General features: G+C 32.7%; 9 protein-coding genes and 5 long non-coding RNA genes across 15 annotated transcripts; 7 read left to right on the forward strand and 7 right to left on the reverse strand.

The window, feature by feature from the left end:
• The first annotated feature begins 2562 nt into the window (after window positions 1-2562).
• Window positions 2563-21164, forward strand: LOC107398619 (uncharacterized). Its single transcript, XR_001575419.2, has 2 exons — window positions 2563-2825; window positions 21066-21164. It is a non-coding gene; the product is annotated as an uncharacterized LOC107398619 (long non-coding RNA).
• On the reverse strand, window positions 10355-11788 carry LOC660003 (regucalcin). Its single transcript, XM_008199340.3, has 3 exons — window positions 11653-11788; window positions 10662-11601; window positions 10355-10609 (listed from the first exon to the last, which is right to left on the reverse strand). The coding sequence occupies exons 1-3, from the start codon at window positions 11703-11705 to the stop codon at window positions 10586-10588; spliced, it is 1017 nt and encodes a 338-aa protein (XP_008197562.2). The 5' UTR covers window positions 11706-11788; the 3' UTR covers window positions 10355-10585.
• On the forward strand, window positions 17233-21164 carry LOC660065 (regucalcin). The gene is made up of 3 exons (XM_966327.5): window positions 17233-17376; window positions 17440-17810; window positions 19484-21164. Exons 1-3 carry the CDS (start codon window positions 17324-17326, stop codon window positions 20056-20058), a joined length of 999 nt encoding a protein of 332 aa, XP_971420.3. The 5' UTR covers window positions 17233-17323; the 3' UTR covers window positions 20059-21164.
• A 7531-nt stretch (window positions 21165-28695) lies between these two features.
• On the reverse strand, window positions 28696-36726 carry Gp93 (Glycoprotein 93). The gene is made up of 4 exons (XM_966447.5): window positions 36567-36726; window positions 36426-36515; window positions 30905-31065; window positions 28696-30851 (listed from the first exon to the last, which is right to left on the reverse strand). The coding sequence occupies exons 1-4, from the start codon at window positions 36610-36612 to the stop codon at window positions 28800-28802; spliced, it is 2349 nt and encodes a 782-aa protein (XP_971540.2). The 5' UTR covers window positions 36613-36726; the 3' UTR covers window positions 28696-28799.
• LOC135265410 (uncharacterized) lies at window positions 31223-34748 on the reverse strand. The gene is made up of 2 exons (XR_010333064.1): window positions 34612-34748; window positions 31223-34457 (listed from the first exon to the last, which is right to left on the reverse strand). It is a non-coding gene; the product is annotated as an uncharacterized LOC135265410 (long non-coding RNA).
• On the forward strand, window positions 32913-36430 carry LOC107398618 (uncharacterized). The gene is made up of 3 exons (XR_010333066.1): window positions 32913-33013; window positions 33062-35835; window positions 36300-36430. It is a non-coding gene; the product is annotated as an uncharacterized LOC107398618 (long non-coding RNA).
• A 182-nt stretch (window positions 36727-36908) lies between the features above and the next one.
• On the reverse strand, window positions 36909-41026 carry pont (pontin). Its single transcript, XM_966503.4, has 4 exons — window positions 40806-41026; window positions 40452-40755; window positions 40134-40396; window positions 36909-37597 (listed from the first exon to the last, which is right to left on the reverse strand). The coding sequence occupies exons 1-4, from the start codon at window positions 40944-40946 to the stop codon at window positions 36935-36937; spliced, it is 1371 nt and encodes a 456-aa protein (XP_971596.1). The 5' UTR covers window positions 40947-41026; the 3' UTR covers window positions 36909-36934.
• Window positions 41027-41442: 416 nt separating this feature from the next.
• On the forward strand, window positions 41443-51345 carry Abcd3 (ATP binding cassette subfamily D member 3). The gene is made up of 3 exons (XM_015983279.2): window positions 41443-41742; window positions 41795-42034; window positions 47632-51345. The coding sequence occupies exons 1-3, from the start codon at window positions 41621-41623 to the stop codon at window positions 49244-49246; spliced, it is 1977 nt and encodes a 658-aa protein (XP_015838765.1). The 5' UTR covers window positions 41443-41620; the 3' UTR covers window positions 49247-51345.
• Window positions 51346-55495: 4150 nt separating this feature from the next.
• Window positions 55496-61842, forward strand: Calr (Calreticulin). Its single transcript, XM_008199343.2, has 4 exons — window positions 55496-55736; window positions 55833-55937; window positions 58970-59970; window positions 61636-61842. Exons 1-4 carry the CDS (start codon window positions 55649-55651, stop codon window positions 61654-61656), a joined length of 1215 nt encoding a protein of 404 aa, XP_008197565.1. The 5' UTR covers window positions 55496-55648; the 3' UTR covers window positions 61657-61842.
• LOC135265412 (uncharacterized) lies at window positions 59876-60339 on the reverse strand. The gene is made up of 2 exons (XR_010333067.1): window positions 60165-60339; window positions 59876-60120 (listed from the first exon to the last, which is right to left on the reverse strand). It is a non-coding gene; the product is annotated as an uncharacterized LOC135265412 (long non-coding RNA).
• Window positions 61843-62122: 280 nt separating the features above from the next.
• LOC660439 (vesicle-fusing ATPase 1) lies at window positions 62123-81029 on the forward strand. Of its 2 annotated transcripts, XM_008199373.3 has the most exons (14): window positions 62123-62245; window positions 62318-62385; window positions 62466-62554; window positions 62604-62813; window positions 62867-63012; window positions 66772-66910; window positions 66963-67305; window positions 67667-67832; window positions 67881-68050; window positions 71374-71562; window positions 71617-71749; window positions 73963-74305; window positions 74360-74518; window positions 80090-81029. In XM_008199373.3, the coding sequence occupies exons 2-14, from the start codon at window positions 62383-62385 to the stop codon at window positions 80220-80222; spliced, it is 2223 nt and encodes a 740-aa protein (XP_008197595.1). In that variant the 5' UTR covers window positions 62123-62245; window positions 62318-62382; the 3' UTR covers window positions 80223-81029. The 2 variants fall into 2 exon arrangements, with proteins under 2 accessions (XP_008197595.1, XP_008197594.1); XM_008199372.3 differs by lacking the exon at window positions 62123-62245 and having other exon boundaries at window positions 62250-62385.
• LOC135265411 (uncharacterized) lies at window positions 75279-75997 on the reverse strand. The gene is made up of 2 exons (XR_010333065.1): window positions 75639-75997; window positions 75279-75535 (listed from the first exon to the last, which is right to left on the reverse strand). It is a non-coding gene; the product is annotated as an uncharacterized LOC135265411 (long non-coding RNA).
• A 10060-nt stretch (window positions 81030-91089) lies between the features above and the next one.
• On the forward strand, window positions 91090-98102 carry Lint-O (L(3)mbt interactor in ovarian somatic cells). The gene is made up of 6 exons (XM_008199370.3): window positions 91090-92014; window positions 92189-92432; window positions 92482-92594; window positions 97101-97296; window positions 97347-97633; window positions 97853-98102. The coding sequence occupies exons 1-6, from the start codon at window positions 91313-91315 to the stop codon at window positions 97997-97999; spliced, it is 1689 nt and encodes a 562-aa protein (XP_008197592.2). The 5' UTR covers window positions 91090-91312; the 3' UTR covers window positions 98000-98102.
• LOC100142223 (DENN domain-containing protein 10) lies at window positions 98016-101840 on the reverse strand. Its single transcript, XM_008199369.3, has 5 exons — window positions 101684-101840; window positions 101248-101631; window positions 101100-101203; window positions 100841-101045; window positions 98016-98363 (listed from the first exon to the last, which is right to left on the reverse strand). Exons 1-5 carry the CDS (start codon window positions 101721-101723, stop codon window positions 98095-98097), a joined length of 1002 nt encoding a protein of 333 aa, XP_008197591.1. The 5' UTR covers window positions 101724-101840; the 3' UTR covers window positions 98016-98094.
• Window positions 101841-108632: the final 6792 nt, after the last annotated feature.

Genomic DNA, 108632 nt, shown 5'->3' on the forward strand with positions numbered 1-108632 from the left:
GACATAGCAACTAGTAAACACCACATACTGTCTTGGAAACAGGCGTAGTAAACAATCAAATAGAGCTCAATCGTGCAAAAAGTTATATTGTTACACGAATATTCGGAATCTGATTGTTCATAAAATTTGTAAATCAAACAAATCGTGGTAAAGAAGTTGAAACGACTTTAGTTCAGTATTATACGAATTATAATCTAAATTATATTGACCCAATACCGTCTTGTTACTTGAAACGTTCTTTTTTAAAAACAAAATTATTTTTTGACCGATAACCGACTCAGCTAGTTTTATGCTAGAAAATTTAGAGTACAATGTATGTACGTACAGGTACACACAGAGTAGCTTTAAAAAATGATACAAAAAAGCAAAGATAATAATTTAATTTTCATCACAAGAATATTTTAGGTGTACTACATAGTTAAACTTGCAATAAGAATAACACCTAATTTCTGAGATATATGTATTTTGGAAACTTATAGTCGTTTAAAAAACATTTTAAGCTAAGAAAATACAGCTTTGTTCAAGAAAAATGTGAAATTAACAGCAAATTCTAAAAATTCACTGCCGGCAGCTCTTCCGGACACCGGTGCCGGTAGCTGGAAGGAGCGCCGTTGCCGGCAGCAGAGGCACTGCCAAAATAATTAGTACATCATCAAATACTTTAAAAATATGATTATTGTTCAAGGATAAATTATGTTGAAATTTCTTTTAGTTTTCGAGTTATTATAGTTATTAATAATACCAGTGCGAAAACACAAACTTAAAGTCTGAGGGCTCTCAGACACCCTAGAACTTAGACGATGCAGTGGGAAGCGTGTTTTAAAATAGTATAGTACAAACACATTGCTAGGGAAAACGTGTTTTAAAATAGTGTTTAAAATCTAGGATTCAAATATTAAAAAGAGCTTAAAATGTTGGCTACAAAACAGTTTTTCTTATATGGTACCCAACTACGCCGATTTTTTTAGTCAAAGGTTGTGCTTTAAAAATTACACCATTCAATAATTTTGTTTTTAAACCATTGGTTTTACTAAAATGAATTATTAAAGCTGCGTTAAAAAGTTTCCAATAGAAGTACAAGTTTTACAGTTCGTCAAGTTTTACACTCAGCCACTTTACACCTCTTAGAAGAGAAAAAAAAATATATGAAATAAAAATTTTACACTGCACTGATATCCAATCTCGCTAGGGGAAAAAAACTTTCTTTCTATTAATTTATTTGTCCAATAAAAAAGAAAAAACCATTTGACCAAAAAATTACATTGGCTGTTTTTTATATCAATGGATCGAAAAAGCGAAATAAAATTATTCTGCAAAAATTTGACTTGAAAAAAATTAGAATTTGATTAAAAGCCATTTTGACATTATTCATCGGGAATTTCAGTCTAATTTATGAGGGACAAGACTGAGAAGTAATAAATCTCTGCTACAAAAGGACCCACTACCTACCCCCATAACAGGAATGACTGCAGAAATTTTACATCTAGCGGCACGGTACCATCGGGCGGTCTTAAAGCCAGGACCGGAATAAGCACACTAACGTGTTAAAAATGTTTTTATTAAAAAATTACATCAGATGTTCAAATTGATGACTATTTTGGTCTAAGCACAAAGGAATTCTTCGTTTACAATTCGCATGAACCCTTGCCGCAAGATTTAAAGATTAACATTGCATTTTCAATAAAAATATAAAATAAATGGACTCCGGGCTTGAAAAATTCTTACCAGCTGCCTCAACCTTCAGACCCAACAATGCTCGCGTGCAAATTTTACGACAAATGCAATAAATTTTTGAAAACCACCATCCTGATAGCGACCTTTTGTGGAAGTGATTTACAATTCTACCAAAATTCATGGGAAAAAAGCTGCCCCAATATCAAAAGGCAAATTAAAAATCAACGACATATTTTTTCGAAAATTTAATTAGACAGTTTGATGCACTACCTCAAAATACACCTATAGACAAAAAATCGTTGACATTAGACTATAGTCACAGATTAAGGCAACCCTCATCTGCGCTATAGTTAACTAAGCGAAAGTGAAAAAACACACCATACAAGTAAACATTTTAAAAATTGGTCAAAACGATCTTCTATACAATAAACTCACATACGATTTTTTTTAGAATTTTAGATACATTATAAAGAGGTATAAAGTGCCTGAGTGTAAAACTTGACTCACCCTTGTTTATTATAATATAAGTTAAAGAGATGCGATACAAGAATTAGACAGTCTTTGATGATCATTATTATTATCATCACACACCCACACACTATTTACTTCTTGTCATGATCCCCATCATCATCCTTGATCTCTTCTAGAATAGCATCTTCGGGAAGATCCTCCTCCTTGTGTGTACTAAAACCTTAGCAATGACCATTCTCCCTATTTGACTAATGTAAGCGGCGTTACGCTCCTCACATGATAATTCATTAACACCTGAATGATTCTCTAAAGGAATTTTATCTTTTCTTTTTATATCAAAACGGAAAAAAGGTCACTACTCTAGTTTGATGTTGTGTTTTTTGAATAACAGTATTGTTTTAATGGAGGAAGGACCTATGTAAAATTAAGAATAACAAAATTTTTTTCTAAGCTATTTCAATTAATGAAAGGATCTGGAAAATTTAATTTCAAAATTCTTAAACATTTTTTAAATTAGGTTTTTAGGGAAGCTATAATCGTTGACATTAAACTATAGTTAACTAAGCGAAAGTGAAAAAACACACCATACAAGTAAACATTTTAAAAATTGCTCAAAACGTTCTTCTATACAATAAAATCACATACGATTTTTTTTAGAATTGTAGATACATTATAAAGAGGTATAAAGTGACTGAGTGTAAAACTTGACTCACCCGGTATATCACCAGAATTTTGTGGCAGATTCCTTAAAAGTATACCAGCAGGAATTTGAGACGTTAGTAAAGCCAAAGGAGATGTACAAATTACTAAAAAAATGCTTTCTTCTGTCCAAACATATAGTTGTCAGATATTATTCCTACATTTTTTGTTTTAATTTTATGTTAAATATCAAGTGCTTTAAAATAGTTTTTAAGTACAGACTGATCCAGAAATACTGAGTCTGTTGGCAACACTGGACTTAAATTTTTAAGGATACCAATGGAGTACGCTTCCAGTTAACGACAATTTAACATTCTTGTGGGGTTGTACGTCAAATAATTGTCAATAAAAATCGAATTCAGTTGCAATGTTGCAAATTACGAGCACAAATACTTTCAAATGTGTTGCCAACAGACTCAGTATTTCTGGATCAGTCTGTAGATCATAAGTTACAAAATAACCGTACTTCTTCAATTTATACTTGTATTTTTTTAATAAACATTCTTTAGCTTGACGTGCATTTTCCTTGCAAAAATGTATTCGTGCAAACATTTAGATGTTAGGGCTCGTATAATAGGAAAATTCGTCCTAGAAAACGATGATAAGTAAATTTACTTTAAAAGTACAGTCACCATCAAGAAGAATAATACCCCTAAAACTGAAGCCATGAATCCTTTCGATATAATTCAGTGGAGTCCGTTATAATTAATAATAATTAAATTAAATAATAATTAATAGTATATTATTACACGAGCAAGTAAAGAAGGTTTTTATTCACAAAAATGAAGTTTGCTGCACGAGCCGAAGGCGAGTGCATGTAATCATTTGAGTGGATAAAAACCTTTACTTGCGAGTATAATACTATACTTTATCTACGATCAAATAACCAAAAAAAAAAAAAATTTTTAAAACCTTTCATAAACACTCATATTTGTGCCGCGATTTTTGTGGTAGAAGATTTTCTATTGCACTCGTTGCGATATTGCGAATGTCAGGTGGCGTGCAGGTCATTTCATTCTCTTCTTCCAACATTTTAAATAACTTTCTGTCACAAAAAACTGCTTGAACAATCACAGATTTCACTACTAGTTCCGACCCTAGAATAACACTTTTATAGAACCGGAACATAATGGTTGGCAATGAATTCCTAGCTGGCGCCATCTACCCGCATCATCACGTACTAAAAATTGCGCGAAATTTAAATATAACTTTAATTTTTTTGTTTACTAATTTTTGCTTTAATATTTGAACATTTTCAAAGAAGACATGTTCAATATAATCAATCATCAAAATAAAACAACAGATATGAAAACTACGTTTATTTTTATAAATCTTTAAAATAACAATACGAAGTGTGGGGTATCTTTATGCGAGTCTAGTTATCCTAATAAATAGATATGCGTATGGTGGTAATGCCAACACTCAAATGTCAGAGTTTTCAGGTCGCATCTCCAGATTCTGACCCGACCTAACGATCACTTGTAGTGACCGGGGTCAACAGCTTAACATCTCCGAAAGACGAGTGAGCTGTAATTGTTCTGGCAACTGTAATTGATCTTTTAGAATAATCTAAGTATCTTCTTTAATCGTCGAATTGGTAGTTGATTTTTTAAACTTGTTTTTACGTTTTCTGATTATAAACAGAAGGCCAAACATTAAAAAGTTGCTGTTAGAAACTCCAGTTGTGATACAGTAACAGAGTTAAGGTCGAAATTAATTGTTACTTGTAATATCAAAAGTTGTTATTGTTGGAAGAAAGCTATTTAAAAAATGTGCAGGCAATTCACACAGTAGTTTTTTTTACATTCACTGGACTACAATAGTTATTTATTGTATAAGTGTTTTAAGAAGCATTTTATCTCCACAAGAATGTATAATATTCTTAAATGGATAAAATGCGATCAAAACACAAAAGCAATACAACGTTTTATCCGCAATTACCACACTAACAAAATGGAATTAATCAAAGTTAAATTAAAAATGTTCGCAGACTTTGTCTGGTAGTCGTAATTACTAGTTACTATGACAAAAGGGAATAAAGTTACTTTATTCCACTAGTGGATAATAGGTCACTTTAAATGCTTCAAAAGTGTGGATAAAACTCCAGTTATAATGTGATTTATAATAAAGAATTTTTTTCCTGTACAGGAAGTTCAAATTTGTGACATATTTGACCACAAAAAATATTAATGCGACCTTGCTTTGATTGTTAAAGTATTGAAATGGAATTTAAATGCATTTTGTTTTTCAAAAATGAATAATATAACTTAAGTGATAGTACTGATAATTATTCTAAGGACCGGTTTATATAAAGCTCAATTAAAGTTAATTGCGTTATTAAAAGTTAACAACGCGAAATGGATCAACCAAACTGCTTCAAATTGGTCACGTGATCAGTTAATCACGCATTTAATTGCGAGTTAAATTAATGACGCTTCTATAAATCGGTCCTAAATAAATTAAATTGTAAATAGAACTTCAGAAGTAGAAATGAATTTAAGGTAAAGTTGTAAGATAATTACATACATTATTATACGGACTGTTTATAAAAGAGAGTGTAGGATCTCAGGTGGTTCTGGAATTTGAATTTGCCGCATTTAATTATTTTATTTCTATAAAATTACTGAAAAGTACCAGTTTTTATCTACTCAGGCAACCAATAACAGCAAATTTTTCATATACTAACATTGTTCGTTTTTTCTTGAAAGAAGCGGCAAACTTTTAATTCCTACTAAGATCCTACATTCATTTATAGACAAATTGTATTATATTATATTTATATTTTACTTAGAAAAGAATTTATTCGCGAATGAATCAAAAAGGTCGCGAATGTGAAATTTTGTGCCGCATTTTCATAATTGCGAATAACCGAAACTTGTGAGTCAAATCCGCGAATGCTGAGGGATTACTGTATTATATTAAATTAAATTATATTATATTATATTATATTATATTATATTATATTATATTATAATATATTATATTATATTATATTATATTATATTATATTATATTATATTATATTATATTATATTATATTATAATATGGCTATTTCTTTTTTTGGTTTTTTGTATAAAAACGATGCAATTCCATCTCTAATTGACTTGGATTTTCAGGAGGTTCGTCTTGTCCAAAAACGATCTTATTTAACTTGTTAATGAAAAAAAACATATAGACTTTCATAAACAAGTTGAAAAGATCAGTTTTTAGATCTGACATATGAGCACACTCCTGAAAATCAAAATCAAAAGATGTTCTTAGGTGGCTTACGATCCTTTGACAAATATGATGACAATGAACAGCTGAAGGTACAAGAATCTTGAGATGATAAGTAATTTTTAATAAAATTCTTATCAGATCAACATTCATGTACCTCAGACGAGCAGTGTCATCATATTGTCGTAATTCCACCAGCTGATGATAAAGAGGATCAGGATCTCCATAATGCTGGAGGTTCCGTAGGCAAACTTCACATTTATATTTCTCAGGAGAAATATGTTTAATGAGAAATCCACCTACGTAACCTAGAGCACTATTGTGAAGTAAACTATCCTCTTCAACATCAGGTACAAGTGGTGGTTTCCACCTATCTGCGGGACGATCTACGGCATGTTTTTGCGACAAAAAGTCTCTAATTGTGACAACCAACCCATCAGCGTCACGTTCACAATTAGAGCCCTTGGAATGGTAAGAAGAAAAGGTCCTAATTATTAACGACTTGTAGAAGGGAACAAATGATTTACAACTAGGATTTGTGTATCGTACACCATATTGTCTCATCTGACCAAAAAAATTTTCCAGAGGATCTTGGTTAAATGCTCTAGTGGGAAAAGCGTTATAACCAAGATCTTGGAGCCTTTTTTTGATTATAATAAAACCATCAAGTGTACGATACCAACCATCAAGAACTGGAGGTCTACTTCGATCTCCAGGTCTTGATTTTTCAAACCTCATGTTGTAAAACATTTGTTTCCCCTCCATCCAAGTCGCTAAATGAGGAGATCTTCTGTTTACCATTCCTCGCAAAACCTTGCCGTTTACCCGTCCAAAACCCCCATTCACACTGTCAAAGATTCTATCAACAAAATGTAGAAGTTTGGCAGTGTGAATGGCTTCTGGTGGTAGCGATCGTCCCTTGTGCATAGTGTTAGGTGCACCTGCCGCCCACTTCATAAAGGTAGCTACCGAATGGCTAAAAACCTGTGCCGCCAAAGAAACTTTCATTTTTTTAATTTTATTTGGGAAAACATGTCTTCCCGTTAATTTTGGCACGTTTCGCCATTCGTCAAACTGGTCTAGACGATATGCTTCGATCACATGAGACCACTTCGCCACCATTGATATGCCATCTTGCAAGAAACATAAATTTTTTGTGAGGAGATTGTTCCGTAAGCTTTTCAAAAGGTGAGGAGGATCAAATAATGGGATGACCGAATGGCCATTAATTATTATTTCATTATTTTTTACCTCTCCACCTTTTGAAATAGTTTCTTTTCGTGTTTCTGCAAGAAGCATATCAATGGCTTTGACGTTGTTGGTCCCCTGATCACATATTGAAGCAATAACGTCTAGACCAGCTTTGGTAGCTTCCTTTATGATTTCTTTATAGAAGCGAACAATGCTTGCTGTCTCCATTGAAGATTTACAAAAAGTGAAAGCAATAGGTTGTTTCCACCTTTTGTAAATCCCCCTTAGCATGAAAACGCAAGCATGGTCCGCTACATCGTGGCTTTGCGTTGAACCATCATCTCCAAATCCTACGACTCTGTCCTCGTGAGGCAAATAATCTAAATGAGGCTGAATTGCCATTTCATCGAAAATTAATACACATAATTTATTTTTAGCATTTTGTTTTTGTCCTATTTGCCTCTTGAGAACTTCGAATGTAGGTTTGGAGATGCCTGGTTCTATAGGTACACCTTTTAATGTTGTCCTTAGTGTATCTATTGATGGAACTGCAAAGTTTTTATACAAAAATTTATACAGTTTTGGACCATTTTTCCACATTGCAATGGCATCTGCTTTGTCATCTAAAGAGTAACTACGACCTTTTGGTTTGCGTTGCACATTCCTTAGCTGACTCTCCAGGAATCGCCTTTGAAATGGACTCATTTTCTCAAACAATTTCTGAAAATTACTATCGCAAGCTATTTTATGAGCTGCTTTAAAACTTTGTTTCATATTTTTATATTTTTTGGATAAAAGTTTGAACTTTTTTTGCAACCTTTGCGCCTCTTTATAAAGTATGGCTTCTGTTTTATCAAACGTTACAGCCCTTTTCTTAATTTGGAGACGCTCCAGCATTGTAGCTAGAAAATTATTGTTAAACATAATGTTTCATCTTGTCCTTTATTACATACTGTTTTTTTTTACTATATTGTGCGCCACTGCCGCGCCTGATGGATTATCCACAGTTTCCAAAAACACTGAAATTAAAATAATTAAAATAAAAGAAGTTTATTTTAAAAAGGACTTGCTTTGATTAGTTGTAGTTCCTAATTTTATAATTTTTGGAGGAACGACTTCACTCAATGACTCGTCAATTTCAAGTGCTAAAAACAGTCGCATAAGAAAGGTACTTTTAAAATAGAATATTTTGTGTTATCTAAGTAAATGTTAGAACAAATTTGAGTTAGACAAAAGTAGTGGTGGTAAAAAAAATAAAAAAAAGTTCTGCAATCCTTCCTGTTCTAATCCTGCCTGTTAAGCCTATTCATGTGCTGGGTAATTGAAGCTGAACTGAATCCCTAAAATCTCTAATATCTTGTTAAGATGGGTTCCTCCTTCATTAAACTGTTCTCGTTAAGAGTTGATACGATCTAAACTCAAACTCAACTATTTAAAATAATAAAAAAAATAAAAATAAAAAAGTCTGGCACTACGACATGATAATGGAGAATTCTAACGTTTCTAGTAAACGATATTCACTTCCTATTCAGTAAAAATGACAACACAGTATATAACTTACAGTTAAATATTCTTTTTCTGGGAGACATATTGGGAATAAATTCAAAAAATTCATTATGAAATTGTACATCCAAAAGAGTAGATGTACAATTTGGAGTCACGTCGATTTCGGGGTTAGATAAAAAGGAAAAAGATTCTGTGAACATTAAGTTACTTTTGTATTAAAACATGTTTTTTTACTTACTTGGCGGTAAATTAAGCGAAGGAACAGCAGTTTTCAGAAGTCGATTGGACCCAGCTACCAAATCCTCAGGTCTAAAGTGAAAGTGGCACACAAAACCCCGTTTATAAATTTGCTCTTGAGAGAGATTTACAAACTGGGGATTTTGGGCCGCAACCACCCATTGCTGAAACCTGTCCAAACTCAATTTTGGGCTGGGAAACCGAAATATGGGAGTCACCCTTCTCCCGCAACCAAATACTGAGCATGTATTAGAACCCCTTTTCGAATTCATAATAATGTTCTAATAAACAAATAAAATTTAATTAAAATATTGTGAGGGTCCAGACAGAACTCATTAGGTTTAAATAAATTGGGGAAAAGTAGCAATTAAATAAAAGTTGAATTAGATTATTATACCTTTGTTGATACTATTGTTTCAGTCTTCGTTGAAAAAAAAATGTACCTAATGACTTCTGTTTGAACGCTGATAAGAGATTTAAAAGTGAGAGTATCATTATTAGCCTTTCCTTACCTTTTTTTTTGTTTAACGTTGAACTTCAAGAACACTCCAAAACACAATAAAATACAATAAAATACAACAAACTCAAAGACCTAATAACAAAACAACACACTTAACACGATTAAATTAGCGAAAAACTCAAAGAAATATGCAAGATCGACGTAAATTAATTGACGTTACGAATAACAAAACGATTGAAAATAAAAGTCAAAGCCTCTTAATCATTTTTTATTTGCTGTGTTTTAATAACACAGCCAGAGGCAAAAAATCAATACAGAATGTCAGTATTTTTATTTATTGTTATCTAAACATCGATGTAAAATCACATAAAAAGATTTTTTTATCTCCCAGTCCAATTTACAATATTTTTTTATATGAAATTTTAAATTTAAAATGTAAGAATGTGGCGCCATCTATCCGCATCATCAGATAACTACTTTCAAGGAAAGTCCGATTAGGGATATCTCGCTTCGGCATGCCTGGTTCCGACTAAATAATTAGCTGTTTGGTTATATTGCTGCGGTTACGGCACACAATTGCCAACATAAAAGTGGTGGAGAAGATAAAATTCCAATATTTTCAATTTTGATTGGTCCCAATCCCAATGGATAAAAAATTCTGTCAATTTTACCCATGGGTGAAAACCAATCAGAGACTTCTTTTAATTTGTCGATGGATAAAATGAAAATTTACAGTGGAACTTTCACAACAGTAATGGTTATATTATTTGATGATCGTAGATAAAAATAATTTACTTTTTATGGTGAAGACTGACGAACTACAATAACAAGCTAATTAGCTTGTTATTGTAAAAATTTTGTGATAATATTATGTTTTTCTCATGTTTCCTATTCAAGTGTCACATTCTATTTTTCTTTTTTTTTTAATGTTGTTACAACGTTGTTAGAGTTAGGTACATCTGTTTCTATCAGAAATGTGTCATGCGACCAGATATGCAGTTAAATAAAAAATAGTACAATTGAAAGATTTGATTTTAGCATATTTACAAAAAATGTTACAACTTTTTTAACAACCTTTTTACACTTGTGAGAATTGTTCAAAAATTCAAATGTCCCGGATTCAAAATTCCTCAGCTCCTTGTAGATCCACAGCTCTAAAATCAATACATACCATAAAATAATAAACGAAAGTAAAATTTCTCAAACCTGATCATCAATAGATTCCAAAAGATCAACCGCATTCATGCGCATCCCTCTAGTGTACAACCCAACAACTCCAAACACAGCACCAGCAGCTGGTTGCTTCTTCCTGTCCTCTTCACTGAGACTGTACCTCGAAGTAGTCACAAACAAAACATCCAGATTCGGTCCTCCCCACATAACTGACGTAACATCTTCCGCCGGTATCGCCACAATTTGTAAAAGCTGTCCAGTGGTTGGATTAACCTTAATAACAGCTCCACCTCCATACAAAGCCACCCACAAGTTGTCGTCTTCATCGATTGTCATCCCATCGGGATTTCCAGCAAGTCGATCCGAGTAGTTCCTCATGTCGAAAGCAACTCGTTTGTTGCTTATTGTGCCGCTTTGGTCATCATAAGCGTATTCTACCACTTGTCTCGTTGGAGTGTCAATGTAATACAACTTATCGTTGGCTTTATTCCACGCCATTCCGTTGCTTATGTTCACTGGGGCGATTTCGACAAGTGGCGAATTGAGAGTAGGACAAGTCACTTGGTACAGAACTCCTTGATTGGGAGTCAGTCCACTTGAATCTTCATGGCCCATGGTACCAATCCATAACCGTCCTTGTTTGTCAGCCTTACCATCGTTGACTCGACTGGTCGGGAATTGGCTAGAGAGAGTTGTCAAAATTCTGGTATCACTTGACGAAGTTTGGTTCCATTCGACAGCGACAACTGATCGGTTTAGGCCAGCAATTAGAAGATTTGGGTCGCTTTTTGAGGGAATCACAGGTGCGACTTCACCGTTCAGTTTTATGACTTCTGCTTCTTCAGTGTCGTAGTGGTATCTGTAGATTTCACCTGCGTGAATGTTCACAAAGTACAATAAATTGTTTCTCCAGTCCCATGTGGGACATTCGCTATGGTCTACTGGGTCTACAAGTAAATATACTCCCGAACCACTAAAATGATACAAATTGCAATTTGTAAGTAATAATAATACGTAAAATTACGCAGCTGCAAATCTGCAAATTATGCTTAGAATCACAAACACTTTTGGTTTCATTTTTAAAAACGTTTTATTTGGTGAATCGAACTTGTCGCATAAATACCTCAAGACCGGATATCATGTAAGTACCTAACTGTTTTTTAATGGTTGGTATAATTAGTCAAGTGGATGATAAAATACAAATGTGGTGATAAGAAAATGACAGTGGAGGGTCACAAAGTCCCATTTTTGACGAAAATAATTGTGCTTTCATTTAAACTGGCTAAGCAACAGTACAACCAAACCCATATTTTGAGCAACATAAAATCCTATTTATCAGTGCTTTATTTAATTCAGAAAAAAATATGTAAACTTGAAAAACATCAGTGTTTTTTGAACATTATTTCCCTTAATCAAAGAGTGTTAAAGAGAAAATAAATTACTTTTGGCCCTGTAGTCCTATGAATCCTATGATATCGTATTAGCGATCCTTCTATTGCGCGCTTGCTTCAATTCAGTGTCGCACATTCACATATTCGTTGGTACCTCGAAATCGGACTCGTTTAGGTACTGATCATTTAGTTTTATGCAGTATTTTCTCCTATTTTCGGATCCAAAATTAATTTTTCGATGTGGAATTGCTTTCAACATGAAAAAAACGTTTTTGTAGAAATTTTTGAAAAAATTAAAATTGGTCAAATTTTTCATTTGCATCGTCGTATCTTCCTTCTGGATAAAGCTAGAAACTTCTTTTTTTTGTAAATGATTGTTTAATGAATTTAATTTTTAATGCAAATACGCAACTTTTAGTTTTGAGAAAAGAAAACTGAGAAAATCGGGATATATTACGAAGAGAAATACGCGACTTCAAGAGCAGATAGCAATCACTTTAAATTGCATTAACTTGCTGAAAGTAATAAAGATAGGTATCGAAGTGCATCGTGCACCAAAATAGTTATTTATTTAACGAGTTTGAGTGTGAATCGGACGCTTTATTTTACTAGTGGATTATTAAACCACAAATGAAAACGAGTGGTTTATCAATTTATCATCCACAAGGTGAAAAAATAGTAGTTTATTATATAAGTAAAGGAAAGTTGTTTATTATCTGCGAGTGATGTGTTTCAGAAAGGAGTCACGAGCAGATAATGCCAACTTTTCTTTACGTGTATAATACAACGTTTTCTTTTATAGGTACATTGAGAATTTTTTATTAAATTTTCCACCGATAGAATAAAAAAATCACCAAATGGCCACTTTATTCTATTAGTAGGATAAAAAAATAACTAAATCAAATAATGTGCCATAGTAACCACTTGTAGCATAAAGATGCACTACCTCTACACGTATTTATGGAATAAGCAGTGGCAGAACTAAAGGTGAGCCCAGATGGCCCAGTGCCCACCAAAAAAATCTCTGGCCCACCCTTGTGCCCACCCAAAAAATTGCCAATTAATTGTGATTAATATGTGTTAAAAATTTCAATCGGTTTTAAATTAGTAAATCAAGTTATTTATTACAGATACCAAAAGTTTTTTGGCTATAACACAGTCAGTACCAAGACACGAAATGATACAGGATATATTATTCAAAATAACCTTAATAACTCGAGGATGCTGAAATCTCTGGTAATCTTTATCTGCAGGTCCATGTTTAAAAAATAAATATCCTTACACTTATTATTGCAGAGTATAATTTACTTTTTTTCAGATTTATTTCAGACGTCACGAGTAATACATACGATATTTTGAATCTTTGCAACTTTGCATAAACATAAATTACATTTATAAAAATAAGTAATCGTTAAAAGATTGTTTCATGTTTTTTTGTAAAAAAGGTAAAAAAAGTATGCTAATAAAACGTAAATTTCGTTTTCTTTATTTTTTAAAAGAGACCCTTTGATTCAGAAAACTTATTGGTTTCTTTATAAACTCTGAGAACGTTTAATTTAATTCTTCTAATTAAAATAGAAAAATTTTGTTACATTGTGAGTAATTATAATCTAATCTAACTTATAATTTAATATTTACTAACAATTTGCTAGTTTTAAATACATCTACTACAAACTGGTGAAAATTAATAGTTTTTATAAGCGAATGAAGATTCAATCTATAGGTACAAATATATTAAAATGTTGAGTCAAGAACTAAACTGCTCAAAAAAGTTAGGGATGTAAGTACGCATTTTGAGATTAATCGTTTCTAAGCGAGAAAATTTTTGCTGGAAGATACAAAACTGGTACAACTCTAAACGATAAAATAAAAAGTTTCATAGAAAACACATTTGATATTATTTTTCATGCGGCTGCAGTTTTTTTTAATTTAGTATATCATTTTTTGATCAGTTTATTAGTTTGGCAACATGCAAAATTAACTGAAATCCGGACAGTGTATATTAAGAGTATTTATTACTGATATTAGGTGTTATGTGTCCAACAAAAATTTTGTTGGCCCACCTGTGTGCCCACCCAAAAATTAGGAGCTAGTTCCGTCACTGGGAATAAGGAACAAAATTTTGAATACCTATAACATAAGAAATAAACTAATTTACACGATGACGAGTTAAATACAACGTTTTATTTTTCGGATTAGACTCAACAAGGCTTAAAATTGCGTTAAATTAATTAAAAATAATCTGACGTTCTGGGTTGAGATATGACAAACAGTTGTCAAAACTTTCTTATACAGGTGGTGTTATAGTGGCGGTCAGCTCGATTTGCGTGTGCGTCATCAATTTCATTTTTTCATTACCAACACAAAGCTGTAAAAAAAATATCAAAAACAATGCAAATTTAAACAACTAAGGGGTATCTAAGGGTGGTATCCTTGAACATTAATTTACATGTGCACTTCGACAACACCGTCAAGTGTCACGAATTTGTCAACCTGACATTGACAGTAAATTATAGACGTCGTCACATGGTTGTCGAAAGTGTTATCGGTCTTAATCGCAAGTATTTTCCGTTCGTTTATTGTGTTTTGTGATTTGCGTTTCGTTAGGTTTTTGATTCTGCGTTTATTAGTTCTTGTTTTGTGAATCTGTATTTTTTGTAACAACTCATAATTTAAACACTTCGTAACCTCAAAACATATTTGATAGTTTGTCACCGCTATGACCCTCTATGTAAACGTAGTGGCAGAAATGTCAGATGACGCACACGCAAACGGAGCTGAGCGCTACCATAATATCATACATCATCCTTATACAGTAGAAGTTATAGTACAAGTTGAGTTACAACCCTAGAATAACACTTTTATAGAAGCGGAACATAGTGGTTGGCAATGAATTCCTAGCTGGAGCCATCTAGCCGCATCATCACGTACTAAAAATGGCGCAAATTTAAAATAATCCCGATTACTTTGTATTTTTTAAATTTTTGCTCACGTCAAAATGATGTCAAAACCTTATCAAATACAATTGTTTTGAAAATTTTCTAATTGTATTTGAAAAGGTGGGTGCACAGACAGCACAGATGGAAGAATTTTACCCAACATGACACGATCTAAACACATTTAATATTAAAGATATTTATTAAATCCATTAAGTTTACAAAACTAATAGTCGTCACCGAATCGATGATAAAGACATACTTGCAATCAGCCAAACTGGCACCTTATGTTTGCAACTTCTGTCTATGGGAGTCCCCTCGCAGTGTGACTCACTTGCGGTTCGGTCTCAAAAAACTCACTTTTGGGAAAAACGCACCTGTCTACGAAAACCTTCTGGAGCTCATTACTACGTTATATTCTTGGAGATCATATTGTTCCTAACCGATAGTAGGCAATAGTCTAACCCAAACACGACACCTTGAACCACTATCTTAACAAAACTTTGAAAAATTAACGTGATATTATAAAAAAAAACTCAAATTTTGCTGACGTTTGTGAAATTTTTACTTGTCAGCCGCGTATCGGTATCACGTTTTTCTTCAATAATATGAAATTTTAAATCCGCCAATAGGATTTGTTTTTCCCGTAAAACACTACGGCCATCTATCCGCATCATCAGTAAAACCTATTTCAGTGAGGGTTCGATTTGGCTATATCAGTTCGGGATGCCTGGTTACAACCGACGCAAGTCGGTGTTGTTATAGCAACGGCGCAAATCTAGCAATGTTATTGGTTGTTGAAGTAACTGCGACCGACGCAAGTTTGCGATCAAACTTGAAATCAGGACCTTGAAGAATACACTTATCTAAGCTATTAGCTTCATTTTATGTCAATTATGTATAGGTCTATCTTTTAAGACAGTGTTTCCCAACCAGTGGTTCGCAATGTGTATAAATGCGAAATTTTATAAAATTGTCTAACGTAAAAATTACAAAATAAGCTAATTTTTTCCGTAGGTCATGAATTGTGTTTATTCTTCGACACTATCAAAATTTCGGGTTTTTCTCCTGTGTAAGGCAGTTTTGACAACCATTTGGCATTTCTCAATACAAAATGTCAGATTATTTTTACCAGATTTAAAGCAATTTTAAGCCTTGTTGAGTATAATTTGAAGAATAAAATGTTGTATTCATCTCTTTTTCGTGTAAATCGGTTCATCTATTTCACCTCGTGGATGATAAAGATAAACCACTCGTTTTCATTATTTGATTATTCCTTCCTGAAATAAAACGTCCGATTTACTCAAACTCGTTGTAAATATATAACTATTGTTTATTGTTTTAGTATCTAAAATAGTATGTTAAAAAACAAGTTTCATAAAACCAGTCTTAAAGCACGTATTCAGATTCAAAAACGAGTGGCGTTAGCCACGAGTTTTTTGAAGAAATGAGTGCTTTAAGGTTTTATGAAACCAGTTTTTTATACTATTTTTTGTAATTTGCACCCTTTTTGCCGTTTTTAAACAAAAATTGTTATTTTAGTCGATTTAAGGATTTTCGTGACAGTTGGTAATATCTCAGTTTTGAAAGTGAAAAATTGATTTAAAATTTTTGTTTTATCAAAGTTTTGACGAAAAACAAGAGTTCAAATTTCAAAATTTAGTATTTTAGATAGACTTCTGTTTGTTGAACGCGTTATTATCAAACACCCGTAAACAGATATTGTCACCTTGTGTCTATGAAAACAGAACCCGATGCTTATTAATATATATGAATTAGTGCAAACTGGAGGAAAAAATGTATTCTAATTGAATATTACCGTTCGAAACATTGTTAATTGACTCTTCAACTTCATTAATTATGATAATCAGCGTTTTCATACACACTTTCATACAAGTTAAAAATAAAGTAATAAAGCCTATTCTAGTTATAAATTCGAATGATCGGATGGTATTATATAATATTCAGGTAAAGTGTTAGGGTCAGTTTCATAATCGAATTAAAAATAAGCATTAAATTAAATGTTGTTTAAAAAGTACTGATTACTATGGATTTGTTGACAAAAATTTTCCATTCTAAATCAACATTAACTTTAAAGTTCCTTTATTTTGATTATGAAACTGGTCCTCATTGTGACATTAGATTACATTGTGATATTTCCATGTAAAATACCTACCACACAGAAATACTAGGAATAATTCGACCCCAGTTACGTAGTTACGCTTCTTATCAAAAAAAATCACACCTAATGTGAGGATGGGACTAATTAATGCGTACCCTTCATTCTTTTAACCAAGGTCAAACATCTTCATAAATGAATCTTTCTACATACGCAAAGTAGTTGAACTTGAACTTCAAGTGAAGCAAGATGTGGCACTTTACTTGCATCACAATAGTTACTTTTTTCCAAATAGCTTCAGGGTATGTATTGAAAAACTTGTACCAAATTATTAAATACCGTGTTTAATGAAAACAAAATTTAAGATTAAACAACTTCGACGTTCCCGCTTTGTATCAGATTACGGAGCCGCTAACTCATGGAGAGTGTCCGTCATGGGACAGCAGAAACAATCTTCTCTACTTTGTTGACATTCAGAAAGGACAAATTTACAGCTATAACTACACAAACAAGGAACTAACATCCATAATACTGAACGGGTCAGTTGCACCAGTTGTCCAGTCCAAATCCGATCCAAATCTTCTTATTGTTGGCCTCGACCGCTCCATTGTTGCAGTTAAATGGGACAGAGAAAATGGAAATTACACAAGTAAAACACTTGTTACAGTAGCTGAAGATAAACCAGATTCGACCATGAATGATGGAAAGGCCGACAGGAGAGGACGGATTTGGTTCGGTGAGAAAATTATTTGCATTAATTAAGCAAACTAAAAGCAAAGGGACGAGTCGAATAGGTTCCCAAATTCTGTAATCCTCTCTAATTATAGTCGAATTGGTTCCCGAGGATGGTCGAATTGGTTCCCGTTGGTCAGGTAGGTCAGATAAACGGATTAAAGTATTATGATAACAGGAATGGCGTTTGTAAGTGTATGAACAAATTTACAAGTTCCAAAATGTTCAAATACAAATCGTATTTTAACAATTTAAAGGCTGAGGATAAATATTTCTTAAGTATTCAAGTACTTCCAAAACGATGGAGAAGGCGTATAGAACTTAATGGATACTATGTCGAACAATGTTAAAATTATATTTGTAATTTGTCTCCATTTTGATGCTTTAATAGTATTAATAGACATATTAACAAACGCAATGTCATCATGTGAGATGTCTTAATAGTCATTACTTGTGACGAAACATTTTACGAAATTTACAGGAGAGCATTGGCCTTAAAAAATTACATTCTTCTTTTTTTTAAATAACCAGTTAGCCATAAATAAATGAAATTTGTTGTTGGATTTTGTGCCAAGAAAATAATTATTTGAACATTTCTACCAGCTTTAAATCTAAAATATTAACATATACCGGGTTCCTCAAGTTTTACACTCAGGCACTTTTCACCTCTTTGTAATTTATATGAAATTCTAAAAAAAATCGTATGTGATTTTATTGTATAGAAGAACGATTTGACCAATTTTTAAGATGATTACTTGTATGGTGTGTTTTTTCACTTTCGCTTAGTTAACTATAGTCTAATGTCAACGATCTTTGGTCCATAGGTGTATTTTGAGGTAGTGCATCAAAGTGCCTAATTAAATTTTTGAGAAAATCGTTGATATTTAATTTCTGTTTTGATATTAGGGCAGCTTTTTTCTCATGAATTTTGGTAAAATTGTAAATCACTTCCACAAAAGGTCTCCATCAGGGTGGTGGTTTTCAAAAATTTATTGCATTTGTCATAAAATAAGCACGCGATCATTGTTGGGTCTGAAGGTTGAGGCAGCTGGTAAGAATTTTTCAGGCCCGGATTCCCATTTATTTTACCTGTTTATTGCAAATGGAATGTTAATCTTTAAATCTTGTGGCAAGGGTTCATGCGAATTGTAAACAAAAAATTTGTTTGTGCTTAGACCAAAATAGTCATCAATTTGAACATCTGATGTAATTTTTTAATAAAAACATTTTTAACACGTTAGTGTGCTTATTCCGGTCCTGGCTTTAAAACCGCCCGATGGGACCGTGCCGCTAGTTGTAAAATTTCTGCAGTCATTACTGTTATTGGGGTAGGTAGTGGATCCTTTTGTAGGGAAGATTTATTACTACTCTGAAATTTCCGATAAATAATATCAAAAAAATATTTTTTCCCCTAGCGAGATTGGGTATCAGTGCAGTGGAATATACTTATTTCATATTTTTTTTCTCTCCTCTAAGAGGTGTAAAGTGCCTGAGTGTAAAACTTGACGAACCTTGTATTTGACTTAATCCTTTTTACCCAACTGCTCATGCGGGAGCCAATTCGACCATCACCCGGGAACCAATTCGACCATCACCTTTTACAAAATTATACTTATTATACTTATAGAGATTATTGGGAACCAATTCGACCACCACCAAAGCAAAAATTTTTTCTAGGAACAATGGATTACGATGCTGATACTAAAAATCATCCAGATAAAGGGAGTCTCTACAAAGTGACGAAAAACAGTGTTTCAACACCTCAGCCGGTAATTACTCCCGTTAATGTAAGTAACGGAATGGCCTGGAATAAAGCAAACAACAAGTTTTATTACATCGATTCCCCAACTCGCCAAATTTTCGAATATGACTACGACGACGTCAAGGGAGAAATATCAAATCGGCGAGTGGCTTTCGATTTGAGGGACTACAATTTGACTGCAAGTCCCGACGGTATGACCATCGACGTGGACGATAACTTATGGGTGGCTCTCTTTGGCGGTGGTTCCGTGATCAAAGTAAATCCAAAAACTGGACAACTACTAAATCGGTATCCGATCCCAGCCGAATGCGTCACTTCCGTCATGTGGGGAGGACCCGACTTAGACATTTTATTTGTCACAACTTCGAAACTTCGACTCAGTGACGAAGAAATTTTGAAACAACCGGGTGCCGGTTGTGTTTTTGCGTTAACTAATTTGGGCACTAAAGGTTTTCCCGTTTTCGAGGCAGACTTAATCGACTCGATTTAAGTATTGTTAAAGAGTTCGTCTAGTTTTACACTCAGGCACTTAGAAAAGAGGAAAAAAATATGAAATAAATATTTTCCACTGCACTCGATAGGGGAAAAAACTTTTTTTCTATTAATTTATTTGTCCTAAAAAAAGAAAAAAAACATTTGACCAAAAAATCACATTGGCTGTTTTTTACATCAATGGATCGAAAATGCGAAATAAAATTATTCTGCAAAAATTTGACTTGAAAAAAATCAATAGAATTTGATTAAAAGCCATTTTGATATTATTCCTCCGGAATTTCAGTCTAATTTATGAGGGACAAGATTGAATAGTAATAAATCTCCGCTACAAAAGGACCCACTACCTACCCCAATACCACTAATGACTGCAGAAATTTTACAACTAGCGGCACGGTACCATCGGGCGGTCTTAAAGCCAGGACCGGAATAAGCACACTAACGTGTTAAAAATGTTTTTATTAAAAAATTACATCAGATGTTCAAATTGATGACTATTTTGGTCTAAGCACAAACAAATTCTTCGTTTACAATTCGCATGAACCCTTGCCGCAAGATTTAAAGATTAATATTCCATTTGCAGTAAACAGATAACATAAATGGGAATCTGGGCCTGAAAAATTCTTACCAGCTGCCTCAACCTTCAGACCCAACAATGATCGCGTGCCAATTTTACGACAAATGCGATAAATTTTTGAAAACCACCACTCCTATGGAAATGATTTACAATTCTACCAAAATTCATGGGAAAAAAGCTGCCTCGATATCAAAACGCAAATTAAAAATCAACGACATATTTTTTCGAAAATTTAATTAGGCAGTTTGATGCACCTCCTCAAAGTACACCCATAGACAAAAAATCGTTGACATTAGTCTATAGTTAACTAAGCGAAAGTGAAAAAACACACCATACAAGTAAACATTTTAAAAATTGGTCAAAACGTTCTTCTATACAATAAAATCACATACGATTTTTTTTTAGAATTGTAGATACATTATAAAGAGGTGTAAACTGCCTGAGTGTAAAACTTGACTCACCCTTGTTTATTATAATATATAAGTTAAAGAGATGCGATACAAAAATTAAACAGTCTTTGATGATCATTATTATTATCACACACCCACACACTATTTACTTCTCGTCATGATCCCCATCATCATCCTTAATCTCTTCTAGAATACCATCTTCGGAGAGATCCTCCTCCTACTGTGTACTAAAACCTTAGCAATGACCATTCTTCCTATTTAACTAATGTAAACGGCGTTACGCTCCTCACATGATAATTCGTTTACACCTGAATGATTTTCTAAGAGAATTTTATCTTTTCTTTTTATATCAAAACGGAAAAAAGGTCACTACTCTAGTTTGATGTGTTTTTTGAATAACATTTTTGTTTTAATGGAGGAAGGACCTATGTAAAATTAAGAATAACATAAGTTTTTTTCTAAGCTACAGACTGATCCAGAAATACTGAGTCTGTTGGCAACAGAATTGAAAGTATTTGTGCTCGTAATTTGCAACATTGAACTGAATTTGATTTTTCTTGACAATTATTTGACGGACAACCCCACAAGAATATTAAATTGTTCTTAATTGGAAGCGTACTCCATTGGTATCCTTAAAAATTTAAGCCCAGTGTTGCCAACAGACTCAGTATTTCTGGATCAGTCTGTATTTCAATTAATGAAAGGATCTGGAAAATTTGATTTCAAATTTATTAAACATTTTTTAAATTAGGTTTTTAGGGTTTTAAATTAGGTTTTTAGGGTTTTATAATCGTACCAAGTTGATAAATATTTTCGTTTTCATTTTTAAAGGCATTGAATTAAAGTGTCTGTGATAGTGGGTTTTCTAAAAATTTCAAATTCAAATTGATTATTATTTCTAGTGATACGTAAATTTTAAAAAGGGGAGTTGCTTATTGTTGAATTTCTGCAGTAAATTTAATAGAAGTGTGAACTGAGTTAATAAAGTTTAGGAAAATGGAAAGATCTTCTTTGGAAAAGGAAAATACAAGGGTCACGAGTACGTATTTAAATTTCTTTAACGGTACGAATTAAACGAAAACAATTTTCTTATAATAACTTTATTAAAAAAAAGACGAACATTCTTTACCTAACTATGTAAAATATAGTTACTTCTCTTTTCAACGAAAAAAAAAAGATATTGGGTAATTTATCGAAAATAACAGCGTAAAACAGCCTCATCACGAACTGAAAAAAATGTAAATAATTTTATCACTATAAAAGTATAAAAACTATAAGAGCTAAGAACTTTAGAAACAATTTTTTTCATAAATACAAAATCATTCACAAATTATTTAGTCTGAATTGCGAAATTTCGTATTCACTTATTGCCAAATTAACTAAACGAGATGAGCCAATGCGACGTACTCGTACTTGTATAGTTCGGGAGCAGGCATCTCAAAAGTCGCTTATTAAGAAGTTGGTTCGAACTCGATTGAAACGATTGCTGAAAACTAATTCTTGTGTAGAATTTCTTGCTAAATTCGAATCTGTAGGTCGCTTTTTGATTTGGAATTGCCTTCATTATGAAAAAGACGTTTTCTGAAAATTTTTGAAGAACTCTAATTGCGCAAATTTGTGTTTACATCGTCATATTTTCCTTCTGAAGACAGCTAGAAAGTTCAATTTTTTGTGCTAGATTTCCCTATCAAAAAGGTCGGATAAACTTTTAAGCATAGCTGAAGACTAGTTCAGAGATTACAAATTTGAAGGACTTTTTTTGTGCAGACACCGTGTAGCCAATAATTCTTTAAAAAGTAATGATCAAAGCGGCAACATTGTGCTATGTTACCTCAATAGCAATAGTCGAAATTAGGATCAGGTACAAATGATTCCTTGGGAACCGGAATAGATAGATATAGAGTTCCTTTATTGGGAATATAGGAACTCTAGATAGATATTTTAACAACAACTAGGGAAAACTAATTTAGGAACAAAGCAATTTAATAAACAGTAAAAGTAAAAACAAACAATGTATTTTATAATAAATGTTGAAATGTTCTGCCATTTGCTCATAAGCAGGCTTCTTGAACAGAATTTGTGGTACGTTCTAACACGTCCGGAGTTAGTGAGTTAAAGGCTACAAAAACTCTTTCTTGCAAAGTGGCTAGATTTTCCGGCACTGGTGGAGTAAATACAATGTCTTTGATATGGCCCCATAAAAAAATCAACAGGATTTAGGTCTGGAAACCTAGACGACCAAGGAGTAGCACTGCCGCGGCCCAACCACCTATTTTCGTAATTTTCGTTAAGCCGTCTTCGAACTAGTACAGCGTAATGAGGACCAGCACCGTCCATTTGTAGCCACATCTCTCTTCTGACTGCCAGAAGCACATCATCCAACAAATGATTTTCGAAATCATATTGCAAAAAATGTAAAAACTGATCACCTCCTAGCCGATCTGTCCAAATATAAGGACCTATTAATTGCTTTCCTATTATTCCAGCCTATACATTCAACGAAAATCTGTGCTGACGTCCCGTTTCAAAATTAAAAAATGGATTATTTATTGCGTAATAATGGTGATTGTGCCTATTAAAGATTCCGTTGTTGGTAAATATAGATTCATCCGTCCATAAAATTTTTCTTAAAAAGTCCACATCTTTATCAAGTATCCATTGAGCAAAAGCCATTCTCCGTTCGTAATCTGCTGGATGTAGCATTTCATCTCGCGTCTACCAACTTGACGACAACTGATGCTTAGATTTTCGGCAACCGGATCAATAATTGCTTCCCCTGTCTCAACAGTTCTTCTTACGTGAGGCCTTCCAGGATGTATTCCTTTATACAGGGTGTCTCAAAATTGACGCCCGTGCTTCTGGGATTTGGTTCAGGGGTCTAAAACAAATTTACAAATCGAAAGTTAAGGGAAGAAAGTTCTTCATTTCATTGCAAAAATTCTGTGGAGTGATAAGTCAACGCTTACGGAGACAGGTATCATAAATATCTATAATTTCCTTGAATGGAGGGATGAAAACCCTCACTTAATACGCAACAGATCTTTTCAAAGACGATGGTCAATAAACATTTGGGCTTGGATATTAAACAATAATATAATTGGTCTTAGCACTTAGATTAAATTGCTGGTTCCAGCATGATGGGGCACCAGCACATTATGGAATACAAATGAGAAATTTTCTAAAAGAAAATTTTCACGAAAGGTGGATTAGAAGAGGTGGGCCCATAGCATGGCCCCCTAGGTCACCCGATCTAAATCCATTGGATTTCTTTTTCTGGGGTTATCTAAAAGAAAAAGTTTACAGTAAACCTGCCCAAGATCCCCAAGAAATTGTAGCTCGCCTTCACACTGCTGTAGCGTTGATAGACGAAAATATGCTACACAATGTTTGTTTTTCCATGGTAAATCGTGCAAATGTTTGCCTTGAAGTAGGAGGCAATCTGTTTGAGCATATTTTGTGATAACAACAGATGTGAAAAATACACCTTGCTTCATAATATTCGTTTTAAATAAAGTTTGAAGTTTGAATGTTAAATTTTAGTTTTTTTTAGTAACTCGATAACAAAGGCCAATCGAAATTTTTTTCTTCTTAACTTTCGCTTTGTTTTAGTCCTTTGAAACAAATCCCAAAAGCACGGGCGTCAATTTTGAGACACTCTGTATTCCGGAATCGGAATGCGATTTTCTCGAAGTCTCTGATCGAGTCGTCGAAAAACATTAATGCTTGGTTGTCGTCGCTGGGGATATCGGATGCCATATTGTCTCACCGCATCTAAAGCATTTCCTTCACTTGCACCATAAACCAAGTACATGTCGCAGTATTCACTTGCCTTCTATCCTTTTTTATTAAAATTTTTGTTAGTAACTTATGTCAGAGGTTTATGTCGAAATTAATTTCAAGGTTATATTTTTTGTCAAATGCATAAAATGACATAATTTTACGTCAAATTTAACCAGGGACGTAGAAAACGTAGAAATTTTGGGATTGCTATTAAAAAAAGAAAATAATTGAATACCTACCAATATTAATGTTCACATTTCTGAAATTTTTCGATACTTATTTTAATATTAAATACATAACTTAAAACATACTTCAATGCTAAAAATGCTTTTCTTTCAGTCACAATTTTTAGTTAAACATCTCGTCCCAAAAATTGGTCATCAAGAACCCTTCATATTTCCTGTCGTCTTTTTAAATTTTCAAAAAAATTATATTAAAGGTGTTCTCGTATGAAAAACGTAACGAAATCGTGAATTCACAATAACTTTATAATTTGAAACATAATCTAAAGTTCACGTAGATGCTGAAGGCGGCCAAGCAGCGACAGGTTCAACTTTCCTAAAAATTAGAACAAATTTTGGGTTCAAGTACCTACGTATTTTATAAATGCATAGACAAATTCCCAAAATCTCATAGACTTTGTACATAACATTATTTAGACAATCCACTTTTCCAAATGCTTCTTAATTATAAACGTAATACTTGGCAGGAAAGGTTCAATTTCTCTCTGTTTTATCGCTGATGACCATTTCTTAAAATTAAGGAAAAAATGTTTGTGATGAAGAGTTTAGACGTAAAATTCTTGTACTTACAAAAAAATCTCTTTTAAAATTTGGAGTTCATATAAAAAAAAACAGTGAATTGACGACGACTGCCAGTCTAAACCATTTCTAAACGCAGTTAGTCGACGAAAAATGGAAACATTTTTTAACAATTTAATTTGACTTTTCGGCAAATTTAAAGTGTAACACCACTGATTTCTATCCCAATTTGTTTTTTTACACATTCCAACCGACGTAAATAAAACAAAATTTCGAAAATTGACATTCAGTGTCCCAACTCTCCCAATATAGGAACTCTAGTTGTCATATGGTACTGCACATTGGAAGCACTTTTGTCCACTAACTTTAACTTGATTAAAACCAAACTATTCCTTTAGGTGGAACACAAATTTTCAATAAAATGCTTTTATGACAATGTAAACCATATAAGTAATACCATACGTAAGTAGTCTAACAAAAGAATTTTTACAATAGTTTCAAGTTGTTTTTCTGTAACTGTTGAAAAAGCCATATACCATTAAAAAAATAATACCAGTTTTTTAAATATTTTAACATTTGCTAAAAAGTTTATCCGATCTTTTTGACACACCCGATATATGTAGATTCTAACGCATACAAACAAGCTTTAGATTTTACAAAAGAAAAGTAAGAAAATTACAAGTTTCTTGTAACGTGTCATAAGTATTTGTGTAGTGGAATTTTCGAGATGCGAGAAATTTTTTTCTTTTAAAAAGTAGACCCCTACATAAGCAAGATAAAATGATGCCAATAGTTCAAATAAGTTTTTGGTGCAAGAATTATTTCGATATCTGTAATATTTGCCAAGTTATTGCAATTTAAAGTTACTGCAATATGCACGCATATCTACATACATACGTAGGAGAATCTAGTGCAAAAAAAATAATTTCAAGCTTTACTCAGAAAGAAAGGCGACGTAAATACAAAATTTTAGTTTTGCAAAAATTTTCAGAAAAATGCCTTTTTCATAATGAAGGCAATTCCAAACTAAAAAGCGACCTACAGATTCGAATTCGGCAGGAAATTTTACATAAGTATTAAGTTTGTGTAATCGTGTGCAGTAGAGTCCGAACGGCCTTTTTGAATTTGGGTAGCTTGCTCCCGAACTGTTATGTTTTTATTACCACGGACACGGATCACCGATAAATTCAGAAAGAAGTTGTAAAAAAATATTTTGACAAGTAGACACGATCGAAAATACCGATCCAAATGCAAATTTGAAAGTGAGTTTTATTCATTACTTCGCAAAAAAATATTAAAATCATTTAAAATTTAAAATGACCAAGTGTAGTAAGGTGATATTTTTGATAGCGGGCCATCAGCTGACGGCCCCATCTGCCCCTCATCAACGTGGTGATAACATGGTCTGCTAACTCATAGTCATGAGTTAAAATAATGAGATAAAATCCTTTGTTGTAGATTGTTCATAAAGTTCAGCAGGTACACAGTAAAAAATATAGTGTTAAAATCAAACAATATTCAACTTTACCTAAAGTTTATACAGGGTGCTCAAAAACTGGCTCACCAACTGAGTGGTACGTTATTGAGAAGCAAGTGCAGATTACGGGAAAAATGTTGAAAGAATTCCTAAAGTCATATTTTAAAAAATCTAGAGCTACAAACTTATTGTGTTAACTTCTTTAGTTTTCATTATTTTTTTATGTTTTTATGTTTCATACCAGGTAATCGTTCCGTAACAAAACGATGAATAATTATTTTAAAATTTACTATCAGATTTTAGCAGTTTTTTTAATTTAAAAAAGTTAAAATTCATCCAAAAATCACAATGTGTAGATGTGCCAACAGTGGGAATTATTTCCTAGGAAACCGTTTAAAAAATAATTTATTTTTATTGTTGCTCAAATTCTATTGCGGTCATGACTGTTAGACAACGTTGCCACATATGATTTATCTAAAAAATGTTATTTATCAATGACTTTAATACAAAGAATTTTTTTACTATTTTTACCTTTATATGTAACCAGTTCTCTACCACACACCATTGAGTTGGTGCGGCAGTTTTTGAGCACGCTGTATGTGCTCAAAAACTGCCGCACACTTACTAGTGCAACAATATTAAACACTTCTAGTGGGAATCAACAACTCTCCTAGTGTTAAGTTTATGGTTATTGAACTCTACTTGTAGTGGTTGTAGGGTCGTGGTCGAATTGGTTGCCGTTAATCTTTATAGTATAATTCTGTAAAAGGTGATAGTCGAATTGGCTCCGGCATGAGCAGGTAGATAGAAAGAATTAAGTCAAAGATATGTTTATATTTTATATTTAAAGCTGGTAGAAATGTTGAAATAATTATCACGATATCCAACAACAAATTTCATTTATTCGTGGTTAACTGATTATTTAGAAAAAGGAGAATGTTATTTTTTAAGTTTTTAAAGCACTAATTTGCGTTTACCATTGTATTTCCTTTTCGTCGATTACTTGGGCATTAAAGATTGAATTCTCACAGATGATAGGGTTCTATGTGCTCCGAGAAAAAAGTTTGAGAGAACTTAGACGTGTGTCAAGTATCAAACAAAAATTGTGGTTTTGGCTCTAGAATTCTAGTTCTTGTTCGGTTTTACATCATTTACTCTAAATTATCCGTCAATTTTAAATTCGGTGCATCCTTATACCTTTTGTTATGGTACAATTTACTTTCTTTTAATAAAATTGCAATTATTTTTGTATAAACTAAGGTCTGCTGACACTGCCATAATACCACACTTCTCGGTAACGACATAAGAACAAACTGCGTATGCGCCTGGCATTCATGTAGTTTTTAGAGTTAAAAAGCATTAATAGAAATGCCAGAGTTATTTAACATGAAAAATGTTGACGCTTAATCGTAATGGCACTACTAGTGCTGGTAAGAGTTTAACATCATGAAACACTAGAAGTGGTATATTTCAGTGCGAAATTACTCTAATTTTTAACACCCAACACTACTCACTTAACCAGGTGGAATTTTTTACTGTGTAGGGGTGTGATGAAGAAAAGCTCATTAGCTATACCTGATCTTTTTGTTCGAAACTTCGGTTCAGGCAGTTCGAGGCAGACAAAATCGACTCGATTTAAGTATTGTTTATTATAATTTAAAGAGGTACGATACAAAAATTAGACAGTCTTTGATGATCGTTAAACAATCATTATCACACACACACTCACACTATTTACAACTCGTCATGATCCCCATCATCATCCTTGATCTCCTCACTCTCTTCTTCCGGAATACCATCTTCGGGAAGATCCTCCTCTTCCTCCACCCCTTCATCCAGGGGCACACCCAACGTTTTCCTCATCATCGCTTCGATAGATTGCGCAAAATCCGCCGTCTCCCGTAACATATAACCCGATCTAAGCGTTGCCGTCCGGAACAACATCAAGGCCATATCTTTGGCCGTAGGATCCGACGGATCGTCATTGACCCGCTTCAACAACTCACGCATCAACGGATGCCTTGGGTTGATCTCCAGTGTCTTCTTCTGGTTCAAATAATACGACCTTTGAGGATCGTCTGACTTTTGGTGTGCGTTTGAAATCGCTAACCGTTCCATATTTCCGGTCCATCCAAACATACTGGCGACTAGAGCGCACGGGGAATCACTCAACCTTTCTGAAACTGTAGCTTTGGCGACGTGGTCCTTGAGCGCTTCATCGCTTAACCACTTCGTCAAAGGCTCAAAGGTGGTCTTAAGCTGCTCCAATTGTTCCTTTCCTCCTTCGCTTTCAGTCAAGCTGAAGCCTTCCTTGGCCACATTCTGGAACTTCTTGCCTTCGAATTCCGGAACTGCCGAAATCGCATACTCATCGACGGCTTCGACGAGGTACAAAACCTCATACCCTTTACGGAGCAATCGCTCAACGAAAGGCGATTTTTGGACTTCGTCTTTGGATGAACCAGCAATGTAGAAAATGCGTTCTTGTTTGGGCTTCATACGTTTGACGTAATCAGCTAACGAAGTCATTTTGTCACTGTTGGATGAATGGAATTGGAGGAGTTTAGCCAATCGGGTGCGGTTTGCTGGATCCTCAATTGTTCCAAGTTTGATGTTTGTAGAGTACTCCTTCCAGAATTTCTCATAATCTTCCTCAGATATCTTCTTCAACATATCTAGAACTTTGCGAACCAGTTTCTTCTTAATAACTTTAATTAGTTTGTGCTGTTGGAGAGTTTCACGGGAAACGTTCAAAGGTAAGTCGTCTGAGTCTACAACACCTCGAACAAAACTCAAATAAGATGGAATCATGTCGTTAAATTCATCCGTAATGAATACCCTTCGAACGTACAATTTGATATTATCGGTTTTGGTACCATATCTGTTAAAACTTTCAGATGGTTGTACTTCTGGTACGTACAACAAAGCCTTGAAAGTAACTTCACCTTCGGCAATAAAGTGAACTTTTGCCAAAGGTTGTTTGCTATCCTTAGTCAAAGACTTGTAAAACTCGTCGTATTCCTTATCATCAACTTCCGACGGTTTCTTCGTCCAAATTGGCTTACTATCATTCAACAGTTCCCAGTCCCAAACCGTCTTATCAACTTTCTTAGTCTTGGGTTTTTCTTCCTCCTTCTCTTCCTCAACAGCTGCCTCATCTTCAGTATCAGGCTTCTCCTTCTCTTCCGACTTTTCATCTTCTTCGATTGGTTCTTCCACTTGTTCCGTATGACTAGTCCACATATAGATTGGGAAATTGATAAATTGTGAATATTTCTTAACTAAAGAACGAACAGTGTCATGTTCGAGGAAATCTTTGGCTTCGGGTTTCAACTGGAGACTGACTGTGGTTCCCCTTTTCAACGAATCGCCTCTAGGATCATCCACAATGGAAAAGCTTGACGAATCCGACTCCCAAATGTACTGTTTATCGTCGTTATGTTTTGTCGTTACGACAACTTTATCCGCAACTAAGAAAGCCGAATAGAAACCAACACCAAACTGACCAATCATATCGTTCATATCTTGAGCAGTTGAAGCGTCTTGCATTTTACTCAAAAATTCGGCAGTGCCCGATTTCGCAATAGTACCCAAGTTGTTAACAAGGTCTTGTTTAGTCATTCCGATACCAGTATCGGTAATATGAAGCATTCCCGCCTCCTTGTCGGCTTTGATTCGAATATTCAACTCGGGATTTGAGTCCAACACATTTTTATCTGTCAGTGACAACAAGCGGATCTTATCTAAAGCGTCAGAAGCATTAGAAATTAATTCCCTGAGGAAAATCTAAAAAGTTCGTGTTATTACAAAATATTTAATAAAGAAGATCTGAAACTCACTTCTTTATTTCGGTACAAGGAGTTGATGATTAGTTTCATCATCCGATTAACTTCCGTCTGGAAAGTGAATTTCTCCGCTTTGTCGCGCAGTTCTTTTAATTGGGCAACATTAAGTCCGTCCAATTTAATTGCTTCTTCTTCCCTTTTAACGACTTCATCGTCTGAAAGAAATACAGGTATTGATCAAACATGAGCGAACAAGAGAAAACGGAACTGTCGGGTTTTAAGCCCAAGAAACCTTTTAAATTGTGTTTCGGTCCACAAAATTTAATCGGAAAGTCAAACATTCAAATTGGAAAACCATTAAAATTACGTAAGTTGAATCAAATTTTTATTAAGTATATATTAAACATGTAATTTTACATTTCATATTGAAAAACATATCTATAAAAAATATCTTTAAGGCATTCAGAATTATAGTGACATTAACTACAACATATAGCTCCACCATGGGGACCTCAGTTATTAGAGAGATACGAGGTCGGTTAAATTAGGGAAAAGTTGCGCATTTTTATAGTGAACAATTATCTGCAAGAAAATGTAATGTGCCATTATTATTTTATAAATTATCGAAAATAAACTGAAATTTGTAACTTTGGTTTTTATTTCTTCAATCGAAAACCAAAAGAACTAGACGTTTTTAACTAGGACGTTTTCCAGGCACTTTATTACAAGGAATCTGAATCTGTCGTCGTATTTTCCAAAGCTTTCTTCATGTCAGAGTTACAACACTCAACTTTGTCTTTTTATGCCGTTAGAAATACATTAAACCTCAATCTTTATAATAAGCTTAGTCCAAACACAAAGTCTCTTAAATTAAATGCTTTTAAAACCGTTATTAAAAGGTACCTTATAAATGAATGTTATTATAGTATAAATAAATTTTTAAGTAGTTCCCTCTCGATCTAGCTGTCTCTCTATTCGTAATTTATACCTTTTTTATGTAATTTTTCTCCTTTTTGTTATCTGTTTAACTTGATATGTTTATATTTATTATTTTTAATCATATTATAATATCCTAATTAGTATTCCATACGTGACGTATTTAATTTCTGTGTATTCAGAACGAATAAATTATTATTATTATTATAGACGTCATATTTGACATTTTTTGTCTTTTTGTTCCTGATTACAGTAATGTATCACACGATATGATCGAATCTTAAATGTTGATTTAAATAGAGAAAATAGCATTTTTGCGAAGAGTGCTTTGGAAAAAACGCCAAAAATTTTGTTTTTAAACAAACTGGATTTTAAATGCACTACTCAAAAAAATACCAAATTTTGATTTTTCTCAATTCAAAAAACAAAAATGTCAAATCAAATTTTCTTTTAGTTAATTGTTCAGCATAAAAATGCGCAACTTTGCCCTAATTTAATAGACGTCATATCTCTAATAGTAACTGAGATCCCCATGATGGAGCTTGAAAAACGGACAGCCTGTATAATCTCAAATCAACTGCTTATTGTTCAAATGTTTAATAGAATACTAACATTACTATGGTAGCGCTCAGCTCCATTTGCGTGTGCGTCATCTGATATTTCTGTCACTACGTTTACATAGCAGGGGCATAGCGGTGACAAACTATCAAATATTTTTTGAGGTTACGAAGTGTTTAAATTATGAGTTGTTACAAAAAATACAGATTCACAAAACAAGAACTAATAAACGCAGAATCAAAAACCTAACGAAACGCAAATCACAAAACACAATAAACGAACAGAAAATACTTGCGATTAACAGCGATAACACTTTCAACAACCATGCGACGACGTCTATAATTTACTGTCAATGTCAGTTTGACAAATTCGTGACACTTGATGGTGTTGTCGAAGTGCACATGTAAATTAATGTTCAAGGATACCACCCTTAGATAGCCCTTAGCTGTTTAAATTTGCATTGTTTTTGATAATTTTTTATAGCTTTGTGTTGGTAATGAAAAAATGAAATTGATGACGCACACGCAAATCGAGCTGACCGCCACTTAGTCCGGGACATTTGTATATGAGATACGTCATAGCGCATACGTTGACGCGAGACTATATAGAGCACAAAAACTAGATAAGAGCTCAAATTTAGGGAACTTGGTTGTTTGATGTGTTTGACAGGTGACAAATGTAAACAATAATAAAAATTTAAATATTTCTTTATTGCAGTAAAGCACAGCAAAACGTACCAACTAGAACACTTAAAAACAAATGGAGAAACTTTCAAATGCTTTGAAGTACCGTTGCTGGATTACTGTTGAGGTTATGTTTGACCTTGGTATGACTGTCAGATTTAAAGTTGAAATTTGCATTAAAAAGGCCATAAAAGCCTCGAAGTGCCTTTTAGGGTAGTCATCGTCCTGTTCCAATTGCATGCCCCCTCTCTGCCACATCAGTAAAATTTGCCACAAAAGTTTTAAAAAACGACTTTAAACAACAACAACGGCCCTATTTTCATTAACAATGAGACATATCTCGCTGCATGCGGCACGACATAGGCCTCATAGATCAATCTCATTGTGAATGGTTTTCGCTGAGATCACTTTGAGAGGGCTTCACTGAGACTGACGTTGGCGGAAGGCTGAAACCTGCCTCGCGACAAGTCTTTGCACCAACATTCGAAAACGCTGTCAATGGCTTAAAATGATAAACTGTGTCAGTTTTTTTGTGTCTTTTAGGATTAGTCTTTGAGTCCTGTCGCGCCGCATGTAGCGAAGCAGATCTCATTGTGAATGGGTTCTTTAAGAAACAGTTTCAATGTACACCACAAGACATACACTGAGACGGCCTCATGCCTCATATCATGGCTTGTAATTGACAGCGTTTTATAGAATGATTTGGAATCATAGTGCAGAGATTGTTGCGAGGCAGGCAGGCAGGTCTCAAGCCTACTGCAGAAGTCGCTCTTAGTGAGTCCATGTCTTAGAGATGCAAGACCAATTTAGACCATTTACAGTGAGCTTGATGCCCGAGACCTATGTCATGCAGGAAGCCAAACTTCATCGTGAATGGACCCTTTTCAATGGGGCTGTGCTTTTTGAATAAATTTGAAATGGCCTTTTTGAAAAAAGCAGTTGTCTCTCTTTTATTCATCTATTCAACACATTTGTATTCGATGCACTTACACCAATTTCATTATCAGTGTCTTGATTATCAGACAAGGGCAAAGTGGAATTGGGGGCAACCCAGAAATAAAAACACTTTAATTTCCTTTATTAGTAGGCTATATTTTTTATACAAGACGACTACTCTCAGATAGAGACGTACAAAAATGTACACAAGAGTAAAAGTTGGTTTTTCGCAATATTTCACACTATTCTTCCACACGTCCACAGTAAAATCAGAAAGCGCTTCTTGTTATAAAGCCCTTATTATATTTTTCGACGATGGCTGAGACTTTGTGACGTATTTGTTAAACGTAAGTTTTCAAATACATGCCATGCCAGTGCAAAGGAGTTATATTAACAATTTTACGGGATTATTTTTAACTTTACACCCATTCTGCTTAAAACAAGAGTGGCTGCCAGGAAATAACAACGAAAAAAGTGGACCCAAAAGGTTTCAGCTGCAAATTATAAACACTATCTGTGATTTTTTAAATAAATTTTTTAATAATTAATAAAAAACATGACAAAATTAAGCTTTTCGATTTCGTTTAGTTTGAATTTTATATGAAAATAGAAAAGTTAACCAAGTATCTGTAAAACTCGTGAACTTACTTTGAAGTAAACAGTGGGCTCCATCTATAACTCATAATTACTTGAACCGCAATTCCCATCATCAAAATGTGCAAAACTGCGATAAGTGAGGTTATGCAGTTATGCACTTTGTTTTCCAGTTTTTCACACAAAATATATCACAAATTGCACAAGTCGTATAACCAGCGATAGTCAGTACTGTCAGTACGTCACAGCAGCTTTCTCCAGCACAATCATTGACTGCAATTCTGTATTGTGCCATTCCCGTCTCATCATATAATCTGAGTAGTTGTTATATGACAAGTAATGTTTCTACCTTCAAAAATACTTGCGTAAATATGTTATTATCCCGTTAGTACACACTTTTAAAGCAGCCACTGGTTATATAGATTAAAATTATAACATTTCCTTTGTTATTGTGTTATTGTTTACATCAGTCAGCTGTTTACTGTCATTTTCTAATGCTACCAATTTAAAAAATGTCCCTGTTATTAAAGCTCAAGGACCACAGAATGAGAGAGAGAACAATTTTTTGTTCACATAGACGCTGAATACACGTATAAATGTCAGAAAATTCAAATTTTTTATGTCCAAATAGAAATGTCCCGGACTGTAACTGAATACTTGAACCATAATGTTTAAAATAAATATTGATAAAATACAAATGCATATTAAAATATTAATTAACGAAATTTTATTATTTATTAATCAATTATTATTTAATAAATAATTTATTTTGAATTATAGGAAATACTTGTAAAAAAATTTCGCATGCACAGAGAAAAATATTAAGTACATATCCGTACCTTATAGAAACTGATTTCTGAGTGATTATTATGGTTTTGAAGATACAGTAATAAAACAAGTTCACTCCGTATATTTTTTAAAAGAAATACATATTTCAGTTTACCTGTTTTATTAAAAAAAATAAAGAAAACAAGTAAACAGTCGATAGTCATTAAACAAAGTTTGATGCTCGGAAAAAAATGTTGTAGTAATTTGTTCGGATTATAAAGATTTCACCGTAATACTACTTTCGTTTCATTTCGATGAAAATTTTCAGTATTTTTTTTAATAAAAATAATTTTTGCAGCAAGCACAATTACGCCAAAGTTTTATTGTAAAAATGAAGCTGAATTTCAATGCACAAACGATGATTTAAAAAGACAATTAGAATATTTAGATGTAAAAGGACCCAGAGAAAAATACCACAACCCAGTCACAGAAAATCAAAGGTAAACTGCAGTAAGTATATATTTTTATCATATGAGGTTACATAAAACAAGTTAGTTTTACTTTATCATGATAACGTAATAAAAAACTAAAAACATTTTGACACCGTGCAGCCTAAGAATAATAAAGATAAAATACTAATCAGGTGTTATAACAATTTCGTAAAAATCAAATTAACGTAACCAACAATCAATAGGACTAATAAAAATTTAAATAAAAACATGGTCGAAAGTTCTCTGAAAAATTTATAAACATATGATGAATAAAAATGTCAATACCCGTCACTTATCTGGCAAATTTAACAATATTTTAACACAATTTACCCTTTTTTAACATTTGTTCATAGCACTCCTGACCACGCTTTTATGTAGACGCCCCATATGAACTACGTCCAATACAAATAAATATGTCAATTTTTCTGTAAATATTTTACGATTTGTAGCTAAATTAACTTTAAATAAATGCATTTTTTACAGATATGGCTGGTATCAAGTGCAGTTAACAGATCTGGACAGGTCCGACAGACGACTCCACTTTGCCAAACAAACAAATCCAATTGTGAGAGAACACTTAATGAATTATGAAAATATACGTTAAATTACCTGTTCTTGACCCTTCTCTACTAGCCCCCAAGTCCAGGTCAACCTTTTCCACGGTTCCTTCCCCAATAGATTCATCTGCTCGTGTGTATCCTAAAATTATTAATTGAAAACAACTCAACCCCAACTAATTTTTATATTTACCGATTAAAAGCAGCAAACTTATCGCTAAAACAATCAACTGCTTCATGTTTTCAACAAAAATGGACCTTTTTAATTCATTCAGAAACAACACCGGCACAAACGTGACACCACAAATCAAAACCAATTTCCGAATGATGACAAGACCGGATTCTAGAAGAGTTTACACCGAAATGTGTCCAATCAGCTCGCACCACGCTGGATGACGAAAGAGTTTACTGTCCTCTCATCCAATCATAGAGCGCAAAATCATCACATATACAACTGGCCGGTTTGGATTGGTTTCACGAAACGCGCCAGGTTTGAATCTAGCCAGGACTGGAGTCAGCCCAAAAAAACACAAAATATCAAAAAATGGTTTATTTAAAAAGTTACATCATAAATTTTTCTTTGTTATCGGACAAGATTCGAGCCGAAGACTTAGCATCTAAAAATAGAGAACTAACTTCTTCAACGTCAGCTTTAGTAATGTTATCTCGGCCGTTAGTTTTGGCCGTTAAAGACGCGGGAGTAAGTAATTGTACTGCGTATCTTAATGTGGCTCTCGATCCCACATCGCCCAAAGTCGAAAGTGCCTCCGCTTCAATTTCCAAGCCTTCTGTGGAAGCTCGCAATTTCAAAATTTGTTCCAACTCAGATCTGGAATATGGCAACGTGCGAATTATTACCAAACGGTCCAAGAGATCCAGTGGAATCCCGTGAGGGGCCACAATGTCATCAGTGCCTCTAATTACACAGCGCCCTCTATTTGTTGCAAAAATAACGATGGGTGCAATGGCACTTTCTAAAGCTCTGTGTAAATAAGTAAAAGTTTCAATATCCAACATGTGGATTTCATCAATAAAAAGTACACCGGGAACTAGCTCGGCTATGCCTTGGTCAATGTATTTATCAACGACTTTGTTTATTTCACGCCGAAGTTTATCGGTGATTTCGGTTTTCTTTGGTTTTAAAAGTTGGCCCATCATCGAGAGGACGTCTTGTCCTCCTTGAGGCTTAGCATTTGCGGCGTCCAAATCGTGGAGAGTTACGTCCTAAAAAAATGTAAATCAAAGTAAATAATTTGTTTCTTACTTTTTCCACTCTCTAAAGCAATTTTATTTTCTTTGCGGCCACTTCCTGGTGTAATTTGGGTATAATTCGCTGGTGTAAGTCACTATTTCAACAATTCTAACCGATTCAAGAGTCACTAAGATATTTTAGAAATTTACACTAGAGTGTGGGCGCTAAGAAACTGCACGACTTTTATATACGTAAATTGGACTGAAGATTTTAAAATATTTTTTTGACTTATATACTTATTTGCATAATTCTCCAGAATGTGCTTCGCAATTAATAAACAAAAAAAGCTCAAAAAAGTAAAAATTCATTGATTATCAAGCAAAATTAAATAAAAATAAAGTGCAATTCATTTTGTAAAAATACGAATTTATAAATTCTCAATTTATAAAAATTGAAATTGCGCTAAAGTAATAAAGCAATAGCCTTTAACTAGGCTAAAATAGCACATTTTTTAGATACACATTGTTGAATTTTCCGCTTATTTTTAAAAAAATTCCTCACATTAATTGCTTTCCCACCTGAACAAGAGCTAAAAAAATCGAAAACAAAATTAGTTTTAGTATAATTTACCGATTTTTTTGTTCCATCTTAGAAAAATATCTCGCAATAATTGAGTTTTTAAATCGAAAATATGTTTTGAAAGCTTGAAAGAGGCCAAATTACCTTGTTTATATATTTCTTTCATTTCAGTATTTCTTCCACTTATTTTTGACGAAATTTCGCGACATAATTACAATGCCTTGACTAGAAAAACCTATCTAAAATGTCCATAAATAAAATGGGACACATAATGTCATTGATTACCTAATCTAAATCTCGAAAAACAACGGGATTTTTAACAAAAAAGTAGTTAAATCCTCAAAAAAAGAAAAATATATCACCATCCTCAAATTAAAGTGGGTTTATTCGGCGTATTTTTGACAAGATTCTTTCAAATAATTGCTTTTTTGCCTACAAAATCAAAATAAATTTTTTTTGACTTAGTTATTAACTTTTATGCGAGTCTTTAAGTCAAAAAAATGCTAAAATAAAACACATTCTTTAACGTAATGTAGAGTTTTTTTAATTGAGTTTCTGACTAAAATTTTGCTAAAGACGTTTAACATAGTTTGATGCAGACGAAATTTCTCGAAAAACATTTGTCGTTTTCTGCTTGTCTAGCGAAAGCAACTAAGTTTTTAGCCTTAAAAAGTACATTGTGATCATTTAAGTTTATAATTAGAGTAAGCTTTATTATTACTTTTTTTGAAAACGCTGATTAGTGTAATTAAAAAAGCTGAAGAATATTATTTATTTAGACTACAATTTTTTACCATAGTTTGGACCAGTTCCAAAGAAAAAAAAACTAGCACAGTACTTAAGCACTTAAAAAGGCAAATGTATAGCACATTCACAATGTAAAGTGCTTTTTTTTCGGCTTATTTTTAAATTTAATTTCCGGGAAAAAATGAGTTTCTAGTTGAAAAAAAAAAAAAGATAAAATAATCAGATTTTTTACTTTTGGAACAGTTTTAAATACAGTGTGATTCAAAGGCAGGGGACAATCTCTGGGGTGCTGATAAAAGACATCAAACTGAATTAAAAGTTCCTATGACAAAAAAGTGTTTGAGTCTTTTTTCACGAGATATAGCTCTTCAAAGTTAAATTTTTAAGTTAAATTATTGGTGCATCAGATGATATTTTTTTTGACTTTAGTTAGCGGAAACGAAATTCGATATCATAGCAAACAAAATAGCAAAAATGGATACCTAAGGAAAACAGTTTAAAAATATATCAAAATTACTTTGCTTAAAAAAATTTGAGTTCATTTTTGTGCTTAACTAAACTTCGTTTTTTACTATACGAGCGTTTATTCGTCACTTTTGAATCACGCTGTATAACACAATGCGGTGATGTATTGAAATTATTGTGTTTCCTTTGAAAACAATTTGGTAAAACTCAAAAATGGCAAAAACAAGGTTTTTCACATAATGTGAAATTTTGACCAAACGTCTCGAAAAAAATTATTTCTGACCACAAAATGCTCGAGAAACGTAAACATAATGTAATCTTAAGATTGATTAATATAATTTTGCTAGATTAAGCGAAAACTAAAAAAATACTAAAAAAATCAACTACCTAAAACCGTAATAAATTTTAAAAGGGTGAACAATCCAGAGAAAATGTAATGTTGGTGGCATTTAAATTATATGAAACACCCTGTATAATTGCGTTTCTGGATAAAAAAATTGCTAATACTCCACAAACGTCAAAAACAATGGGCTTTTTGACCATATTTAATTATTTCTGCAACAACTTTACGTGACAACACCAATCTCTTAAAAATAACTGTCACAAGTGTAAAATTGTCTTAAGACAAAAATAATGTATGTGTGAGTAATTTAGCAATTTTTCAAAAACATGATTAAATTTTGTTGATTTATTTGTACTGTTCAGTTTGTCTTGAAACTTGAAAAAAAACACGGAGCTACCGTTTATCCAAAAATATTAAGAGCGGATTATACATACTTGAACCACCTCCTTCTTTTTGTGAACTTCCCCCTTTGGAAGCGGTACATATTCCTCAGCTTCTAGATCAAACTCAGTCGCATATCCATCAGATCTGCCTTGACGCTTAACAGCCCCACTATTGGCTTCAATATAAATAACGTCACCTACTTCGACTTTTTCCTTCTGAAGGGCTTCATAAATACTGGGGTCGAGTTTCAGTTGTTTGCTACCTTTTGCAGTTTTCAGGCCAATAATTACATGACTTACTGTCTTTCCATACCCTACAAAACCAAAAGAAATATATAGAACATTGTCAAAGTGTCTAAAAACTAAAACCTCCAGCAGGATTCTCCGTTTCAACAGGAGTCAATTCAGTAACTTCCCCCTCATAAACCTCCTTAGTCTCCCTAATGCGCAGCCCTATGGCCCTCCGGAAATTCTCCATCAACACCTCCGTCTTCTTAATCTCAGAACTGTAAACCTCGGACCCCACCATGGGGCAAAAGGGCACCTTATTACCCAGTTCTTGCGCGATGGCCAAAGCTATCGCAGTTTTACCGGTCCCAGGGGGACCCGCTAGAAGCACAGCCCGTCCGGCCATTTTCTTACTCCTAATCATATCCACCACAATCCCTGCGGCCTGAAACCACTGAATTTAGCCGAACTCTGATTAAAAAAGACAAACCTAACCTCCCTAGCCTGTTCTTGGCCGACCAAGCCGGCCGCTGTTGGCAACGCGAAACCATTCTCATCTAACCCTAAACCTTTAATGTGGCTGTGGGCACTTATTCGTTGCGTTTTCACCGTACTTTTCACTTCTTCAATCTTCATTTTTGGAAAACACGCTAACCAAACTTTGCTTGATCAATTTGAGTTTTATTGTTGTGATGTTGGTATGGCAACAACCGGTTGGAGAATTTTGGAGCGTTGGGGTGGTCATAGTGACCATTTCAAATTCATTTTTGATTAAAAAATCGTTTTTAATATTCTGTTCGAACTCAGCAGTCACAAAGTGATTTTTGAAATGTTTCATTATAATACTATGACCTAGTCAAATTTTAAAGAAATTGCGAATTTAATTTTACATTGATCGAGTCACCTGAGACACCTGAGAAATGGCATGTCAGCTCAACATGACAGAACGGCCATTTGTCAATTATCACAAAATGGAAAACTTTCTAATTTTCCTTTAATGAATCCTTTCGATTTTAACGATCGGTTAATGCATTCCACAGGTGAGTATTTGGCGTGTTTGTTGTCTCTTTCTCAAATTGCGGCTGTCCCTGTCTTGCAGGTTCGGCCAAAATCATGTGATCGGTCGAAGCTCCAATGACAGTCGCTGACTGGAGCTCAGTAAAATCAGTAAAATACTTGGTAAAGTCTGCTTAAACGTTAGGTGTCAGTGTTTGTGGATGAGTGAGTGGAAACAAATACAATTGATCGGAAAACTGCTTGGTCACGATCACTCAATACTTCTTGTGAAAAGTGCGAAAAGATGAAGTAAAATGGCACCCAGTTTTAGCAAATATGTGACAAGAAACAATGCTCTTGCAGCCGCTGGAGCATCGACAGCTTTATTATGGATTTTAATATCACGACGAAGAAAAAATTTGTACAAACTGGACAGGTATGAAAATTGACCCCACTTCGAGACTTGTTTGACTCCGGTTTTGTTCTAGGAGAAAAGTCAGGAAAACCGTGGATGAAGAAGTGAAATATTTTATATCTGAGAAGAAAGAAAATAGGATTAAGGCGCAAGTTGATAGGCAATTTCTTAAGCAACTTAATCACCTACTTAGAATAATTATCCCAGGATGGACTTCACCTGAGGCGGGATTTCTATTCCTTGTAGCTGCGAGTTTAGTGGCTAGATCTGTGTGTGATTTATGGATGATAGATAATGGAACGAAAATAGAAAGGTAAATCGAACAATGAGTTGTTGGTTACTTCAGTTAAGGAAGCTTAGAGGTTATGTAATTGCATTCCGAATCTGAACTTTATGTGATTAAGTAAAGGCGTCAAATATTTATGCCGTCTTAGCCAACGGTTTTGGTAGAAATATTTTTGCTTTTTTACCGTGTTATCATCGTGACTGGATATTTGTATAAAGTCACCGATTTAATTAAAATTCATTAACCTTGAGGGGTTCATTATCTGTCTGAATCTAAAGAGGAAAAATACCACCAATATTTTACCGTTGTGATATTGCTGTTGACACAGCTTTCACCCTACAGTTGGTATTTTTTTAATAACACGTGTTTCATAAATTGCTTCGCATTGCCATTATGTAATATTTTGTTTCCTTGTATTGGATATCTGTATACAGACCTGGATTATTCATTGCGATTTTTTATGGTAAACATACGTAGAGAGTTGCTAAGCTCTGAATGACGTAAATGTATGCATTGTGCATCGTTTTTAATGAGAATTGTGCTCATTTGCTGATGGAAATTTTATTATTTTAATGAACTATGTACTTACCTTTCTCTCAAAACAATCAAGATTAGAGATTTTGTTTAATTACGTTACGGCAAACGTGTCTTATTGACAATTTCTAAGTTTTGAAAAAAAGTACAGACGGATTTAATATTAGCGAATAAATTAGAAATTATCATTGTGTTGATAGCAACAACATAAAAAAGTTGTGATAGCGTATTGTTTACAATGAATTAACAGTTTTGGGGAGTAAAAATTATTACATCGAAATAAATTATATTTTGTCCTAATCGTTACAGAACTAAAACATTAAAATACGTGTCATGTAATTGTAAACTGAGTTTGTTGTTTTTTTTATAAATCATTTACATGAAAATTGTTACTTAATGAATGAGAACTTTACAAATGTGCGTTTAAAAATGACTTCAGATAATTACTAATTAGATAGGTATATTATTTAGGAGGTTGTAGTTAAATTCTGCTCAAAAAAGTACGAATGAAATGTTAAATTTTTAATTTAATGAGTGCAGAAAACCATACGAGTTTTACAAGGACACATTGTCTAACAAGTTGATTACATTTTTTTATAATGGAACAAAATTAATGAATCTCATGGACTTTGAACCATGAAGAAAAGAATTACTATTATTATTTTCGATTTTAAAAGACAGGTATTGTAAGAGTACTAAAGTACGTGTATCTATTAGGTATTTTATTTCGACACTTTTAACATTTAACATGAGACTTAATGAAAATTAAATACATAGTACTTTATTAGTTGTAAATTTTCGTAAATTTCGGTGTGTAAGTATTTGTAAAATTTTGCAAAATAGATTACTTTTCTGTTCCAAAATAGTTCTCACATTTAGTAAGATGCACGAGATATACGCCTATTATTTACTCGTTTCTTACAGTACAGTTTCTAAACTACATATTTTTGTTAGCTACCTGCTTTAGTACGAAATGCGGTTGACGAAGAAAAACAACTATATGGTGCTTCTTAAATTTATTAAAAAATTGTTATGCAAATACACACAAAAACTGTATGCAATATCAATTATTACTACCACAACAAACGAATTTCTTGTTTAAAAATTGACACCAGCCCACCTGCAACTGATTCTCAGCCTACGAATGTGGCATTTATCATGGATAACCCTTTTCGGGGGCGATTAATGATTATGGATGATTGTTTAAATTACTGCTTGTTTAATACATATTCAGAACATTTTCCATTTTATAGTAATACTACCAGGTGAGCAATCTTATCGACCACCTAAGAAAGTCGAGATTTCTAGTTAAATAAAAAAAATATTGTATTTTACACGCCTGATTGTAAGGTATCGCCCCTAATTTTTTGGTAATTTTTCACTTACAGATAAAGATAGTAATTAAAAAAAAAGTAATTTTTGACCAAAAAGTTAAATTCTGAATTTTATACTAAACCACGCGTATTTTATAAGGTTGCCTCACCCAGTATGTAAATTGCAATAAAAAAAATTTGATATTGAGTTCTATTGGAATGTGAACGTTTAAATAAAAATAACTAACTAAAAATTGTTATCTTGGCTAGAGAAGAGATCCGGAACAACTTTATAAAGTTTTAAACAGATTGATCTGGATTAATAAGTCCCTTTTTGAAATCGTCACAAAAATCATCGTTATCGATATGAAATCCCGTCTATTAAGTTTCACGATATCGATGAATTTCGTCTGTACACAACATTTGTTTGGGTCACTGTGTCGACCACAATGACGATATCACTTTGCAATTAGCAACATGGAAACCAAAGCACTTATTAATACGATTTATTATAAATAAGTACTCCTTCCTCTAGTATTTATGGTGGGTAGTACGTTTTTTTGAATTTTTCATTTTAGAGTATTAGAAAAATACAAGTTGGTATTAAGATTTTGATAAAGGAAACGCATTGTTTAATCAAGGCCGTTGAATATGTTTTGAATTGGGTATTGAGATATCCATTTAAAAGTGTAAAATATTCAGAATTGATAATTTCACAATGACAAAATAAACTAGAATGGCAAAAAAGAAAAATATTAATTGACATAATTTTGGGCTTAACACTCTGTATACTCGTACTTACCTCAATGTTTATCAATCGTATTATGATTTATGAAGTATGCTTTGTGGAGAAATAAATATTTAAATACAGAGGGTCGAGTCAAGTCTCAAATGGTGATAAAAAGTTTAATTGTTTTTCCGTAACCACTGTATTAATTATTCTTTTGTTGTCGTATTTAATTTAGGTATTATTGAGTTTGGTATGTAGTTCTGCCTGTTTAATGTTGGAAGATCTACTGCTTAATTATAAATTGAGTTTTCACCTCGTAAAAAAAGTTTAAATCATTTTTGTATTAGAAATTTTATCTCAGATGTGTTTTAACACCACCCAAGCGATGTTCCGGGGGTCTCTGAATCACACTGTATTAAAAAATGATTTGAACATTTTACTTTGAAATATTACGAAAATTTCAAGCAAAGATTTTGAAAACGAAACATAATTTTTTATTAAGTTATCAATGTTAATGATAGTGTATTAATAATTGATACAATTCTGAATTGTATGCTGGGTGAGGCAACCTTATTGCATACCCAAGAAAATCGCTACTTCTAATGAAATGAGAATCCTGAAATTTTACTCACCAGCTTGTATATTGATAAGGATCATTCTCGATTTTTTAAAAATTTTTTGGTAATAAAGTCGTAACCGTTTTGTAAGTTTTTGGGCACTAACTGTTAATTTAACTATACTTTAACTATACAAAGTTTTGAGACTAAGTGTATTCTTACCTGCTAGTCCATCGAACCCTGGTATCAGAATTATAAATTTCTACTTGGTTGATTAAATAATCGGCCAAAGGGATCACTTACCATTAGCCGATCTTTTTGATGTACCTTATTTACAGTCTTGCAATAAAATTGACAAAAATTGATGTCTGCATTCAAATATCCCAACGAAATCTTTTACAATCCTACCCCACTTATTACAGTTCACATTGTCACCTAAATTTACGACGCCACAAGTAGCAGCTCATAAATAAAACTGATTTTTAAAGTTAAAGTGTAAAAGTGCGTTTAATTCAAAATCTGATTGGTATTTTTTTCGCTAATTTCGTAAACAATTATCTGAAGTGAATATGCGTGGTTAAGAATAAACTTCAGAATCTAACTTTTTGGTCGAAAATTGCTTTTTGGTTAATTATTATCTTTATCTGTAAGTAAAAATTACCAAAAAATTAGGGGAGATACCTTTCGAGAGTACAGTCAGACGTGTAAAATGCATTTTTTTATTTTACTAGAAATCACGATTTTCTTAGGTGCGCGATAAGCGGTTTATGTAAAAATGTGTCAAGTTTTCAAAATTATTAATTCTGCAACTTGAATGTTTATACAAATTATTTTGGTTGTGAAACTTCACATTTTCTGAATTTATCACCAGAAACAAAATTAAGACGTCTTTTTCCAGCGTCAAATTATACACCTTTAAATCTAAGCAATTTTATTTTGTTTTTTTTTTTTCATTTTAAAGTTTCCATACAGTTGACTATTGTATTTTTTTGTAATCATAGGCGTCATAGGTATGCAGAGTCCTCACAGTTTTGAATTTGAAATTTAGAAAAGCTTTGTAGGATAGAAGAACCCCAATACACTATACCAGGTGTATGAGAAATACGTGTGTTAATTTTACCACGTAATAAAACTCATCATCTACCACAATTTTTCTATACAGACTGCTCAAAAACTGACGCACCAACTCAGTAGTCGTTTCCTAATAAAACGATAAATAATCATTTTTAAATTTACTTTTAGACTTTAGCAGATTTTTTAATTTAAAAAAATTAAAATTCAGCAAAAAATCATCACAGTTTGTAGATGTGCCAACACTGGAAATTATTTCCTAGGAAATGGTTTCAAAAGTAATTTATTTTTATTGTTGATCAAATTCTATTGCGATTACGACTATTTGACCACGTTGCCACATATCATTTATTTAAAATGCGTTATTTACCAATTACTTTAATACAAAGATTTTTTTTTACTATTTTTACCTTTAAATGAAAGTAATTCTCTACCACACCCCATTGAGTTGGTGCGCCGATTTTTGAGCACCCGGTATAACATTTTGTAAAATTCTTATTTATTATTTTCAATGTTTTCCTCCTTCCTGTGTTTATAGCAACAGTTTTCATTGTTGTTTGAAATTGTTCACATTTTCCGTTTTTATCACAACTAAAATAGTTCGGTACTTTTATTTTTCTACTCATAGACGGGTACACGTTTCAATATGTTATCTTTTCCAAATTTTCAGTAAATTGTTGGAAAATTTATTGAAAAATTACAACTAAAAATAATGTTTTATTTATTGAGCTCTGTTACCTAAATTAACACACGTTTTTTGATATACCCAGTATAAAATAAAAATTCAATCATAATAGAAAATGATAATTATTTTTACATTATTTGTTTGGAAACTGCTGGTTTATTTACAACCATGACCATTATCTTGTGCTTCAGCGCAAACAGTTCTAATTCGGATATCGAATTTATTATTCATAATTATGTGGTTCATGTTGTACATACGAGTACACTTAATGGAAAGAGTTTACAAGCACAAAATAAACAGAAGAACTTTGAGTTTAAATTTTGACCTAAACCAAACGAAATGATGACTGACAAAACCATGGTCAAAAACTTTAGTCAAAACTAGAGTTCCCAGAAAAAACTATGAAGGGACTTTTTCATTGTCGTGGTGGTTACAATATTCTTATTTGTTGTTAAATGATTAACAGAAATAATTTCAGTGACTCTCAAGACTCGTACCAATATTTCTGAGTTAAATAAAATTTTTAATCGTGGCAGTCCTCCCGAGTTTTTTCGTACTTACATTATTTCTACATTAATCGAATACCAGTGGAGTAACCCATGGGGTCTTAGGTGGGCTTAACAGAAAGAGAACAGCCCTCATACTTACCTCAAATATGTATAAGTACGCTTATGAAGAAATAAATGTTTACACATAAAGAGCACCATTCTAAAAGTCATATTTCTTTGTTTCAGTGCTATAGTTTCAATGGACAAGAGTCTTTTCAAAAAGCGCCTTATAAAATTCATCGTGGCCCTTCCATTAATTGCAGTAGTAAACAACACGCTCAAATTTTCAATCGGCGAACTAAAACTAAGACTTCGCACGAATATGACACGTCGTCTTTACGAAGAGTACCTCAAAAACTTCACCTATTACCGCATGTCCAACCTAGACAATCGCATCAGCAACGCCGACCAACTTCTAACCACCGACGTCGATAAATTCTGCGAAAGCGTATCAGAGCTTTATTGCAACACTGCCAAACCACTCCTCGACATTGGCATCTACGTCTATAAATTATCCTCAACTCTGGGCGGAAGCACGCCGGCTTTGATGCTTGGTTATTTATTCGTTTCTGGGGCTGTCTTAACTCACTTGAGGAAACCCACAGCTAGACTAACAGCCGGCGAACAGAAACTAGAAGGCGAGTTCAGACATATCAACTCACGATTGATAACGCATTCTGAGGAGATAGCCTTCTACAATGGGAACGCGCGCGAAAAGGCGACCTTGTTGTCTAGCTATAACAAACTGTTAAACCATTTGAGGAAGTTTCTCCGGTTTAGGGTCTTTATGGGCGTTATTGATAATCTCGTAGCGAAATATTTCGCAAGTGTTGTCGGGTTCTGGGCTGTGTCTTTACCATTTTTATCGCAAGGACATACACTTGCCGGTTCGCAACATGGCGAAAGGTCTCGATTGTATTACACTTATGGGCGCATGTTGGTAAAACTGGCAGAAGCTATAGGTCGTTTGGTCCTAGCAGGCCGTGAGTTGACCAGATTGGCTGGTTTTACAGCACGCGTGACGCAACTAAGACAAGTGCTAGATGAACTAAATCAAGGGAATTACGAACGTACGATGGTGACAGGAGCCGAAAATTTGAAGGCAAACGGAGGCAAGTTCATCTTCCAGAACAATGTGATTAAGTTTGACCGGGTTCCTTTGATTACTCCTAATGGTGATGTTTTGATTAAAGAGATCACTTTTGAGATCAAATCTGGAATGAATGTCTTAGTTTGTGGGCCTAACGGAGCTGGGAAATCGTCCCTGTTTCGCGTTTTGGGCGAATTGTGGCCTTTATTTGGCGGTGAATTAACGAAACCGCCACGTGGAAAACTATTCTATATCCCGCAAAGGCCCTACATGACTTTGGGTTGCTTGCGCGATCAGTTGACTTATCCACATTCGGGTTCGGAGGCTTTGAGGCGTGGAACCAGTGATAAACAATTGGAGGAACATCTGCACAGAGTTCAGTTGGGGTATTTGTTGGAGCGCGAAGGAGGCTTGGACGCCATTGCTGATTGGCTGGATGTGTTGAGTGGAGGGGAGAAACAACGTATAGCGATGGCGCGATTGTTTTATCATAAGCCACAGTTTGCGATTTTGGATGAATGCACTAGTGCTGTTTCGGTGGATGTTGAAGGAAGCATGTACAAGTATTGTAGAGAAGTTGGTATAACACTGTTGACAGTGTCACATAGGAAGTCATTATGGCAACATCACGAATATGTTTTACATTTGGATGGGAGAGGAGCATACTCTTTCCGGCCTATTGAAGATGTAACAGAGCAATTTGGGTCTTAATTAGCTTTAAAATCTAGGAAAATTTATACAATAACTAAAACAGGGGGACATGACAAATGCGGTTTCCCATTGAAAATATTGAAGAAACCGCATTTTTTGTTCATGGCCTACTTTTGATGTAAAAGAACGTATATCAAGAAATGAAATGATATGTCAAAACCTACGTGATCGATAGCCACAGCTTCCTTGATAAATGAAATTTTTGTTACTATAATTACACAATTAAGTGTCTTTTTGTGTTAGTAAACTTCTGCGCTCACATCACAACCATAGCAGCTGAAAAAATTGTTTTCCTCTACAGTGGCTTCTTCACAGAAGAAAAAATATGAATAACCTACTTTACTGATCGAAAAAGCTGTGAAAGTGACTTTTTTTAAGCTTACGTTACGTTAAACTTGAATTGTTTGACGCCAATATCATCATCAAAAATCCTATCAATCAACATGAAAAAAATAAAAACAGTACTATATTTAAAAAACAAGTTTTATAAGACAGTCATTGACGCATGAATTTATATTTAAAAAGCGAGTGGCGAAGCCACGACTTGTTTTAAACAATGGTGCTTCAAGCTTAGCCATTGAATCTTTTCATTTTCAATGCGTGCACAAACTACCAAGGAAGTTAGAAAAATAACCTAGGGATAACAAGCGACAATTTATTTCACTTTGGAATCAAACATAAATTAACGCCAAAAAACGTTTTTTTTTCCCAAATTTTAATATTTTTGGAGAGGCAGGATAAGTTACTAAAAAACTTCATGTTTCAGTTTATCTTCTTTGATTTAACTTATTATCGCTCTTATTTAAAAATAGTTTAATTTATTTTTTACAAGAATCTGACTATTTTAATAATTGTTCTTTTTCTGCCGATTTAGGCCTTGTTTCTGGAAACATATTTAAGAGAGATATAAATTTAAACCTCAGTTAAAACATAGCAACGCCAATCAGATACACACTACTTTAGCAACTAACGAAGTGATAATGATAACATTTAACTGAAGTTTTATCGTGCTTAGTGCTAGGAATCGCAAAAAGGCTGATTTCTTATTAGAGAGAGAAAAACTTTTAAAATTGTTTGTTGATGCGGAAAATCACAAAACAAGTTGTAAGTTCGACTTACCTTATCTAAAATCGATTAAAAAATTGTTTAATTTATGCAAAAATAAGGTTTGAAATGAGTTATTTTGCTTTGTTTCGCTCAATCTGGCTTTTTTAGAGAATTTGTTTTTTATTAAAGCTATTCTTTGTGATTTGCCTTTTTGTCATTTGATTGGTCAATTTTGGGTTTTTTGTGGTGGCATCTTCTAGTCAGCTTTTGTGTTATCTTATGTAAATTGTGTTAGAATAAGACATAATTTAAGACTTTTCTTCTTAATCTCCTCTTGACGCAGCTCTAAAAAAATAAGACACTTGTAAAGTTTCAAATCCAAAACTCTTAGAGGCTGCTATAGCACGAAAGTATGTACAAAAAATACTTTAAAAATAAGTCTTATAAAGCGAGTTTTTGTAAGCTATTTTTGATAATTAGTTGCTTTTATGTTGTTTTATTCAAAAATTTGCCATGCGATCAATTTAGTGACTTGTAATATATAACACTATAATTTGGTAAGCAATATTCAACTAATTGCCTTTTGTGTTATTTTCTTATTTAAATTCTATTAGAAGAAATAAGATTCCTCTTCTAAAGATACTATTTAATTTAAATAAAAAAAATCTTTTGGTATGGAATTAAACCCAGGTACTTGATTTACACAACGCTCTTGATATACATTCTTTTACATTAAATATCATACGATCGAGGAAATTTATCTTCCAGAAAGCCGTGAAATGTTTTTTGCCAATATAAATTATATGGAAAGGAACAAAGTCATAGCCTTGTAGAGAATAAATTTTCTCCATCATATTGTACTTCGTACAGTAATGTTCTTCCCTATTTGACATGGTGGTTTTATAGTTAAAGTGGCGCACAAACATATTTAACAATTATTTTTTATGTTATGTATTTATATGACTTGGATTTTAAAAGACCGTCTATTTATAGAAAAATATACATTGTGGGATTTTATAAAATGTTTGCAAAAATATATTAAATGAAACCATCTCGTAGTCTATTATTGTGAGCACACCTTTAGAAAATAGTATATTATTATACGAGTTTTATAAGACATTCTATTGTGGCACGAATGGTTTTGGAGCACGACGAAGGAGTGTTCCAATAAAATGAGTGCCACAATCAAGTTTTATAAAACGAGTGTAATATACTATTTTTTCTACTTTTAATTTTTGTTGTTTGTTTTTGCTTAGTTTAAGTTATCAGAGTCTGTTCAAAACTATTTCCTCCTATTTTATTTATTATTCGGGCTTTATTAATAAACGACTTGACGCTGTTGAAATCACACACTAAATTACAGTGATGACACTGATGACTGATGACACCCAGCCCAGCACTACTAATACAACTCCTAAAAATGTACTCACTAAAAGGAGTTGCACAAAAGTTGTGAAAGTACTTTCGGTTTCACAATGAACATTTTGTGAAACCAAAGTAAAAAAAAACCAATTTTATCACGCAATATCTACTAGTAAAAAACTATATCTGTGTGTAACTGGAATATCCATTTCCACACCATTTTAATCTTATCGGCTTTCTAATATGCTGTATTTTAAATTTTTGAGTGTCTAACTCAGTTTTACTATACTCGTACTAGTGTGGCATAGAGAATAAGTTTTACAATTTTTAGCTACTTTAGCAAGTGGAGATCAAAAATTTTCAGAAAACGGCAAAATGCAACAGTTAGATTTCATTCCACACAAAAAATGTATTCACAAATTGTTCATTGTGAAACTGAAAGTACATTCACAAAAAGAACATTTTGTGCAACTCCTTTTAGTAAATTTTTAGAAGTTGGATGTCACCAGTCATCACTGTAATTTAGTGTGTGATCTGTTAACAGCAACAAATTGTTTATTGATAAAGCCCGAATATTAACAAAATTAAAGGGAAATAGGGGAAACAAATTTTGATAAGTTTAACTAAACAAAAATATAAAGTAGAAAAAATTAAAATAATTAGAATAATTAACAAAATTAAGAGGACATCTTAGCTCTTTCAAAACTATAAAAACGCCGTCGCATTTTCTCTCAAAATTAGCTGTTATTCAAAAAATAATAGCTAATGTAATTTATACTTTTTATGAGATCTAATCATTAATAACTATTTTACAATTTTTTCCATCTTATTTAAAAAAATAATTCACTAAAATGCAACGTAGGCGTTTTTATAGTTTTGAAACAGCTAATATTGTAGTCGAATAAGTTATATGGCCCCAGTAAAATATTTTGACTCTCATAATGAGAGGCACTGGAACGGTTCGCATACAGGGAAGACCATAATAATAAATGCAAATTTTAGGCTGGTGGCACGGGTCTAGTAATAAACCCATTGTGAGGCGGTTAACTTCTGTACAAAAGGACTTTATATAATCTTATACCAAATGGAATGTTACATTAGTTTGAACAGATTTTGATAAGTTTAACTAAACAAGAATAGAAATTTGGAAAAAATAGTATATTACACTTGTTTTATAAGACTTCACTGTGGCACTCATTCTATTGGAGCACTCCTTCGTCGTGCTCCAAAACCATTGGTGTCACAATAGAACTTCTTATAAAACTCGTATAATAATATACTATAATTATTATGAAAATAAAGAAAACTTGTAATGTATCGTTGTTACTTAAAGGATTATCCAACTCGTCTTCGGGTCGATGAACAATTTTCAATTTCACATAATTGTAAATAACTACTACTTACTAGTTAAACTAAAGCAGTTTATACTTTACTGACGCTATGATTTGAGTTTATGTGGCTGATTTTAATCTACCGGCATAGTTCAGTAAAATAGGTACCTTCTCATGACACTATTGGATTTTGTAAAATTTGATATTTGATATTATTTGTAAAAAAAATTCTCAAAATATCACTTTAATTTCCATGGCCTACTGTGTGATGTCAATCCTTTTCGAAATTTATTTATAATCATGAGGTCAAATCTTGTATGTATATGAGGTCATGGTCTTTTTTTCAAGTTGTAGGTTGTTTATTATGTCTCTTTCACTGTTTGGTTTAAAAGTTTTACGTGTGGCCTAATATGGTGTCTATTAGCTTACCTAACTTGATATACTTGCCTACTTGTTATTTTTTTTGTGAAAAAACTGTCAAAAGAGAAATTTGCGGCAAGAACGGATTGTTCTAGAGCCTCAGTTTACAAAACTGCAAAAATTTTGACTTTTTAGTCCTCGTATTTTTCAAAGAAAGAAATGATGTGCTAATATTACAATTTTTATGATTTATTGGAATCCAAGTATTTATTACCAACCTTCACCTGCGAGACTAATCCGTCGTAAATGTGGGGATTAACAAATGGCGACACTTTTTGAAAACTATTTTATTGGAACATGTGCACAATAAAGTCAACCAGCTATGTATTTAAAGCGAAATGTAGTGAATTGATATCCACCTAACAAAATTAATAGCAGAGAACGCAGCAACAAATTTGCTTTCCTGGATTTATTATACACAACAAAGAAACCTGGTAACATGCTATAAAATAAATATCATAACACCACAATTCTGCATTACTATGTTATTAGAAAATACTTTTTAGGAACAGCGTAACTTAAAGCTATAGCTAATTCACTATAAATACTGTTTGCAAATCATTTAAGTAAGCTCCCGGAAGCTACAAACAATCACAAACAGGTCATAAAACCGTTTAAGCATGACCCCACCCTTTCGTAAGTCTTTTCCACAAACTAGGTTTGTCTATATTGGCAGGTGGAGGTTGATCGTTCTTAATTTGTTCTAAGAATCCCGCTGTTTGCGTCGGAGAGTTCGGTTCGACGGCCGCATCCCCTATTTCCCTCAAGTCTCGCATCATTTTCTTCCGAATAGTCTTTTTCATACTTAGGTGTCGTTCTAAAGTCTTGTATTTGTGTTTGGTGCGATTATCTACATTGTTTTCGACGACTGGAACTCGCGGATTCTCCTTGTCCACCTCCTTGTTGCAGTTCCATATATCACGCACGTCCCTTATTTTTCTATCGTTGACTGAAGACATTTTTCATAGTCGTTTCTGCAAAACGCAAAAAATTAACTCAAAGAAAGCTGATGCAAATTTTCTCCAAAACTTATTTATTTTAGAAAGTTATTTACTTGTATAGTTTTAGATTGCTTTATTCATGTCATTTTAACAAAAAATTAGCATGATATTCAAGAAAATGATAGATAAAAGGTGAAATTCTACTCACTTTCGATCGGAGGATATTTTGCGATTTTATTGTTTTTTTACGAATGGTCAATCCTTTTTTGGTCTATTTTTAAAACTTACCTCACATTTTTGTTATAAATACAAGAGATCAATGGAAGGTAACATGACTTAAGTTACTGTTCCGTTCTTTATGTCTTTGCTAGTTCAAGGTAAACGACTTGAGCACGATTTTTTTCACTTAAACTCACTGCATTTAACATTTTTACACCAAATAAATTGAACTCGAATCACATCTTACGGTACTTACCTTTGTTCGGACGTTTTTACATGTTGCTTCTTGGAGGAACGTGTTTCGTTTGTGTTTAATGCACTCTACTGAACTTTTACTTTCAAATGTAGGCGATCAAGTTTATTTCTTTGTTTTCAAAGTTGATCTTTTTACTTTCCTTGCATACAGAAGCGGTAGATTTGAAACTGCGATACGAAATGAGGCAATCCGTCATTTTCACGCAAATAATCGATTGTTTTAAGGAGAGTATTAAGAAATTGCAGATAACAACGCCCATATACCCAATCACCGGAATCGTAAATAATCGACCAGAGATTTATCAAACCATAAAACGTCCACAAAAATTACAAAAATATAATTGCCTGATGTCCCAAACCGGCGAATTTCGCAATTGCGATTTCACAAAGCCGATAAAACAGTGTCAATGAGAAAGATAAGATTAGGGCGAAATATTTGAATGCGCGCCTCATGTCGTAACCACTTGAAACCCGCCAATCAGGAGCCTCCAACTGTACAAGGGATTGGTACACGTTCGCATTTAATCAATTGGTCGGTGTTTGCGCGAGACAAGGACAAATTCTCTACGTTTATCGCCGCCAATGTACACCGCGTTTGCCTCAGCCAATCACATCATTCCATCTGTCGTATTAGTCACGTATCACGGACGTACTTTCCCGTCCTTTCACCCGAAATCGCGTGAGTGCGAGAGCGATAGACATATTGCGATAAGCGATTTACTTCGGTTTGTATACGTCTGTCTCACTATTTTTCTGGCATTTGCGGTAGATTCGTGGCGAGAATTTGACGTTGTCGATTGTAATATTTTTGGTAAAATTATTATAAAATGAAGTCCTCTTTCTTAGTGTTTATGTTTTGTGCGTATTTTTATGCATCGAATGCTGAAGTATATCTTGAAGAAAAATTCCAAGATGGTAAGTTTTTTGGGGGCTAGGTTTTCCACGCCGGTTCAGGAGGAAGTTCAAGAAACTCGCATTTGCGAAGACAATGCTAATTTTCCACAATTGCAGATTCCTGGGAAAAGAATTGGATATACAGTAAACACCCGGGGAAAGAGTTTGGAAAATTCAAGTGGACAGCCGGGAAATTTTTCAACAATGAGGAAGAAGACAAAGGTAATGATGGGTTTGCTCTTGTTACCGTTTTCCTAACTGTAGTTTTGATGAAAACGTACGTTTTCACGTATTTTTCATACACAAATGTTTCGAAAACATGAAATTGTCACCTACCAAAACTCAGTTTTGATAGAGTTGTTTAAATATAATCAAGTCTGGAAAGTGGTTTCCTTTTTGCATAATAGATGACTGATTATTATTGATCTCAAATGTACAAAATTACAATAATTTATTTCAAATTACTTATTTGTTCATTAGGAGTAAGCTAATGTGTCTTTAAAAGGGTGATCATTAATCAATTTTGCTTTCAATGCGTCCCCTAGTCTCGATTTTAAAATTTCTTTTGAGTGGTAGAACTTGTGGTTATCTGTTGGATAACAGGAGATAAGAAATGTATTTGCTTTATGTCATAATTCGCGATAATTTGGATGATAAATTCGAATAATTTTTTGGCCAACAAGACAACTGATAATGTGACATATGGACACTTATAATTTTTCCATAATTTTTGTTAGATACATTTGAGAAAATTGTTAAAATTCTATTCATTGATACGACATACTTAATTACAGGGTTTAACTTAGTTCGCAATTCATTAAGCAAGTTTTATTTTTAGATTAACTGAAATAGTAATATTTAAGAGAATTTTGACAGAATTTAACTTAGTTCACACACAGTGACTCTCAAAATTAAAGTTAAATAAACTAATTTGAATTTATTTTTGGCTTTGACGTCGTTGTGTTTTCACTTTTTCAACAATGTACGATGCCAATTCATCTTGCTTTGGCCTAAAAAGTTTAGTTCGTGTTTCGAAAACTTGGATATTTGCAAAGTTTTGATAATATTAAATTGAGATATTGTTTTTTCTTTAATAGGAAACCAAATATTGGTCCACTTTTGTTAATCAATGTATTATTAGAATCTTTAGAACTGTTGTATTATATGGTGAAGAATTTATTTCGCTAAATATTACATAACAGTATTATAGTTATTAATAATACGAGTACGAAAACACAAGCTTAAAGTTCGAGGGTTGTCGTTATGCAACGAGCGTATGCGAGTTGCATACCTAGACACCCGAGAACTTTAAGCGTTTTCGTATAAGTGTTATTCAAATTTGTTTTGTTGGAGTGTTTTAAAATAGTGTTTATAATCTAGGATTCAGATATTAAAAAGAAGGCTTAAAATTTTACCAACAAAAAAATTGTATTATCCGCTGTTCAGTTTTAAAAAGTCCATGTGAATCCATTGCAAAAAACCTCAGTGTATATTGTAACAAAGAATACCTAGAAAAATATTTTGTTACATTTGCATTATGATATTTTAAAACGACAAAAATTAAAATAGGACTTGTAACGAGGAAGTAATAAAAAGCCCGTAAGATTTGAATTTGAATTTGAATTCCCGTTTTGAAATAATGCGCGGGAAAGTTCAAATGTGGTGGTCCCACTTATGTCATAAATAGCCACTAAAAAGGACTGTGTTCTATGTAAAATAAAATCGCGACACCAATAAAAAATTGACTACGTGTTGCATGAGTTGAAACTAAAACGCTTTCTTGTGGTCAAATCTAAAATCGTACCGTTGGGAAATAGCGGGAAATTTAAATGTTCTGAAAACAAATTTGTTGTTTTAACAAGAAATAATAAACAATAATAAGAGGAATCTCCAACTTCTTCACTGAATCGATTTTTTATTTTTTGTTCTTAAGACATTTGGTCTTAGGTTTGCCCATTTTTAGATAAAATAGTTTCATTTTTATGAAAGAAGGTACTTTTTCTTTCAATTTATTAATCATCTGGTGAAATGCGATTCAAAAAGAAATTGTTTACCTCCACCCTTAAAGTAAGAAAATTAATAAATGAAAGAATAGAGCAGAATCGAATCTCCGTCTGTTGACCGTTTTTTTTTTTTAATTTTTGTTCGCAAGATTCGCAAAGGTTTAAATTTAACCCTTTTTGAAATAAAATGTCGTAGCTTTAAGTCTTTGTTAATAAACTGTCTATTGATAAGAAAAATCAGACAAGTTAGAATAATCACCAATTATTTAATGAAAAGGATTTTTTTACAAAATAAAAGGGTTATTTGTTGTGTAAGTGTTTTAGAAAGCATTTTATCCACGCAAGGGCGTCACCTCTTTATTACTTTATTCCAATAGTTACTTTATTCTACTAGTGGATGATAGGTCACTTTATTGCTTCGTAAGTGTGGATAAAGCTCCAATTATAATGTGATTGGGGATAAATTATTTTCTACGTCAGCCTTTGGATAATTTCTGGACCTCTCATTTTGAAAAATTGTTTTTTCTTTTTCGGATTTTGAAAATGAAATTTTGTGTTAAATTGAAGTGGCGGAATATACACGTGTTGTCAGAAATTAATTAATAAAATTCAGAATTTTCAAGTCATTTTTTATTGTTTCTTTTTTGCAAAATTCAGGATTTTGTCAAAAAAGGGGGATAGTAGATGATAGATACCAAGGGGGTAGATAATCTTGATTGATTTATTTGTTTTTTATTTTCAGAATATTTTGACATTCTATGGTTTTTACGCTAATCGCGCATAAGATTTTCATATTTTTTTCTGAAAACAGATTTTATTTAAAGGGTGTACGACTAGCAAAATAGTTGACACCTTAAAAATTTTGAACATTATCAAAGTATCCAATGGATAATCAATTCCCTACTTTTTAGACTCTTAATTTATTTTTTTACTCGACTAGAAGTATTTATATTTTTGCCTCGGCCATAAAACTTGGAACACTTTGTACAATACAAGCTACAATGCAGAAAAGCATACTATAATCACTCTGGGGTTTTAATGAATAATTATTACAAAACAATTATATAATTGAATTACTTGTTTACATAAAAATACACGATTTACATTTATAATAAAGTAACCAATTATTTTTATACTGTGTGGATTTGCATGACCTTTTTTTGCAAAATGTGTCCTTTTTGGTATATTTCTTACCAAACCGGGAAATTACGCAACCACCTCCGCCGTAGACTCACAGATTTCTCCTTACAGGTATTCAAACGTCACAGGATGCCCGATTCTACGCATTGAGCCGAAAATTCAAGCCTTTCTCAACCGAAGGCAAAGACTTGGTGATTCAGTTTACAGTAAAACACGAACAGAACATCGACTGTGGAGGCGGCTACATTAAAGTCTTTGATTGTTCTCTCAATCAAGAGGACATGCACGGCGAATCACCTTACCGTCTCATGTTCGGTCCGGACATTTGTGGCCCTGGCACCAAAAAAGTCCACGTAATCCTCAACTACAAAGACAAGAACGTACTAATCAACAAAGAAATCCGCTGCAAAGACGACGTATACACACACGCTTACACTCTGATCATCCGACCCGATAACACCTATGAAGTCCAAATCGATGGTGAAAAAACCGAAAGTGGGGAATTGGAAGCCGACTGGGACCTGCTCCCGCCCAAGAAGATCAAGGATCCCGAAGCCAAGAAACCGGAAGATTGGGATGATCGTGCCACAATCCCCGATCCCGATGATAAGAAACCGGAAGATTGGGACAAGCCGGAACACATCCCGGATCCGGAAGCCACCAAGCCTGATGATTGGGATGATGAGATGGATGGGGAATGGGAACCACCAATGATTGATAATCCCGAATACAAAGGGGAATGGCAGCCGAAACAAATCGATAATCCTGCTTACAAAGGACCATGGGTGCACCCAGAAATCGATAATCCTGAATACACTCCCGATTCTGAACTGTACAAACATAAGGAGATTTGTGCCGTTGGGTTTGATTTGTGGCAGGTTAAGTCCGGTACCATTTTTGATAACGTTTTGGTCACTGATGACGTGGAATACGCTAAGAAGGCCCTCTCTGGTTTGAAGGATAGACAAGATGGGGAGAAGAAAGCAAAGGAAGAACAAGATAAGGCTGAGAAGGATGCAGCTGCTGCTGCTGAAAAGAAGGATGATAATGATGATGAAGATGACGACGATGATGATGATGATGGCGAAGAAGAACACGTGCCACAAGTAGAGGTAATTATGTTTTTTTTGTTTTTTATTCACAATCATTTGAAAATGTTCAATTCCTGACTTCTTGAAGGTCGCGAAACAAAACAAAAGTTTCATTTTTTATCTTTTTAAAAATGGAAAAAAACTGCAATTATAGAATATAAATAGAAATAACTTATTTTAATATTAGGCGTTTAAAACTCAAGTATTTCTTTTACCATCTAGTAGAATTACACGAAACATCACTAAATTAGAACCGCAAATTTTGGCATAACTGTACAGGCTGTTTAAAATTGGCACACCAACCCAGTGCGATATGGTAGAGAAGTGCTTAGATATAAAGGTAAAAATTGTAAAAAAAATCTATACATTAAAGTTACCGATAACGAATTTTAAAAATGATATGAAGCAACGTTGTCTACAATTATTGTGATCGCAGTAGAATTTGATCAATAATAAAAATGAATAATTTTTTAAACTGTTTCTTAGGAGATAATACTGAGTCTTGGTACATCTAAAAATTTCGATTTTTTGATGAATTGTAATTTATGTATTAAAAAAAAACTGCTACGAATTGATAGTAAATTCAAAAATAATAATTCATCATTGGGTTAGGGACCGATTATTTGGTGTGAAATTTAAAAACATTAAAAAATAATGATAACTATAGAAACTAATAAAATGAGTCGTTTTTCAAGATTTTTCTCGAATGTAAATTTGCTCAATAAAGTAAAGGCTTTGCTGTTTTGAGGTCAAAACTCTTTTTTTATTAAATTTCGCTAAAATCGGTCGAAAAGTTACAAGTTAAATAGCAAGTGTTATTTCAGCTTCTTTCGCTGAATTTAGTTTAAACCAGATACACATTTATTTTACACGATCTTATCAAAATATGTCAGAAAATCATGGAATTAAATCGAATTCCATTTTTCTTGTTGCACTCTATTTTTCTCGTCTATTTTTAGCGAGATTTCATCAAAAGTTTACCATAAAACTAAATAATTAAGGTGGTAATAATTTTACCAGTTAAAAACTTTTCAACAGCATTTAAACGAAAATCATTATGGGTTAGAAGCTTATTTCTAACGCAAGATTTTTCCACCACTCTAAACCGTTTTTAACCGCTCATTTTCTCTTAAAAAAAACGTAAACCTTTGATGCCATTGGAAAGATTTAAACCGAATTTGGTAAGTGAACCTGCTACACTATTAAAAAGATTTAAAAAAAATGGTAGTGTGGTGAAAGGGGTGTAAATCTGATAATTCTTTCAGCTCGGATCTGGAGATTTTTATTTTTTGCGTTGGTGACAGTGTTACTACGAGATCTGTTAGATTTATTTTAAAGAATTTCTCTAAAAATGCAGTGTCTGTTAGATCGAATTTGTTATTTCGGTCTATATTATTTTGCAGTCTTATCAAAACATCTTTAAAAATGTTGAAAAATTAAATCAAATTTGTTGATGTTTGTCCTGTTCTATTCAATTATTTTAATCTCGAATTTTCTGATTTTTTTGGGTTGGCAACAGTGTTAAATTAAAAATTAAAAAAAGTGATTGTGGATAAAATAACTATAAATTCGGTAGGAATGTCATTAAACGCTCGGACTCCGTTTGATAACTTGAGCCCTCGCAATAATTATACTTCCTGCACCTTGTTTATGTAATATACTATTTTTTATATTTTTTTGTTACAGGAAAATCATGACGAGTTGTGAGTGTAAAAGAGACAATTTTTATATCTTACTGTGTGCAGTGTTTTGTTCCATAGTGTGTACTATTTCTTTGACTGATTTTTGTTAATAATGAGCGTATTACTTCTAATAAAACACAAAATCCTACAATAAGTTGTTTTTGTATTCACATTTTATTTGTACAAAATTCAAATAAATTATTATAACTTGTATGTAATTTTAATATTGAGATGTAAACGTACGACCGACGCTCTTCCATTTTTACTTTTTGTAAAATAATTATGTAAGTGGTCAATAAACACGAACCTCCGTTATTACAAGTTTACTTTTTCTTTTGATGACCTGACATCATCACTGATGTGGCTTAAGCTTTAGTCGCGGCTACTGCCGCCAGGGGCGCTGTAGATGACGATGTGACAGTGCCGCCAACATAATTTTTAAAGATTTGCAACTAATTTCAATTATTGAAGCAAAGTGAAAGAAATCTTATATCTTGCCACTTAACATTCAGACGTTGGCTCTGGAACCCTTTTTGTGATACATTGTTGCAAAATTACTAGTTAATGTAAAGTAGGGGTAACGTGGGCAGTTGATTGGCGACACTGTAAAACGGGTAAGTGAGGTTAAGTTGTGTTAGGTTAAGGTTGTTATCCTGTCAGTGCTGTGTAAAGTATTGATTTTGCAGGTTTTCACTAAACCTGCATTGCAGCATCTTCAAACTGAAGTTACAGAATTTATTCTTGAACGAAAATGGTAATTTTTCAAATGATTTAAAGAACATTGTATTTGATTGTCTCTACCGCAAGTAAACTAACAAAAATTTGTTGTTTTAGTTGTTTAAAGTGGTGAAATGCCCCTCAGATGAGCTGTCATTGACAAATTGTGCTGTCGTGAATGACGCCGACTTTTCACAATCTACAGAGTGAGTCATTAGGATTACATGAGCTGTTCCGAAGCCGATTTATTTGCAGGCATATTGAAGTCATCACAGGAGGAGTGAAAAAGTTCATTTTTTCCATTAAGAAAGACCCGAGAGTTCACAGGAATGAGGTTGCGTTCAGTGTACCACAGAGAAAATGGGCCACCTTGTCCATTAATGATGACATTGAAGTTAATCCTTACAAGGAAGAAGATTACATAACTTCGATTGTCCTGGAGGCTGATTACATGCAAAAGAAAACGTGAATAGTTTGCATTTAGTTTGAGCCCTTTTTAACACATTATTTTATTATAGAACATCGCAAGAGCAATATGACACAGATGAAATGGCTAAAGAATTTATTTACTCGTTTCCAAATCAGATGTTTACTGTTGGTCAACAACTGGCTTTCCTCTTTAAAGACAAAAAGATACTTAGCCTGCTCGTCAAGGACATTGAAGGTAGGTTGGTAAAAAAATAAGATTGTTTTCTGCGTATATGTTTTATAAATTCTAATTATACATAAATTCTAATTATAAGTTGGCAGGTACTAATCTTTCTTAATAATTTCATTAAACAAATGCAGGGCCTAAACAATTATGTAGGTTTTTTTTAGCAAGTGTTTGACTTTGGCAGTCGCAAGCATTCCAAAATTTTTACTGTTTAAAAAAAAACAAAAAACCTCACAGGTAAATCAAACACTCTGAAACATTTTTAAAAGAAAATTTCGTATGGAGAATGACAAATATGCTAAGTCTAATGTGTTGCAATATGTTGCAACTTTTAATAATGATGTGGAATAACTTCAGAAGTCTGTGATTCAGAAGTCTCGTATGTGAGTCAAGATATAGCACGTATTATTTTTTCTTGAATTTAGTTAGGGGAAATGCTAGACTTTGCAACATTAAGCAGATACCTGTTAAAACAAAAGAAGAAAAAACATCGTTTTGTGCTTTATGGAGGATAAAATATCTAACAAACTAGCAAATATGACAATTATTGAATTAAATTTTTAAGGAAATTATTTAAGAAAATATCTGCCATCATTTTGATGTTTAGCTGAACGTCTTTTAGCACCATTTGTAAGTTGGGCCAACATTTTTGAATCATCCTGCAAAAAATCACTTAAATAATGTGTTCGCACATTGTTGTCATTGAATAATGCGGTTCTATAGAATAAATCTTATTTGGAAAAACATGAAGTTTGTTTAAATTATTCCGAAAATGGCATTATTTTTGTACTTTTCAGAGTTTTACCAATTTTTTTCCTATGCGGAAATTAACTATTTTTACTGGTTTCCTACGAAACCATTCAAAAAATCATCACGGTTTTGTAGCCTCGGTTTTTTTCACAATATTTTGTTGAACTGTATTAAAAATACTACATTAGGAGCAACAAAAATACATCATTTTAGCAAAAACACTCCCAAATATCAATTATTTCGAGAAACTTTTTTAATAGACCGAAAAATCACAAAATTGGGGTGAAAATAGTGTTATATTCGCTTTTTCAAACATCCAAGAACGCTTTTGACTTAAAAATTTCAATAGACATATTTCAATATGTCTATTTTTAAAAGCCTTGAAACACCAAATACCGTCAAACTTAATAAGTAATAGTAAATTAATGAATTTGTAATAAATTAGTCTGTAAATGACATTGTTTTTGTGTTTTTCCTGAGGTTTAGCGTTTTTTTCTAATTGGAAAAACATAATTTTGAGTGGTTTCGTAAACAAAATATTCTAAAAATCACCACGGATTCGCAGACTCCGTTTTTTTGCTGAACTGTATCTATCAAAAATGTTAAACTAGGCATAAAAGTTAGAAAATCAATTATTATTTCTAGAATTTTTTATAAATAAACCGAAAAATTGTCATTTTGGGTTAAATGTGGTGTTATTGATGCGTTTTCAAGCATTTAAGCACGTTTTTTGAGTAAAAATTATTTTTATATGCAAAACTTTACGCCAAATTACTATAACGGTTCAAGATTTAAAATTTTTGATGCAATCTGTTATCCAAAATTTTTTCACTTTCCACAGTTACGTAAAGAGGGAAAACTTCATACTGAGCCTCAACCAAAAATATCATGATTATTATATTACATGTTATATTTTGAAAACTAGTTTACGATACCACAAATCAACACCAGCAAGAGAAGATGTTTGCCAACTTTGTTTCGAAATAGTTTCGAAGTAGGTATTGAACTTGAATTTGAATTTTTTTATACAATTTCTTACTGATTATTTTATAAAATAGTTTTTTTTCTTTTTTCTAATTATAAGAAAAGTTCTCTCTTCATTATACTTTTTGTAAAAATGTTTTAAAGACTTTTCTCTTATAAAGTCCATTCGAAATTAAAATCAATTGTCAAATTGTTTCAACGTTGGCAACTCCATTTAAAATTAGTCGTCCAGGCTTTGTTCTATGGCATTGTGGCAGGGTCCCAACATAAATTCAAAATTTTTGACACTGACTAAATTGTTAAAAAAAAGAGGTTTAGGTGCTAATAATGTTGTTGTTTATTCCATAGATATGAGTAGAGGTAGTACACCTTTGTTCTACAAGTGGTTATTATGGTACTCTCTTCCGAGCGAAATAATCTAGATTGACTAAAGTAATATTTCATGACAACAATCCAGTTGGGGACAGAAAATGATTAGTCTGCAGTAAAATGCAAATTAAAAACCCTAATTTGCATTTTAGTGCAGACTAATCATTTCCTGCCCCAACTTTATGGAAAACTTTATGAAATATTACTTTAGACAATATTCACTATTTTGCTTGTAAGTGTATATATTATTTGATTTAGTAATTGTTTTTATCTTACTCGTTAGAATAAAGTGGTCATTTGGTGATTTTTTTTATTCTATCGGTGAAAAAATGTAGTGCTCTGCACTCCCTTCAGAAACACATCACTCTTTTTTTTACTTGTAGGTATAATAAACTACTAGTATTCGATGAGTTAAGTTACAAATAAAATAATTTTAAATAAACTACGATCGCCGATATATTTGATTTTAAACAGTGCAGTCTTCAAATTTTTTTAACATATAATTGTTGCCATAAAAAAACTTTTTTTACTTTTTAATTTATAAAATTTCGCTAGATGACAAAATTAACTCAACCAAATACATATTTAAATTAAAAAAAAGTTTTCTAGAAGACGAAACGTTTTTCTTGTTTCCTGAAAAGTTAATAATTTGAAGATTGTACACCTTTTCCCACTGTATTTCAGAAAGGGTAAAGTTTATTTCAGAAAATGTTGTAAATTATATTTCAGAAAGCATTAAATGTAATTCAGAAATAAAATTTTTGTAAGTATTTTGGGTTTAAAATTACAAAATACCACAGAAAATCTCAGCAACGTTCTTGATTATCACTGCGTTTTCTTACTTGGAATACCTACTTTAAATTGAAAAATATTGAACGTCTTACATTTTGATTTTACTTTGTATATTATGGTCTTTTCTTAATAATGTTAATGGTACACTGAATTACATCTGATCATTTCTTAAATACAGCTGAAAAAAATCATATATGAATTACAACTTACTTTTTCTGAAATACAATTAATTTACAACTTCTGAATTATAAAAAAATTCTCAAATTTAAGTTACGAATCAGAATTTCTATTAACATTTTCTAAAATACTCTTAACCAATCTGAATTACAAGTAATGTTTCCTACACTGAATTACGGTTGATTTTTTCTGAAATACAATTGAAAAAGGTGTAGACCCCCATTCAAATGTAATTTTATCTTCAACAAAGTATTCCACTACTTTGTTAAAAAAAACACTTGCATATTTTACAACTCTGCAACTTTTTTTTGTTTTTCAGTGTTTTAAAACCGAAAATTATTTCAATTAGTAAGTCAGGAGTTTGGGAGTAAGAGTTTGAAGAACTCTTTGGAACTAACTGCGATTTTCTAGGTACAACTAGAACTTATAAAGAATGTTTTTACAAAATAATTTTATACTTATTTAAATTCTTCATAAAAAATTGTACCAGAAACGCAATCTATCTTATTTTTCTAAAAACTTGGAGAATTACATTTCGAATTTTGCCCATTCATTCAGCGTTGGATTTTGTTGAAGTAGAAAAATAAATTTGTTCATTCGTATTGACTTTGCGTTTATTTTAATTGGTTACACATATCATGAATGTTTCTGCAAGTGTTTTTTTTTGTGTTAAACTTACTGAAATGTTTTTTCAAGTGGTCAACATCAACACCCTCAAGCAGGGAGGCGAGGCCAAGCCCAAAAAAGGTAAACTGGGAAAATTGACACCCAACACTGTCATACAGTTTGAAAAGGCCGAAACTTCGGCCCTTAATTTAGTAGGCAAAGCCAAAGGGTATAAAAATTTAATACAAATTAAATAAAAATACAATTTGTGAAAATCGTAGCAAAATTGTGCGTCAGTCGATAATTAACCCTGATTGGGACTTCCAAAAAATGGGAATTGGCGGTTTGGGCAAGGAATTTAACGCTATATTCAGAAGAGCTTTTGCGTCAAGAGTTTTCCCGCCAGAGATTGTGGAGCAACTGGGCTGCAAACACGTCAAAGGTATTCTTCTCTATGGCCCTCCAGGAACTGGTAAAACTTTGATGGCGCGACAAATTGGAAAAATGTTAAATGCCAGAGAGCCGAAAATAGTCAACGGGCCCCAAATTCTAGATAAATATGTGGGCGAGTCTGAGGCTAATATCAGAAGATTGTTTGCAGAAGCTGAAGAAGAAGAAAAAAGAGTGAGTTTTTTAACTAACTTTGAAATTAAAGCGGCAACCTTAGGTATCAAATGATTTGGTATTGCCAACTTATGCCAACTTATTTTTTTATACTTTTGAGTAGATAAAATTATTCTTTATTCCCAAGGGTAGGTAAAATGAATTTATTTTACCCAATTTAATTCAATTAACAATAATTTTTTCTTCTTAATTTTAAAGTCCCGCTATAGAAAAAATGTTGTATTATACACGGTGATAAAAATTCTTTATCTACTCGTGGCTTCGTCGTTCTTAAACTTAACCTTTTCACTCGTTGCTAAACAATCTCTTTATCGTCTTGTATAATAACTTTTGGACACAAATGTAAGAAATGTTGTTGTAGGCCGGGCCAAACAGTGGTTTGCACATCATTATCTTTGATGAAATCGACGCGATTTGTAAGCAAAGAGGATCTGTTGCTGGTAACACAGGTGTTCACGATACGGTCGTGAACCAATTGTTGTCAAAAATCGATGGAGTGGAGCAACTTAACAATATTCTTGTCATAGGTTTATGATTGAGATTTTGTTTTGAATTTTTCTTACACAGATTTATAGGGATGACAAACAGACGCGATATGATTGATGAAGCTTTGCTCAGACCTGGTAGATTGGAAGTACAGGTCGAGATAAGTTTGCCAAATGAGGATGGACGATTCGAGATTTTGAATATTCATACGAGCAGAATGAGGCAGTATAAGAAAATCAGTTCTGATGTTGACACAAGGGTAAGATTAATGTTTGATTTAATTGCTTAGGTTTTTACAAAATAATGACTAAACACTTTCGCGAAAAATTCCAGAAACGATTTATGCACTTTTTCAAGTCAAACTGCAGCAGTGAATTTTTATTGTAACTCCAAAACTAATAATCGCACAGAATTCAGCGCTTGCTGTTAAATACTTTATATTTTTCTCTGTACTTGTCATTTTTTTTTAAAATGTCTACAATTATAAATAAAATTAATCAATTAATGAATTACTACTAAGTAACTCCAAAAATTATTTAAGTAAAAATAAAAATTTAAATAAACAGTTTTTGTGGTGGTAAAAATTTTTATAAGAATTTTTGCTCAAAGAGTATGTTATTTAAGCATCGTTATTTTAGAAATTTTAGAAATTTTAGAAATCATTAATTTAATTTCTATTAATTATTTTTTTATATTTTTGATTTTATTATTATTCTCAATTAATTTTAATTATTAGGAAGAATAGTAAAATACTGAAAAAATTTCATTTATAAAGAAAAATATGATGTATTTAATATAGCAAACGTTGATTTCTGTGCGTCTACTGATTTTTGAGATACGGGGTGACCCACGGGTATGTAATCGGTCTGTAATTTTATTGCTACTTAAATGCCATACCGTTTTTATTATCCGATAAACCGATTTAAATCCACAAACTATTTTTTTTAAATTTTTTAATACCCAATACTCAATATATTTTTGCATAATTAGATTCTACACAAAAAATAATGTAACTTTGTATAAATTATTATAGGTCTCTCTCTTTTCGTTTCGGAATTATTCAACTTTCCGTTTAAAAAAAAGACCAATTTTTGAAAAATCACTACGAAATCATCAATAAATATTTTCCGACAAATTTGAGAGAAAATCTCAGAATGCCTTGCAGTTTTAGCAAACAATCGACTTTTACTTGAAACTAGCAGATGACGTACAGAGTGTACCAAAACACAAAAAATTGAATAATTCTCATTTTTTTTCAAATGGAACACCATGTATTGTTTTACATATCGATAGCATTTTGCGTAAGCTTTCTAAAAATATAGGGTTTGCATAGCAACTTTAAAACATTTTTTAAGATTTTTCAAAAAAATTATTTTATTCCAAGAAAATTTGATATTCTAGAAGCTGATAAATCAAATTGTAATTTATTTTTTGATATGCACGAACGTGACTAATTATATTAGTAATTTAATTATTACTTGATACATAAATAAATTTCACTCATCAAGCATTAATAATAAAATAAATAAAAAAAATGACTTTAAGAAATATTTCTAATTTGCTATACAAACTCCATATCATTAGTAAGCTTATGAAAAATTTGATATTAAAAAAAAATGAATTATTCAACTTTTTGGCACAGCCTGTACATTACCTGCATGTTTCAAGTAAAAGTTGACTATTGCTAAAAGTACAGGATATTCCGAGTTTTTTTGTTGCAAATTGGTCGGAAAAAATTCATAGGCGACATCGCAGTAATGTTTCAAAAAGTGGTCTTTTTTATAAAGAAAAGTTTAATAATTCAGAAACGAAAAGAAATAGGTCTAATTATGTAAAAATATATAGCGTGTTCCGTTTAAAAAAAAACTGGTTCACTAGCCTGTATACAACACCCGGTGTACATATAATAAAAAATTTTTAGTTTATAGACTTTAATAAATAAATAAATTATTATTGGAGCTTTTAAAGCTTTAATATTACATACTTCTCAAATTAAAAATTTTGTCAAGTCCACTAGAAATTTTGTAAAAAATAAAACATGTCATGAAATGGTTCAAAAGTGATGTTACTTTTGCCTCTTTAAGCGTTAATGAAATACCTGTACACATGTCCTGTGTACATTTTTTATATCTTTTATATCAGAAATCTCAAGAATTTTACGAAACTTAGAGAAAGTCCTCTTAAACTAGTGAGCCATGTACACAAGTAAAGCATAAAATTAGTTAGCTGTAATTTTTCAAACACATTCTCGATCAGGTCGATATTATTATTGTAAATGTTTTTGGTTACTGATTCTGATAGTACACTTCTTCATCGTTCTGACAAATTATAAATGAATTTTTAATAAAAAAAATATTCAAGTAAAAAAAGAAGCAAATAAAATGAAAAGGTCAAAAAAGTTAATAATTTTCCACAAAGGGCTTTATCTTTCTGTTCTTGCTTTATTTTAGAAGGGGTAAAGTATTTTCTTGCTAATTTCAAAAAAAATTATCAAATAAGACAAGAGCAAAAAGATAAAACCTTTTTGTGTAATTATTATTATTTTTTATTTTATTTTTTTAATTTCTAAATTTTAACACAATGTGGGTTGTTATTAAATAATTTAAAAAATTATAAATGACGTCATTATTATTAAAAACCAATGACATCACAAATATTACTGAAGTGTCAAAATGTAGGTAGCATTTACAAAAATAAAGCCAACCTTTTCGACGATATTTTTTTGAAAGATGACCTAACGAAATAAATTAAGTCTGTATTTCTCTAGATATTTCTATTATTTGGCTAATGGATCAGGGTTACAAAGAGATTTTGTTGAAAAACAAAATTAATGCAGAGACATTATATTTAATTGCACCCTCGTATGTTTTTGAAATAACATGACAAAAAATCGTGATGAATTGTAAAAAAGACAAAGAAAAATTTGCAGAAAAAAAAAGGAATTGTTGTCTGAAAGAGTTTCTGAAGCATAAAGTTCGCTACTAACTTGAAACAAGGGTGTGATTCACAGATAGAGCTATTTTAAAAAAGACAAAATAATTGGGGCATTGTTCGGATTATCAAGTGCAAGTTTGGATTATAACATGATGCATTTGCTGTTAAAGCGTGATCGAATTGAAGAGATTGCATTCTAGATTATACTGTAATTTTTCTGTGAGTTTAGACCGAATTAAATGCTTTTTCAGAGAGACTTCACGCGTAAATATTTGTTATTATTGTGATCTGTGTCTTTTATCCAATAACATAAAAAAATATAAATATTTTATATTTTATATTTATATTTATATTTTATTGATTCAATAACATTTTTTAAACTGTTCTACATTTCATTTATAGTTGAATGTGTAAAACAAATTTGCATTTCTACATTTCTAGCTTTTTACCTTCCTTATGTAATTAAAAATCTTTTAAACTTTTGAATTAACAAAATTTTAGTAATAAAAAATTCGTCCGATGAAAGCGGAGTAACGTTTGCGTTGTTAGATGGTGTACTTTAAATAAGTAATAACTTGTTTATCTATTTATGTTCTCTACGTTTTGGAGACATATGTGAACTTCGAATTATTTTACATTGTTTTACAGGAACTGGCAACGTTAACTAAAAACTTCTCCGGCGCCGAACTTGAAGGTTTAGTCAGAGCAGCCCAATCCACAGCCATGAACCGCTTGATCAAAGCTTCCAATAAAGTCGAAGTAGATCCAGAAGCAATTAGTAAATTATTAGTAACACGTGGCGACTTTTTAAATGCTTTAGAAAACGACATCAAACCAGTACGTGCCTTCGAAATATTTACACTTTTATCTGACTTTTTCAATTTTTAACAGGCTTTCGGCACAGCTTTAGAAATTTTAGAACAGTTCTTAGCACGTGGAATTACTGTATGGGGCAGCCCAGTCAGTAGCATTCTAGAAGATGGTCGGTTATTTATCCAGCAAGCTAAAGCCACCGACACCTCAGGTACTGGAAAATTATTTTTACTTTTCTTTTAACTTTAGTCCGATGTGTCACATTTCTTATTCAACTTTTAATTTTTAATCAATGTGGTACACGACTTTGAAATTAAGTTGTCAACATCAACAATCAAATAAATGTCAAAATTATACCCAATTTTCATTCATCTCCTGATCTACGGAAGACTATAACTTAGGAGACGAAACGAGATACAAAATTGCAGGATTTTCTGAACCCAAAAAATTAGTACGGCAGAATAAAAATGAGGGCGCTTCGAGCGTTCGTCACCAAATCATTTTAAATTAATTTAAAAAAAATGCAGAAATATTGAGCTTTGAAATTTTAACAGACTAAGAAAAACTGATGACTAAAATTTTCATAATAATTACGAGAAAAAAAATATTTAAATTTTAAATTCTGCGCTACAAGAAAAATGTTACATAGAAATTTGTGAGAATTAAAATTTTCTTTAAAAAAGTACACAAGATCATATTTCTGTGGTTAATGGTTTAGGCCCCAAAGACGCTCAAACGACGGTATCGTTTAATTTTACCAGTGGTCAAGTAATGGAAACTTAATTCATACCTAAACTGTAGATGGTAGAAATATGGTGTCGCGGATTTTTTTATAGGAAATTTAGTTCTATCGAACTTGTTTTTCTTGCATCTGTAATCATAATCATATTTGCAGCGATTTGAAAATTATGGGTAAAGTGCAGAATGAGTATTTTTTTTTAATACAGGATGTAACAAAAAGATGGAGACAACAAGGAATTAGAGATTCCTCAGCTTAAAATAGAGCGATTTTTAAAAGTTAGAGGGCGCCAAAGTTTAAAAATTATTTTTGATTTTCTTTAATAACTTTATAATTGAATAATCCATTTCAATGAAATTTGGTACAAGTAATATACCGTCAAAACCACATGTTTTGATACTATTGCTTTTGTTTTTCTTGAATGTAAAGCACTCACCAATCAACCAGTTAACACATTTTTAAAACATATTTTTGTTATACGTTATCTGAGTGGTATAATTCTTTTTTTATTCGAAAGACCTATTCTTTTTTAACAATTTTTGTAACATATAAAATTTTTGTATCGGCTTTGGTTTTGGAGTCAAAAAAATATATTGTTGACGTGTCAAAATTTCAGACGTTTGGCCTTTTATTATTATTAGTTTTTGAATATTTTTTTATTTTGGTTTTAGTTCCTATATGTACGTGTATGTTAGGCAACAATAGTGAAATTGGTTAGTAATTTAAACCAAAAATGTGAATTTGTAAAAATCGTTGGATTTTTTCTCAACACAACTAATTAAAATCTTCACTGTGGTTATAAAAAAATTAATAATTGCATGTGTAATAAGTGAAGTAACAATTAAATAATTAAATTTAATAAGTAAATGCATTTTTAAAACCAAAAATAATAATTAACGAACGTCTGAAATGTTGACCCTTCTACATAAATTATTTTTTAATTCCAAAACGAAGGCTCATACTAAAATTTTATAAGATACAAAAATTGTTAAAAAATAAAGGGTCTTTCGAATAAAGAAAGAATTTCACCACTCAGATAACGTATAACAAAAATATGTCCCAAAATGTGTTCACCTGTTGATAAGTAATTACATATTTTACAATAATAAAAAAAACAAAAGAACTAGCACCAAAACATGTGGTTTTAATGACAAATTGCTTGTGCCAAATTTCATCAAAATCGATTTTTCCGTTTAGAAATTATTAATAAAAACGAAAATATTTTTTTAACTTTGGCGCCCTCTAACTTTTAAACGGTGCAACTTGGTATAGAGATAAGTTGGGCTAAATCGCTCTATTTTGAGCTGAGGAATCTCTGATTCCCTGTTGCCCTCATCTTTTCATTACAACCCTGTTTAGTTTACGATGAAATTTTTGCATTGTTTGTTTGACTATTGAGAATTTAATGCTCTATATATCTGCCTGTATTTTTTTTATCCTGTGTTAACCGTTACACAGTTACAACCATTTCTTTAGATTAATTATTCTGAAAACTTAGACGGTAATGGAACAACTGCGCTCTCTGGCAACATTAACGGAACTATAGAGCTCGGGAACGTTTTATTTGTACGTCGTTTCACATCCTAACCTTTAGATATCCGTATCCTGGCGTAACGTTACCTGATAAAATCATTCAGTGTTGCCAACCTAATTTCAGAATCATTATTTATGTAATGTGTTTTAAGGTTTGGTGTCCGTTTTGATCGAGGGTCCACCGAACGCTGGCAAAACCGCTTTAGCCGCGCAGCTTGCCAAAGAATCCGATTTTCCCTTCGTTAAAGTGTGCTCACCTGAAGAAATGGTGGGTTATACTGAAACTGCCAAATGCTTACATATCAGAAAAGTGTTTGATGATGCTTACCGCTCAACACTGAGTTGCATTCTAGTCGATAATATTGAACGATTATTAGATTACGGACCGATTGGTCCCCGATATTCCAATTTAACATTACAGGCGCTTTTAGTATTGTTAAAGAAACAGCCACCGCCTGGAAAAAAATTGTTGATTTTGTGTACAACTAGTCGAAGGTGTGTGTGATTTCATTTTGTTTAGTTGAAGTCGCTCAATTTTAACATTTTTAGGCAAGTTTTAGAAGATATGGAAATGTTATCCGCCTTCACTGCTGTTTTACATTTGCCAAATCTTTCAAAAGCCGATCAGTTACTCACAGTTCTTGAGAATTCCGAAGTTTTTAGTCAACAAGAATTGAAGAAGATCAGCCAACAAGTGCACGGCAAACGGTAGGTTTTTTTAGTTCCTGTTTTTAGGTGTTTTTATTAATAAACACTATCACACTAGTTTACAAAATTCATATCTTTGCTGAGGGTTATTGTTGCTATTATCGAACAGACATTTTTTTCTATTGTTTATGTAAGTTAGAATATTTAAAAAATTAAAAAAAAATTAAACAAGATAAAAATTTCGTTCTAAAAGTTTCTTTTCTTGACTGACGACAAAAATCAGTTTTTCAAAATCATCCACTAGTAACTGTTTCATTTAAAAAATATATATAAAAAACAATCGCCCCTAGGGCCCTTTATGAAATACAAAAGACAATATTACTTGGAGAAAGAAATGGGTATACAGGGTGTATCAGAAATACGTGTGTTAATTTTACCACGAAATAAAACTCATCAAATACAACAACTTTTCTACTATATAAAGTTTTTCAAAATTCTTGTTTATAATTCCTCCCTTCTTTTGTGCAAACGACAATATTTAATAATTAGTTTGTATTCATAGCAACAATTTTCATTGTTGTTTTAATTTGATTAAATTGTTCGTTTCTATCACAACGAAAATAGTTCGGCTCATGGCCTCCTTGATGTATGGAGACAACTTCGTTGTTCAGGCCTGGCGCATCGATAAGCTTCAACGGTTTTTTCGAAACCGTAGATGGCGCCCTATTTAGCGCACTGACGTTTATCTGACAAATAGCATTTGTAAGGTTAAATCCGAAAAAAAATTGAATTTAATAAGTACAATCAGCAGAAGAGAAGGTGAAAAAGAGCCCACAATGTAATTGATAATTTCTAAATACAAAAACTCAAAAAAATTTATAAAGTAGTAGATTTTTTTCGGGAGTTTGGTGATCCACGAACGGTGCTTGAGAGTGAGCAGAGGTCCAGACAGGGACTTTGGAACGGACGGTTCAGAGACACTCCAGCAGAGAGTAACGCAGCAGAAGAACGCTGGATCGAGCTTTTTTAAACCATTTCATTTGAAAAAAACGACTTTCTTTGCATATTTTACTAAAACTAAATTAACAATAGCAGGTTTTGAAAATACGTGAGTGCAAAATAGTTTCATTTGCCTAAACAATGTATTGCAAATATCTGCTGATTAAAAGGTTGCAAATACCTTTCAGAAAACTTAAGCCATTTCTTAGAAATCACAGATTTGTAACGCATTCAACCTTAACCAATGGTAAAATCATAGAGTATGCATAATAAATGGAAGGTTCTTTGAAACATCGTTTTCTCTGCATCTGTGTCTGCGTACTAGTGCCGTAGGTTATGCTTAAAATACTTATAAACGATGAACAATCAATTCACCTTAAAATAATTTGTATATCTTCCGAAGCTGAAAATAAAAAATCCTAATGACCGTAAAATGATTTCCTGCAAAAGTTACACTATCCAAACGTTCATTCAGGGCATAACTTTAGAATTATCCTCACATTTTCAACGTATTTCACGAATGCACACTTACATCTTTCAAATTTAGTCTTTAACCTCAAAAATGGTATTTGTCAAATAAACGTCAGCCCGCTAAATGCAGCGCCAGTGGAGAATCAGCCGAACTTATCGATGCGCCAGGCCTGAACAACGAAGTTGTCTCCATACATCAAGGAGGCCATGGTTCGGCTCTTCTATTTTTGTACCCATAGGCGGGTACTCGTTTCAGTATGTTATCTTTTTCCAAATTTTAAGTAAATTGCTAATTTTTTATTGAAAAATTGCAATTAGAAATGATGTTTTATTTGTTGAGCTCTGTAACCTGTTAAAATTAAGACACGTATTTCTGATACACCCTATATATTTTTAATTTTTTATCGAATGATAAAAATTTTTGATGAAAATTCTTCAAGGGTTTTGAACCGTATTTTCATTTTGTGTCGTCTACCAGAGATAGTTCTTAAGGTATCTCTCAAAATTTGAGAAACTGTTTAAAAATTTCAAACATTTTTGAACATACAGTGAGCAGCAAAATTATGGAATAATCTTATTAAAGGTGAAAATAATTTGTTTTAGCAAAAATTGTCGAACTATTTCTTTAAAAAAATACACAACTTTCGACAAAAAAATTTTCATATTCTTTTTCACATTTTTTTAATGGAAATTCCTCTATTTTTTGGTCATTTTGATAGATTGTTGAAATGATAATACCAAAATATTAAATGTGACATAATAAGTTTTCGAAAAAAACTTATTCAAAAAGTGACACGTATATTTTTATACCAACAAAATAAATAAAATTCAAATTTTTAACAAAAAAGGACTAAATTTTTTAATTAAATACAATTTTTGAAGCGCTATCCACCAACCTTTCGTCGATATGAACTTGCCTGAATGTACAATTTTTTTGTCCGGAAATTTTGCATAAAGTACCTACATTACGAGGAACTTCTGGTTAATATTTTTCAAATATTCTAAATTTTTGTGGTATATTGAAAAGAAAATCGCGGTTTTCTCCAATTATTTTGCCATAAAAATACTTTTAACAAAAAGAAGTTAATGGAGTGTTATTTGAAAACTAATTTCCAGGACTTTTTGGCGAAATAACTAAACTCCGTATGGTTTTTCTTTTTGATTTTAATTTGTCAAAATGTAAACAACGATAATAATGTTCTAAATGTACTATTCTAAATTTCTTTTGTCAGTTGAAAAGACAAACATACAGCGGTTTTTTCCAATTGTTTTGTCATATAAAATATTTTTAGCAAAAGGAAGTTAATGGGGTGTTATTTGAAACTTACTTCCAGATTTTTTTGGCGAAATAACTAAACTGTGTGTTTTTTATTTTTGATTTTAATTTGTCAAAATGTTAATATTTCTGAAATATAATTCTTTTTGGCAAAGTGGAGGCATAAAACAATCTTTACGAAAAATGGTCTGAGAATGTCGACGCTGTTTGTTTTTTCATCCTCAATTACAGCTTTTGAGATATCGGTCAAAGTTTAATTCTTGAAGATACAATAATATTACTTGGCATAAGAGATGGGTCCTTTAATTATTTTTTTTATTAAAGTTGGAAAGTTCAGATAATTGATTGAGTAATGTTTGGATAATCAGAAACCCCTATAATCCGAACGATTTTATAATACGAACGCCCCAAAAAACTAAATTGATATCCATAATCCGAAAGTCTGAATTCCGTAATCCGAACTATTAGCTGTTTCAAAACTATAAAAACGCCAACGTCGGTTTTGTCTCAAAATTAGCTGTTATAAATTATTCATGCACTTCAAAATAATAATAGCTAATATAATTTGTAAGTTTCGATGGAAAATCCAATCATTACTAATGACTTTACAACAGTGTTGTTAAAAATACATTTTTAGGAGTATTTAAATACAAATACAAATACTTTTTTGGCAAAGTAATTAAATGTAATACAATTTTTGAAAATGTATTTAATTCCAAATACAATTACATTAGTAATGTATTTAAAAGTATTTAAATACTTAGTGGGGATTATAAATTTAAGGATAGGAAAGTATAAACACTAAGATTAAAAAAACTGTTTATTTATATTTTTTTTCGGGAAAATAGTCAGTAGAGCATACAATCACAATATACATCAATACCAATACAGAATTATTTACATGTTCATAATACTATCTACTTTAATTTACTTACATATTCTAAAACCTATCTAATCATTTTAATCTAATTTATTTTTTAAAAACAACAAATTTTTGAAATGTTCATCAGATAATTTATTTCTCTGAGGGGTCAATATTTGGCCACCTACACTAAACATACGCTCAACTGGAGCGGAAAATGGTAAAATTACATTGTATTTTTTAAACATTTTTAAAACTGTCGGATATGACTTCAACATTAAGATGTTTTTTTCCGAAGACTTTAAATAAGTTAAAATTTCGATGACTGCAGTATTCTCTAACACATCATCTCTTTGAGTACTGGTATCCATCATAAAATCGAAAACAATTGCATCTTGGTAAAGAGGCGATTTGACTAAGTAAGAATTCTTTTCTCCTTGCAAAGTGTCAATACCTATCGCTAACGGCTTTAAAACCACACAATACTCATCTAAAAATTCTAGCTCTATTGATTTAAGAGTGGGTTTTGCTAACGTCCTACAAATTTCGTCTATGTGCGCTTAACCTCGAGCATGATTAAAACATAAGATTGATAAAATTGTAAAGTTTACAATTTTATCAATCTTCTTTAAAAAAATCATTCGGTAAAATACAACGTTGGCTTTTTTATAGTTTTGAAACAGCTAATACCTATTACTTATTTTATCTCTTTATTATTTTGTAGAAAGAAGCTGAAGCAGTAACTATTTACGATACATTTTTTAGTTTTGAATTTTCTTATTTTGAAATACATAAAGGTTTTATGTAGCCACTGAGTATATTTTTTGTTGCAGGAATTTCTATTTGAATGGTTATGTATTGTAAGGTATCTGTAAACCGAACACGTGTTTGGATTATTGATACCATTTATTATGAATTCTATAATCCGAAAGGGATTTGCAAACTTTCTGTTCGAATTTTCCAAACATTACTGTACTGTAGATTTCCATTTCAAAATTATTTAAGAATTCTCAACCTGTATTTAATTTTTTGTCTACGAACGATTGCGACATTAAGTACTGGTGGATGTTAAAAACCAGAAATTCAGAAATATAGTTCTTTTCAGCAAAATGCAGAATCGTACCAATTCAAATGTATTTTCCCTTATGGCAAAGTTTTAGAAATCAAACCAATTCTTATGTAAATTTTTCTTCCGGAAAATTATAACGTGACGATTTAGAAACTGTCTTTACTTTTCATCCACAACTAAGTTTCTGATATCAGTCAAAGTTTGGTCCTGAAGATTCAAATTAGTTGGAGTAAGAGATAGGTACTTTTATTTATTTTTTTATTAAAGTTAGACAGTTAAGATAGTTAATACTCCAGCTTTTCAAGGACTCCTAATATGTTGTTGTTTTTTGTCTAAGATAGTTCTTTAACTATCAGTTAAACTGAAAAACTGGTTTGTGAAAAATCACATTTTTGAAAATATAATTTTTGGCAAAGTGAAGGTTTTTTGTCTACGAGTTCTTAATGAAACTTTAAGAAACTGTTTAAAACTTAGTTTACCAAAAATCAAACACTTTAGAAAATAAAAAAATCATATTTATCAAACTGTGATGTTAAAAATGTGTAAAAATTGTCAACTAATTGTTACCCTGCACAAGGTCAAGAATCTGTTCAATAGATACTATAGAACTACGAATTTTTGGAAATTGTATATTTCTGCATAATAAAGTTCTAAATACCGTAATAATTTTAACAACTGCTTATAAAAAAATATGAAAATTTTGTGCCAATATTAATCGACACATTTTCACCAAAATTTTGAAAATTAAAAAAGTGTTGTCTAATGAATCGTCCAAAACCCGAAAAGCAAATAAATATCGTCTTATCATTATGTGATTGTGAGCAAAATAACACAAACAAACTTCGCTGGTAATTTCATTACGCCCTCTATCTCCATTTAATTTTATGAGCCCTCGGGTTAATGAAATATTTTTCACCTCGGTTGTAATGCACTAATTGTCCAATTGAATTTTAGCATTTTCATTGGGATAAAGAAACTCCTGGCTCTGATTGACATGGCCCGTCAGACCGACGAAAAGTTCCGAGTGATGAAATTGATCACAAAATTGGAGGAGGACGGTGCACTGGAAGATCCCGGGATGGCCTAATATACCAAATACATGATTTTACAGATATAAGGTTATGATAATCGTGCACATTCCACACATTTAGCAATATCTTGATCAATAGAGTCAATTGTTATTCCCGGAGGAAAACATCCTAAATTATAGTGCAATTAATTAATTGATTTTTCTATTTTTGCGTCCATTGTTCATAATTTGAAGCTTTTTTTGAAGATTGTTATTGTTGGTTGATAGTTGTTTTTGTAACTTCCAAAGTTTTTTAATCAGTGTTAGTGTCTAGAAAGTTTAGCCAACACTTGAATGGTATCACAGTTAGTTACACTGAAATTCTTTGTTTGGTAAGTGTCTAGTAAATATGTGTGTATTATAGAAATTAATTACTTCTTATGTGGTCTATACTGTATCTGCTTAGCTTGTATTCGAAGTCAATAATGTTAAAAATAGAGTTAAACTTTTTTGAGATCTCGTGTGACTGTTTGATAGAGGATTGTTGACGAAAAAGGTTCAAATTATTTTGTTTGTAGGTCGTAGTCCCATTCCTAACATAGCAGACTATAACTGTTAAAGATATTGAATATTATATGTATATACAGGATGTTTCAGCTTTAGAATAGATGTATTCAACCATCTACCTCATCCGTGAGTAAAACTGGATGACTACAAACCTGTTTCATACTGTTTTAAGACACCAAGTTAGAATTGTTGTGTTACACATTGTTAAAATGTATGAAACTTGGATAGTGTTAAGAAAAAAATGAAGCATCCTATATAGCATTGTTGTCAATAATGATGTATAATGAATTTATTTATTAATATAAAGTCAGCCATGAATTACTGCGATTTTTTAAATGAAGATGCCTACTAGACCGGCGCATCCACCATTTTTGTGTTTCTAAAAATATTTTTTCAGAGTTATGAATAACTTAAGTAGATAAAAAATAACTGCGTTACACTATTTCGCCCTAAATGATAAATTATCAAATAATACTATGCCATTATTGATTGTTACGTCAATAAGGCGCAAATAAACCAATATTTTTTCAAATACACTTGCAATATAAACAGTTAAAATCATTCATTTAAAAGAAAGTTTACTTGTAGTAAGATTGTTTATGTTTTGATGACACTACGCAACTAGATTTTATTGTTTTTTTTTGAATATTGTATTTTTTTTAAACAATAATTTTTAATAAAGTAGGGCACTTGTTTGCACCAAAGAAACTAATATCTTCCAAATTATGAAAAAAATATGGTCCTAGTACTCTTAATAATTTAAAGTAAAAAAGTTGAATGCTTATAGCCTAAAATATACTATGATATTTGTTTTATTTTTATTTTGTATTACATTAAAAGCCATTTAATTAATTTTTTGGGCCCAGTTTCTGGAAACATATTTATCTGAGTGATAAATTTAAACATAGCAATGCCAATCAGATACGCACTACTGTAGCAACTAACAGTGATATCCGAGTAGAGTCCCGTTTACCTGTTTTAATGAAGGTTCGAAAATCGAGATGGTCGAGTCCGGGATGGGTTGGGTTTAAGTCATTAGTGGGGATGACCGGCTTAAGTGAAAGTAAGACTGCTAGGGTTAAAAACTTTCTCTTAAAATTCGTAACATTTTTTTAATTATTTTCTTAAATTATATTATAACATTCGAGTTTTCTTTGTTAGCCATTTCTGCTATACCGGGTTTATCAAAATACGTGTGATAATTTTAACAGATAACAAAGCTCGACAAAATAAAACATTTTTTCTATTTTTAATTTTTCTATAAAAGTTTCGCAAATTTACTTCGAATTTGCTAAAGATAACATATTGAAATGTGTACCTGCCTATGGGTACTAATTATTAAACACTGACCTGCTCGTTTGCACAAAAAAAGGAGAAAAACAGTGAAAATTATAAATAACAATTTTGCAAAATATTTAGAAAAGTTCTATAACTTCTTCCTCTGCATTTCCTTCCTTTGGGGGTGCCCTATATCCTTTAAGATTATGTGCGGCCAATATAGTGTGGTACTTGATGAGTTTCATTACATGGTAATACACATACACCCTGTATATAAAAAAATTGAACAATTTTCAGTTACAGTAACGGTTAGGGTATAAAATACTCCTCTACGGTAATCCCAACCAAGGTAGACCAAAAAATTTTCATGGTACTAATCTGACTAATTTTGCTACCTGGTAGAGACTCCATTCGGTCGACTCCCCGGACTCTATTCGACCATCTTTATCAGGGATTATAAAAAGTGGGACTCTACTCGGTATTCCCCCAACTAACGGAGAGATAAAATTTAACTGAAGTTTAATCCTACCAGAGATCGGGCCTTAATTTCTGACATTGGGCCATAAATAAAATGACTGTGATGATAATTTACAACAAATGCTATTATTTGTTCCAAAACAAAAAAAATTAATTAAAAATAATCTAACTATAGTTGCATGTTAAAGGGGAGAATACCCACGCTTAAAAGCGTCCTATTTCAGCTATTTTCCTCGGAGTTTTACAGAAGTTGTAAATAATGTTTTTGGAAGTGGTTTACAGGATACATTATTCTACTCGGGGTGTAGGGGAGATCAGTTGTTTATTTAATTCAGAAAAAAATCCTGAAAATTAAAAAAAATAATGGTGTTTTTTGAACATTATTTCCAGTCGACAGGTTGAACCACCTATACTCAGTACGTCTGAAGAGGAGCTGTAAAACAAGCGCGTGAACGTAAAATTTGAAATTGGATTTTTAAGAAAAGTAATAAACTTAATAAAGTAATAAATTTTTTTAACAAAATGCTTTCTTTATAACTGTATGTTGTTCTTAAATTCAGTAATTACCTCACGGGGCAGTTTGCATTTCATTTTAAGTATTTATTTTAAGTATTTGTAACGGAGTATAAACGGGTTAAAATGACGATTTAATTTATTGTTATATTAAAAAAATTGTAAGTTCAAATTGCGTGAAAAAAATATAGTAAGTTTCTGAGGACCTTAGCAACAATACATATAAATTTGAAAAAAATTGTTAGTGTCATTTAAAAACAAAATGAAAAAGCAATTTTTTCAATTTTTAGTCATTTTATTTTTTTATTCAAAAATGGTACTATGTTTTTTGATAATTTTTTAATAAGTTTTGTATACAACTTACTAGTAATACTTTATTTTTTTCATGCCATTTGAACTTTAGGTTTTTCAATAAAAGCATTAAAATTATTACGCTGTTTACCTTGTTATAACGTGGTTACAAATATTTAAATCGAGATAATAACTGCTCTTTGGGGTAATAAGGAACAACATCCAATTGTAAAAAAACGATTTTGTCTATTATTTTTCTTAAAAATTGAGATTTTACTTTTGGTTCTGTAGTGGAGTTTTAGGAATAAAATGGCTTTTGTTTTACCTCAAAAACGGATTCCTTTACTGAACACTTATTCTTATGAAGAATGTTCTGCCGAATTCGAATCTGAAGTTAGTTTTTTGACTTGAAATTGCCTTTATCATGAAAAACTCGTGTTTGTAGAAATTTTTGAAATACATAAAATTTGACAATTTTTTTCGTTTACATCGTCATATCTTCCTTCTGGATAAAGCTAAAAACTTCTAAAAACACTACGAGTACAAAGTGAAATGCTGAGGAATGATTCTTGCACCAAAAACTTATCTAACCTATTAACTTCATTTCGTCTCGCTTATGTATAGATGTATCTTTTAAAATAAAAAAATTCTCGCTTCTCGAAAATTTTACTACACAAATATGAAACCTTACAAGAAAAATGCAATTTTCTCAGTTTTCTTGTGTCCAAACTAAAATTATGTCTATTCGTTAGAATCCACATTCATTGAGGAATCTTTTGCAAAAAAACGAAGTTTCTAGCTTTATCCAAAAGGAAGATATGACGATATAAACACATTTGACCAAATTCAAGTTTTTAATTTTTTTCCACAGAAACACCTTTTTCATGATGAAGGCAATTCCAAACAAAAAATCGAACTGTGAATTCAAAGTCAGCAAAAATGTTTGCATAAGAATCACTTTAAAAAACGTATGTCCTCTAACCCAGACGGACAAATAAATTTTTAATTATTGCCCGCTACTGATGTGACGGCAAATGACTTGTGGACAGTCAGATTCTCCCTCTTAAGTGCATTTCAAAAAATGTAACATATGTATTTAAATTAAAGTAAAAATCATGGTGGCTCGAGATGAGCAACTCGAGCAGTATTGGAAGAAATTTTTTCTAAGAAATCTGAGATGTAGAAGCTACGAATTGGGGTGAAATGCCTCACAGGTATAATCTTACCAATTATGCGATCCTTAAATATGACCTTGACCTGTGTGTTAGCACTATTAGCAAAGAAAACCCTTTATAACTTTGTGTACCTGCAGAAATGCTTGTTTACTAGATTTCCATAACAGATGATAACTGTGAAAGTATTTAAAGTTTCATATTTTGTAATTCCTTGAAAGATATAAACGTTCTTCGCGTTCATTCCATTTTTTATTTAATAAGTATAGACCACAGGTGTCCCCACATCATGTTTCATTAGCCATTATTTTGTTATCAGTGAATCATGATTGAGGGAAATTTTCTCAGTCTTTTGTGAATCAGTCAATTTGTTAATATTAAAACTTCTGCACTTCTTAGCTGTTTCAAAACTACATAAACACCAACGTCGCATTTTGCCTCAAAATTAGTTATAATTATTTATGCACTTCAAAAAATTGATAGCCATTGTAATTTATACTTTCAATGAGAGATATTTTTTACAGATCCGTATCATTATTTTAATTTTACCGACTAGATAAACTATCAATAACAATAATAACATGCAGTCTTGACGAAAATAATGTCAATCTATGAAACATCTAGTTCATCTTCCAATTTTTTAAACTTTTAGATACAAAATTTTTTGAACCTTAATTTTAAAAATGCGTAAGTCCTGTACTTATATCTTGTTTGTAAAAACTAAACTCAACAGCCTGGTCATTTTGAAATAAAAACCATTAATTGATTTTGATTTCTCGGTACTTTAAGTTATTTCATCTAAAATACGTTCAAAGGGCATAAAAATACACAGTTTTGGCCTGAGAATTTCGTATTTGGCTTTCTCTGTAAATTTTAGTTTGGATATAGTATCACAATGGCCCCAGTCCTTGGAAGTTAGAATTAATTAATTAATAATAAATAATAATATTAATAAATAAATTATCCTATGTCTCGTTTATAAGAACATGGTTTATTTTTTATTCGAGAAAATCTGTTTCTTTAATAAAAATTCTGAATGGCTAGAAAGGAAGTTTAGAAAGTTAGAAATATGTTTGTTTCCGAAAGCGTGTAAACGTTGCTAGGGGCGACGTAGCTGCCCTTTTTCGCTTCATAAAACTCAAATGTCATAACAAGAAATCTCTTAGAACGTGTCACGAATACATTAGGTGAGTATTCAAGTTTATAGTGTATTATTTAAGGTGTTCATCAATTGTAAATAAGTGTAGTCCCTGCGAAAATAACTGGATGTACTCGTAATTAATATTTGGGAAGTAGACCCGGAGGTAAATAACAATCTTCAACTTTGTATCCCTGCGTTTTGTTATCAACATTTTTTATGACCAGTATTTTTTTGCATGAAATAGTGGAGTCACCTAGATGCGCCTTGTTTTAACAAAACACACGAGCAAAATTTTGTGGCATTTTCTACCTAAAAAAAGTAATAATTATGATTTGTCCGTTTTATAGATGAAACTCACGAGGTATAAAACAACGAAACCATTTTTCAATTCAAATGATTTTTAAAACGTGGCTTTGTGGATCTAGAAATTTTTATAATTAATTATTTTTATCAGTTTCAAAATTAGGAAAACCTTTTTCTAAAATAAGAGTTTTGGCAGTAACTAATTTTTTAATATCTGTTATGGTCTAGCTACAATATGGAATCTTTCATTTACATATTTTTAGACCATTTTGACCTGAAAAATAGGTACACTTATGTGTTGCAATTTTCCACATAAACATGAAATACGATGATTAAAAATCCATTTGTTTGGTTTCCAGTTGCAACTCTTCACCACGAACATGTTTTTTCGGAAAGTATGGAGCTTAAAAGTAGTACTGCAAACAGTAAAGTATACAAAGATGCCTCTTTGCTTCTCGTGTTAAGTATTTTTAATTTTTTTACTAACAAAAGACACGAAGAACAGTGGAAAATGAAAACAAAAATATATAAATATGAGATTTTATCAAGTACCTATACCTATGAGTACACCGGGAATTGTAAATTTAAACTCTAGCTTAAACCCAAAGTTTATTGCATTTCTGAGAATTATGTAATTTAGCACGTGTCAACACTACAATCGTCTTTCCAAAGCGATTAGCAAAATCCAAGAGATTCGTATTATCTGACGTATTTTCGGTTTCGTGAAAAATTTCTCTAGAAAAGGGGGTTTTAGTTATAAAGTAGTTATAAAGTTGGAAAAGCATCTGTTTAGCCAAATCTACCTCCATTTTTGATTTCAACTTTTCCAATCTATTAGTTAACTAATCACTAATCTAAATATATGTATTTCAAATAGCTACTGCTTCAGCTTCTTTCTACTATAAAATAGTCAAGAGTCAAAATAAATAAGTGATAGTTCGGATTACGGAATTCAAACGTTCTGTTTTTAAATTTTTCTGACCTATTAGTTGATATGATACTGTTGTACTATTGGTCCTTTTGTCCATGTTTTTTTTTAACAAAAAGCTACTATAGTAGGTCCGTAATTTTAGGACACCTACATTCTAATAAAATTTTAAGGTTTTGACCCCCAAAAAAGCATAAACTAGTAGGTACTCACCTACCTAACTGAATGCGATCATTTATCTTACAGATCACGATCGTGCAAGCAGCCAATTTTTCCGTCTTCAATTGAATACAAAGAAGTTGCTGATAACTTTTCATTAATGAAATAATGGTTATAAATGTTTCATAAGTTGACAACCATTGACAAAGATTTTAAAGAATAAAATGGGTACCTAATTAAACGTGTTATTGCAACTTTACTATAGAAATTTTAAACAAACAAACCAATAAATTCCCCATTGTAAACTTAAAAATGACGGTGTCAGAAGCAACGTACATATTACTCACTGTGGTATTTATTGAGGTACTACTTATTATTACTACCGTTTCAATTTTCATTTAAGCGATTTTATAAAAATCGCATTTGAAATTACATAACATTATTCTGGCTTGTTTACAACTGATTTAGGTATAAATGTTATGACGTCTAGCTCATTTTTTAGCAGAATTTTGTAATTTTCTTAATACAAAATTTATTTTTTTTAATATACTTAAATGAACAAAATCGTTAAATATTAGATAATCTTTTTGCAATATGGAGTTGCTGGACCAACTCAGTGGTACCTTACTGAGAAGCATGTGTAGATTACGGAAAAAATCTTGAAAAAAAGTACCATTCAGAGAAATGCGTTTGCATTTATAAATAAGGTTCTTTTGAAGGTCGGGTGATGGGGGTTGGATATCCTGCTGAACATCTTGGGCTCGGCTCAAGCAGCGGCTCTAAAACTCTTTGTATGTACCCTGTAGACAGTAGCCAACTTTGAATACAAAAGATTTCATTTAGAGAGTTTCCATCCAAAGTTGAAAAGTGAAAATTTTCTCTAGAAACTAAAATTAAAACGACGGACATCTAAAATTAAGGATATGAAACGACGTACAAATAAAACGACCCCGTCCTCGATAGTTCCGTTAATGTCGCTAGAGGCGCAGTTGTTCCATTACCGTCTAAGCGTAATAAATTTATAAAAATATTTGTAATTAAATAACGGTTAGCACAAGGCGAATAAAAACCATATGAGTAGATAGAGCATTAAATTCTCAATAATAGGACATAAAAATAGTGCAAATATTATTTCTTAAACTATATTTTAAAAAATTTCAAAATTTTGCCAATTTGCACTCTGCCCCATATTTTTCAAAACGCTGCGAATACGGTTACGATACAAGAAAAATGTTCAGAAGAAAGATCTAGAGAATTAAATTTCCTTTAAAAAAGTTCGCAAGACCATTTCTCTATCTTCAACCATTTGGGCTCCAAAGTCATTCAAAGATGCTCAAGCGATGGATTTCTTTCATTTTGCGTTGAAGATAAACATCTGGTGCCGCGGACGTTTTTGTAGAAAATTTAATTCTCTAAATTTTTATTCCTTACACTTTTTTGTATCTTCAGCCGTATTCGCTGCGTTTGCAAAAAAATAAGGTGGAATGCAAATTGATAATTCTAAGCGATAATTTTTTGGACATCGTCGCCTAATTATTAAGACGCTGCGAATACGGTTGAAGGTACAAAAAAGTGTAAGGAACGACGTTGTAGAGAATTAAATTTGCTACAAAAAAGTCTTCAACGGTTTGGATATAAATTCACTTTCCCATACTTGACTACCGGCAAAATGAAGAAAATCCGTCGCTTGAGCGTCTTTGAACGCCTTTATAGCCTAAACCGTTGAAGATAAAGATATGGTCTCGCTGACTTTTTTACAGGAAATTTAATTCTCTACAACTTTCTTCTGGCCGTTTTTCTTGTATCTGTAACCGTATTCGCAGCGTTTTGAAATATATGGGACGAAGCGCAAATTTTAAATTTTAAATAATTTTTTTCACATATTTCTCATGAAAATTTTAGGCCTTAGTTTTTCTCAGTCTGTTGAGAACACAAAGCTCAACATTTCTGCATTTTTTTCCAAGTAATTAGTAAACTGGTTGAAGTTAAATTAATTTAAAATGATTTGACACCGAGACGGTATAACGCTGGAAGCGCCTTCATTTTACTCTGCCGTACTGTTATTTTTTGGGTTCAGAAAATCCTGCGATTTTGTATCTCGTTTCGTCTCCTAAGTTATAGTCCTTCGTAATTAAAACATAAAATGTGTTGAGTAAAATATTTTAAAACCACAGTTTTAGACGTGCCTGAATGCCCAACTACCCCATCAGCCGACTTGAGACAGAACCCTATTTACGAGCTTATTTCCACAGCGTTGGGCAAAAGAATGGAACCAAGCGTTTTGTGTCTAAACTAAGTACCTTACGAAAAAACTAATTAGTACATCATCAACTACTTTAAAAATGTGATGATCTTTTAAAAATACATTTTATTCTTCGACACTGTCAAAATTTATGGTTTTTCTCCTGTGTAAACAAGTTTTGACCAATAACTCGAAAACCAAAATGATTTAGAAAGAATTTATTCTTTCAAAGTAGTTGATGATGTCCTACTAAGTTTTTTCGTAAGGTATACAGGTTGTCTCAAAATTGACGCCCGTGCTTTTAGGGTTTGCTTCAGAAGTTTTAGGGTTTGCTAAAACAAACCGAAAGTTAAGAGTGGAAAATTCTCCGATTGTCCTTCGTTATCGAGTTATTGATAAGGAACTAAAATTTAAAATTTAAACATTAAATTTTATTAAAAGCGAATTTACCAAATTTGTTGTCACAAAATACACTACAATGCGATTTAGAAACTTTTCCGTACATGCCCTTGCCTCTGTAGCGGCATTGCCATCATATACACCTCTAACTTATTAATATAAGTTATAATTAACCGAGCTTTTAACAATCGACAAAAACTCAAATGTAATAATGTATCATTTTAAATATACAAAACCGAAGGAAATTAATAATACTCCTCACTAGACAGAGTGATTCAAAGAATTTTAACATCGCTAACATTAACTAATAAGTTATGTTGCTCAAAGAATTGGAAATCAGCATAAAGCTTATTATTTACATAATTGGAATTTTTTTTATTCTTAACTTTCGATTTGTATTAACCAACTGAGTCAAATTCCCAACGCACGGGCGTCAATTTTGAGACAGCCTGTATACATAGTTTAGGCACAAAACGCTTGGTTCCATACTTTTTCCCAAAGCTGTGGAGCAACACCGCCCCAGTTTCATGCAGTTTCAGTTACCATGCACGTGTTGAGAAGCTCCACCTCGTTTACGAACTTATCGCTCAGTCACTTTAAGCTCCATATACCTATACATACCAAAGTATTTACTTTTACTACTGACTTCAAGTATACTGTGAAGTAAATGCTACGTTAGGTAGTATTTATTTGAAGTAAAAGCAAATACTTTTTTAATCGTACCACTCTATATCTATATAGTATCTATTCCATACCCATTTATTAAGCATGGAATATCCGTAGCGTTTAGGAATTATTAGAGATACAAAGTCCCACGCCCCAGTGCAACATGGACAGAAGTTCTATGGCTGTTATATATATTTTCCGCCTACGAAATAATAACGCTTGTCATATTTCTTATACATTTACTCCAACAATCGATAATACGTGCATGGAGTAGCTAGTTTCTTATCAGCCAAGATCACTTCAGTTTTTATTTTTAGAGTTTTAAGAACGTGATCGTGGATAAAATATTACCCAATTCCCCTTTGTCTTTTTCCCGGCCTTAAAATAAAGAACAGTAAATTAACAACCAAAACATCCGTCGCCTTCGCAGAACCAGGCTTCCAGCCACGCCACTGGTTCTTGTCACCTACCAGGCGTTGTTAGTTTGGTTATCTTTGCGCGATTTCGACGATTGAATCGTTGAGTGGGAAGAGCAGCAGGACTCTGAACCCATGCGCTCACCACACTGCCCAAAAAGCAAAAAAAGCGCTCGTGTGGAAATAGCGCACAGTGCGCTCGCCTTTTTTCCACTTTCCGTCGCCGCAATAAATTGTTACTAATTCAAAAGTTGCGAAGCGCTCCCGACAGGTGTGTCAGGTTTCCCGCAACTCGCCCAATAATTCCGAATCGGTGCACTAAAGGCGTAAACAAAATTAAAAGATAAATAGTTGATCGGCTCGCAGCGACTAAGCGTGCGCAGCTGCTCGTTTCAGCCACCCTGCCGCAACACGGATAAAGCAAACCCGTGCGACGAACGCTCGAGTGTAAAAGTGCGTGGTAAGAACCGCTCGGTTTCCGCAAGAAATAGGCGACGGACGGGCCGCCAACCCGCCCCAAATAATCGCAAAGAGTTAGGGGAAGCGATCGGTGCCGGGCCCAGCGCCCGCAAGGGCCGCGTTCTCGCGCTTTTCCGTGTGCGTTTGCCGGTGCGAAATGAACGCGATTAACAAGAACCGAGACCGCATTCTGGAGGCGATTGACCAGCTCAGGCGCCGCAAAGCGCGCCCCGACATCCAGCGCATTTGCAATTACCTCTTCCGGCGGTTTTCCATAAGTTCGGTGGAGGCCCGCTCCGACCTGCAATGGTGCGTGGAGAACGACATCGTCCTCAAAGTGGAGTACAAAGGGAGCATCAGTTACAGGAACGCGGCGAAAAAGTTCTCGCACGTGAAACGCGACAGCCAGAGCGAGCACAACGCCGACAACAAAGCCAACCGGAAGTTCGCACAACTCCTCACGAACGCCTTCGGGGAGCTGGTGGTGCACGAGCCCGACTACCTGGAGTACGGCGTGCCGGCGGAGGAGATCATCGACAACATCCTCTCCAAGGACAGCGTGCGCTACACCAGGAAGTACATCTCGATCCTGATCGAGAAGGAGGTGGAGAACGGCGGCCTCATCAAGATGGAACATGACAGGTACCTGATGGGACCGACCAAAGAGAGGACGGACGATAAGGGCGCCAGCGGGGAAGCAAAGGACGGCGATACGCACTCGCAGGACCTAGTCATTAGCGTCAAACCCCGGAAAAAACCGGGACCCAAACCCGGACTCAAAAAGGAAAAGTCCGAAAGCATGGATTCGGACGAGAAAAAATCCGAAACGGGCAGTCTGCGAGTAGGGGGAAGGCGAAAGGTTAGTTGCATCGACCTATTTGTTGTGTGTTGTGACGGATGCGTTTAGCACCACCACAGACCTGACCAATGAAGACCAACAAACCCAAAATGGTACCAAAAAACACACCGACCATTTCATTATAGCCTGCCAAATGCACAATTGTGTAATTAATTGTTATAACCTCACTTTCAGAGGGCCAAGAAAGTGTTCGACCCGTCCGACACCCATGTCCCGAAGAAGCGCGGCCGTCCAGCTGGGTCCCTCAATAAATCGACAATCGAGAAGCAATTAGCGAAATTGAGTGATGAGTCCAGGCCTGAATCGCGGACTTCGAACAGTGGTCGGGAACAGGGTGGTGTTTGTTCTGTTTGTCATGTCCAGAACAAAAGGGGGCCCAATGATCGCATGGTGGCCTGCCGGGAATGTAGTAATAAAGGTTTTGTTGTGGTTTTTGGCGATTATGTTGTTTTAACTTTGGGTTTTAGCTCATTACAGTTGCTTGAATGGGGACGATATGATGCTGAGGATGTATCCAGATAATACGTGGCAATGTCCGCATTGTAAAACTTGTGTTATTTGTTTTGAGACATCGGATGCGGTAAGTATTTTATTGGTACTTGTTAGCACTAGATTTCGATGGTTTCTATTGAGAATAAGTGTGGCAATATTGTGTGTTTGTTGTGTATTGCAAGAAATTGTTTATTTTGATCTGAAGCTCTCAAATTGAGGTCGATATAAAGTTAAATCAAATCACTGACTTTCAATCTCTCCACTTCAAGAAACATATACAATATGAATGAACACTTTACAACCAAGATTTTTTTGTTTAGTACATTTATTGCCTGTACATACCATTATATTTGAAAAAAGTTAGAAGTGGCTGTGCATTTCTGAGAGCAGAGAAACAAAAAAAGACAAACAAAAACCAAAAAACTAGCACGAAATGGTGGGTAGGGAAAAATAAAAATTGACCTGTTTCGGGAATTTCCAAAAAAATCGTCTATATCCAGGTTATGAATTTTATTCCAGTTAAAAATTCCAATTTGTATAACGCCGACGTCGCATTGTCTCACAAAATTAGTTATTATAAATTATTTATGCACTTCAAAAAGTTAATAAGCTAATGTAATTTATAGTTGCAAACACGTAAGGTAAATAATTATTAATGTTGGGTTGGTCGGGTTAAAGAAAATTTTTAAGTAACTCAAAAGCGAAAAAAAGATTTTTAAAATAGTGATCATTTTTCCATACTTTTATACACCTACTGGTATAAATGATTTTTTGTTATTAAACTCTGGTCATGTTTTTTGTTTTTGACCCGAACACTTTAGATAATGGTAGTTTGTCGAAAAAAAGTTTTATGGTTGGTGGGTTAGTATATAAAAAGTTTAAAAAATGGCTAAAGTAACCCAAAAACGATTTTTTTTTAATTTGCTATGAAAAGGATTATTTTTCCATATTTTCTCATCTGGTATAACTGTTTTTTTTTTGTAGATTAAGTTACTGATCATATTTTTTTTGAAAAATGATTGCTTGAACACCAAAAATTACTATTTAAAACATAATTGCTAAAAATTTATTACGATTTTACCTCTACTTTCACATAGATATATTCGTAAATTTAGTTTTAAAAAATTAATAAGTAAAAAATTATTAACGTTGATGCATAATTTTCAATGTTATCCAAACCACAGATTAAACTAAAATGAAATTGATACATTGTAAAGTGTCTGCTTTATAAGTTTTATATAGTAAATGTCAAAAAACTGTCTTGCAATAATAACATCGTGTCTTAAAAACATTAACTATTTGTTGAATTTTCATTATCTATCAAATAATACACTATCGGACAAAAGTAAGGCAACATTTTGAAAAATATAGAAATTAATGTCTATCTAATGTAAATAAATTATGATCGGGCAAAATATGGTATTATTAAAAGAATCAAAGGAAGCTACTGTCATTAATGTCAAGTAATTATTTATTAAGGTTGAAAAAAACCGCTTTGTTGACTTGTAGTGTAAAAAAGGATTATTTTAAGACGACAAAAGTAAGGCAACATTTAGATTTTTTTCAAAAAATGTTGTTATAATGAAAAATTTGTTAGGCCAATATTAACAGTTCGTCTTGTGCAACAAGAGCCATGCCAACGGGTACACCAATTGGTAAAGAGTTGAAAGAAAGAGTGATAGATGCTTTCTTAAACAATGAAAAACAAGCGGATATTGCAAGAAGATTTCAACTGTCTAGATACAGCGTGTCTAAAATAATTATTCGCTACAACGAAAGAGGACATTTAAACAATAATCCAAAATCGGAAAGACCACAAAAAACCACTATAAACATGGACAGACGCATTAAAAGAATTTCGGAAAACGATCCATGGAAATCTGCATCTAAAATTATAGCGGAAATACCGGAAATAGGAGTTAGTACACGAACAATTCAAAGAAGACTGGTTGCAGCAAAGCTTTTTAGTAGACGTCCTGCTAAAAAACCTTTGATTTCCGAAAGAAATAGACGCGCCAGACTTCAATTTGCAAGAGAACATTTGAATTGGACAGCGCAAGATTGGAAGAAAGTTCTGTTTAGTGACGAAACTCGATACAAATTATTTAATTCGGATGGAATGAAACGTGTGAGACGGCCAATCAATACACGATTCAACTCCAAGTATGTTACACCCACTGTTAAACATGGTCATGGTAGCGTTTTTCTGTGGGGGTGTTTTTCGTGGAATGGTGTGGGTCCGTTGAGCTTTATTGAGGGTAATATGGATCGGTTCATCTATAGGGACATACTCCAAGATGTAATGCTGCCGTATGCAGAATGGGAAATGCCTCTTCGTTTTATCTTTCAGCAAGATAACGACCCCAAACACACTTCTGCATTGGTCAGTAAGTGGTTCCAAAATAATAATATTCATGTTTTGCAATGGCCTGCCCAATCACCAGACCTCAACCCAATTGAGAACTTATGGGAAGAGGTAGATCGACGAATCCGGATACAAAGATTTCCCAACAAGCAATCTTTGATAGATAAAATCAATGAAGTGTGGTCAAATCTGAATGAAAATGTTATTCAAAAATTAATTTCTTTAATGCCCAGACGGTGCCAAAAAATTATACTTAATAACGGCTATGCCATAAATTATTGAATTTTTCGTTCTATTTATTTAAACTTTAGTGTTGGGTAGTGTTATGTAAATGTTGAATTAAATAAAATTTGAGTTCAAAATATTTTCTGACAATGTTGCCTTACTTTTGTCGCATTAATATCGGGCTTTTTTATATTTCAAGCTAGTAGTATGTCATAATAATTACCCACAGGCTATCCATTTTCAACACGAATAAGAATATCTTTAAACATTTATTATAAAATTAAATTGAAGGTAAATACCAACTCTTAAAATTTAAAATACCAATATTTGTATATTTTTCAACATGTTGCCTTACTTTTGTCCGATAGTGTATACAATAAAATTGAAATTATTAAAAAAAAACACTATTATAAATAAATGGGCTATGAAGTCAAGCAACGTAATCCAATGATGTCTGGGCATTTTGTTGATGAAATTTCGGTTAATATTCGTCTTTTTGGACAAAAAAAACTAATAAACTACTTAAAAAAGATTTTTTCGACCTTCTTTGGTTATTTTACGACCCGGTTGAACAGAACCTTGCGAAAAAACTTAATTTTTTGTTAAGAAATATGCTTAAAAGCTTGAAACCTCTGTCTTTTCTAAACGCAAAATAAAAGACCTATTTTTTTAAATTTTTACCATCTCCATTGGTGTTACCACTAGCACATTTCCGCTGGGAAATGAGTCGTGGACCACACTGTTTAAGTTGGGTAACGTGGTCCAAATTTTATGATAATGCAAAAAATGTTTAATCAATTTGCCCTTGCTTGAAGAAAACAAACCAAGCAGCTACCACTTATCGAAAAATTTCCTAAGTGAACTATATCATGGGCGTTTAGTTTGGACTACTTTGAAATAGTATTGGCAACATTGAATAAGAAGTGACATCCATGTGACATCCTAAATGTCATTTTTAACTGTGGCACGTTAATAAATTTAAAATTTGACATCATAAAAATTGTTTTGTTCGAACTTAAAAACCATTTGATATTGGAAAATTAATCATTTTTTCACATGTAAAATGCAATTTTATTGGTGAAAAATTAAAAAAATAGACTAAAAGAAATGAGAACTATTGTAACAACGTTTTCTTTGTACACCATAAAGTTTTACAATAGATAATTGTGTTTAAGGTAAGTAACATGTAACTTACAATAACATGTTTTGACAAGTGTGACCCGAAAATATTTACGATACCGATCGGTTCGTCTGAAAGACTACAGCCTATCTGCAATAAATCCCACAATAAGCTTGCTTGAGTGATTACTGTGATTAGCTTGAAGGGTTTGGGGTAATCATAATAAAAATTTAATTGTGTACAAAGAAAACGTTTTTTAACAACGTGACCAGTGACTCAAATTAAGTTGGCAGCAGCGAAATATTTGTTAAATTTTAGGTAACTAAATGGAATTTGTTAGTTAATGTAAGACTTTATTGACAAGAAATTTAATACGATGTATTGTCTTTGCTGGTAGTAAATATTTTGTTAAAATAAAGCAGCGTTTTTGATTACACTAATAAATTTAATTCTGGAGTTTTGGAACAAGCATTGGTTTGAATCCGGATCGTACTTTTGCAATGTTTTGTGTCTCTAATAAATAATAATTTATGTTTGTGATTAGGCTGAACATCTTTTATCATCATTCATCATACTTAACGAAAGTTGGTTCGAAACTTTTCAATTACCCCCTGTATTTTTTATGAAATAAAAATATAGCAAACGGAGGTTACAAAATTCGCATTCACATTTGTTTAATACTCATTTATCAACTTTCAAAACAAAGTAATAATGTTCTTTTATTATGAGTTATGACTAACAATTTTATAAACACCTCTACGAAAAGCACAGAATGTTTTTTATTTACTTTTCGCGTTTGTTTAGAATTGATACCGTGTTAGTGTGTTAGCTGCGGACTCAGCTTTTTCGTATCGAATATCGCACTGATAAAACATTTTCTTCAGGGTTATTTAACAGTTTGCGCTGTCTGTGCTGATGCTTACCACGCAGGATGTCACCAACCGCGCATTCATGAGAAATTTATTAAACCACCGGCGAAATGGCTTTGCATCAATTGCGAAATGCCCGAGGAACTGAAAATCAATGAAATCCAGTCCAACATAAGCAGTTCTTTCACGTCTAAATTAACCAACGGGAATGGTAATTTTTTGTTGGTATTTGAATTAGGTTTAATCCAACTTGGATTGTAGACACAAACGATAACAATTCGTCATCACCTTCCATTTCTGGAAATACAACCCCTAATTACCAATCGCCGCCCTTATCACCCACGCCGCCTCAGCTCAGTCCCCAAAACGAAGCGCCACAAAACGGCGATGGAGGGGTTTCTGATTCTCAGAGTAACCAAAGTGTTAAAGATTCCGATGATGATAACATAGATCCGTCTATACCTGATGCGACCAATTGGACAATCGAAGAGGTGTATCAGTATTTCGCTCAGTATTTCCCCGAGGAAGCCAAAATTTTTAAGGAACAGGTTTGTTAATTAATACACTGGTCTGCAACGAATTCCTCATTTAAATAAAATTAATATCAATATGAAGGTTTAAACGTGGCGAATCTATATCTGCTTTCAGTTTTTTGCTATCACGTGTGTTAATTTTATATTAATTACGCATAATAATAAGAAGGAGAAAAAAAGTTATTTTGCAGACCAGTGTTATTTGGAACGATTGTTACTATTTTATTTTTTTAGGAAATTGATGGCCGTTCGTTGTTGTTGCTGAAACGAATGGACGTTTTGACAAATTTGAAACTAAAACTGGGACCTGCACTCAAAATCTACAAGCATGTTGTTAAGCTACAAGTGAGAAGGGATGATCCAAAGTTCTACTGGTTGTAAATATTGCTTTTAACAGTTACTTTGTATTCGGAATTGATGTATATTTTTATTATACTTATTTTATAAATTGATGCACCAGAATAAAGCACCGTAAGTTACAAAATCATCATATTTTCGGACACAGCCAAATTGAAGAGAAAGTTTTCCAAGTTTGGGTGGTATTTCTTAGCTCTTAGGTCATTCATCGTGACCATCTTTACGTGGTTGTCTGTTGTTACCGAAGCCAGGCTTTTTAATAAACTGAGCAATTCTTTGGTCTTTTGGAGGATTTGTTGTTTGACTTGGGTTTCAGGTAGGTCGCTTGCGGACAGTTTCACCAAAAAAGTGGCTATGTCTTTGTGGGTTTTGGTCATGGCCATGATCTCTGAAATGGAAAAGAATCAGCATAGGTACAGAGTACGGAGGACTAAATACTAAGAAGCAAAACTCAATTTTCTGCATCCTAAAAGTCTTCGTAATAAGATCAGCCGAACGCAAAATTAAAAAAACACTGATTTAAAAAAGCAATAGTACATATTGTTATTTTAGAAATAATTTTCAACGAAAAGAATCGTCGTAGTAGGGCCTTTTGAAAAAATAATTTTATTCTTCAAAAATGGTAACACATTTTTCACAGCCTTGATAAAACTGTTTTTTCGTAATGCAAGTCAACAAACAAAGGTCAAGAACAATTTTTGTTTGTGAATAAATATGAGTTATTTATTATATAAAGCGGTAAAGAGATTGTTTGTGTACGAATGAAAGGGTTAGGTTCAAGAGTGACCAAGTGGACTTATATCACCACTAGATAAAAAATCTTTTTGTAATTTGCCATTATTTTGATGCTTTAGTAGGCGTCTTAAAGCACGTAACGTCATCAAGTGTGATGTCATAAGCACGGGTCATAAGTCATAAGTTATTTATTTGACGGAACCTTTTATGAAAATTTTTAGGTTGGCAAGAAGCAAATTCGGGGTCTCGTATTTTAGGGAACTGCACAAATTTCATGGGGCGTTCATGCAAGATTACCTTCATACATGTTTTTTGTCAAAATTTGGATGAAATAAAAATTTGGAATCTATTTCGCCTCCTCAGTTTTTACTTAAATAAAGGCATTTATTATTATTATTATTATTATTTTTCATTTTCAAAATTGAAACATTACTAACCGTCACAATAATACCTAAATCGAGTAAAATAACAATTTTTGTTTAAAAACGGCAAAAAGAGGGCTAATTAATTAGCTAATTAATTAATTATTTAATTTTTGGAAATCCATGACAGTAGTGGAACTAATCTATTCAATAAATAATTAAGACACCCTTGGTATATCATGTGTTCTATCAAGAGACGGAATGAATTTGATTCTTAGTGAATAACTAACTAAAAATTTGTAAGCGAGTTCGTTTTGTTAATTGCATTTTACAGGCACAGGCCTCGTAAAATTATTTGAATCATCCTGTACCTATGTTTTTTAGTTAAATAGTAAATACTAATTGAATTTGCTCAAAGTTTGTTTTGGAGTTTATAGTGGGTTTTCTTGGCTAAAAATTTGTCGCTGGGATTTAGCTTAACAGAAGAGAGTTCTTCTCTTATACAGAAACTCAGTTTGTACTTTATTTCACTTCAAAAAATTAAAATGCACTGTCAAAAAATTCTATTATGAAACGAAATGGGATATACGAATACTAGATCGGAAATGTTAAGAAAGTGTATTATTAATAAAGAAACTAAACTAGAAGTTTTGAAAACTCTGGTCATATTATACTACTCAATAGCAAAATTATAAGTTGTTCAAAATTTTGTAAACTTTCATTTAAAGACAACAATGTATGAACAGCAATCCTAATACAGGCTATATGTATTTAACAATACATATTTATTAATTTTTAGGGCCTAACAAACTTTTTAACTTCTAATATAGCTAGAGCTTTAAGATCTTGTATACAATTCAAATCGACTATTTTGAGTTCAACTAAATTACTTTTAAAACGGCTGAATTGCCGGAACTACGGGAAATTAGCGCCAACTTTGAAATTTTAAATAGTAACCACCCATAGGGTCGTTGCATTTGGAAAAACCAAATTATAGCCCATTTTGAAAAAATCATACTAGCCATGAATTTTAACAGTTGACAGTTTTGAAAATTCTAGTAGACTTCTCAAACCTTCGCTTATCGAATGTAGAAAAAATTATTCATTTATCGCAAATGAAAATTTTAACAAAAAAATTGACATGTCAAAAGCTATGACAGATAAGTACCAACAACTTGGGTAAATTTTCCTCAGCTTGAGAAGATGACTTAAAATATGCAATAAAAATGTGTGGTTACTATTTAAAATTTTAAACTTAGCGCCAGTTTTTTGTAGTTTCGGAAGCTGTCATTAAAAAAATAATTTCGTTGAACACGATGTGGATCGTATACAGAATTTTAAAGCTATAGTTTTATTAAAAGTTAAAAAGTTTCTAATGTAGGCCCTAAAAGAATCACTCTGTATACATTGGTATTGTGATAGATGAAAGCTGCATTTACTGCCCTATTTTTCAAATTTTCGTCAATAAATTGTTCGGAAGAGTGAAACATTTTTCTAAATTTAATATATCGATTTATTATATTTTTTCTTATTGTTGTTTATATTGTTTAATGCAATTTCAAATAGGTGCTATTGCTTAATTCAAAAAAGTATATATTATACCCACACACAAAGGCAAAAACATGTATGTGTCTTAATTAGCACACCTGCACAGGATGTGAAAAAGCTAATCCGGAAGTTGGATTTTACAAAAGAGCATAATTTTCAACTTAAACTCATTAAATTTCATTTGTGCATTTTTATTGCGTTCATTAATTAATTATATTACCTTCGGCTTTTGGAGATACTGTAATTTCCCGTGTCCGCAGATTAACGAAGAGGTCATACAAGTGTTCATCCCGTATTAAGTCACTATTTGTAGTCCCTGCGACATAAAACGACAATCCTTTTAATTTATTTGAACTCTCTATTACTGGATATAAATAATCTGCGACTTTTCTCAGCGGAACCAAATTGCTTATAGCCAACAATTCCTGAAATAAGTTTATTGTTTATACATTTGGTGAGACTCTTGCGTTGTTATTTACACTTAAAAGCAGTTCCATGTTGTTATCAAACAGCAAAATCCTCCTTTTTAATAAAATCGCCGAATACAGCAGAATTATCTCCAAATCAAACGATGCGATAAACTCTGAAATTCAAATCAGGCATTGCACAACACTAAAAATCCCCAACCTTTTAAGTTGGCAACGGATTCGTAATTTTTGAAATTGCAAACAAACGAAGCACCATTTTCCTGCAACGAGCAGGAGCCGGAAGTGAACAAATTCAAATACAAGGTAACTAGATCCACCGGATTTTGGCTTTTGGCGTATTTTTTCCCTAAAATATCACACAACTGTCGGTACTTGTTTGGCTCAAATTCCTTCGCCGCTATCACAATCGCGAAAGTTTTGCTTGACACGAATTGGCTGATGTAGATCCAGTTATTTTGGACGCGCCCACAGAAATATTCGTTTTGAACGCCTCTTGCGAAACAATTCGACAGGATGTATTTTTCGTGGTCGACTGTTATCGTGGGATAGGTCCAGGAGAGAAAGTTTTTGCGATTTTCATTTTCTATAAATAAATTATTTGTATATTTGTAATTTTAGGGGGTGTGGTGGCTTACCAACAATGTGAAACGAAATTAATTTATCAATGTATGTCATCGTTTGGAGTAAACAAACATTGTGTGAGGCTAGGAGCACATGACTAATAAAAATGCTGGTTTAGATAAGTAGGAATTTGGTTGAAGGCCATTTAAATGAATGATGGTGAAGTGTGCTGACATCTACTAAACAAATTGCAGGAATCTATACATTAATTGTTGTTATTGCTCCTGATACTCACCGCTGTAAACATTAAGGAGACGTCGGGTGTTGATTCTGAGTTCCTGATACCAAAAATTAAATTGATTTGTCAGAATTTAAGTAATTGGAATTTATGATGGACTATACTTTACGACCACTTCAACTACATGTGTTTCTGATCAAGAAAATGTAAAATTTCGAACATATGACTCTCGCGACGCACTAAGCCGAATGAATTTATAAATTGAGTGAAAAAAAATGTCACTTAAGTATGATTTGCGCTTAAATTTTCAAATGTTCCCGCTTTTTTCTAAATTTTGCCACATTTTTTTTAAACACGCCTTAAATAAATTGACAAAAAAGCCAAAAAGTCACTAAAGTGAGTCTAAATGATCCACGATTTGAGCAAGACATGCAAAATATCATTTGACCTAAAAATAAATCACAAAATAATTCTCGTAAATGTACTTTATTTTTTTGGGTTTAGATGGTTTTTGAACTGCAAGAAGTATCTAAACCGAGCCAAAAAACACAAATTTTGTTTAAAAATCAACGTTTTGGTACGTTTCACAGTCTGAAAGGCACTTATTTCGAGAAATGAGCAATCAAGACGGTTTGTGTTGCAAAATTACTGCGCTTAAAAAATTACTCAATTAAGTGCAAAAGATGCTTATTTAAAAAAACGTTATAACTTTAAAACTATAAATTATTTTAAAAATTATGTTATTTTCGTCGTTTTTGAGCGTTACATGCTTTTTACAAGCGAAAATGTATTAGGTATTATTAAGCTTTTCGTGAGTTTTAATAGTTCGAGGAATGTTTGGAATAATTATTAATAATAATAAAAAATAAGCCAAATAATTATTAACTTTTTCCAACGTCTTATAATACAGCATTTTCAGGCACACACGCAATTACTTTGTGGTTTAAAGTAAGTCGAAAACTAATACAATTTAGTCAAAAATACTTTTTCGCCAGTGTAATTGGCTGAAGTCACTACAACACCAATAAAGCTAAATCAAAAAATCACACAGTGACACTTTCAAGTTTTGTTAAGCACCTTTTTGAGATAAGAACTCGCATTCTTTCTAGTGATTTCGGTAAATTGAACAACTACCCAATTATATAAAAAATTACATTATTTTTCTAATGATGGGGACCTGCGTTTTTCTTGTATTTATAAAATAAATCTTTAAAAATTAACCGAAAAATGACTAACCTCCAGTTTCTAGAACTAGTTATCGTTAGATAAATTGTATCGGTTGCATAATTTCTATAGAAACCTAATCAGATCATCTCTACCTTAGCAAAGATTCAATTTATAAAATTAATCTAACGATAAGCTGTTCTAGAAACCGGGGGTAAATTATTTAATGTTTGTTTTCAGGCGTTTGAGCACTTAGTATTTTAATAAAAAAAATATTTTTTGCAAGATTTCGCTAAACTGGGAGGAAAAGTAATTAGATTATGTCTAAAACGACATTAAAATGACTTTTTTTACTTTACGAAATTTTGTGTATGATCCCCAAATCGAAAAATTTGCGATTTCGGTTAAAATGGAACGATACGTATCTAATTTTTTCCCGGTTTGTTTTTGTTTTTTTCGAGAGCATAGCAATTGTAACGTGTTTTATTTTTCTTTTTAGGCGTTCAAGCACGTTTTTGGTTTACTAATGCAGGTTTTTTTGTTAATCTGCGAGCGAAAGTCTATTAATACCAGTTTGAAAAGTTATTAAATAATACAGTATACAACGATAATCCTAATAATAAATTTATCAGTCTATTAAAGTAGGTAGCTATATTTTAAACAGTGTTGTTTAAATTAAAAAAAAAGACCAAAAACACTAAATCATGTCAAGAGTGATGTTTTTTCGCTTTTTTTGAGTGTTCAAGATTTTTTGAGCTCAATACTTTGCTTTTTTTGTCAAATTTGTTTAAATAGATACAACAATTTATTATATCCGGTAAAAATGACATTATTTTTGTTTTTTGTATAGTTTTTAGCCAAAAATGTAATTATTTTGAAGTGGCAGATATTATACAGGCATTTACTTTTTTTCAAAGCTTTTTTGAAGAAGATTTCTTTATAGAGTGAATCGAAAAAGTTAAGATTTAATTTTTTCGAGCGTTTTTCGTACTTTTTTGTAGCATAAGACGCAATTATTATACTCGAAATTTTTCATAAATTAGTGGGTAACATTAGTAAACTATATAAAATTATTTTTGAGCGTTTTGACTGAGATTTCACGTGTTATTCGGCTTAAAAGGGACCAAAAAATATTAAATTTGTTAGAAAATAATATTTTGTAGCAATAATTAGTACGGGTAGTTCATAAGCGCTCCACCAATACCCTTTTGGTAGCGCCACTTGCACCAGCGGCCGCAGCCCCACTACCCCAACTAGCCCTTTGCGCAGGCACCGCCTTCCGCAAACCCAATAAAAGGACGACCTCTACCCTGGACCCAACAGATTCAGTCGAGCATCCTTCGGGGTCCAACTGAAAACAACTTGCGCCTATCTAGGATTTTCTTTGGCCTTGTTCGCTTAATGTTATACAAATAAACGTTTTAACAAAAACCAAACTCGTTTGGAGTATATTTCCCGCTCCCACCAATACTGTTACAAATTGACGCCCAACGTCTGGGCCCGAAGTTTCAACATTCCACGACGACATCAAAGAGTAGAAGCACCTCCACGGCGAAGTCCACGTTTGAACGAGATGGCGATCCAGATGACGCAGGAGCAATTTCAACAATTGCTGCTGCAAATCCAAGGAATGGCGGCACAAGCACCAGCACCTGCACCAGCACCTGGGGCACCTCGCGCTAACCCCAGGCATTTCACACAATGTGTGGCAAGATTCGATGGCACCAGGTCGCACGCAGCAGTTGAGGAATTCATCACAGCGGCCACCATATTCAAAGAAGTGGAAGGCATAGAAGATGCCGAAGCACTTGCAGGTCTTCCTCTGCTTCTGATGAAAGAAGCCAATCAATGGTGGAGTGGTGTAAAGAATAACGTCGACACTTGGGATGCCGCCATGCAGCTAATCCGGAACGCCTTCGCCCCTCGTCGCCCAAACTATCGACTATTTCTGGAAATCTTCGGTGAACCCCAACCAGAAGGAATGCCCACGGACAGATATGTGACGATCCAACGGGACCGCCTCGCACAGATGACACGCCATCTTGACGAAGAATGGCAAATTGACGTTGTGTACGGCCTACTAAGACATAAAATTCGCGACAAAATTCCGCGCAGTGATATTGGATCATTTAACGAACTTTTGAATCGCGCGCGAGCAATCGAAGAAAACGAAAAAGAATCGGCCGCGGGCCCGGTAAAATCCCAAAAAACGAATGGGACCACGACCGTTAAAGCAAACGGCGGGAAAAATCGCGCACGGTGTAGTTTCTGTAGAGCATTTGGACATGATGTTGGTGAATGTAGAAAACTAAAGACCAACACCACTTCCGGACCACCTTCTGCACCAAATGCAATAGTGCCGCGAGTGAGTACGGACATTCGGTGTTACGGATGCCAAAGGCCGGGGGTGTTCCGACGCAATTGTCCGGATTGCAATCCACCTACTGCTCCAGTAAGTGCTCCAACCACGGATCCAACTGGATTCTGTGCAATAAACACAAGCATTCAACCTCGGCGTCGGCCAACGGTTAATAGTAGTACAACAGCCCCTTCAGCACACAACCATTTTTTAAGGAAAATTACCCCGATTTTCAAGGTAGTTAAAAAAGTAATAATATTAAGCAAATTACCCCGATTTTCAAGGTAGTTAAAAAAGTTAAAATAATCATTAAAATACCCCCGATTTTCCCGTGTGCTTAAAAAACATCAAAATTTCAAGCAAATTACCGCGATTTTCAAGGTAGTTAAAAAAAAACATCAAATAATCATAAAAACACCCCGATTTTCCAGGTAGTTAAAAAAATAAAAAAATAACCCGATTTTCAAGGTAGTTAAAAAAATAAAAAATATTATGAGCTTTCATGGGATTTCAGTGACGGATGGGCATCCGTCACTGAATTTAAGACGATATAAGGACATCACAAGTTTTTAATCAATTTCATCAGCATTCAACAGATTTTTAATGATATCCTTTGATTTTTTAGTTAATCGATTAGCTTTCCCCTTTTTTAATCCGTCGCCTCGTAAATGTTCATTCCACGATTTTTCTTTCATTTTGTTTAGAATAGGATTTATAATTTCTTCTTTATAAGTAGAAAAGGGCGGCGATTTTACGTATGTAGACGCTATATTTTTAAGCCCTGAAGTTACACCTTGAATGATATCTTCTTTATTATTTTTCCAAAAAGGTTTTAATATATTGCGATATAAAAAACCCAATGCTGGTATAGCAAATTTTTTTATAGATTGAAAAATATTTCCACCTCTAATATCTCTGTGATATTTAAGACCAAACCCATATTGTTTAGGAAATAATTGTTTTCTATGAACAACAAGTACCATTTATTCTACAGGAAAGAATAGCAATGACAATTACTGAATATCTAGAACAAAATTTAAACACTCTCCATTAAAATTTATCAATTGATTTAGCTGATTTGTAACAGAAATGCGAATATTAAATATATAATCCGTACGATTAATTGGTAAATATTTCGGATGCGTCGGTTCAATATTAATTAAAGATCTAGGTGAAATATTTGGGGTAAAAGCGTATATAACATCACTTTTGAGATTATTTTGATAACTAGATGAAACTAGGGAGCAGTGAATCAAGATTTGATCAATATCTTTGGTGATGTTACCAATTTTTGTTGCATAGTTTATTCCTTCTTTATATATTTTTTTATCAAATCCTAAAAGCTCATGTATCTTACCGTGGGAAAAGTCAATTTCATAGTCTTTGTCGCGTATAATTAGCATAAAACGATTAGTTGCATAATTTACATCAAAATTAAACGGGGGTGTTTCAAACGTTCCAAAATATTCTTGGATATAATTATTTAATTCATTTTCATCGTACAAACCGTTTGGTAACTTTAATATTTTCCACTCCGATTCATTTCTATCGACTCTGGACACGCCTTGCCTGTCTTTCTTGATTTCGTTATTTTTGAGCTCGGTCTGCGGAGCCTTTTTACCAGACTTGTATTCGCTTCGCTCATGAGGGCTTCGCCTAAATTTTATTTCGTTATTTTTATACTCTTCGGTAATGTTATCCCAACTATACCAGAGACTTGCTGTCTTTAAAGCAATTTCACCTTTTAATCCAGATAAATTAATAGGGTTTTCAGAATAACTTATTTCAAAATCATTTTCTTTAGATCTAATGTGTATTAGGCTCATTTATTCAGTTTAAAAAAGCCTGGCAAAAGTTCCCGAGGGAAGTGGACTAGTGCTCCGCATGCAGCGTAGAGAATATCTTTTTGTGATCTGATTTTTTTATGAGTTTCAGGTTTAACAATTTATCAAGTATTTCTACGCATTCATTATATACCTCGATTGAATCATTTCCCGCATTTTTTGACGCAATTAATAGATCAAGACGTTCTACCATTTCATTCGGATCTGAAAAAGGTCGAATCTGGCCGCTTCCTGTTTGCTTCTCATAGAAGGGAATTTTTCGAATATCTTCTAAAACACTTTTATATTTTTTCAACTGTGAATACACATATTGTAAATTATCAATTTTTTCTTGTTCTTGTGATTTCTTTGCGTTTGTAAGGTGCGCATTTAATGATTTCAATTTAGTTGATATTTCGGGTATCGTCGTATCAATTTTTGCATTTCGACTTCTAATGTCTAACGATAATAAATGTGAAGGTTTTTCAAATTTAAATTGTTTTTCAATAATATCAAAATTTAAATCTTTATTAGGATCTAAACTTATGGAGGAAGGTTGTCCGAATTTTGGTAATGGTAATAAATTCGCTGCGCTCATGAGGACTTTGTCCGAATTATCCGATTCGTTTACATCATCGCCTCCGGAATCTTTCGATTCGGCCTGGGGAACCTTTTCCTCAATTGCTAAAACATTTTTTGGATTCGCTTCGCTCATAAGAATTTGTTGTGTAAATTCAGTAATATTATCAAGTTTGTCAGTTATAGGTTTTTGTAGTTTTTTAATTTCTTCCTTCGTTAAATGTTCTTTAAATTGTTTTAAATGAATCCTATTTTTAATTATTTCACGATTTTTTAAAATAGCGTCAATTATTTCACTTTTACTATTAGCGTTAGTCATTTATATAAAGTGAAAAGAAGATTCATCATGAAGGCATAGCCGAATATGAGCGCTAGCGAAAATAAGTGCAAAACATTCCCCGTTTTCATTCCGACTACAATCCGATCTATTCTTACAGCATCTCCTCTTTCACGACAGCTTATACCGTTTATAGGTATGTGTCTATCGAGGAGAATCATCGGCACGACCATCAGTCCTGAATCAACAGGACAGGTCATTGTTGTTCGATATTACTGTAAGTCATGAATAGATGGAAGAGTCCCAAAACCGAGAAATATTTTGAGAATATTTGGCAGCACTCAGTTGCTCGTCAATCTTCGTGGGTCCTCAATCTCTATGGCCACTCGAGATCTCACCAGTTCAGATTTAAGAACAACTGCATTCTCAATTAAAAAAGCGGCGATGGGAATCGAACTCAAAACCTTTTATTATCTGTCTAACTCTTTACTATCTGAGCTATTTATGTCGTGACCATTATAATGTCTAATCAGCTACAATAATACATCAAACTGCGCAATATTACGAAATTTAAAAAAAAGTT

The sequence above is a fragment of the Tribolium castaneum genome, chromosome 2, assembly GCF_031307605.1.
Source record: "Tribolium castaneum strain GA2 chromosome 2, icTriCast1.1, whole genome shotgun sequence".
NCBI classification, from domain to species: domain Eukaryota; kingdom Metazoa; phylum Arthropoda; class Insecta; order Coleoptera; family Tenebrionidae; genus Tribolium; species Tribolium castaneum.

Excerpts from the sequence above, each read along its gene's own strand:
- LOC660003 (XM_008199340.3), bottom strand. The coding sequence starts at position 11,705 with ATGAAACCAAAAGTGTTTGTGATTCTAAGCATAATTTGCAGATTTGCA. Across the intron at positions 11,602-11,652 it reads ATTTGCAGATTTGCAGCTGC|TGGTTCGGGAGTATATTTAC; the intron begins GTAATTTTACGT and ends GTATCATTTTAG. Across the intron at positions 10,610-10,661 it reads TGGAATCTATTGATGATCAG|AGCTGTGGATCTACAAGGAG; the intron begins GTTTGAGAAATT and ends TATTGATTTTAG.
- LOC660065 (XM_966327.5), top strand. The coding sequence starts at position 17,324 with ATGTGGCACTTTACTTGCATCACAATAGTTACTTTTTTCCAAATAGCT. Across the intron at positions 17,377-17,439 it reads TTTTTCCAAATAGCTTCAGG|ATTAAACAACTTCGACGTTC; the intron begins GTATGTATTGAA and ends ACAAAATTTAAG. Across the intron at positions 17,811-19,483 it reads GAGAGGACGGATTTGGTTCG|GAACAATGGATTACGATGCT; the intron begins GTGAGAAAATTA and ends AATTTTTTCTAG.
- Gp93 (XM_966447.5), bottom strand. The coding sequence starts at position 36,612 with ATGAAGCAGTTGATTGTTTTAGCGATAAGTTTGCTGCTTTTAATCG. Across the intron at positions 36,516-36,566 it reads AAGTTTGCTGCTTTTAATCG|GATACACACGAGCAGATGAA; the intron begins GTAAATATAAAA and ends TAATAATTTTAG. Across the intron at positions 30,852-30,904 it reads CCTTGTACCGAAATAAAGAA|ATTTTCCTCAGGGAATTAAT; the intron begins GTGAGTTTCAGA and ends CGAACTTTTTAG.
- pont (XM_966503.4), bottom strand. The coding sequence starts at position 40,946 with ATGAAGATTGAAGAAGTGAAAAGTACGGTGAAAACGCAACGAATAAGT. Across the intron at positions 40,756-40,805 it reads GCCAAGAACAGGCTAGGGAG|GCCGCAGGGATTGTGGTGGA; the intron begins GTTAGGTTTGTC and ends CAGTGGTTTCAG. Across the intron at positions 37,598-40,133 it reads AAAAGAAGGAGGTGGTTCAA|GACGTAACTCTCCACGATTT; the intron begins GTATGTATAATC and ends ACATTTTTTTAG.
- Abcd3 (XM_015983279.2), top strand. The coding sequence starts at position 41,621 with ATGGCACCCAGTTTTAGCAAATATGTGACAAGAAACAATGCTCTTGCA. Across the intron at positions 41,743-41,794 it reads AATTTGTACAAACTGGACAG|GAGAAAAGTCAGGAAAACCG; the intron begins GTATGAAAATTG and ends GTTTTGTTCTAG. Across the intron at positions 42,035-47,631 it reads AATGGAACGAAAATAGAAAG|TGCTATAGTTTCAATGGACA; the intron begins GTAAATCGAACA and ends TCTTTGTTTCAG.
- Calr (XM_008199343.2), top strand. The coding sequence starts at position 55,649 with ATGAAGTCCTCTTTCTTAGTGTTTATGTTTTGTGCGTATTTTTATGCA. Across the intron at positions 55,737-55,832 it reads TGAAGAAAAATTCCAAGATG|ATTCCTGGGAAAAGAATTGG; the intron begins GTAAGTTTTTTG and ends CCACAATTGCAG. Across the intron at positions 55,938-58,969 it reads CAATGAGGAAGAAGACAAAG|GTATTCAAACGTCACAGGAT; the intron begins GTAATGATGGGT and ends TTCTCCTTACAG.
- LOC660439 (XM_008199373.3), top strand. Across the intron at positions 63,013-66,771 it reads GCTCGTCAAGGACATTGAAG|TGGTCAACATCAACACCCTC; the intron begins GTAGGTTGGTAA and ends TGTTTTTTCAAG. Across the intron at positions 68,051-71,373 it reads GTTCTGATGTTGACACAAGG|GAACTGGCAACGTTAACTAA; the intron begins GTAAGATTAATG and ends ATTGTTTTACAG.
- Lint-O (XM_008199370.3), top strand. The coding sequence starts at position 91,313 with ATGAACGCGATTAACAAGAACCGAGACCGCATTCTGGAGGCGATTGAC. Across the intron at positions 92,433-92,481 it reads CCGGGAATGTAGTAATAAAG|CTCATTACAGTTGCTTGAAT; the intron begins GTTTTGTTGTGG and ends TTTGGGTTTTAG. Across the intron at positions 92,595-97,100 it reads GTTTTGAGACATCGGATGCG|GGTTATTTAACAGTTTGCGC; the intron begins GTAAGTATTTTA and ends CATTTTCTTCAG.
- LOC100142223 (XM_008199369.3), bottom strand. The coding sequence starts at position 101,723 with ATGACATACATTGATAAATTAATTTCGTTTCACATTGTTG. Across the intron at positions 101,632-101,683 it reads AATTTCGTTTCACATTGTTG|AAAATGAAAATCGCAAAAAC; the intron begins GTAAGCCACCAC and ends ATTTATTTATAG. Across the intron at positions 101,046-101,099 it reads ACATGGAACTGCTTTTAAGT|GAATTGTTGGCTATAAGCAA; the intron begins GTAAATAACAAC and ends AACTTATTTCAG.